This window comes from Hevea brasiliensis, chromosome 14 (genome assembly GCF_030052815.1).
Source record: "Hevea brasiliensis isolate MT/VB/25A 57/8 chromosome 14, ASM3005281v1, whole genome shotgun sequence".
NCBI lineage: Eukaryota > Viridiplantae > Streptophyta > Magnoliopsida > Malpighiales > Euphorbiaceae > Hevea > Hevea brasiliensis.
In genome coordinates this window covers 25,138,521-25,263,595 of record NC_079506.1, presented here as the reverse complement: position 1 = coordinate 25,263,595, position 125,075 = coordinate 25,138,521, and the positions used below count along the sequence as shown (strand labels likewise).

Sequence of the window (125,075 nt, the reverse complement as noted above, 5' to 3'; positions counted from 1 at the left end):
GGGACATGCGTAGCAAGTACCCTTATCTATTCAATGTATAATTTTGTACCTTATTCTGCCTTGTGTAAAATTCGAGGATGAATTTTCTGTAAGGGGGGAAGAATGTAACACCTCAAATTTTTAAATTTATTATTTTGTGAGTAATATAAATATTTTAATTTTATTTAAATTTTAGGAAATTATTTGAAATTTTTCGAATTTTAGAAATTGGGTTTGATTTCCCGAAAATATAAAACTTTGATGATTTTTAAAAATTAATTTAAAGATCACGTGGCAAAACTAAAAATATATTTGGAGTCTACGAATTTTTTTGAGTTTTTTAGAATTTTTTCAGAATTTTTGGGCCTCGTTTTCTGTCCCAAGGCAGAATAAAAATTTAAAATTTTGTATCTTAAATTGGACTGGCTGAATCGAACTAGACCGGATCGGACCGATCGAATCGGATCGGCCTTTCTTTTCTTCTTCTTCCTTTCCCCATGTGTCCTGACCTCTCTCCCTCTCTCTCCCGTTTTCTCTCTCCTCCCTCCTCCCCAGGCCGCGCCACTGCCACCCAGCCCTCCCCACCTCGCCGACGCAACTCCCCAATGCCTCCCCACTGTAGCCCGACGTCCCAGGCGGCTGGAAAACGAGCTCGAACTCCTCCCCTACTCGCGCGCGATGCCTCACCTTCCAGGCTAAAATCCAGTTGATCTGGCCACCGATTAGGCCGAGTCTTGTGTCAAACACCATCTACACCTCGAGAGTTTTCCATAGACACCAAAACACCAAAATCCATCGAGTGGTTTGCCCAATTTTTATCCAGGAAGTTTTAGCCCATTTCGACTTTTGGGCAAGATTTCCCACAAACCGTGAACCCCACGAGAAAAACGAGAGTACTAGAGAGCTTCACTCGTCGAGAGCTTCGCGGCAATATAAATTTCGAAATTTTCCAACACCATTTTCAGTGGGTCCCACAAAACTTCGTAGTGTTTTTCCGAGTATTAAATGAGCTTAGAAAATTTCGTAAAAATTATATACTAACCCCCGTGTTGTGGGCTTCGTGTAGGTACCTTCAATTCGCGGAAATTCGACAGTTGCCCGGGTCTGTGAATTTCCGGCCAGACAGACAGGCTATCGAAAAAGTCTTAGAATTGGATCGAGATTTTGGCTACCCCACTGTTGTTAGACATCCCGAGCGCGTTTCCGAGATCGGAATTGGCATAGGTAAACCCGAACCTTACTTTTTCGTAATTTTCTAGTGCTTAAATGGGATTAAAAATTCATAAAATATTCGTGATAGCTCAGAAAATTATGATTCTTTTTGCATTAGCTTAGTAAGGTTGCTAAGGACAGCGAGGCAAAGTTTTAGAATTTTTAGAACTTATTTGGGTAGTTTTTGCAAAAAAGGTTAATTATAAGGACTAAACTGTAATTTTATATATTATGATTAATGACTGTTTGGATGGGCCCAGGAGGGGCTGTGTGATGTGATTGAGTTGTGGATATATGATTTGTGGATATAGAAGTGTGTTTTAAGTCTTTTTGCAGGTTGGGTAGGTCCTAGGTATAGAGGAGACTCTGCCAGAGGTACGACTTAGAACGTATTTGGTCTTTTTCTTAATTTGTATTGAGTCAAATTTATTAAATAATTGTAATAAAATTATCAGGTGAGCCGAGACAGCCTTCCTCCTCCGCCCAGCCACCAAAGTGACTTTGGTTGAGTCTGTGAGTAAAATATTAATTTTAATTGTTGTCGCAAGGGGTTTTGCGGTCGCCTGGACGAACACTCACCGAAGTGGGAAAGAGTGAGGAGTCGCCACTTTAATTTTGAGGGAAATTAAAGAAAACCATTCGTGAAAATAAATTAAAATGAAACCACTTCAAAAACAGAGATTCTAGGTTCGGGGTCCGTAAACGGGTGGGGAAGGTGTTAGGCACCCCACCTCGTCCCTCAATGAGGGTGAGCAGATTTAACCTTACGTTCTTTATAAATTAAAATCGATAGTTAGGCGGGTTTCGAATGGAAATGTTAATCCTTTTGATAAAAAGGAATATTTGATTTTTCACTAATTCGGATTACCCAGATACATAAGTAAATGAAACACCTTAGTGAATTGGTGTTGTGTTGCGGTTTTCATTTGTGGGATTACTGTTTCCATCTGCCTTCGGGAGGATCGAGATAGGCTAATCTTGAACAGCCTCGACGATATCCTGACACAAACTATGAGCCTGAGCGTGGAGAGTCTGGTGAACCAACATATTATCCGGGAGAAGGCTCACCGCTTGAGGCAGGATGTCGAGAAAGTGGGTTAGGAAGCTGCTTCCCTCCAATCTCAACTTTCATCCGCCCAAAACTACATATCTGAAATTGAGGGGCGAATGAAATTTTAAGAGGATAAGCTGGCCGAGCAGGCTCATGTTCTTAAAGAGGTTCGGGCGCTCCGAGCTGCTGAAGTCGCTCGCCTCACTGAGGAGCTTAAAGCAAAAGAAGAAGAGGCAGCGACGAGGGAGGCCGGTGCTTATGTGAACGCGCATGGGGATCTCTTGGCCGAGCTTAGGAAGCGGTATCCCGAGGAGGACTTCTCTTGGATAGTGGATCTGGCTCCCCAGGACGAAGAGGATAGCGAGGAAGAGGCTGAAGGTGAGAGAGGAAGCGAACAAAATGTAGAATAGGCTGGAGGTGATCCTCTAGCCGAATGGCTTGTATAAATTTTAATTTGAAATGAAATGAAGCTCCCCTTTTTGTTCAATGAATGGATGGGATCGGAAAGTATCTGAATTGCATAAGCACTTGATTGTCTGAACATATTACGACAACTAAAAGTGATTATTAATCCAAGTGTAAGAGGTCGAAAAACATTGTAAGCATGAGATCGGCTGAGAACAAACGCTAAATAGGACTTGATTAAAATTGGAAATTTAATTTGAACACTTAAGATCGGAATTATCATTAAACCGGATTGGAACCTTAACTTTATCAGACGATTATCCCCAAACTTTTAAAAGGGAGATCGGCAATAAGACTGGTGACATAAAGGTCTAGTGTTGGTTCAATTTCGTTTGACAAGAGAGACCGAAAATGTAATTGACTAGTCAGGAGACTTGACAATTGGTTTGAGAGATCGGTGAGGCTTTAAATGATATGGGGACTTAGTATTGATTCGATTCTTTTTGAGGAGAGATCGAAAATGTGATTGACTGGTTAGGAGACTTGACAATTGGTGAGGCTTTAGACTTAGTATTGATTCGATTCCTTTTGAGGAGAGATCGGAAATGTGATTGGCTGGCAAAGGAAGACTTAGTGCAAGGGATCGACTTGAAAGTTTATTGATTTCGGGGATCGGCCAAAATATGGTGTCGACAGCTGCCCCTCTTTACATAATTCCTACTGAAAAGAATTTTCCGTGTAGGGATTATGTAAAGATTCAGACCCATATTTTGGACGATTGGGCATTGAAATGTTGAGGTTGATAACAGGAATTTAAATGCTGAAAAATTAAAGTCAACTTGGATTAAGGAACCAGAGGTTGATTAACAAAAAATTTAAAATGCAGGAAAATTAAAATCAACTTAGATCAAGGAACCAGAGGTTGATTAACAGGAAATTTAAAATACAGGAAAATTAAAATCAACTTAGATCAAGGAACCAGAGGTTGATTGACAGGAAATTTAAAATGCAGGAAAGTTAAAATCTACTTAGATCAAGGAATCAAGGAACCAGAGGTTGATTGATAGGAAATTTAAAATGCAGGAAAGTTAAAATCAACTTAGATCAAGGAACCAGATGTTGATTAACAGGAAATTTAAAATGCAGGAAAATTAAAATCAACTTAGATCAAGGAACCAGAGGTTGATTAACAGGAAATTTAAAATGCAGGAAAATTAAAATCAACTTAGATCAAGGAACCAGAGGTTGATTGACAGGAAATTTAAAATGCAGGAAAATTAAAATTAACTTAGATCAAGGAACCAGAGGTTGATTAACAGGAAATTTAAAATGCAGGAAAATTAAAATCAACTTACAAAGCAAGTCTAATCTCGACACGAGGAGTTTCTCCACGACGAAGTGTACTTAACAGGATCCCGAAGGCCAATGATTAATGGAGGACGAGTTACAAGACTTGACCTACGACCTCACTTCTTCGGATGCCCCTTTTCTGTTCTCGACTTTCTTCTTATTTTGCGAAAAGTGCCCTTGCGGGTTTTCGCTTTCCTTTCGCCCATTTGACTAGAAGCGCCCTTCCAGGTTTTCACCTCTAGTTTTTTTTTTTGGCCATTCCCTGCAAATCTCACAGCAAAGTACGTGAGGTTATCAATTTTCAAATCCTAATCTTATGGCAAAATTTTAATTGATTAATAGCGCATTAGATAAAGAGATTGAAGAAGGACAATATTAAAGAGTGAGTATACGGGAAAGATAAAAGCAAAGAGACAAACGCGAAGAAAGTATGACGTTATTATGGTTTTAAGAAACAAAGGTACAGTTTCAAAGAAAAATGGTACAAGGATAGATCTCACATATTCCTTGTAGTTAGCTTTGAAGTCTCTTAACTGTCATTATTTCAAGTACTCTGAAGTCTCATGCCGTGACGGTTTATTTCCATCCTCGGTTTCATGCCCCTTTCCTTATTTCTCCTTTTTGGTTCTTGGGATGCCCTTTCGGGTTTTCACCCCCTTTTTTTATTTTTTTTTTTGGCTCGCTCTTTCAGGTCGCCCTTTCGGGTTTTCATCCCTTGCTCATTTTACAGAAAGTGCCCTTCCAGGGTTTTTGCCTTCCTTCGCACATTTTGCTAGGATGGCCCTTTCGGGTTTTCGCCCTTACTCTTTTTTTTTTTTTTTAGGCATAGTATCTTTTGACGGTGTCGGCATTCACAAGTCTTGGAAATTCTTCACCATCCATGTGGGTCAAGATCAATGCCCCACCAGAAAATGCTTTTTTAACCACATAGGGTCCCTCGTAGGTTGGTGACCACTTGCCCCGGGGATCATTTTGATTCGGAAGCACCTTCTTCAGGACTAGGTCCCCTGGTTGAAATTCACGTGGGCGAACACCTTTGTTAAATGCCCTGGCCATTCTTCTTTGGTATAACTGCTCGTGACATGCCGCCGCTAACCTTTTCTCATCTAGCAAATTTAATTGGTCCAACCTTGACTGGATCCATTCTGACTCATCAATCCCTGATTCTTTCAGAATTCTTACAGAAGGAATTTCTACCTCAATAGGTAGTACAGCTTCCATCCCGTAAACCAGTGAGTATGGGGTTGCCCCAGTTGATGTTCTTACAGAAGTTCGGTATACGTGAAGGGCGTAGGGAAGCATATCATGCCAATCCTTATAAGTGACTGTCATTTTCCGGATTATTCTCTTGAGATTTTTGTTTGCAGCTTCCACTGCTCCATTCATCTGGGGATGGTATGGTGAGGAATTGAGATGTCAGATTTTGTATTGATCATATAATCTCTGAATCTTTAGGCCATTCAAATTCTTGGCATTGTCAGTGACGATTTCATTGGGGAGGCCATGCCGGCAGATGATATTATTTCTGAGGAATTTGAGAAATGTGTTTTGTGTAATGTGAGCATATGATGTTGCTTCGACCCATTTAGAAAAATAATCGATAGCCACCAGGATAAATCTATGCCCATTGGATGCCTTAGGGTTGATGGGACCAATCACATCGATGCCCCACATTGCGAAAGGCCATGGGAAAACGAGGTTGAACAATTGGTGAGGCAGAACATTTATCAGATCCGCGTAGATTTGACACTTATGGCACTTTCGGAAATACTCGACGCAATCCTTTTCCATGGTAGTCCAAAAATATCCCCATCTCATGATTTGCTTAGCCATCATATGCCCATTGGCATGGGTTGCACAGTTTCCCTCATGAGTCTCGAAAAGGATTCTCTTCGCTTCTTTTGCATCCACATATCTCAACAATTCGCTGTTGGAGCTCCTTTTGTATAGAGTTTCTCCACTAGGGAAGTATCCCAATGGTAATCTCCGAATCATCCTCTTTTCGTTTTTGCTCGCCCCTGAGGGGAATTCTCTGGTTCTGATGTAAAGCAAGATGTCATGGTACCAAGGTTTGCCATCAGGTTCTTCTTCGATCATGAAGCAATATGCCGGCTCACTCCTTGCTTTAATCATTAATACCTGAGTCGTCTGCCCTTCTTCTATTTGAGCCATAACAGCCAGGGTGGCTAAGGCATCTGCAAATTGATTCTTGTCTCGACTAAAGTGAGTGAAAGAGATTTCTTCGAACTTCTTAATCAGCTCCAGTAAGTACTTTTGATATGGGATTAGCTTCAGATGCTTAGTTTGCCATTCTCCCTTTACTTGATAAATGATCAGGGCTGAGTCTACATATACCTCCAACTTCCTGACTTTCATTTCAATGGCAGCCTGTAGACCCATCACACAAGCTTCGTATTTTGCGACATTGTTGGTGCAGTCAAATCTCAACTTGATAGCTATCGGAAAGTGTTTTCCATCCAGGGATACCAATACAGCTCCGATTCCACTATCGGAAAAATTGACAGCTCCGTCGAAATACATTTCCCATACATCAGTTGGCTCTTCTTCTCCACAGTCTACTTCGTTAATATGCTCATCAGGGAACTCAAAATCTAGAGCTTCATAATCCTGGATAGGGTTTTCTGCTAGGAGATCAGCGATCACGCTACCTTTGACTGCTTTCCAGGTCATATAGACAATGTCATATTGGGAGAGTATGACCTGCCATTTGGCTATCCTTCCTAGCATGAATGGGCTTTGGAATACATACTTAATAGGATCCATCTTGGAGATGAGCCATGTCTTATGATTCAACATGTAGTGTTTGAGGCGATTTGCTGTCCAGGCTAACGCACAGCAAGTTTTCTCTAGGAAAGAGTACCTTGACTCACAATCATTGAATTTTTTGCTCAGGTACTAAATAGGCCTCTCCTTTCAGCCGGTATCATCATGTTGCCCTAAAACACATCCCATTGAGCTTTGTTGGACTGCCATATACAGAATCAGCGGCCTTCCTGCCACCGACAGAACCAATACTGGTGGGTTTGACAGATACTGCTTGATTTTCTCGAAAGCCTCTTGACAAACTGAATCCCATTGAGTAGTGTTGTTCTTTCGGAGTAGTCTAAAAATAGGCTCAGCTTTAGCGGTGAGATTGGAAATAAACCTTGATATGTAGTTCAACTTCCCCAAGAAACTGTGCACCTCCCTTTCTGTTTTTGATGATGGCATCTCTTGAATGGCTTGGACTTTGTCTGGATCAACTTCTATTCCCTTCTCACTCACTATGAATCCCAACAATTTCCCAGATCTAGCTCCGAATATGCATTTGGCAAGGTCTGGCCACCGATATTTCCTGAGTCTCTCGAATACTTTCCTCATCACCTGCACATGGCTCTCTTCTCCCCTGGATTTGATGATCATATCATCCACGTACACCTCCACTTCTTTATGCATCATATCATGAAATAATGTGACCATAGCACGTTGGTAGGTGGCGCCAGCATTCTTTAACCCGAAAGGCATGACCCGATGGCAAAATACTCCCTATTGAGTGATAAAAGCAATTTTTTCCTTGTCTTCCTCATCCATTGGGATTTGGTTGTACCCAGATGCCCCATCGATACACGAACATCTACTCAATCCCGCAGCATTGTATACTAACAGATCTATGTGAGGGAGAGGGAAATCATCTTTCAAGCTTGCTTTATTAAGATCCCTGTAATCAACGCAAAACCTGACTCTCCCGTCCTTCTTCATTACCGGGACAACGTTAGCTATCCATTGGGGATATTTGACCACTTCCAAAAACCCAGCATCATACTGCTTCTTGACCTCATCCCTAACTTTGAGCAGTGTGTCAGGATTCATTCTTCTTAATTTCTGCTTTACCGGGATTGTCCCCGGAATTAGGGGAATTTTTTGCGTCACTATATGAGGGATCAAACCAATCATATCATCATAGCTCTAAGAAAATACGTCTAGGAATTCCTTGAGCAAACTGATCATATCTTCTAATTCTTCACTCTCTACAACCTTAAGTTCCCTTTTCACTTCTTCCGTGCCTAAATTTACGGTGTGCGTTTCGTTTCCACAAGGCACTAGGGAAGGTTCATCTCTTTCATCTCTTTCTTCTGTGAGTTCCACTTTAGAATCACTTGAAGTAATGGCAGTTATGGGGATTTCAAAATTAACCAGAGGAATTTCTGAGTCTATTGAATTATTAGGTGTTAATTGATGAATGGTCCTGAAGAAACGAAAATGGAATATATTATAAGAATGGATTTCAAAAAGGAAAGGAAAAGAGAATTGGATATAAAATGCGCTATTAATTCATTAATATTTATATCATAAGAAAAGGGTCCATTTACAGTATTACACTTGCCACCATGGATAAAATAATCAAGTGTAGATAACCAAAGGTACTTTACTCGAAATTGAGTACAGGGATGTCCTCTGCTGTCCAGTTGTCTAGTTCTTGCCCTTCAGCCATTGGCGAGACTAGAGCTTTATACAAGGAATCGAGATGGATGACATCAATGGATGGTTCTAGAGGAGACTCTTTGTTTTCATCCCTAGGTTCTATCATATTCACGCCATTGCCTGTACCATGAGTGGGCAATGGGTTTGACGTGACATTGGGGAGGGAACCATTTTCTTCAATCTTCAACCACCCATTCCTGATTAGGGAGTGTACTCTTCCTCTGAGTGCCCCACAATTGTCGGTTGAGTGTCCCTGTGCCCCTCCATGATACTCACACCGGGCAGTGGCATCATACCACCTGGGGTATGGCGGCTGAATTGGGTCAAGGGGAATCGGTACTATTTGGTTTATACCGACGAGGTATCGATATATTTCGCTAAGTAGCAGGAGAAGAGGTGGATCAGGATTTCTTGGTGGTCTCGAGTTATTTTGAGGTGGTCTGGGTTGAGTAGGTGGAGGAGGTGGTCTGGGTTGGTAGTTTATCGGTGGTGGATACTGTGGACGTGGGTGAGGATAATTTGGGAAAGGGGGTGGAATGTTTACAATGGTTTGGCCATGAGGGGGAGGATATGGCCGGTAGTTATTCTGAGGAAGTGGGGAGTGATTATTCTGCCGGGTGATGGAATGCACATCACCCTCCTTCTTTTTGCCAAAACTGGCATTTTTCTTTGCAGGGTTCTCAGTCAACTCCTGCAGTCGTCCCATTCTTAAGTTGGCTTCTATTCTCTCACCAGCTTAGATGATGTCTGAGAAGGTATTGGAAGTGTTTCCAATCATCAAATTGAAGTATAGAGCCTTCAATGTCTCAATGAACAGGGAGCAAAGCTCGTTATCAGTAACCGGAGGATATACTTCCGCCTCTTTCTCTCTCCATCTCTGGGCATATTCTTTGAAGCTTTCCCTGTCACTCTGCACCAAGTTTTGGAGATCTCTCCTTGTGGGGGCCACGTCGCAGTTGAACTTGTATTGCTTCAGGAAAGCATCTGCCAAATCTTTCCAGGAGCGCAATTTGCTCTTGTCCAACTGAATACACCATCTCAGGGCTACCCCAGAGAGGCTCTCATGTAAGAAGTGGACTAAAAGTCTGTCGTCTTCAGTCAAAGCAGACATTTTGGCAATGTAGGTGGCCAGGTGAATGCGGGGGTCTGAGTTTCCGGTGTATTTGTCAAAGTCCGGGACCTTGAACTTAGGCGGCACCACCACATCTGGCACCAATCTCAGTGACGCCACATCAACTGAACCATACATGTTCAGTCCCTCTATTGCTCTTAGTCTCTCTTCTAGAGCAGATAGCTTCTCATTTTCTCTCATCTTATTTTCTCCTCCCACTGCAAGAGATACTCCCCCAGTTGGGAAATGAGGGGCGGAATGAATTGGAGGGATCAGGACTGAAGGGTATGGTTCGGCATTTGAGATAGTCGGATAATAGGAGAAAGGCGGGTCATTATTTAGTGTGGCCGGATTGACGGTAATTGTCGGATCCGGTATCGATGGCTGGAAGGTGAAAGAGGTTGAAGCATGGTGAGAATCAACCGTTGTAGGAGGTGGGGGAGGTAGTGGTAAGTTAGGCTCTGAAGCAGGCTTATTATAGGACATTTCCCTCATTAGTCTCATGAGCTCCGAGACTTGGTCTTTCAATTCGGAAACCTGTCCTTGCAGGTTCTGGACTTGTTCCTGGTCTTCCATTAACCTTCTTGTTCGTGATCTTGTTAAGTACACTCGTCTGGGTTGAACTGCGTGTCTGGTCAGGCTTGCTTTGTTTGAAGCAATGTTGATTTTCTGCAGGAAGTTGAAAAAAAGTTTTTAATGAATTTTGAATTTTGTAAAAAAAAAAAATTAAAGGTCCTGGGTCGGACAAAGGATACAGTGGCATTTGGGAGCCAAAATGAAATCTGCAGAAGAATGATTGCATCAATTTTATCATGGCATCGTTCAATAGTCTGACTGCGAATGACTGGATTGAATGCGCATCTATGATACCTGTCCATATGGTGCATCCAATTTTTCGCATAACCCTAGCGAGGGGGTTCCTACGGAAGTTATACTATTCATTCACAATTTTGTTAAACAATGGCCTAAAAGTTATTCCATTAACTGAATAATTCATACACAGCATTCTTTACATCGGCCTAGGCTCAGGGAGGTTCTTTATAATGTAATGACATTTCCTGAGATACTCATATAGCCTTTCTTCTTGTCTAGCAGAATTGAACACTTTCAGGGCATGCTCGGATTCAGGTAGGAGTTCTTGTTTCCCCTGTGCTATCATTCTCTCTAGCTGGTCAACATTCTCTTTCAGCACCTGATAGAGAGCGGCTTGTCTTTCTTTTTCCTTTCTTTCTTTAGCACATTCCTTTAGAATATCGTTGATAAGCAGTGCATGTTCCTTCAGTTCAAGCTTCTTCTTTTTGCTTTCTTGTTTATACTCTTCTACGAGTATCTCCTGGTATTTCATTTTTTCTTGAAGCTTGCCATTTTGTATTTCTGCTTCTTTTATTACAGCTTAGAGAGAGTTTTTTTCCTTTTCCCATCGTGTCTCTTGCTCTTCGAACCCCATCTTTTTGGTCCTTGCCTCTTCCCTGAGCCTTCTTACTTTTCTTTTGAGGATCTGCTGTTGGTCCTCTAACTGTTTTATTTGTTCTTGCAGTTGCAAGTTTTCGGTGTTTGCCTTTTGTAGGGAATCGGCCAAATGATCACTACCTTCTTCTAAAAGGACATTTTGACGAGCGTTGCTGCCTTCGAATTTGGTTGGATCTGCAGTTAAGTGTCCTTGATCCTTGCCAGCCCTCCATTTAAGATAATCACCCGTGGCACTCGGACCTTTAGGCGACCTTTCCATCATAGTGATGTTTTCCCAGGATCTGTGAGCTATTTTCAATCCTTCCTCATCGTTGAGCTCATGGTAGAAATGACCTTGGTGGTATTCTTCAATGTTGATTCTTAACTGTGTTGATCCAAACTGTCTCATTACTAATGCCGGAGTGTAACTTGTGTATCCAATCACTCCAATTAGGGATACTGATTGATTACCCCCCGTGCTGACCAAAATGGATTGACCCGACGTCCACAATTTCCTCTAACAGTAGTCATGGCTGTTGAAGCTCAAAATCCGTTCTTACCACTGCGGCTCATCCTTTGGGCTGATTACTAATCTGGTCATCTTCTCGATGAGAGGCTGGTCAAGGTACCAAGTCAATTCCTTTGTCTCTATAGGACACATGTGACTGATGATCCAGAGGTGCAACAACTGAGAACAGCATTTAATGGATCCCTTGCCTTGTTGTCTACAGTAAGTAAGGGTTAAGAAAGTCTCGACAAGAATTGCCGGTACTGGATTGACCTTCTGTTTTTCTACTGCCCAGAACATCTCCGCAACGTTGCAAGTTATAATTCCCGAAGGTCCAGGGAACAAGATCAGGCCGTAGATCCCTAAAGAGAGCGTCAATGAAGCTTGATCCCACTATTCATCTTGGATGTATTGATCCAACCACTTCTTGAGATAAGTCCAATACCATCCATGCGTGTTCCCTTTGACAGTTTCCCTCACCTTTGCTTCTTCCGGGGGAATCCCCATCATATGTGCGAATCGTTTCCAGGTCTGCCTATGCTCGAGGTGCAGGTAAATCCGATTCTGCGCCGCATAAGGAATTTCTAGCAATGCCTGATATTCTTCCATAATGGGAGCAGTATCGATATCGTTGAAAGAGAACACCCCATACTTAGGATTCCAAACTGATAGCATGGCCTTTAATGCCGGGACTTAGACTTTGACTCGTATCAAGGTTGCAATCCTCCCATATTTCTTCTCAAATCGTGCTTTGATCTGATCGGGAAATGACTTCCAACCATTAGCCAGACCCTCGAGACTGTTCATTCTGACCTCAATTTTGCTCAGGTCCAATGGAGGTAATGAGCTAGTATCACTTTGTGGGGGCACTGAACTATGAGGCGATTCGGGCCATGGTTTAGCATTCTGTTCTGATCTAAGAACTTCTTCTGCCGACTGACTCGAGGATGCCATGTTAAAAATGATGCTTATCCTTTTACAGACCTTAATTTGGTGATGCCTGTAGGAAAAACTTGTTAGCAGGGTAAATTTAGGTAATTTTGAATTATACTGTTGGCAGAGTGACACCTACACATTTATCAAAGTAGGAAAGTGTGTAGGTTTTCTTAACAGTATGATTCAAGATTACCCTAAAAAATAAGAACAAAATAAAACACAAGCAGAATAGGGTAAGAGTAAGTATGCCCCTTTTATCCTAAAATAAGGAGAGTCCTGGTACTGGATGCGTGCTGCCTAATTGGATAGTTCTATCTTATAAGGAAGCTTGCTACGGCTTCCAGCTATCGTGATAGTTTAGCTCAAAGTCTAATTTTCTAAAAGCCACAGGTTCCCAAATTGCTCCTACTGTAAACAGTAGAGCCCCATTCTATCCCCCATGATACTGTCGGGAAAGTTCCACAGGTATCACAGTAAATAGAATGAGTTTCAATCTGAGCAGAAGCCTTCACGGATACTAACGGGGTAAAACCCACGGGTACCGCTACATGACCCCCTCCTATTTTCCTAAAAGGGTAAAAAAGCCCGGGTATAGGGCTGAAACATGTGAGGACATTATGTGAGTGTTCAGTGTGTGAAGGGACACCTTTACCTCTTCCCAATATAGGGGGAGTTTTTTTTATTTTTCCTTTTTAGATGAAGAATGCTGCAGGATATAAAACAAAAATAAACAAAGCGGTTAGCAGAAATAACAAACAATAATAGACTAAGGTTTTCGAATTTCATAAATTGAACCTATCTAAATATAATTATAGTTTATAGAAACATAAAATTAAATATGCTTTTGGACCTCTAGGCCGGGGTTGAAGGAAAATCAAATTCCCCAGTGGAGTCGCCAAGCTGTCGCAAGGGGTTTTGCGGTCGCCTGGACGAACACTCACCGAAGTGGGAAAGAGTGAGGAGTCGCCACTTTAATTTTGAGGGAAATTAAAGAAAACCATTTGTGAAAATAAATTAAAATGAAACAACTTCAAAAACAAAGATTTTAGGTTCGGGGTCCATAAACGGGTGGGGAAGGTGTTAGGCACCCTACCTCGTCCCTCAATGAGGATGAGTAGATTTAACCTTACGTTCTTTATAAATTAAAATCGATAGTTAGGGGGGTTCGAATGGAAATGTTAATCCTTTTGATAAAAAGGAATATTTGATTTTTTACTAATTCGGATTACCCAGATACATAAGTAAATGAGACAACCTTAGTGAATTGGTGTTGTGTTACGGTTTTCGTTTGTGGGATTACTTTGCATATTTGTTAGAATTCGATTTGAGAATCGGATAAGAACTCTCCTCCGACCCCTTTTAGATTAAAATTTCGATTGGAGATCGGATAAGAACTCTCCTCCGATCTCTTTTAGATATTTATTAGAATTTTTAGATTGAGAATGGGATAAGAACTCTCCTCCGATCTCTTTTAAATATTTATTAAAATTTTAGATTGAGAGTCGGATAAGAACTCTCCTCCGATCTCTTTTGAATATTCATTAGAATTTTTTAGATTGAGAATCGGATAAGAACTCTCCTCCGATCTCTTTTAGGTATTTATTAAAATTTTGGATCGAGAATCGGATAAGAACTCTCCTCCGATCTCTTTTAAATATTTATTAAAATTTTTTTGGTTAAGAATCGGATAAGAACTCTCCTCCGATCTCTTTTAAATATTTATTAAAATTTTGGATTGGGAATCGAATAAGAACTCTCCTCCGATCTCTTTTAGATATTTATTAAAATTTTTTTGGTTGAGAATCGGATAAGAACTCTCATCCGATCTCTTTTACTTGAATGGGAGTCGGATAAGGATTTTTCCAACCTCTTAAAATTTGTTTACAGCTACACATCATAAGAGCCTAAGATTAAGAGTTCTGGCATCCGATGATGCCGGGGACCCGAATGAGGCTTCTTTTAACTCATTGGTACCTCATGACTAGATAGGGGACATCAGACTGAATTTGACCAACCTCTTATGTGATCGCCTTACTAATACCTTTCAGCAGGCAATATTTGCTCTATTTCATTTACTAATCTAAAATTCAATTTTATTCTGACACTCCACCTTACCCAGTCATCTTCTCGAGCTAGTCTAGTAGTTCGACTTCATAACTCTTTGATTTATTATCCGAACGTTTATAAAAAACTCTTATGTTAAGATACTGCTACCAACACTTCATCAGACTACCGATACATTATCCGTAACCCGAACAACTGCATTGGGAGATAAATAAAGATCAAGAATAAATGAATAACATGAACTATTGTATCAAAAGATAAACTCATGAGAATAACTACCTACGTGGAACCTTCTGACATAAGACAAACTTTAACGAAAATTACGAGCATTAATAAAAAGAAAATAAAGACAAACACTGGATAAGGCAACGGTTCAAATACTCACCTGCAGGAAGTTGAACCTATTGAACTAACTATGGAGTCACGAATGTTGCAGAGTTTCAGGCTAACAGTCTGGGGACTAATGCTTGCCTTGAAAAGACGAATGCCTAATTAGCATATAATCGAACCGGAATGAATGAGATTGAACTCAGAAAATAAAAGTGGATATAAAGGTGGTGAAAACAGAACTGAAACTTAAGAAAGGGTATCACAGAGCAATGAACAAACTGAAAATCAGGAGTTCCAGTGTCCAACACTTCTTCAAAGAAAATACTTTAGAAAACTGGTTTCTAAAGTCTTTTTAGCTTAAAAATAGCAGAGTAGCGAAACTGAATTAATTTTCACAGCCTTTCCGCTATAATTACCACCCTTTTTCTTCGTCCTCCTTTGAACAGTTTTCATGCAGGTATTTATAGGGACCGGGTGCTCCCCATGAAGGGTCAGGATTTATTTTGAGGGAGATGGAAGGTTTGGATTTTGAAGGACATGATCTGACGCTTGGGAATTAAAGAGAATCAGAATGAACGGCTGAGATCCTTTTCAGAAATTTTTGTCCTTTTTCTCTTATAATTTGACGGTTCCAAATTTTCTTGTCCAGGGCGATCCGAGGGCTGGGAATAAAAGGCGCCGGTCTTGTCTTCTTCTTTTTTGATCCAAGGGCTCCGGGCTCGTCCTTACAAGTAAGATCAACGGTGGAGATTGGGATGTACAGCACTGTCATGACATACTCTGGCACCTGTCAGTAATGTGGGCGATTTTGAGGCGTGCGGTGAAGATTTCGTCTGCAACGCTTTAACTACCTCGGCTCTGATTATGACGACAGTTAGCGGAAGTTGTCTTATTCCCTTTGTTTTCCGACCTCCCCTCCCTTCCGATCTTTCTAACACGATCCTTTTCCGATCTCTCATGTCGGGCTCCCCTCTTTCGACCTCTCCTATTCCGGTCTTTTCCTTTATCCGGTCCGATTTAGTCAAAGCATTTATTCCTTCGATTTTCGAGGCATCCGCTTCGTATTCTGCTCGCAATAAATGCTCAGACTTTCCCTATATATATACCTTCAACGAAAACCCCTCCGCATTTGATTTTCCCCTCTTTCCTTCTCACATTTTCTGTTTTAACCACTCCGGCAATAATCCCAGCATGATAGTTGCTTTTGATCTTTTTCCGATTGTCCTCTTTATTCCTCGACTGAAAATTTACGATCCCGGTGACCGGAGAATCATGATAACCTCATTTGATGACAGTGAGAGAACCGGACTAATTCTCCGACCTGGATCGAGGACCTCGATCGTGTCGATCTCGAATCGTTTGACCGATATAGTCGGTGAACTGATTTCGGGCGAGAAGACTGCTAATATTCCCCTTAACATTGGTGACTGCCCCTTGAAGTTCATTTGGCTCCTCACCACATTGGGCGTCCTGACTACAGCTCGGTTCTGGTCGATGACAGTGGAGATGAATCTCCATCCCCATGAGAGTCATAATCACCCCATTTGAGCTGTACGTCTATCTGCTATCTATGGCAGAACAAATCTTTTGATTCAGCCACGAGACTAGGCTTTAACATAGGTCTTTATTAGATAGGATGTTCCACCGATCTCTAAAGATCGCCCCTATGATGTAATCAGACCTTTAATGTAATACGATCTCTAGAGATTGGCCAAATGATGTAATTCGACTTTTAATGTAATCCGATCTCTAGAGATCGCCCAAATGATGTAATCCGACTTTTAATGTAATCCGATCTCTAGAGATCACCCAAATGATGTAATCTGACCTTTTCGGAAATAAAATTTTATTTTGACAACTATCATTTTATTATTATTGCATTGACTATTTTCCGATCTCTGATGTGTTTATCCGATCTGGTTCCTAACTGAACGGCCCTTAACCGATCCGCGATTCAAAATATCTATCTCAATTCACCGATCTCTAACTAGCCGATCTCTTTTACTATGGAATTTCTAGAATATTCATGAGACGTGTCAGAAAAAGCTGGCGAATCCCGCGAACCGATGCGCTGCTTGGGACACCGTGAGCATTAAATGCTCAGACGGGTATAATAGGGGACGGGTCAGCCAGTTGCTTCCTTATGTCATTTTCAGCCTCTCGCGAGCGATTAAAAAATCCTCTTATTTTTTCAAGTTCTTCTGACACCGATCACACTCCGGTAAGGGTTTTGATCTTTCTTTTAGTTTAAATTTCCTCTTTTCTTTGAAAATGAGCGACGCCGAGGGTCAGAGAGCGGCACGCCCCCCTTCCGTTCAGGTCTCGTGGTCGTCAGATGAGGTAGAGGTAATCGGAACAAGTGGGCGATCTGAACCCCCTAGGACCTCCATTCAAGCAGCATCCTCGAGGCAAACACATTCTTCAAGGAGAGAAAACCTTCCCATGGACAAGCTGCCATCAATCCTTCAAGAAACCGACCTGCAGTCGTTCAGTCAAGAGTATAAAATTCAGCCCTATTCGTACGAACTCATTAAGTGTCACGGTGATCTTCGAGCCGAACACTTCTTTGAAGAGAATAATATGATCATGGTATACGAAGAGCAACTAAAAGCCAGGTTGCGGTTCCCTCTTGACGACTTCTTCAAGGAAGTTTTGAAATTTCACCAAGTGTGCATAGCCCAAGTTCATCCGAACTCATGGCGGATCCTAGTGGCCTTTAGAGGCCTTTGCTGAGCCAAAGGACTCAGTCGAACGGTGAAGGTATTCGCCGAGCTACATAGGCTAACTCGCCAAAAGGACGATGAGTACTGGTTCTTTCAGGCGAAGCCACATTGCGGGCTCTTTACCGATCTGCCCTCCTCCTTGAAGAATTGGAAGAATCGCTTCTTTATTCTGAGGAGCAAAATTCCGAACGGCTTTGAGGGTTTCCCACGCAGCTGGCTGCATCAGGGCCCGTTAATTCTGAAGTGCATCACCCTGAATAGAGAAGAGGGCCTAATGGTGATGGAACTGAAAGATCAAGCGGCCAGACAGAAATTCTCTTGTTTAGATGCAGTGACAGCCGAACTGCATCATTGGACTATGCAGCTGGTCACCGGCCAAGAACGCGGGCTTCAGCTCTCTGACCTCGGCTTTGGTACTTTCTATATCTCTGATCTTTGGGCCTTTACGATCTCACTGACCTTTTCTTTATGCAGGTATGGCGAGCGGCGAGGCTTCCAAGGAGAGCCGGAAGCGGAAAAGAGAGGTCTCCCGGAAAGTGTGGGAGATAAAGCGGGCCGAGCTGCTTCAGACGCCCAGGCATGATCGTGGGAAATGCAAGGAGGCTCGTCTCAACCTTCGGGACAGCCGATCCCTGACATAGAAGTGGTCCGGTCTCCTCCTCGTCAAGAAGAGCAGCCACCACCTCCTCCGGTTGCTTCAAGTGCGGAAGGGGGTCCTTCCCAACCACCTGTGAGGACCCTTTCCCACGGCGCCCAAATCCTGATCCACTCGCTGGAGAAGAACCGCACGGTTCGAGAGAACCCGGGTTTTTCAAAGGTCTTGGGGTCCTCCATCTGCCTTCAGGAGGATCGGGATAGGCTAACCCTGAACAGCCTCGACGATATCCTGACACAAACTATGAGCCTGAGTTTGGAGAGTCTGGTGAACCAACATATTATCCAGGAGAAGGCTCACCGCTTGTGGCAGGATGTCGAGAAAGTGGGTCAGGAAGCTGCTTCCCTCTGATCTCAACTTTCGTCCGCCCAAAACTACATATCTGAAATTGAGGGGCGGATGAAATTTTACGAGGATAAGCTGGCAGAGCAGGCTCATGTTCTTAAAGAGGTTCGGGCGCTCTGAGCTGCTGAAGTTGCTCGCTTCACTGAGGAGCTTAAAGCAAAAGAAGAAGAGGCAGTGACGAGAGAGGCCGGTGCTTATGTGAACGCTCATGGGGATCTCTTGGCCGAGCTCAGGAAACGGTATCCAGAGGAGAACTTCTCTTGGATGGTGGATCTGGCTCCCCAGGACGAAGAGGAGAGCGAGGAGGAGGCTGAAGGTGAAAGAGGAAGCGAACAAAATGTAGAACAGGCTGGGGGTGATCCTCCAGCCGAATGACTTGTATAAATTTTAATTTGAAATGAAATGAAGCTCCCCTTTTTGTTCAATGAATGGATGGGATCGGAAAGTATCTGAATTGCATAAACACTTGATTGTCTGAACATATTATGACAACTAAAAGTGATTATTAATCCAAGTGTAAGAGGTTGGAAAACATTGTAAGCATGAGATCGGCTGAGAACAAACGCTAAACAGGACTTGATTAAAATTGAAAATTTAATTTGAACACTTAAGATTGGAATTATCATTAAACCGGATTGGAACCTTAACTTTATCAGACGATTATCCCCAAACTTTTAAAAGGGAGATCGGCAATAAGACTGGTGACATAAAGGTCTAGTGTTGGTTCAATTTCATTTGACAAGAGAGACCGAAAATGTAATTGACTAGTCAGGAGACTTGACAATTGGTTTGAGAGATCAGTGAGGCTTTAAATGATATAGGGACCTAGTATTGATTCGATTCCTTTTGAGGAGAGATCGGAAATGTGATTGACTGGTTAGGAGACTTGATAATTGGTGAGGCTTTAGACTTAGTATTGATTCGATTCCTTTTGAGGAGAGATCGGAAATGTGATTGGTTGGCAAAGGAAGACTCAGTGCAGGGGATCGGCTTCAAAGTTTATTGATTTCAGGGATCGGCCAAAATATGGTATCGACAATTGTAATTTCGATATTATTATATGTTCAAGTATGCCCATGCATCACTTATATGTATGTATTTATGTAGTTAAACGCTAGGCACGTTTTATGTTGCATTCATAATTGTTAAAGTGCCATGGATATTATTGTGGTAATTTGGAGCAGTATACGTGAGTTGGCGTGCGTGTGGTGTGGTGTTGGCTATGGATAAGACGGGTAGACACGGCTTGAGATCTTCGCTGGGACCCTGTCCTTCGGGGTAGACACGGCTTGAGTTCTTCGCTGAGACCCCGATTTGGTTTATTAAGCGAAAGTCCGAGCTTGAGTTCTTCGCTGGCACAGTTTGGATTATGAGAGCTGTATAGAGGATCAGCTCCTATATATGTATTGTTTGACATTATAGGATGTGTGAGTGCTCCAAATTACCTTTTTGCTGTTATGATGTGAAAATATTGCCGATGTTACATTTCACTCTACATGGTGCATTAGCTTTAGATAATTATAGAGATTATGGTTAAAATTGATATTTTACTCTTTGAGTCGAACACTCACTCTTGTTTATTATTTTTTCAGGCTACAGGAGGATTATTGTAGTGGTTAACCTGCTTTTCTCCTTCGCAGGTTGTTTATTAATGTTTGTGTAATTCTGTTAACTTATAGAATTCCGCATGTGTTAGAAATATTCATTTGATATGGGTCTGTAATATTATTATCATGTTAGACATGTAAACTTTTTATTATATGCGTGTATGTTGGACTGGATGAGGGAGCTGAGCTCCCATTTATTTTTATGACATATGAGTATGTGGAGGGTGAGCTGAGCTCCCCAATTGATTGTATATTGTGTTTACAGGTCAGGTGAGTAAAAAACTCCCCGTTGAAAGGTCCATTTTATGGCTAGACTCTGTTCGGTTAAATTCTTGAAATTGGGCCCAAATGGGTCTTAGAGTTGGGTTGAGGAATAGTTAGGCTTACTACGGGCCTCGAGGGCTTTAGGCTGACCCAGATCCTAGTGCCCGTCCGGCCCATAAGTTGGGTCGTGACATTATAGTCCATCTATTACTATAAATTATAGTAAATTTTCTGTTTAAAACTCTGTTGAGCAATATTAGTTGCCAGTAATATTTGATAAAAATAACAGTTAGATTAATTCTTAATGTTAGAGCAGTGGTATTATCTTTTTTTTACCTTAGTCAAAACACTCCGCTCTCGATTGTTGAAGTTAGAAGGCTAAAAAGGTAAGAGAATAATATTTTATAAATCATCCCTTAATCTCTTAATATTAGTACAAATATTATACCACCAAATAATATAGATAAAAAATAATTTTTTTAATTAAGATTAAAATATTAAATATATTTTAAAACTTATTGCCCACATACACCTAAATTAAACTTTAATCCCAGGGTGAATTGCAAAAGGCACCATGATATATGATGAATTGATAAAATTAATACTTCGAGTGCTTGTTTCTACAAAAATGATTTAAAATGTCCTGTAATTTTTTGGTCTTTAAATTTTTCCATTTCTCTAAACTTTAATTTTTCATTAAAATACTAACATTTTTAATCTCTAAAATTTTAATTTAAAAATATTTAAATGTATAAATAAATAATTTTTCATTAAAATATTAAAAGTTTTAATCTCTAAAATTTTAATTTAAAAATATTTAAATGCATAAATAAAATAATTTTTCGGCCTCTAAAATGTGAAAGACTCTAATGTGAAGAATTTGATTTCATATATTTAGATTTGGATTAAATACATTATTTGAATATTATAAATAAAAATAAATTTAAATTTAATTCAAATCTCATGCATTCAAATTAAAAACTAAAAATTTAAAATAATTATTTTTATTTAATTAATTTAAATTCATCTCACTCTAATTAAATGTATTAGCCCCATATTATGTTGCACATTCTAATGAAAATTCTTTTTATTAGTCTAATAAAATATTTTAAAATTTATAAATTTTAAATTTTAAATAAATATTTGGAACTTAAATTTCAAATACAAATAGTAAAATCTAAACACAACCTAATATCATTTCGCCTAAGAATAGAGATCAAAATATATAAAAAATAAAGCTATAATTTTATAATTTTAATATGATAAATTATTTTTTATTTAGATGAAATTAATTATTTAATTTTTTATTTTAAAAAATATGATAATTAATTTAAATTTTTATTTTATTTATTACTCTTTAATCCTTTAATTATGTTAGATGTTAATTTGAATTGCATTCAATTTTTATAATTTAAAAAATATAATTATATAAACTTTTATTTTCTGAGCATTAAATTATTTAATTTTTATAATAATATTAATTATTTTTCTCTTTATTAAGTATATTAATCATTAATAAAAAAATCAAATAAAGGAATTGAAAAAATAAATAAAATAAAAATATAGTGATTACGCATCAATCATAAGCTAGTACTTGGCGCTTTCTGCTGCGCCAATACAAAAACGACACCTGCTATCCGGCAGCAGTACAAGCTTTCCAGTTCCTCGGTTCCTTTACTCTTTTGGGATTCTTCTTCTTCTATCCACTTCTTTCCCTACATACATTTCACTAGCAAGGATGGAGGATGAAGACTGGGTTCTAGTGGAGCCATCCACAGGGAATACCATCAAGGAACCAACCTGGATGGACTCTGATAGTCCTAGGCCGTTGAAGGTCACTTTTAGTGGGCCTGCCAAGTACTGGACCGACGCAATTCCGATCGGGAATGGCCGACTTGGTGCCATGATCTGGGGTGGCGTCTCATCGGAGATTATCCAGCTTAATGGTACAAAGTAACCCACTTTCACATTTTTAATGTTTTAGTTCATTGATAGCTTGGAATTCAATAACCCACATTCCTGTTTTTTATTATTTGAGTTGAATTATTGTATAGAGGACACGCTATGGACTGGAACTCCAAGCGATTTTACTAACCCTGGTGCTCCAGAGGCATTATCAGATGTTAGAAAGTTTGTTGATGACGGCCAATATGCAGAAGCTACCGCTGCTGCTGCTAAGTTGCTTGGTAACCCTGCAGATGTATGTTAGTATGCTTATTTTGCTTCGTTTTCCATCTCCAAGTATATGCTACATTTAGTGACTAACTGATAATTAGCTTATTCCAACTTAAGTTCTTGAAGGATGTGTTTAATTGCTGAAAATATAACAGGAACTGCTAGAAAAATATGTTCACTTTATTAAAAATGGAAAAAATTGTTCTCTTAGATAACCATGGTTCCATTTTGTTAAAGGTTTCAATTGCTTTTAGATGACTATTTGTTTGTAGTTTTTCTACTGTATAGGACTTCGTCTTGCATTTTATTGATATAAAGAATGTCTACTTTCCTAATCATAGTTGAAGCTTCATTAGTTTCCATTTATCTATTGATTATTTCTATGATTAAGCTTTAAACTTTCCTAGTAACCATGTTCTGATGATTTAAGTTTGATGATTAAGGTCTATCAATTACTTGGGGATATCAAGCTAGAGTTTGATGAATCTCATCTTACATATGCTGAAGAAACATATCATAGAGAACTAGACTTGGATACTGCAACAGCAAAAGTGAAGTATTCTGTGGGTGATATAGAATTTACTAGGGAACATTTTGCATCTAATCCTGATCAAGTGATTGTGCTAAAGATTTCTGCAAGCAAATCAGGGTCTGTATCTTTTTTAGCGTCTCTGGATAGCATGTTAGATCATCATTGTTACATAAATGCTGAAAGTCAGATTATAATGGAAGGAAGTTGCCCTGGGAAAAGGATACCGCCAAAACTGAAGGCAAGTGACAATCCTAAGGGAATTCAGTTTTCAGCTGTTCTTGATTTACAAATTAGTGATGGCATAGGTGTGATACGTGTTTTGGACAACAAGACGTTGAAGGTTGAAGGTTCAGATTGGGCTGTGTTGCTTTTAGTGGCTTCATCTTCATTTGAAAGCCCATTTACTAAGCCTTCAGATTCAGGGAAAGATCCTACTTCTGAGTCTCTTTGTGCTTTGAAGTCAATAACGAATCTGTCATATTCTGATCTATATGCACGTCATTTAGATGACTATCAAAATCTTTTTCGCCGTGTCTCGTTCCAGCTCTGGAAAAGCCCTAATGTAATTGTAGGAAATGATCTGGTGATGAATAATCTTATGCCTTCTGCAAATACCTCATATGTCAAAGGGAGCAAAGATGATTTAATTCCAACGGTTGAGAGGATAAAATCTTTTCAATCTGATGAGGATCCATCCTTAGTTGAGCTGCTATTCCAGTTTGGCCGATATTTACTTATTTCATGCTCTCGCCCTAGAACCCAGGTGGCAAACCTGCAGGGAGTATGGAACAAAGATCTTCAGCCAAAATGGGAGTATGTAACAATTTGCTTACCTTCTTTATTTTTCCTTTTCCTCCCCTTTCCTCATTTTCTTTTGTATATGTTGTTTAATTTGCTTACCTTCCTTATTCTTTGCACTTCTTTCTTTAGTTTCAATAACATTTATTATGAACTGTTATTGACTTCTCTATCTCTATCTTCAGTTCTGCTCCTCACCTGAACATCAATCTTGAGATGAACTACTGGCTATCCTTGCCTTGCAACCTTAGTGAATGCCAGGAGCCCCTCTTTGATTTTATTAAGTCCCTGTCAATTAATGGAAGTAAAACAGCACAAGTAAGAAACTATACTTCTTTTTTAAATTGGAAGTAGTTACTTGTGAATTATGTTGAGGTTCTCATTGCGGCAAGGACATGATAAAACTAAAGAATATAGAAAAATTGAGCAGAAGCACAAACACACAAGATACAAGATTTTATTTGGTTCAATCAATAGATCTATATCCCCAGGAGAGAGAGCTAGAGATTTCACTATAGAACAATAGCGATTACACGATACAAGTTGTCTTCAATCTCACAACCCCTTGCCCTTTACACGCAAAACACAATAGAACACACAAGAATTTCGCCTTTGTCTAGAGCCCAAAACCCACTAGAATACACAAAAATTACAACTTTGGGGGGTTTGTCCTTCTAGAGTTATTAGGATATGTTTCCCATGTTTTAGATGAGTATTTATAGTGTTTGGGAGTCTTAAATCATGACTTAAATTGCCAGGTCAATGCTCGCTATTCAAATAAAGAATTACGTTATTTGAATACGACTTTCAGTACTAAATGAACATTCTCGATTATTTGAATAATAATGAAGATTATTCGAATATAATTTCCAAAAGCGAAACATTACATGCGATGCTTTAATAATAATGAACATTATTTGAATACAATCGCAATGGTTTGCTTCTCGAAATCGATTCGAATAATTTTCAAATACAATTTCTAGTGAGCACCAAATGACCGGCAAATAACACGGCATACTTTTCAACAATCTCCATTTTGACTTTATTTTTGCTCAAACCAAGAAATTGAATATCTCACATCATCATCTCTCTACCAAACTATCCCAAAGGGTAAATCAACCTCTACAAGTGTTAACAAAGTCCAAGCAATACTGAATTTGTTCCTAGACAATTGGTTAACATTTCTGTTGTATTATCCGTTGTAGCTATCTTCTCAACTAAAACTACACCGTCGTTGACGATCTCTCTAATGAAGTTATACTCGACTTGAATGTGCTTAGTCCTCTTATGGTACATAGGATTTTTAGCAAAAAAATATTGCAGTTTGGCTATCGCAATCATGGGCGGATTTATGTGGTAAGAAGTGGGGACAATTGACTCCATTGACTTTACAAACTTTTGAAAAATTATATAAATAAAAATTATGAAAACTTTCATTAAAATTTCCCTCCCTCATCTCTCTCTCTCTCTCTCTCTCTCTCTCTCTCTCTCTCTCTCTCTCTCTGTTTTTGAAATTCTTTTTTCATTCTTTAATTTTTTTTTTTTTAATTTTTGTGAGAAACACAATATAACTATTTGGAATATGGATGATATGTTTCAAATAAAGGAGATATCATAGCAAAAAATTTATCAAGTCACCAATTTGTACCATTATAAAGAAGAGTTATTTTATGCAGTGTTAGATTTATAACTTCAAGATGAATACCAAATTGCCTCTTTGTGTAGCATGCTTAAATCCAAATGATTTGTTTTCATTTGTTATTTTACGAAATTATTTTTCTTTAAATTTTACTCTATTTTTGTTACATATAGAAAATTGGTATACATTATTTTTTTTCTTAGTAATTTATTATTCTATAAAATATATATTTTTTTCTTTGAATTGGGTAAAACAAATTTTTTTCAACCCCACTAACTCAATTGCTAGCTCCATCCCTAATCGCAATACACAACTTGCAACTGCAAATTCAACCCAAGACTACTAATAAGATCTTGTAAGCAAATAGCCTCAGTCACTGCTTTTGTAAGAGCCATGTACTCAACTTCAGTAGTGGACAAGGCAACTGTAGGCTATAAAGTTGCCTTCTAGCTTGTAGTAAATCTAAAGAGAGTGAAGATATAACTATAAGCTTCTTTGGATGATGTACTATAGACATGCAAGGAGGTTGTATTTGCATGACTATCTCTATAGATCTCATTCCCCAAAATCTTCTTAACCACACCCAAATCTTTCATTTCAAGCTTACCACTCAGTTGAGCTTTCAACCTTTTGATTTAAGCATATCATTGGCTGCAATCAACATACAAAAGCAAATACACAAAAGAACCATATGGGAGTTTTCTAGACTAAACAAACTCCCAAGTTTTGTTCTTGTCAAGAAATTTAATCTCTTCATTCATAGCTCCAAGCTGCTCCATACATTTTTTTTGCCTTTATCTACATATTTATAAGATAGAGAATGATCTTCTAAAGTTAAAGTGTAAGTAATAATATTTGTGCACCTTGCAAGTGGTGTAATGTTTTGCCTCCTTTCATGGTTTAGAACTATATTGTAAGGTAGCTCTTGTTTTCATTGCCCCTACTTAATCTTCATCTTTTATTCCATTTTTGGACTGATTAGGGGAGACTTTCTCCACCTCTTTTGAAGCTTTCTCAATCTCCACATTTCCATTAGCACTATGACCTTTACTTGCATTATCAACTACAGACTCCTAGTTTAACATTGCAGACTCATTAAAAGTAACATCTTTGCTAATAAAAACCTGATTATTTTTTAGAGTCAACATACCACAATCTATAACCTTTCATACCAACTGCATAGCTTAGGAATATGCATTTAATTGCCTTTGGCTTAAGCTTACAAGTACACAGGACATCTAAATATTCTTAAATCAGAATGATTAATAGACGTTTCTGACCAAATATCTTGAAGAATCTTTGAATCAATGGTAGTTGATAGAGACCAATTAAACAAGTAACAAGTTGTATTGATTGCCTTAGCCTAAAAAACCTTTGCCAACCCAATTTGAGCAAGCATGCAACGAGCACACTTCATTGGTGTTTTGCAATCTCATTTTGTAGTTGTGCATATCATACATTGTGGTGCTTTACTATACCTTCATTCTTGCAAAAATGTCAAATATGTGGACTCACCATGAGTAGCAACCAGAGGACCCCTTAATGGAGTGAATACCAAGACTAAACTTTACCTTGTGTTGTTTTCCATACACACAATTCTCATAGAAGAAGCTATTCTAATATCATACATCCATTGTGCTATGGCAACACAAACACGTTCCCTTAACTCCTTCTTAATTGGACTACTTTCATCAATAGTAGTTTGCCTTGCCCTTTTTTCCATAACAGTTGGTTTAGGGAAAAAAAAAGTATAAATAGGCCCTCTACTTTGTGATTGTGTAACTTTTGGTTTTTTTGAAGCACTAGTACCAATGCCACTACCATGAATTGTTTCCCTTCGTTTTTCACTACCAATTTCTTGCACATCTTCCTCTTTCTCATTTTCATCAATTTCCAATATTTCAACATCATCAAATTCCGGTGGTTTTTCTATATTCATAACTAATTTCTATTTTTTCTTTTTTTAATTGATGAATTCCGGAATTTAACTCCTCACATCTTCGAGACATTTTGGATAGCGACTCACATTTTTGTAACCTCCAGCAAAGTGTTGCTTGATTTTATTAACTCCCCATTTATAAACTCTCATACAGTAGGTGCATTGAAGATTATTGGTGTAATTTCTACTAACTTGAATTAGGTATGTCCATCCTGGGTTCGTTCTTCTACTACCAGTAGAAGATCTAGTTATATTACCCTTATCACCCATCTATGATCTAGCAAAAAAATTAAAAGGCAACAAAAATTAATAAGAAACAAAACAATACAAATGGATAAGGGGAGCATGAATTAACAACTAATTGACAATAATAAAAAGAAAAAATAACAAGAAATTAACAAGAATAAAAAGTAAAAATATACAAATTAACAATGTCATATAAATTAAACAACTAAATGACAACTAATTAATAAGAATAAAAAGTAAAAGTAAACAAATTAAAAATACCCATATAAATTAAGCAACTAAATAATAACTAATTGACAATAGCCATATAAATTAAATAACAATAAATTAATCAATTAACAAGAATAAAATAAAAGTAAACAAATTGATAATATCTATATAAATTAAACAACTAATTAACAAGAATAAAAAGTAAAAGGATACATTTTAACAATAAATTGATTAATTAATACCAATATAAATTAAACAACAAATTATACATATAAAAGAAAATTTGCCATATTTTAGAGAACAAATTCATAATATCCATATAAAAGTAAACAACCAAATACTGAATACTCATAGTCCCATATAGCAAAATTAAAAAAGATGGAGGAGAGAAAAAGAAGGAAAAAATAAAGTGTGCAAGGATACATACTATCATGTTTTAGAGGAGAAGAGAATAAAGGAGGAGGAGAAGAAGAAGGAGAGGAAAGAAGAAGAAGAAGAAGAAGAAGAAGAGAGAGAGAGAGAGAGAGAGAGAGAGAGTAGTAGTAATAAAGGCTTAGTTGAGTTGAGTTGAGTAGTCACTTGAAAAAGCCAGCCAGTTAGGTAATGCAGAATAAGAAGATGATATTCCTAATACAATTTAGGAATTATATTTCATGTAAAATTAGAAAATTTATTCTTTAGAAATTTTATTCTTATTAGGTCTATTATTTAGGAATTTTATTGTTTCCTCATTTATTTTGGTTTAATTTAGTATTCCTAATTAGGAATGAATTAGGGTTCTAAAATCTTAATGTGATTGGGATTCCTAATTTTATAAATAAGATTTAAGGTTTTTATTGTTATTTGATAAGTTTGGTTATGACAATTTTATGAGATCAATAATATTTTGAGAATTAGTTTTCTCTTCAAGGATTGGTCCTTGATTTCTCCTTATTCTTAGTTTTTTCCTTTTGTTCTACATCAATTTTGATATCATAGCCTAAATATAATCCAAATTCCATAGCTTCCTGAAATTTTTTCAAACATCCCATTCAAACATTCTTGTGTTTTAGCCTTTGAAATTTCTGCCTTTGTTCGTCCAACCAAAATTTCCACTTAAACCATCCAAAACTTTTGCTGCCTTTTACTATTTGGAAAAAAAAAATGAAAACTAGAACCATAGCCCCTCACCAAGCCACCATCTTTTGGCCTCCCAACCACCGTACCGCCACTGCCAGAACATAAGCGACGTCCAGGCAACCTCTCCCCTATAGTTGGAGCTCTTGTCCAATGTTCCCAGCTGCTAGATCCAATCGGGTTGGACCCAACCCAAGCCTGGACCTGCAAGATCTTTGGCAAAAAAAAAATCCTTCCTTGATGTTCACATTCCGTCGATCTTCACTTTTCCATCATCTGAGAGTCCAACCGACACACCCAGGCCTCAAAATCCGATGGGTTGGGTTTGACCCAAATCCAAATTTGGCAAGATTTTGACGTCTCATCTTCGCCTGGAACTTCCCCTTTTGCCGGCGACCTTGTTTATGCCATCTGACTGTTCATCCGATTCCTCCAGTTGTAAAACCTGACAGGTTGGGTCAAATCTTCCCAAACTAAGTTGTACTCACCAAGTCTTTCTGTGCTCCTATTTACACTAGATTTTTGCCATATCAACAAAATTTGACAGTGAAACTTGAATTTTCTGGAGGTATGTTTTCTTCATTCAAATACCATGGAAACTTATATTGAGAGATTAGAAGAGGAGATCAATTACTACAAAAATATTCTCGAAGAAATTAATTATGACATTGGATTTTATAAGGGTCAATTACTATCTCTATGTTATTAGGTAGATAATTATAGTTATAGACGTGACCGTTAAAGGTGTTCTTTCTTACGTAATGAATATGGAGATGTCAAACAAATCTTACTAGATAAAGAAAGGGAATATAAAAATTTACAACAATTCTTGCAAGTCAAGGAAAGAGAGCTTAATAGATGTAGGAAAAAACTTGTGATTTCAAGTGTAAAAGAAAATCGGATCACAACTTGATAAGTTCTCCAAAGTAAAGCACAATGAGTTATCAAAAGTAGAGTTTAATGAATTATCAATAGCTTTGTAACGACTTGAAGAAGAAATTCAAATTATAAATCAATGAAAGAAGCTTGACGTTGAAGATGAATACTCAACTCAACTCAACTCAACTCAACTCAACTAAGCCTTTATCCCAAAAATTTGGGGTTGGCTATATGGATTCGCTTTCTCCACTCTAAACGATTTTGGGTTAAATCCTCAGAAATGTGTAATGTTTCTATGTCATGTTGTACTACTCTCCTCTAAGTCAATTTAGGTCTACCCCTTTTTTTCTTTCTATCCTCTAACCTAATGTGCTCTACTTGTTTAACTGGAGCCTCCGTATGTCTACGCTTCACATGACCAAACCACCTCAATCTCCCTTCTCTTTAAACTTATCCTCAATTGGCACCACTCCTACCTTTTCTCTAACTCTCATTACGGACTTTATCTAGTCTAATATGGCCACTCATCCACCTTAACATTCTCATCTCCGCAACTCTTATCTTAGACGCATACGACTCCTTCAGTGCCCAACACTCACTACCATATAACATAGCCGGTAGTATGCCTGTACGGTAAAATTTTCCTTTCAACTTATTGGGAATCTTGCGATCACATAAAACTCCCATGGCACGTCTCCACTTCAACCATCCGGCTTTAATCCTATGACTAACATCCTCCTCACATCCCCCATCTACTTGAAGGACTGAGCCGAGATATTTAAAATGATTACTTTGGGACAGTACCACTCCATCCAAACTAACTCCTTACCTATCACCAGTTTGGCTTTCACTAAACTTGAAATGCATGTATTCTGTCTTCGTTCTATTTAACTTAAAGCCCTTTGACTCTAGAGTACTTCTCCAAAGCTCTAGGTTTCTATTGACTCCTTCTTGCGTCTCATCTATAAGAACAATATCATCCGCAAACATCATGCACCATGGAATACTCTCTTGTATATGTTTCGTCAATTCATCTAAAACTAATGTAAAAAGGTAATGGCTTATAGCTGATCCTTGGTGTAATCCAATTGAGATCAGAAAATTTCTTGTGTCCCCTCCCACTGTGCGCACAATAGTAGTTGCTCCTTCATACATATCTTTCAACATTTGTATGTACCTAATAGATACCCTCTTTTGTTCTAACACACTCTATAAGACATCTCTTAGAACACTATCATAAGCCTTCTCCAAATAAATAAAAACCATGTGTAGATCTTTCTTCACATCTCTATATTTCTCCATCAAGCTTCTAATGAGAAAGATCGCTTCCATAGTTGAACGACCGGGCATAAAGCCAAATTGATTGAGAGAGATAGAAGTATCATGACGTAGTCGATGCTCCACAACTCTCTCCCACAACTTCATAGTATGGCTCATGAGTTTAATTCCCTTATAGTTTGAACAACTCTGTATGTCTCCCTTATTTTTAAAAATAGTTACTAAAATACTCCTCCTCCATTCATCAGACATTTTCTTTGAGTTTAAAATCTTATTAAATAATTTAGTTAACCATGCCACTCCCATATCTCTTGTAGAAAGAGATGTAGAAAGAGATGATTCTCATTGATTTCAATTAATCTGTACATGGGTATTTATATACAATTGATTCCTATAATTGTGTTATACTAATTAGGAAGAAATCCTAAATAAGAAATCCTAAATAGGAATACAGAATACAGAATATACACAGAAATAATATAATGATTGACTTTCCATAACACTCCCCCTCAAGTTGGAGCATAGATGTTAATCATGCCCAACTTGTTACAAATGTAGTCAATCCTAGCTCCATTCAGAGCTTTTGTGAAAATATCTCTAAGCGCTCTCCAGTTTTGATATGTCCTGTTGAGATGATCTGTTGTTGAATCTTTTCACGAACAAAGTGACAATCAATCTCAATATGTTTGGTCCGCTCATGAAATACCGGATTAGAAGCAATATGGAGAGCAGCTTGATTATCACACCACAATTTCGCAGTTGGGGTCTTAAAACTGTCTCATCTAGTAATTGAAATATCCACATTACCTCACATACGATTGTGCCATGGCTCTGTATTCGGATTCAGCACTAGATCGAGAAACTACACTCGCTTCTTGCTTTTCCAAGACACCAAATTTCCTCCAACAAAAACGCAATATCCGATGAGTTGACCTCCTATCAACCTTAGATCCAGCCAGTCGGCATCGAAAAACATTCAACATTCAAATGCCCATGATTACCATATAACAAACCTCTTCGGAGCTCCCTTGGATAGCACAAGATTTGTCCCAAGGCTTCCCAATGAGCAACGGTTGGGAAGACATAAAGCGACTTATCACACTAACGGCATAAGCAATGTCGGGGCGAGTGTGATGAAGGTAGTTCAATTTTCCTACCAATCTCCTGTATCTCTCTGGATCTTCAAACAACTCACTATCCCCGCTATGATTGTAAATTTGGAGTCATTGGTGCACTACAAGGCTTAGCACCTAATTTTCTCTCTGTCAATAGATCGATGACATATTTTCTTTGAGACAAGAAAATACCCTTCTTACTTCTCATAACTTCAATACCCAAAAATACTTTAATAATCCCAAGTCTTTGGTGCAAACTGGGTTTGGAGGAAGGTTTTAAGAGATGAAATACCTGCAGAGTCACTCCCAGTGATGATAATGTCATCCACATAGACTACCGGGAGAATTAGACCAGCCTCAGATTGCTTATAAAATACTGAGTGATCACATTTACTCTTTTGCATACCAAATTCTGTCTTGTTTCTTGAATCTCCCAAACCAGGCCCCAGGACTTTGTTTCAAGCCATAAAGAGACTTCCGAAGCCTACAAACTTTACCCAACTCCCCCTGAGCAACAAACCCAGGTGGTTGCTCCATATACACCTCCTCCTGAAGATCACCATGAAGGAAAGCATTCTTGATATCCAATTGGTGCAGGGGCCAATCATATGTAGCTGCTAAAGAGATAAACAAGCGAGCAGTAAGTTTAGCTACGGGAGAAAAAGTGTCGAGTAATCAACCCCATATGTCTGAGCATATCCTTTTGCTACAAGGCGTGCTTTTAACCTAGCCACAGAACCATCAAGATTTACCTTTACTGTAAATACCCATTTGCAACCAATAGCTTTCTTACCAGTGGGCAAAGGCAACAGTTCCCATGTACCATTAGCATCTAAAGCCTCCATTTCTTCTTTCATAGCGGACACACCCGAGGATGAGACAGGTGCCTCACCAACGGTATTAGGGATAGGAGCAGAGTCTAAAGAAGTAACAAAACACGAGAACAAGAAGACAATTGATTATAAGAAACAAAAGAAGAGATAGGGTAAGTACATGAACGTTTACCTTTACGAAGAGCAATGGGTAAATCTAGATCGGAATCATGATCGGTATGAGTGCAGGATCTCCCAACGAAGTAGCTAGTGGAGGATCCGAGTCGGTAATCTCAATCTCTGGAATAAACATGAACAACGGGAGGCCGAGTAGGTCTAGAGACGAAGAAAGCAGTGTGAGAGAGGACTAGACATTGATTGGGCAAGGTATATATTAAGATATCATCCTCCTCCCACGACTCTCATACACGGATGATTGAGAAAAAATGGAGTGGACTCAAAAATGTGACATCTGCGAAACAAGATAACGATTAAGAGTAGGAGAGAAAGCAGGTACCATTTTTGAATCAGGAGTACCCAAGGAAGACACATTTGAGAGACTTTGGATCCAATTTAGTAACTCATGACGAACATCACGTACAAAACAAGTACAACCAAAAATACGGGGTTCAACAGAAACAAAGATTTTGTAGGGAACAAAGCGGTATAAGGAATATCCCCATTAAGGATGAGAAAGGCGGCATACGATTGATCAAAAACATGCCGTAAAGCGCATCCGCCCAAAAGTGTTTAGGAACTTTCATCCGAAAAGAAGAGCACGAGTTACCTCAAGAAGATGCCGATTTTTCTTTCGGCCACGCCATTTTGGGATGGGGTATCCACACAGAAGGCGATGAAGAATGCCATTTTGTGTCATGTAAGACTGAAATTGTCTTTGAAAAATATTCTTTAGCATTGTCACTTCTTAATATGCGCATGAAATATTAAATTGAGTTTTGATTTCATTACAAAAGGCACAAAGATAGAAAACAACTCGAGCGATTCTTCATTAAATATAACCAAGTAACACGAGTAATCATCAACAAAAGTAACAAAATAACGAAATCCAGTTTTAGAAGTAATAGAACAAGGACCCCAAACATCGAATGAACTAACTCAAAAGGGGATGAAGCGGTTTATTGACTCTAGACACGAGAAGGCAAGCGATGATGTTTTGCAAGCGACACGACTCACATTCTAGTCTTGATAAAGATCAAATCGAGGACACAACTTCTTCATGGTAGACAAAGAAGGATGACCCAATCTACAATGAGCTTCAAAGGTGTTACTGATCTGGAGCAAACAAGCGACGCGGTATATGATTTTCGAATGTAGAGACCACGACTCACGTCCTCTACCAATAATCGCCGTCGTAAGATCCGAAACAAACACCGATCGAGAAAAAAGGAAATAGAACAATTTAAGGTACGAGTAAGTTTACTAACGAAAGTAGATTAAAGAGAAATTTGGTAGACACAAAGCAGATGACAAAGAAATTGACGAAGTCGGATTCGCGATTCAGAACCCATGACACAAGAAGTAGAACCATCGGCTAAAGTAATTGAGAGGAAGTGGGATTAGACTGAAAGCGGATAGAAGACTAGAATTACTGTCATGTGATGCATTGCACGGAATCAATAACCCATTTGGATGAGGAAGACACAAGGCATGTAGTGGATTTACGACTCGTGATCGCGATGATAGGGAACCGGTAGGCTTTAGAGATGCACGTCTTTGGGAAAAGCGTGCAAAATCTTCTGCAGATACCAAAGCAGTTTTCTCGGAGAGGAAGATACCGTAGAATCCTCTGCGCCATATTTGCCATCTGTGATCTGATTTTTCCTCTGAAGGCTGGACAATTATATTTTGTATGGCGGCTCATGACAATAATAACAAATGACTCCTCTTGAGTCTTGATTAGAACTAGCCTCTCCATTCTGATTACTTACATTGCTGTAATTCCTCCTCTACTTCCTCTTCTATTACCTGTTGTCCATTTGGATTACGGCTAATAAGAGCACTCTTGGCGGTGTGAAGATTGGGTACTCTGCACGAAGGACCCGTGTGAATGTTTCATGCAAAGAGGAAATCTCGAGCGGAAAGAATCGAGATTTAGCGATCTCATACTCGAAGGAAGGCACGCAAGAAAACTCATAACACCAGTTGCTCCGTTGGGCTCTTTGAACTTTCACATCAGAACTAAAAGGCAACAATACATTAAGTTCCTCATATACCCGTTTAAAATCCATAAAATAAGCCGTGAGAGACTTATTCTCTTTCTCAGCACGGTAGAATGCCTTACAAACATCATAAATACGGGAGATATTCCCTTTACCAGAATACAGAAAATCTAAGTAATCCATCAATTCTTTAACAAATTCACAGTGATTAATTAAACTAATTACCTCACTGTGAATCGAGTTCCGAAGCTGCAAAAACAACCGAGCGTCCTCCCTTAGCCAAGTTTGTTGTGTATCATCAATAGGTGGATCTTTAGTAAGGTGATCATCCTTATCAATGCTACGCAAATAGACCCTAACAGTCTTACTCCACTCCAGGTAATTTGAACCATTAAGTTTGTGTTCCGTGATCTTAGTCATCATCGGAATCACATCAGAAATAACATTCTTATTGTCTGCCATTTGTTGAGACAAAGAAACTAACCAAAACGCTAATCCAAAGTCTTGTGACAACAAAATAATCCAAAATCACAAATCAAGTAAATACCGAAATAGGATCTGAGAGCCAAACCTCAGACGTCCTTTAATGGTGTACTGGATCAGGCACCAGTACACAGTGGTGGAATGAGGGGATTGAGGCGACGCTGGCAATGTTGATCGGAATCGAAACGGCCGGTCGACGGCCAAGGTCTCTCTGGAATGGGTGGTGAGAACAAATAGTCACCCTAGATGGCACCTCACGATACCATGTAGAAAGAGATGTAGAAAGAGATGATTCTCATTGATTTCAATTAATCTGTACATGGGTATTTATATACAATTGATTCCTATAATTGTGTTATACTAATTAGGAAGAAATCCTAAATAAGAAATCCTAAATAGGAATACAGAATACAGAATATACACAGAAATAATATAATGATTGACTTTCCATAACATCTCTCAAGCACTTTCACACTTCAATTGGTATTCCATCGAGTCCACAGGCTTTACCCACTTTCATTCTCTTAAGTGTTTCCTTTACTTTTCTTTTCTATTATTTTATAGTCTATATTCACGTTATTACCATTTTGACTATTATTAAAGAGATCATTAAAATAATTTCTCTATTTTTCTTTAATGTCCTCATCTTTCACCAACACTTTTCCTTCTTTATCCTTAATGCACCTAACTTGATTGAGATCTTGACATTTCCTTTCTCTCCTCCTTGCTAATCTATAAATATCTTTCTCCCCTTCTTTAGTTCCAAGTTTCTCATATAACTTTTCAAAGGCCTGTGCTCTTGCTTGACTAACTGCCTTTTTTGCCTCTTTCTTTGCTATCTTGTACTGTTCATATGCCTCATTATTATCACATTTAGGTAATTTCTTATACCATTCTCTTTTTCTTTTCACTGCCTTTTGTACTTTCTCATTCCACCACCATCTCTCTTTTGAGGGTGGCCTATGTCCTTTAGACTCTTCAAGTACTTTTCTAGCTACTTCTCTAATCTTTGATGCTATCTGTATCCACATATCATTTGCCTCCATATCCAGCTTACCATGCTTCGGACTCGAGAAGCTCATTTTTGAATTTCACTTGCTTTACTCCTTTGAACTCCCACCACTTTATTCGAGCTATACTATTTTTTCTGACCTTACTTGAATTGTTCCTAAACTTGACATCCAAGACCACTAACCGATATTGACTTGTTAAAGCCTCTCCTGGAATGACCTTGCAATCCTTGCATAGAGCTCTATTTGTCTTTCTGGTTAAGAGGAAGTCGATTTGGCTTCTATGTTGCCCGCTTTTGAAAGTCACTAAATGTGACTCTCTTTTTATAAAGTAGGTATTTGCTAGTATTAGGTCGTATGGCATAGCAAAATCTATGATGTTTTTTCCCTCCTCATTTCAATTGCCAAAACCAAAACCTCCATGAACATTCTCATAATCTTGCCTATCACTTCCTACATGTCCATTCAAATCTCCACCAATGAAAATATTCTCTTCATTCGGTATGCTTTGCATTAAATCATCCATATCTTCCCAAAACCTTTGTTTACTCTCACTATCTAGTCCTATTTATGGGGGCATAAACACTAACTACATTTATTGTTTCTCCTTCTAGTACTAGTTTTATTAATATAATTCTATCTCCTACTCTTTTCACAGCTATTACAGCGTCTTTCAATGTCCTGTTTATGATTATGCCCACTCCGTTCTTGTTTCTCTCCTTTCCGGTAAACCACAGTTTGTACTCTGAATTACCCACTTCCTTGCTTTTCTCTCCTACCCATTTAGTCTCCTGAATGCAAGCAATATTCACTCTTCTCCTTTCTAAGGTATTCACAAGCTCCATTAATTTTCCTATAAGTGATCCAACATTCCAAGTACCAACTCTGATCCTTCTCCTATCCTGTTCCTTCCTAATTGGTCTCCTTCTATGATATCTTCTATTGTTTTCTATATCTATCTTGTGTTCTGTTCCACTATCTGTTCTACTATCTGTCATATGGACTAACTTCTTTACCCACACCCATTCATGATGTGGGAACCCTTGCTCACTTAACACCACACCCAGGCGCCGGCATGGCGCGTCGCATTCGGTGAACGCCCTACACCCTTGCATATTTCTCACTATACCTGGGCTCCGATGTAGCGCGTCGTAAGTAGAGGACGGCCTAACGTTTATATCATTTGAATCCATATCATAAGGTGTGATGAAATTTTTACGCCGGTTGTCACGTACCGCAATCCTCCTCCTTTATTCGGGCTTGGGACCGGCTAAGCGCGAACTATTTAGGCGGAGTTACGGTAAAGATGAATAAGAAAAAGAATTCAAAAAGCAGCTTGAAGATGAGAATGAAAAGAATGAGAGTGAATGATCCAAAGATTCAAGTCTTGAACATTCACATGTTGAAGAACCTATTTTAGGGCAAGAAGTTGATAAAAGTGCACAAGCAAAGCTTGAGTAAGATAAATTGCAGAAACAAAGAAGATCACTCTATGGAAATTTCAATGGCAATTGAAAAAAATTAAGTTATTCCTAATGATTTGAAGAGCCTTGCTTGATTTTATTTGTCTAGATCCTTTTAAAGATGCAAAGGAAAGCATGAAGTATGTGATTTCAAGCTTGTTGCTACCATACAAGAATGAAGAATTGATTGTTCTCCTAATGCAATTTTTTATTCTCTCGCACTTCAAGACTCGAGGATGAGTTTTTTTCTAATCAGGGGAGAATAATGCAGAATAGGAAGATGATATTCCTAATCCAATTTAGGAATTATATTTCATGTAAAATTAGAAAATTTAAATGTTTTATTTTTTGGGAATTTTATTCTTATTAGGTTTATTATTTAGGAATTTTATTATTTTTTAGTTTATTTTGATTTAATTTAGTATTTCTAATTAGAAATGAATTAGGATTCTAAAATCCTAATGTGATTGAGATTCCTAATTCTATAAATAAGACCTAGGGTTTCTATTATTATTAGACAAGTTTGGTTATGACAATTTTATGAGATCAATAATATTTTGAGAATTAGTTCTCTTCTCGAAGATTGGTCCTTGATTTCTCCTTATTCTTGGTTGTTTCCCTTTCTTCTACATCGCTAGGGTTATAATTGGGTAAAATACAATTAGAAAAGAAAAAAAAAAATACCGTTCCTTCAAAGAGGCGTCGCCTCAATGGCCTCAACGCCTCTCACCTCAATCTAAGGGGGGCTTCGCCTCCTCGAAGCCACACCGAGAGGTGTCAAGTGAGGCATTAGAGTGGTGCCACGCCTTGCCTTGGTGCCTCTGTCGCCTTGGATAACGCTAATCTTGATGTGAACCATCCCCTCGTTAATGACCTTGTTATCTGCCAAATTTACCTTTCCCTTCCTCTTGGTAATCTCTTGGTAATAGAAAGTAAAATATGAATATGTCCAGTTAAGTGTTATGTGAATGAAAGCTTTATTATCTAGAATTCACTTTATTAGATTTGTGCCTCAAAATCTTAATGGGATTTGGAGACCCTTTTCCTGATTTGAGTGAAAGAAATATTTTTTAACAGGATGGAGGATTATTTTCTAGATAGAGTAAAATTTTTATTATAGTGTTATTCCGAAATTGGGAATGATTCCTAATTATATTAGGATTGAGGGATTGACATTATAAATGAAAGTATAGTGAAAAGGTTATTTGGCTTTGTCTATTGATGAAAAACTCTTGCTCATTGCAATCGTATAGAGGGAAAGAGGTTTTGATCTAAGATAGAGAAGGGCAAAGTCGAAAAGGAAAGGATTATTGTCAATTGTAGTTGAAGATACCTTTTGTGGTGTGTAAAGTAGTTAAAGTAATAAATATATTGGTTATATCTAGAGGAGATTAAGAGAGACTAATGTATTTACTATGAGTAGTTTAATGTGAAAGTTCTCTTAGGTGTAATTGGGATGATGATTAATTGGCTTTGAGCTTGTAATTATTGTTTTATTTATTGATAACGGAAGATGGCATGCCCGTGGATAGGTGTTTTGTGTGTTTACTTTGTTTTTTTGTAGTTTATACACTTCTGCGGTGCATAACACACTCATCCTTTGTGTTAATTATACTAATTGCAAGGGCTGAATTACATTCAATGCCATATGAACCTTCTTGCACTATCATCACCACATTAGCTTTCGTGCCCTTATTCTCAATCTTAGCCTTTCCATTTCTTTGTGAATAGAACTTACAAGTTTGCGTTTCCTTGTAACAATGAAAACATTGCAAATTTATATGTCTATATTTGGATCTAGACTTTGTTTTTTTTACCCAAACCCATTTTGTTTACTCCTACCCATAGCAACAACCAAAATAATATTTTGCTTTTCCCCATACGATTACCTAGACACATTTCTTTGTAGTTCTTTAGATTGCAAAGCATCTTTAACATGATTAACCGACATTGTATCTCTACTGAACAATATCATTCTTAAAAGTTTTCTATGAAGGAGGTAAAACTTCTGTCAAGATAAGAGCTTGATTCTCCTCCTCTAGCTTAATGTCAATTCTGTGTAAATCAAGGATAATTTTACTGAATTCATCCTTAAGGTCTTTTATGGGCATAGTCTTTGTCATTCAAATCAGAAAGCAATTTATATGGTTCTAGTGCCTTTTCACTTCCTTGTTGAACAAGGAGAGTACTTATCTTCACCTTCTAGAGATTAAAGTCATTAGACCCATTGAACTTCTCAACTCTGAATTTTGTTTTCAATATTCCAGAACTCCAGCCAAGAAAACCAGCTCTAATTACCATTTTTTAAGGATCTTAATCTTATTATGGCAAAGAGAAGATAAAACTAGAGAAAATAGAGAAATTAAGCAGAAGCACAAACACAAAATTTTAAATGGTTCGGTCAATAGATATACATCCACGAGAGAGAGAGAGAGAGAGAGAGAGAGAGAGCTAGAGATTTCACTATGAAATAATAGAGATTAAAAGATACAAGGTGTCTTCAACCTCACAACCTTATGCCTCTTACACCCATAACACAATAGAACGCACAAGGATTACAACTCAAAAATATCTCCTTTGTCTAGAGCCTAAAACCCACTATAATACATAGAAATTATAACTTTGCGGGTTTTCCTTCTTCTAGGGTTACTAGAACATGTTTTCCGAGTTTTAGAATGTTATTTATAGTATTTAGGAATTCAAAAGTCGTGACTTAAATCACCAAGTCATTGCCCTCTATTCAAATAAAGAATCGGATTATTTGCATTAAATCAACATTCCGATTATTCAAGTAATAAAGAACATTATTCGAATACATTTTCCATAGCAAAGTGTTGCATCTGATATTTGATAAAGTTAACAGTATTCGGATATGATTTCTAGCAAGCACCAAATAACTCTGGCCAAAAACAATGCATACTTTTGAACAAATTATTATAGTCTCTCATTTTATAACTAGCAAAATGCTCGTGCTTTTGCATGTGGATTTTTTAATTTTTAATATTTAAATTGTTAATATATTTATATTTATAATTAATATTAATCAATTATAATACAATAAATATAAATTTAATATCATAAAAATTATTAAAAGACATATCTCTAATTATTAGTATAAACTTACATTAATATCCCAAATAATTAAAAAAAATCTAAATAAAAAGCAAAATAAATCATAAAAAAATATTCTTCCATTTAAAAAATTACAATCAATTCATTTTAAATATAATATTATTAATTAATGCATTTTATTATTTTTTGATTTGTGATATTTAAAGTTGATTATAAAAATTTTGAGAGTTGAATATGTAATTAAATAATATTTTTTGAGTGCAATAATATGAGATTATTTAAATAATATTATGTAAATTAGATATTAATTGTATGTAAATAGGTTTAATATAGGAGATATTTAAGGAGATAATGTTATAATAATGATGCAAAATTCTCTTCAAAAGTGAAGATAGGTTTGTAATGGTAACAATGATATAAAGTTCATATTTATTATTTAATTAATATGAAATAAATTACAACAATTTATTTTTACATAAAAAAGAAAAATATTTCATTAATTTAAAATAAAATAAAATAAAAAAGTGAAGTATCAATTAACATATAATATTTTTGTATAAATAAATTTATTAAAAAAAGCAATATAAAAAATTTTTTAATAGTGTATTTATTGCAAAGGCCTTAATTTTTTAAAAATTAATTTTAAAGAAAACAATAATTTAAATTATAAAAAAAAATTAAGATAGTAATTCAATAATAATGATAATTAAAGGAAAGATAAAAAAGAATCAAACAATTAGAATAAAAGAGAGTTATATACTTGTTTTTTGTGAAGGGTGACATGTGGCAAATAATATTTTTGCATAAATGAATTTATAAAAAAAAAGCAATATAAAAATTTTTTAAATAATGCATTTAATCACAAATGCTTTAATTTTTAAAAATCAAATTTTTAGAAAATAATAATTTAAATCATAAAAATTAAGGTAATAATGTTAATAATATTGCTAATTAAAAGAAAAATAAAAAAAAAATCAAATAATTGGCATAAAAGAGAGTTTTACACCTCAATTTTTTTATGAAGGGTAATATGTGACAAATAATATTTTTGTATAAAAAAATTTATAAAAAAAATTAATATAAAAAATTTTTAAATAATGTATTTAATCACAAAGGTCATAATTTTTAAAAATGAAATTTAAAAAAAAAAATTTAAATTATAAAAATTAATGTAGTAATGTCAATAATAATGATAGTTAAAGAAAAATAAAAAAATAATTAAATAATTGGTATAAAAAAGAGTTATACACTCATTTATGGAGGGTGACATATAGTAAACTCTTTAATAATAAAAAGAAAAATAAAAAAGAATTAAATAATCAGATTAAAAGAAAGTTATACACTGATTTATAGAGGGTAACATAACAAATTCTTTAAAGAAAGTGCCACGTGTCATCTCCTTGGGAATACCACTCTGCTTTATATATATATATATATATATATATATATATATATATATATATATATATATATATATATATATAGACTAGACATTTACCCACGTGTTGCGTAGATATTTTTATTTTTTAAATTATTAGTAGAACAAATAATGAGATATGGTATCTAAAAATTAGAAAAAATATTAAAAATAAAAAATGTTAAAGTTTAAAAACATACAATCTTGTTCATCATTCTAAAATTACATGTAATATTTTATTTATGAAAAATTAAATCTTAAAAAAAGGACAAATCTAAAATTTGATTCACTTTGAAGCGGGAGCTTTGAAAAACTTGAGAAAAAATTACATGTTGCAATTCAAGTGTCGTGTTAAGCCATTTATAAGATAGCTGAAGGTGACATAGTGTCATTAACCATGTAATATTATACTTGCACGCATAAAATAATTAATAAAACTATAGCAGACAGCAAGGTCGGGCGCATAACCCTCCCCCCCCCCCCCCTCCTTTTCCTTCTCAAAAAAAAAAAAAAAAGTAATTTATAAATACATAGAACAACTGAGAAATCAGGGAAAGGACGAAAGAACAGAAAAGAAGCAAAAGGGGTCATGGAAAAAAAAACACAACTTTTTTCTTGAAGACTAGCATAATCAGCACCTCAGCATACATGCATCAAATATTTGATCAATCACTCAAGATAAAGCAACAGCCATGTCCATCTGTAGGGTAGAAAGTTACAACCCTCCTAAAATCAAACACAAGATGGAACCCTTGTTATATGGATAGATGGATGCCATAGACAATCTCTCAGCATCCACACTATATCTAGCCACAACTGCATTATACGTATAGGAAAGAAGAAAGTGAAGTGTCAAAGAAAGCGGCAAAACAAAGCCTGATTAAAAGAACACCTCCCACTCCCTTGGATTGATTTTCTTGTCCCCATCAATCTTCCCTCTCCCAGACGCATTTCTTCTCCCCACAACACAATATCTGCTGACCAAACAACAGCATCAGCAGAAAACCCAACTCCAGGGCCACACCACACATCCTTAACAACCCTACAACTCCCAAGATTGAAACTCCCACTATTTCCATTACTATTACTGTTTCCTTTATTGTTGCTCCCTTCACCCACACTATGCAAGCTCGCGTTATTTCACTGCAAATCCTTGTACCATCCTTCTTCCTTTTCTGCTGCTGCAGATTATTTCTTCTTCACCATCTTCCTCTCCCACTCCGCCGATGACTGTATCACCGCTGGCACTGACACTTGCTGAGCTGCCATAGCAGTGCATCCTAAACCTCTGAATGTGGTGCTCTTTTCCATCAACTAAAGTGGCATTAACAAATGCATCAACCAAATACACTGCTAATTGGATCTTTTTTGCCATCTTTTGAGCTTGCATTATGCTTAGAAATAAATAGACATTTTATTACTGTAGCATATAATGGAATTTGAATGGATTGGGTAGATAATATAAATAGATTTGTTTCAGTTATTAGGCTGTGTGGGGGCATTTGAAGGGTACAGGTTCCCCTCAAAAGTCAAGTCAATGTTAAGAAATCTTCATCTGAAAATTATCACACCAAGGTGAAAGAATTATCTATTTGCGAAGTTCCCCATGTGAAAATAGATAGGTTACTCATGGAATGTCTAGTCCTTAAAAGAGTTCTATACCTTTTATCCTTGCCATAATGCTATTAGTAAAGTGATGTATTTCTCATTCAATCTTGTGTTCTGCAGCGTGAATATTTCTTATCTAGTTGCATAATGCTGCAGGTTAACTATGAAACAAGTGGTTGGGTTGTACATCATAAGTCTGACATATGGGCAAAATCATCAGCAGATGGAACAGATGTCCTTTCTGGATTGTGGCCAATGGGTGGGGCATGGCTTTGTACCCATTTATGGGAGCACTATAATTACTCAATGGACAAGGTAAGTTGCAGAATGTTTTCCCTAAATCATCTCCATTTTATTGTATTTGATCAAAGCATGAATATTTCTTCCCTGTGAGGGAAAAAAGTTGCAGCCTTTTCCTAATTGCTTGTATAAAATTGATAATAACATACACTCAGATGCATGCATATTATAAATTTGTGGTCTGTTGGCCACAGGAAGACCTCACTGCATTGAGCATAAGGCTGCCTAACTTTTTATTGACATTGATTCTTTTAAGTTTGCTGATTTTCCAATATTGGATGGTTCCTTGTTACCACATGTTACCTTTTCTTCTAGTGGAACTTTATTATACAAGATTTTCCTTTCAGTATTTTTCCCCCATCAATTCAGAGAGAGAGAGAGAGAGAGATAGATAGAGAGAACGTTATAATGAGAATAAATGTGGACAAAGAACAGAAAATTGGAAGGGTTAGGGGGGAAATAATGGCCACCAGCTGGCAACCATAAACAGACACCATACTTAAGTTGGACAAATATATGATAGCTAAAGCAAGATTTTTTTTTTTTCACATCAGTTCGTTGCATAAGAATTATTTGCTGGTATAGAAACAATTTCCCATCAGTATTTAGTAGTGCTGGATGAGATTTCTGAATAACATCATTTTGTTGGAAAACTATTTGTGGTTGACATCTATACATCTCTATATCTATATAAATATAATAAAACTGGTCTCCAAAATATATGTGGCACTGTATTAGCTTTTTTTAATTTGTCAATTTTACCTCTATTTTATTGTTAGGACTATTTAATATGGTTTTTTAGTTTCTTAATGTTTAATTTTTTTTTCATTTTTATTATTAATTATTATTAATATGTATATATTAAATAAAATTTATTAATTGTATTTATTGCTACGGATTGATATGTAATTTTTTAGTTTCTTAAAGCTTAATATAAAAATTTAAATGAAATATATATATATATATATATATATATATATAATTGCAAAAAAAATGTACATTTTTATTATTAATAACATTAATATGTATATATTAAATAAAATTTTTTGGTCTTATTATTATTACAAATTAATATGTGACTTTTAGGAGAATAAGATTTTAAATAAAATTTATTGTTCTTATTATTATCGCTAATAATATGTGACTCTTTAGTTTTTTTTTTTTTTTTTAAGATGTGACTTTTTTGTTTTTTAATACTTATTTAAATAAAGTTAATATACATCTATATTTATGAAATATAGTTTTAAGAAAATGTAAATTTTTATCATTAATAATAATTAATAAGTGTATATTAAATAAAGTTTCATTAGTCATATTAATATCACCAATTAATATGTGACTTGTTAGTTTATTAATACTTAATATAAAAATTTAAATAAAATTAATATATATATCTATATTTAATTTTAATGCATCTTATTCTATTTGTTTTAGCTATATTTTATCATTAATTTCTAATTACTATTTTGTTATCTATTAAATAAAATTTATTGGTCTTACTAAATTTATGATCATATTATTATTACTAATCACTTATTAATGTGACTTTTCAATTTCTTAATTCTTAATATAACATCGATATTAATATTATAAAACTAATGATGTAGAACAAAGGGAAAGAACTAAGAAAAAAGAGAAATTAAGGATCAATTCTTGAAAGAGAGAATTAATTCTCAATATATTATTAATCTCATAAAAATTGTCATAACCAAATTTGCCTAATAATAATAGAAAGTCTAGGTCTTATTTATAGAATTAGGAATCTCAATCACAAAAAGATTTTAGAACCCTAATTCAATCTTAAATATGAATATTAAATTGAATCAAAATAAATTAGGAAATAATAAAATTCCTAAATAATAGACCTAATAAGAATAAAATTCATAAATAATAAAACTCTTAAATTTCCTAATTTTATAATGAGAATAATTCCTAAATTCTATCTTCTCATATTGCATTATTCTCCCCTAGCTGCAAAAACTCATCCTCGAGTTGTGAAGTATTGAAGGACTAAGAAGCAAGAACCAAGTAAGGGAAATACACAATACGATCATCTTAGACAGTAGCAACAAAAATTATTTGAAGAAATTTGCGCTATCTTTTGCATTCCTTGAATTATCTGGGCAAATAAAATCAATTAGAACAATGGTTGAGACTTGATTGACTTTTTGCTCTAAAATATAAGGGTGTGCATTATTAGGTTATAACCAAATAATCGAACCGAATCGATGAAATTCAGTTATTTTGGTAAGAGTAAATTCGGTTCGGTTTGATTTTCGGTTAGTAATAATAAAAATTTTTTGTTTTCGATTATCGGTTTGGTTATCTTTGATTTGGTAACCGAACTAACCGAAATAACTAAATTTCAATTAATTAATATATTAATTATAATTTTATGAATATTATATTATTTATAATAATAATTATTTTTATGATTTTATAATAATATTTAACTAATAATTATTATCTTATTAATATTAAAATATATTTATTATTTTTTATAAATAAAAAAGAATATAAATATATTTTTATTTATATTTTATTAAATAATTAATAATATAAAATATATATTTTATTTTTTTTCAATTAATTCGGTTATAACCGATAACCGATCGAATATTTTCGGTTTCAATTAATTTTGGTTTTCTCTGAATTTCGATTCAATTCGATTAATATTTTTAGGGTCGGTTAATAATTCGGTTAGTTGAAAATTTGATTCAGTTTGATTCGGTTAACCGAATACTCACCTCTACTAAAATAGACTCTTCAATACGTGAAGACTCAACAACCACAACCTTGGATTCTTGAGTTTCCATTATCCGATCTGTAGCTTGGTCGTCTTCAATTTCAAGTTGCTCTTTTCATCATTAACTTGCTCTTTTTGTTCTTCAATTTCAAGTTGCTTTTGTTGCTCTCCTTGTAGTGTCCTTGCATTTTCAAGACTTTGTGCTTTTGTATTTTCAATACTTTTTCTAATATTCAACTGCTCTTTCAATTGAAACATATGCACTTCTTTCTATACTTCAAATTTTTCTAGTTCTTTATCTTTAACTTGTTGATGAGTTTGTTTTATATGGTATTCATTCTTACATTTTTCAAGTGCTTTCTCCCTGTATTGTAAGATTATTTGTATATCTTGATACTCATCAAATAAACCACAAGGAAAATAATTAGGACATCATATAAATCCATCAAATAACATATCTCATCAAGTTGTTCATAAAAGTCATCAATGTCAGCTTGTATTCTTTGAATTGTATCCCATAACTCATCTAATTTTATATTATTAGAATAAGTAATTTTGTTATGTGGTCCTTCATTATCACTCCACCACATAGTATTTAAATTAAAGAAGCATACCTCATCAAAAGAAAACTTAAATTTCTCCTTTAGTTGTAGCACAATCTATTGTTGGAGAGGTGACGGGTGGCTAATGCCATGGCAAGCTAGCAGAATGGTGTGGCAAAAGCAATAAGAGATTAGATGTGAGCGAGCTTACATATTGTAGAAACGGGTCAATGATCCGACCCGAAAGAAACTTGCAGCAGGAGCGTAGTTCTGACAACGGGAAATAGAAGATTGACTGTCGGAGACTGGTTGGGGAGGGTCAGATGGTTAGAAAATCTGAAATTCCGCCGGTCAAGATCTAACCCAGATGGATCTTAAGTTCCAAGCAACGCCCGATAAGCAGAATGGTTGCTACGGGTCGCCTCAGGCCGGGTAGGAGATTTGCAATGGTGGTGGGGAGTTTTGGAAGGCTGGAGGTTGTAGGTGTGAAGGGACAGTGGCGTAGACTTCTGGGTTTGTTTCTTGAAAGGCTTTTCTGCCTTTTTTTTTTTAAAAAAAAATAATAATAAACAGTAAACTAAAGCAATAAAAGTTTCGAAGGCTAAGAGTTTACAATTGGAAATTTTTAAGGAAAAGTTAGAACATAGGTGGGATGTTTGGGAATTTCACGGAAGCTATAGAATTTGGATTGAATTTAAGTTTTGATATCAAAATTGATGAAGAACAAAGAGAATGAACTAAAAATAAGGAGAAATAAAGGACCAATCCTTAGAAGAGAGAACTAATTATCTCATAAAAATTGTTATAACAAACTTGTCTAATAATAATAGAAACTCTATGTCTTATTTATAGAATTAGGAATTCTAATCACAATATGATTTTAGAATCCTAATTCAATCATAATTAAGAATACTAAATTAATTCAAAATAAACTAAAAAAGAATAAAATTCCTAAATAATAGACCTAATAAGAATAAAATTTCTACATAATAAAACTCTTAAATTTCCTAATTTTACAATAAGAATAATTCCTAAATTATATCTTCCCATGCTACATTAACTAAGTTATGAAATAATGCTACAATATAAAAAATAGTTATGATATGAAGATAAATAGGTTAATAACAAATAAAATGAAAAATAATTAGTGAACATAATGGGATATAAAGCCATAGTCACATGTACATATTCATGAATGAATAGCATATAAAATTACTATTGAAAAAATAATTTTACGAAATTTTAATAGCAAAAAGGCAATATAAATTTAAAATAATTATAAATCTCTCCATCATCATTTTGAAAGTTATAGTAAAAAAATATGTAAAGATGATAAACATAAGTTTCTACAAATATTTAAAAGCTATGTTCTTAAATTTAAGTTTTTTTACATTTCTAATTTTTTTTTTAAATTTAAATACTATATTTTTATTATTTATTCTGTTAATAATTTTAAAAAGTAAAATATATCCTCGAACGCTTGGATAAATGTCTAATTTCATAACAACCAAATCTGCATTAAAGGAGTAAAAGGAGTTATAGCATTTAGTCAATTGAAAGGACATTACAGTGTCGTGCAGTGTGGGGCCAATAGTTACGCTGCATTCTTCATATATTTATAGGTTTAACATCTCAAAATTGAGATTCTGGTTGAACCGTTGAGGTTATGTATGGTGATGTAAATGCTGATATTTAGGCTATGTACTTTCTACTGGTGCTTCTTTACAATGTTCCCACAAATCATCTGACCTTGTTGGGATGAAGCTCGGACATAAAATGAAGTTACGGGCATGTTAAAAGAGATTAGCACATGTGATATAGGACTTGCTGACTTCCAGCCAACTGAGAAGGAAGATGCTAAATCGACAAGAAACCTATTTCAGCAAGTGTCTTAGGGTAAGACATGGTCCACGTAAACCCAAATATCTTTCTTATGACATGGATTTGCAGAACCATGGAATTCTAGACTTAGCCAGCTTGTTCACTCCCAGTGCATTTAAAGTGGAAAACCTCCTGCTTAAAGCCTATAACAATTCAAGACTATTTCTTCTTTCTTTTGAGTATGTAATGGTTCATGGATGGGACCTTGAAATTGCTGGATTGGCCTAATCTGAAGTTGTTAGATATAAAAATTTGCTGCTGTGATCTTTTAATCGTGGAATTGGGATTTGGGCCTGGAAATACTTGTGCACTACTGTTAATAGATTCATGAATACCATCTTCTTCTGGTAGTTAGCAATTTCTTTCTTTTTTCCCTCTGAAAAGTACCATTCTATTTTTTCTTATAATATGATACATACTTATTCTGCTGTGCATTTTTAAATTTTTGTACATAAATAGGATTTTCTTAGAACTGAGGCATATCCTCTGTTGGAAGGATGTGCATCGTTTTTGTTGGACTGGCTGGTTGAAGGGCATGAAGGATATTTGGAAACTAATCCGTCAACTTCTCCAGAACATATGTTTATTGCTCCAGATGGTAAGCCAGCTTGTGTGAGCTATTCATCAACCATGGACATGGCAATCATAAAAGAAGTGTTTTCTTCAATTATCTCAGCTTCTGAGGTAAAACTCACATTCTACACTAATCATATAAATCATCTTTTTCTATTTCATAACTTATCTACTAATTTACCTTAATATGATAACAATTACTTGAGAACAGATTCTGTACAGACAGAATGATTTTCTTATTCAAAAAGTGCGGGAGGCTCAACCAAGGCTTCATCCAACAAAAATTGCTGAAGACGGTTCTATAATGGAATGGGCAAGTAGCTTGCATATTAGTTTCCCAATTCTTTGCAGGAATGGTTTAATCCACGAAGTCATTTCATGTACTTTAAGTGCTGAATTTGGCTTGTGAAATTCTGTGTGGCTGACAGGCTCAAGATTTTAAGGACCCAGAGATGCACCATCGACATCTTTCACATCTATTTGGCCTGTTTCCAGGGCATACAATAACCGTTGACAGAAATCCAGACCTTTGTAAAGCTGCGGAGAATTCCCTCTATAAACGAGGTTTGTCAAGGTCAAATTGTTTTAAAAGTAATTAGTTGGTCCTATATGAAAAGGTACCCTATTCACCTGACTGATGGTTGTAGCTGAATCTTTACCTTTTATCTGAAAAAAATATGAGACCTTACATATGTTTATCCTCTCTTTTACCTTCAGCAGAAACAATCTTGCTTATGATGATATCTCAATGATGTTGCGTCTCTTTTTTTTTTATCAATGAATCAGGAGAGGATGGTCCAGGTTGGTCAACTGCATGGAAAACTGCTTTATGGGCACATCTGCACAACAGTGAACATGCTTATAGGATGGTTAAGCATTTGATTAAGTTGGTGGATCCAGATCATGAGGTAGCTTTTGAAGGTGGATTATACAGCAACTTATTTGCAGCACACCCGCCCTTTCAGATTGATGCCAACTTTGGGTAAGCTGCATTGTTTATTTTATCACTGAAACTGTCTTGGAACCATCAGATTAACCTTCACAATCCTGGCTTCAAAAGTTGGATGATCCCAAGCATGTCATGTTGATCATGCAAGTCTGCATGAGAAATAAAACAATCTTCCTCTTTAATAGCTTTGAAACATAAAGAAGCCATTGATGTGCATATAATTAAACTAATTTCATTTCTCATAACAATTCAATATTTAGCTAAATAATTCAAGTTTCTAGCATTTTAGCTGATACAGACAAGATATTGTTTCTGCAATTCTTGGTTTCAGTGTTACAGCAGCAGTTGCAGAAATGCTGATGCAGAGTACCATGAAGGATTTGTACTTGCTTCCTGCACTTCCTTGGGATAAATGGGCAAATGGGTGTGTGAAAGGACTAAAGGCACGCGGTGGATTGACAGTGAGCATATGCTGGAAAGAAGGAGATCTCCATGAAGTTGGTGTTTGGACCAAGGTTGAAAGTTGCATCCAAAGATTGCATTACAGAGGAAGAACAGTGAAAACAAGCATATCACCTGGAATAATTTATACATTTAATGCACAGTTAAAATGTGTGAAGGCAAGCTCTCTCTCATAACTGGCCTTTCAATTTTGTTGATCTCTCAATTGTTAGTTTCTTGAGCAAGTATCCAATAAATCTTCTTGTATAACAAGAATTCATACTTTTGTACGGGTGTGTTTAATTTAATATGATCTTTAATCATAATAAAAAAATTATTTAATTTTAATTGGATGGATATTATTGCAGCTATTTATCAAATTAGGCTAAAATTAATAAATTGAAAAGACTGCACAAAACTGCAAATATTTGTAGAGGTTTATATTATTATTATTATTATTTAGCTCATGCCCTACAATAAAATTTGGTTAATGAATTTCAAAGTTTACTATGATATAACTTAAACTACATAATTTTATATAATTTATATTAGATACTATAATTTTATAATTTATTTATTTGGTATAATTTACAAACTAAACATACGAAAAATTTTTATGAAATTCATTTAAACTAACGATCTCTTAGCAGGATAATAGGTTTCAGCGCGCTGTCAGGTTATTTCTCTGTTTTTTTTTTTTCTTATTTTCTATTATGTTCATTTTCTTTATGAAATCTTCATTTATCAATTATGTTCATTTTTTTTCCCTCAAGAAAGCCGATTTGTATTATCTAGCTATAAAAATTGGTAAATTTTTTGGTAAATTACATTTTACAATGTAAGATTATTACTTAATCTTTGAATAGACAATTAATCTTTGAATAGGCAATTGAATAGGGATTTCTTGTTCCCCATGAAAATCTGCCCTAAATGAGCAAGGAAATCCCCTTTTTTGGCACATGATCAAGTAGTGCTTGGAGAGGTTTCAAAACTAAAAGTTTTGGGTTTAAAGTTCAATTTAATCCCTATATTTGTTAGAGAAATTATATGTAACCCATTTTCAACTTTTTATTTAACTCAAAATTTTCAATTTAAACACAATTTAACGTAAAAATCAAGAATTGAACTTTCTAATTTTTAGACTTAAATTAAGAAATTAAAAAAATTAATCTCAAAGTCAGGAAATTAAACTTTCTTATTTTTTATTTAAATCAAATAATCAAGAAATTTAACTTATAAATTTTAATTTTTAGACTAAATTAAATTTAAATTAAAATTTTTTAGCTAAATTGAATAAAAAGTTAAAAATGAATTAAATTGAACTTTTCTAATAAGTAAAAGGGATAAATTAGACATTTTGACAAAAAATTTTCACAAAAATGGATGGGCTTGCCATCAAACAATGAGCCATAAATCCTTGCCATGGCTTTCCAACTCAAAGGCTTCTTCCAAGCTTGTTAAAGAACTATTCGGGTCATCAGAGCTGGAAAGATCAATATGCTTGTTAAGCATACTAATACCACGTGATCCTGGGCAATTCACAGGATAATTCTTGGGGGGCAACATTTCAATGAACAAAGGAAAGTTACTTGGACATTGCACTCATCTCCAAGGAAGTTGCCTATGATATATAAATAGGCTCATCTTCATCGGTGACCACCTTTTTTTTTTTTTTTAATTCAGAGTGTGGATCCAAGACTTTAGGTCGGTCATCTAGTGTTTTCCAGCAGGGAAGAGGAAGATAGCAGTTGCCGGCTTGATCTTGCACTTTTCGATTTCTTGTTAAGATTAAAGTTACATATGTTCGAACGACTACTTCTAAACATTTGCTGGGCCAGCTCCATGCATAAAAAAGGATGGGTCATGAATTCTCCCCATCCTAACAAGTCTGTACAACTGGCAATCCAATACCCAAATAGATGGACGATTTAAAAAAGATGTCCTACATTCTCTCAAGATGGAATTCATTAAAACCACAATAGCAATTGGAAAAGTAATGTGATTTATAATGGTTGAGTAAGGTTTTATGGGAATCAAACATGCAGAGCAGAACCAGCACTTGACAACCTTTCTTCGTAAATTGAAAGGGCACTTACGAGCCAGAAAGAACCTTAGTTAGGGTGCTCTGTACTGATGCAACCGAATCTATGAGAGACTTTGTCAGCCAGCTGATCGCCACTTTAACCCGGTGCTCATCTGTTGGTAATCTAATCAAGTAAGCTATTTTCCTTCCTGCAATAATGAAACCCAATGGAACAGGAAGTCAAGACCAGAAAAGTAGAAAGATTTAGAAATGTTGGAACAGAAAGTTACCAGCATGACCAAAAGGACCCTCTAAGGTTAGTCCCTCAATGAAGCTTGGAGAAACAGCAGCATCGTTTCTTCCTAGAGTCATCATTTCACCTAGATTCTGAAACCTGGCAATCAATGTGCGGAATTATGTAACCTATGCTTCATTGCTTCTATAAAGGGTAATATAGTGCATGGCATTCCAATATGCTAACAAGTCTTTTTTCAGTCGATCTAACCAATAGAACTTACGAATCATACATAGAAAATGATTTAACAGTCTATCCAACCTAAAAGGCAACAGAGGACGGTCATTGATTGCTGCCCACAGATTCCAACCAGTAAAGTCTGCTTGCTGAAAGGCCACCTGAGAGAAAATGTCGAAGTTAGTCAACATAAATGAGACCCAAGTGTGGGGGGAAGGGTGAGATTAGTAAAAACGCAATTGTATCGCACTGAAGCAATATGATACCTGAGCAGTTGCTGGAAGAAGTTTTCCACCAGAATCCCTTAGAGCAGAAGAGTCACCAAGTGCAAAAATCCGTGGATGGCCCTTAACACGTAGTGTTTCATCTGTCTCTGCTTGTCCTCGGGCATTTAGGGGAAGCTCACGGGGCCTGTTATAGGATTCAAGTTGAGAAAGCAGAGGTTTAGATCCAACAGTCCATAACACTATATCTGCTTCAAGAATTTGACTTTCTAATCCCTTTTCAGCAGGTTGTAGCTCCAAATGATATTTGTCAGAACTATGTTGCACTGCAATGTCCTCAGATGCACCAATCTCTGTAGTTTCTGAGTTACTAGCTATCCGAATACAGCGAACAAAATAACCCAGTAAAAGTTGAACTTTTCTGGATGAAAGAACCTAACTCCAATTGCAAAAGAAATTAAAATTTAGGGTGACAAAAGTAGCAAAATAATTTGTTAAAGGAAAACCCAAAAGGCACAAGGGAGGACAATAGGAGATGCAGACATCTGTGTAAATGTCAAGGAATGATGCATAAACTCTCCTCTTCTTTTAAAATTATTAATGAATAACAATTTAAATAGGTGTAAGCCAGGACATGAACCCTGTAAATAAACTTAACTGTCATATTAGGGATAAGACAAGATAATAGCAATCCAGGAAAATAAATATCTGCCAAATATTGTGAAATTCAACATATTACATGCTTATGGAAGCATGTACAACGTACCAATTAATTACATGGTGACTATATAAAGTTAAGAAAAAGGTATTTAGCAGTTGTAACACAGTCAATTCTTTCAAAGGAAGAAAAATGAGTTTGAAGGGTCTTCAAATACTGCATATCAAAACTTTCAAGGAACAATTTTCCAATCTAAAATCTAGTATCTCACCTTAAGCGCAGCTTCCCTATTGCCAGGTGGCGCAGTTGGGCAGATTGTGGTTTCTACGTTAATTGCTTGGACTACCCCTCCATCCTTCAGTCTCTCAGATATTGTTGCAGCTAGCTCAACGCCAGAGTAACCACAACCCACAACAGCCACACGGATCAAAGAATCCTTACCAAAGTTCCTCCTTTCTAATGCCCTTAATTTTTCGTCAACTTTCTGCATCAAAAGGATATCAACATGAAAAAAAAAAAAAAAGAAAAAGAAAAAGAGAAAAATTATTTTGCATATATAGAATCTGCTCATCCTACATAGCCATAGTCTATCAGCTAAACTCTTACACGTGCATCCTCCAGGGTGGAGAATGGAAGTGCAAAATCTGCTGCACCAGGTACAACATCAAGTTTGGTTTCAGCTCCCAAAGCAAGAACCAACCTAGCTGCCCAGGACAAATTCAAGTAAAATCAGCTAGGGCATACTTAACTTACTCTAAATTTTGAAAAGACTGCCAATTTACTAGGATAACAATCAAGTGAACCATATATATTGTCAACAATGCTCTTATAATTTAAAGGGAATTCCATTTGCGCTTCTTTTTAAATTTTCTAAAGGTGCACCTAAGAGCACCAGAACATTCCATCACACCTTTTGGGTTCTGTATATTGTCAAATATATAATCCAAGTTCAAACACAAGAATGGGGTGAGAGAGCCATCCATTCTAGACTTGTACAGAACAATATACACCGTTAGAGGCAAAAGGTAGTCAAGGATGAATACCAGTCATATTCAATAAGAAGGCCACTTGCAAGCAGCACAGTTCCCCCACAATTAGATCCTGCTGATCCATTTGAGCCCAAATGATCAGAGGGAGACAACAGTTTTACTTTGTCTTGTAGAAACACAACACCAGTGTTTGCAAGCAAATCTGAGAATCGAGGAGCAATTTCCCACGCATCGACTTCTGCATCAGATTTTGGTACTAGAATCAATTAATTATTTGTTTGATGAAGGCATTCAGGTTAGATTATCATTGTTAAGAATAGAAATGCCAGTTCTCAGAGAACAATATACCTCCGGATAGAAGCTCATACAGCATTGGTTTGAAAACAAAATGCTCAGACTGATCAACAAGAAGCACCTGGTCCAATACCCAGATTTTATGAATCCAAGAGGTGCTAGTACAAAAAAAATATAGCATAGTTGTCAAAGTGAGAAATGCCTAGGCTCAAGCTTGCACAAGGTAATGCACCTTGGTTGTTCTCAAGTGAGGCTCAATCCCCAACAGAAATAGTGCACCCAGGAATGCAATTATAAGTGCCTAGGCCACCTTAGGGGCTTGAGAGTTTTTCCTTTTCTAGAGTACTCTTTATTAGATGGTTTTATTTATATCATTGGATGTTTTTATTCTATGCCTTTGTGATTTGGTTTTAACCATTAGATGATAGTATCTGTGCAAATAGAATAGGCCAGTTATGTAGGTAACAAGTTGAAAGTCGGTGTACAATAATCTTGTGTTCTAATTCCAAATCTAAGTATTATAATTTATCTCATCTGATATATAGCAATTTATAACCTTTGATGGAGGCCACCCACAATGAAATAACTGAAATGAAACTAATCAATTAAAATTTAAAAGAAAAATAAAAATAATAACTAGATTTTTTAAAATGGGATTTACAGCAAAAAAGAGCACCAACGAAACTGGGCAGCCTGGCGCATGGGAAGTACACAAAATCATACCAAAAGAAACCAAAAAATCAGCACTATCATTATCAGAAGCCAGCAGGATACAAAGGAAGTTACCATTGATCTACCCTCACAAGATTTTCATGATAAAATAAAGGGTATCCACAACACATGAGACCCTCACGTTGCAAGAATCAGAGAAAATAAAAAAAGTCAGCAAGGTGGGCCACCAAATTAAAGATAATGATAAAAAGGCTTCTATAAAAACACCCATGGAAGAACCTACACAAGGATTGGCTCATAATGAATCAAGGAAAATACTTCTTTAGGTTCATAATCGAATTTCGTATTCAATGAAACCTTACCTGAGGTTTCTTGTTGTCAGGCCATACCAGTGATTCTAGTCTCAATGCAGTATATAAGCCTCCAAATCCACCACCCAGGATACACACCCTTGGCTTCTGTAACCACGACACGACATTTTTTTGTTAGCATAATACATGGTCTGATTGATGAAATACATTTTAAGAGAGAAATACATCCAATCTTCTTGTAAAAGGTAATTAGTAGATCAATTGTACAACTATAAATATAGCCTTCTGGTGCATCGAACTGCTTGGCCAAATTTACTGAGCTCATGTTAAGATGTGATCTTACTGAAGCCATTGTCATCCAATCAAGATTTGAATCATGAATTAAATTTCATTTTTGTGAAACAAGAACCAAGAATTGAATCAAATTGTAGCATACAATAGATTTCAAAATCAATTATAAATGACAAACAAACATATAAAAAACAAAACATATTTAAAAATGAAATATTAAATAATTTCATGGCCAATTGAAGCAGAGTTTTCTTTTAAGACAGATGATATGGGTGATGGGTGTTACTAACATTATGGTCTATTCACTTACACACATAATACATAAGAAATCCTGAAATTGTATTTGCACATTATTCTGACAACAAAAGAATTTGAAATTCATATAAAGCAAGCTATCAAACCAATGACACAGTAATCCATATGAATCACTCCCTTCATAAACATCTGTATCTGATTATCAACATTCACTTAGTATTAGTACTTTCCTACATTTTATATTATATGTGAATTACATTACAAATTCTTTGAATATGTTTAAAGAACTTTATATGCCAAAAAGGTATATTAAATGTAAGATCTTTTTCATGTCAAGCTATTGATTCATTCATTACACCTCTTAAGTACAATTTCAGTTCATGTCCTTTAGAATTAACTACAAGAAGAAGAATTATGATCGTATCAATTATGAGTACAATGAGAATAATTTTAGGAAGGTAGAAGAAAACCATTTACAGAGCTTGATTTAGAAGAACTACATAATCCTATTCACCAAGAGGAAGTGATTCCAATGGTTGGTGAACTTAGAAAGCACACAAGTACTTGTATGTACGTGTGTTTCTTTAAATTTACTGGACCACCATTCTTTTATATAATTTTTATTGATTGGTCTTTTACAAGATGATGCAAGAGAAAAAGATGATAGTGAATTGAAAACTTTCAATAATATTGATTTAGACTCATTTCGGTAATGTCAGCGCAAGCAATTCTTCTGGTAATAACTAGTAATCCTTATGGGTTCTAAGGAATGAAAGCAATGATCTATAATGTTAGGTGGGAAGTGATAGCTAAATTCAGTAGAAATACATACCACACCTAATAAATTAGTTGCTTTGGGAAACATCTGGGATACCCATCTATGACTACCGCATTGCTTTGAAAGATTTCACATTTTATGCAGCAAAGAATATAATATTTAAAAAGATCTTTTACCAATTATAGATACAACATCAAATGCACAGTGATACAATTTAACCAAAACAGGAAGACAAACAAAAAATAAAATAATATAAAAACAGAGTCAGCTTCAAAAGGGAATACTAAAATGGATTAAAAAATCTTGTTTTAAAAAAACCAGTCAATAAAGGGGTCAAACCCTATTATCAGGCCATTTATAGATTCGCGGCCGTGTCTCTCCTTGAGATATCTCTGCAACACCTTCATTCGTCCCAATTGCACTCGAAGCAACAAATCGAAATCCTCTACTCCTTGGCGAGTTTGGGAACAAAGGTGAACGGATACTCCACCTAGGAGAAACCGAAAACAACTTACCCAGCCGCTTTGAACCAATTGAAATCCCTAATTAAAGATGAGATAGAGAAGAAAAAACCCAAAATTCAAGAAATTTAGAATCTGGAGGTCGAGAAATAATTAAAAAGCGTACAGTAGATAGAGGTAAAGAGCATACGATTGAAAGGCAAGAGAGCTGTTGAAGAACACAAAGCCATAATAACCATTGACGTTGGAATTAGGTAATTACACACACTCTGAAAACTGAAAATGAATCGCAGATTGGAAGGCCTTTTGTGGCATTGATTCAGCTGCGTGGACACCACTGGCCTTCGCTCCAAGTATTTGTTATTATGACTACACGTGCGCATCATCTTTATTTTATTATTATCATTTTTTTTTTGGCAAATGGCATTTTATCCTTTAAAAAGTTGGAATAATTTAAGCTATAAGCAAAATTCACCTTTTTATATTTTTTTATTTTTTAATAATTCCATAGTTATATCTATTTAAATTAAGTTTTAATTAATATATATATTATTTATTCTTTTCTTTATGATGGTTTATTTTATTTTGTCTTTGTTTTCATAAAATTGTTCTTTTAATTAAATTATTTGAACAATAGTTGGTATGAGATGCAAATTTTTTTATAATAAAATGTTAAAATTTAAAGAATATCATATTAATTAAATTAAATAATTCATTAACACGATTAAATTATTTAAATTAAATTTATTATTATTATTTAAATAAATGTTTTGTATTGAATTTAGTTATATAAAAATATAACAATTAAATTTATATTTTATTTTTAATTAATAAAATATATATTTCTTCTCTTTAAAAAAATTCACAATTAATTACTGTTGGTAACGATTTTATGCTCAAATTTTACCAATGCTCAATTGAATCAGATTCTAATAAAATATTTTTTAATGGCAAAATTACTTTTGATACACCTCACTGGAAAGGTCACTGTTAGGGGTGTGTAAATGGTCGGTTCGGTTTCGAACCGAATTGAACTGATAAAACTGAAAATTGAAAATAAAAAATTTTAAAAATCGAATCAAACCAATTAATAAGAGAAAATCGAACTGAATCGAATCGATAAATATCAGTTCAGTTCGGTTTTAAACCGATCAAACTGAAATTTATAAAATTTCATATTTTTAACATTAAATCTAAATAATAAAACATAAAAACAAAAAAAAAATTAGAAATCAAAACTAAAAAATCTTAAGATTCGGTTCTGTATTCTTTGATTTCAGTTCGATTCGATTTAGTTCGATTTTTTTTTATTTCTTATATATATTAATAATTTCGATTCAGTTCGATTTTTTTTATGAAAATAATCAAACCAAATCAATTAACCGAAATTATCAAAATTATAAATCAAATCAAATCGATTAAATTTTAAAATCGAACCAATTAAACCAAATTAAATCGATTCAGTTTAATTTTTTAGTTTAAATCGAAAACTGCTCAACACTAGTCACTAATATTGTAATTCCTTATAAATATGTGATATGTAAATCATATCATAAATTCTTAGTAGTATGTAGACTTTTTGGGACTTTGAATACCAAATATTCAAAATTTTTTTACTAATATATGCCATTCAATAAATAATTGATATCTTATTAAATCAATAATAGACCTTACAATAAAATATGATAGATCTATTCTCTCAAACGATGCCGAATATTTAATCTTTTCGATACGAATAAAATATAATGAAAAAGATATTTATCAATCCAATATAAATAAGATTAATTCTAATTCACGGGATTAGGGGTAAAAAAAAATTATTAAAAAATATAATGTTTTAATTTTTATTTTATAATTAAATAAAATAATTATGTACTTATGCAATTAATAATTTTCCTTACCTTTAATATTTTATTTTGCTAAAATAATTATAAAAATTATTTTAAAAAACCGATTGCACAGTCAAAACCCTATGAATAATCCTAGTTGAGCCAGATTCTACTAATCCGACGGTTCTCAGCATCCTAAACCTTTACATCCAAAAGATCTTTGTTTCTTAAACCCTAAATCCCCATTTTAGTACTCACCTTTTTCTGCATTTCACTCATTTTTCACTTCGATTCTCCAAGGACTCAAGAACAGTTTTGACGCTGAAATGGCTTGGCGCAGTGGAGGATCGTTCTCACGCGCTCTCGTCTCCGCCGCTAGGGCTCCATCTCGCCTCTCCTCGCCGCCGCTCCCCCGCATCCGTCCGCCGTCCAGTGCCTCCCCTCGGCTACAGTCGCGCCGACTGTCCTTTGCTACCTCTAGGTACTGTTTTTTTAATCCCTGACCTTTATAATCGAAATACTGAATCATGAGGGAAAAGTTTCGATTTTGGTATTTGGATATCTAAAATATTGTCGACTATTTTCTACTCTGTGTTCCCATTCATTTTTGGTATGGTTTATAATTTGGATGGATAGCCCTTTGAATGATGTACATTCATTTTGATATTTTTTTGAATTATTTTTTTTCTTGTAATTTTTTTTTTCAGTAGGCGATGAATTCCACCAAGGAAAATACAATTTTTTAAATTAAATTATAATTTTTTGGATTTGGAATTGGTTTGTTATCTTAAGTATCAAGTCTACTGAATTCAGCTTAATGGGCTGTGTTGAATGGAGGTTTTTATTTCATATGAAGGATAAATACTTATTCTGTATCTCCTGAGAAACTGAACAAGGACTTTTCTTTCTCCCATTCACTTGCTACCCATTTTAGCGTAACTTCTATCTATTGGTATTCTGATTCTAATTATGACTGCTTCTTGTATACCCTTGTAGGAACATGGGAGAACTAGGATGTATGCAATCATTCTTGCCTCTGCATAGCATGGTGTCTACGAACCACCTCACGTCCCGCCTCAATGCTAATTTGCGGGCTTTTTGCGAGCTGTCTCATGGTACCTTCTACCGCACTTGTCAGGATCGCTAGTAGTCTCTTTGTGAGTCTTACTGTTTCTAGGGCACGTGGAAAAATGGAAACAGAATGTTTTTGAATTGTTGTTATTCATACACTGTTACTCTGAATAACTTCAATTGCAAGCTGTAAATTCTCTTTCATTTTTTTTAAGTAAATTTGCGAAATTTAGACTGATTGATCAAATGAGCAAGAAAGTGGTTAGGTTTTTGTTTGTTTTCATAAAACTTTGTTAATGAGAAGACTTGGGATTGGGATTGATAGGGAGGAATGGAAAAGACGGGTGATGCACGTGGACTTTCAATCAGCTAAAGGTGCAGGATTATTGCCAAGATTGTAGGTTTCTTTTTTTTTTTTTCCCTATATTACTTGTTATTTGAAAACAAAGAAAATAAATTAGTGAATCATTATTCTTGTACTAGTATCGGATAAGAAGCTGAACCCTAGAGTTAAACATTGAGGCATTTGGTAACATGGTTTGTATGTCTAACATCAAATGTTTGACAAGATATCATGAATCTAAATTCTTATGCTGAAAGATCTACTCAGTTTTGCTTGTTTTGGTTTATGCATGTCTGTAATAATTCTCTGTGAAAATGTGGAAAAATCAGGAAAAAGAGTTCTCTTTCTTCCATGGTTCTTTAGTTGGATATGATATGATTTTGTATAATTTGTTAATGATTCATTATTTATGCTACTTTTATTTTCTTTACACGTTGTTTACATTTTGGAGACTTGATTTAGAACCCCTTTTTGGCCTATGTTTCCTCTTTTGGCATTTTCTGATTCTGGGGAAGAAATAAGAGATTGTCACATTTTGGTGTAGTTCTAATTTATGCATCTAGGACACTTCCTTATGACATGAAAGAATGGCCTTCTTACTTGTGGCTTCCCATTTCTTCTTTTAAAATGTATAGTTATTAGTTTCTCTGCAAATTGATAGAAATGTAACATATGGTGTATTTACCTGTCTAGTGTTATTATTTGACAATTTTATCATTATGAATACACATCTACATGTATAGATATAGATTGTGGACATCATGCACATATGCGTTGGCACACATTCTTGTGTGCTTGTGGTCGGGTGCAAGTCTACTATCCAACTACAAGTGGACATATGAATAAGACATGAAGTTTCTCTTCATTCTGAAGAAGCAAGCTATGCTGTTATCTGGTCCTTGTTATCATTAGGAGTTTCATTCTTGTTCTAGTTGTTTGCTTCTTGATTTATGTATTACTTGCTATCTTTTTCAGTGCTTCCCTCAAGAGCACTTGCCATTTTAAACCTAGAGGGTTGTAATATATCCTCCTTCCATCATTAATGAATTATTAGTGAATGATCTACATTAATGCTCCAGTAGTTTATTTCTTGGATTGCCATTGCTTTTGTAGTTTACTTCTCGGATGTCGTGCATATTTCTAGATTCCTTTTTTTATCATCTCTTTGAACTTACTCACCATTTGAAAAGGGATTGGATCAAGCATGACATATGAGGAGAAAGGAAAAGGCACTTTCTCTTGTCAACTGTCTGAATCAACCAATTTTAAGTGCAATGTTCATAACAATTTTTGACAAAAATATTGTGCTTGGACAAAATCTGTTACACCTTTTCTGTTAGAAGCATGTTTAATAGTTTAAGTTTCTTTTCATTCTATATAAGAAGTATTTGTGAAATATAGCCTCATTATTAGTGACTTAATATTGATTAGTAGAGCAATATATTGTCCTGTGATTCATTTGTTCACCAGTCATATTTATGTTTTGCCTACTCTTTCAGTATTTCTAAATGACTTATTTTGAAAAGGAAGGGACTTCGCTTGGACTTGTATGAGATCTGGGGACAAAAGAAATAAACTCTTTGCTTATTAGTAGTCCCAGTGACCCATTCGAAAAGGCATACATCTTTAATGATTATTTTCAATGAGCTTTGTGGTTAGACAAACACATTGATTAATGTTCAATCTTAAAGCATTTTGTAAATTGAATATTGAAATTTTGCTCTAATTACCAAAAATCCCCTGTGATTAATATTTGATTCATGGAACTTGTTCCATTTCAGCATGCATAACAAAGTATCATAACATGGACTGTCACATGAGATTCTAGTTCTCTTGTTTAATTTTCTTATGTTCTTTCTCTTATGGCTAATTTCTTGTGCAATTCACCTTAAAAAGACTTCCTTGTTTTGTTATGATTCTGATCAAATCGATCTTTCAGCTTGCATATAATTATCAGTTTATCACTACAAGCATCTTTCCAAGTTTCTGATTATGAACCCTTCTTTTTTGTATATCTACTGTGCAAGGCTGCCAACATTGAATTCCAATTTTTTAGTACTTGAATGTGTTATTTTCTGAACCATTCAATTTTTTTTCCTTTGCTGAAAAATTAAGCTTAAGACATGCTGCTTTTTCAGTGGTGACAGTCAAATTTCATCTTGTCTTTCTGTTCCTCTGCAGCATACCTTTATGCATGTTCTAATGCATTATTATTACTCAGAAAATATTTATTTCAGGAAGGAGTATAACTTGCAAAGAATGAACAGATCTTCTAGTACTATATATGGAGTTCCATGATATTTATGACTATTCGGATCTAGAACTCTTGCAAAGATCTTGAACCATTTACTCCATTATTGCAGGTACTTGAAGGGCAGTTCGATGTGTGCAGAATAATGCAACAACAAGAGTCAGAGAGTGGGTGCACCCTAGAGGTCTTAGGTTTTTTAGGTAGGAATATTTTAATAAAGTGTCGTGTTTTTATTATACTTCAGAGATTAATCTTGAAATGTTCTTACGTTTGGGACAATCAAATGGAGGCTTTGGTAGGCAACTATATTTTACTTGTAATTGTGACAGGCAATATTTACTTTGTTTCTGCCTGGTATCTGCAAGATTATGCTGATTATAACCTTGTTATTTATTGGGTTTTCTATACCTTTTTTTTTTGTCGTCTGTCCTTTTTTTTTCTTAATTATTATTATTATCCTACATGTATGATGAACGATAAGTGCTCCATGAAAATGTGATTCCTAGAAGGATTGCCCTGCAGCCATCCCTTTCAGCATATTTTATAATTCATTCTTAATTTTACTTCTTTGCTATGATTTGGTGGAGTGCCCTGCAAGTGCGAGGGCTTTTTCCACTGTTTGTTGGAGCAACTTCGTTCCAACCTGGAGAAATTGATGCTGCACCAATTAGTTGGCCTTCAATTGCTGATGGCCTACGTGTGCTCCAATGACTTACCTTTTTTTTTTTTGACAATTTTTTTTGTGTGCATGTATTATGTAGGGCACTCTCATTATCACCCCTTATTTTAGAGCTTTCTTCTGTTGAGTGGCATTTCTTGAAAATAGATTTGTTTTTCCCTTTGCTTAATGAGAGCACTGCGGAGTGTTGGAGCCATTGTTCCACATGAGACCATTGACGCTAACATGGAGGAAAATTATTGAATGCACTCAGGCGCATTTGCACCTAATATTCACAAGTGGAGGGTCTATGAAGAATGGATTCCTTATAAATGAGAGAAGCAGCATGTACATTAACAGTGACAGTTAAGCTCTTATTCATGAGTCAAACCAGACTCATTTTAACTTGGATATATTGAAAAACAATTTTCTGAATTTTATAATTTCTTTTTAAAAATTTTATACCATTCTTATAATTTAATCAATTTTAATCTAAACTATTAATATTGATGAAATTTCTAACCTATTCAGTGAGGGGAAATAAAAATGTAAATATAAATTTTGTATGATAAATATAAAATATTTTTTATTTTAAAGGAATATTTATTAATTTTTTTAATAATTAGAAAATAAAAAAATTGGGAAGAAAAATTATAACTGTTGGTTGATGTAACTGTTGTCTGTTGGAAGGCATGTGATCAAAATAACAAATTTTCGAATCGAATTAATAGAAAAAAAATATATAATATATAATTTATATTATTTATTAATAAAATAAAAAAAAATATATATATATATAATTATTTTTTATTTATGAAAATAATCAATATAATACATTTTACATTTAAAAATTATAAACGATACATTATTAAAAAAAATATATAATGTATGTAGTAATTAATAAAAATTAGAGCTAATTGAAAGCTAAAATAAAGACTAGTAAATTAGTAAATTTTTGTTTTTCTAGGTATAGAATAAGATCAAAGCCTTCCAATTCATTAGATTGGAGATCTGTGATTAAGAAAGATTTGTTTTGTTTTTCTCGCTTTGTTAAATATTTGCTAATTAGATTATGTTTTTGTTCAGAGAAGTAATTATTCATTCTAAGGCTTCTTTTATTTAGTAGAATATAACAATACAAAAAATATTTTTTTTAAAAAATATTTTTTAAAGAATATTTTCTATCAAAATATTTTCATTGTATCAATTTTATATTTTAATAAAATTGTTAAAGTACATAAAAAAGAAAGTTAATGGCTTAATTTTATTTTTCTAATATGCTTTTCCTATCTCGAGTTTCTTGTAATTTTTCTTTCATATGACCATATTCTATTTCATTCATTCTCTTTCCTCTCTCATACTCATCTCCAAACCAGCTCTCTTGTTGATTTTCCTCAATCAATTAGCTCACCAATAAGCTCATTCTTATTGAAATTTAAATGCAATCCTTTATCTTTTAAATTTTGATTCTGTGAAATATTTTTGTTTTTATTTTTCTCAACTACTGGTTATTTTATGTTGTTTTGAAATTGGAGGTTGGTTAAGTTTTAGTGTTCATAATTTTTTATATTAATATTACCTATAGTCAAACTTAAACAAATGTGAAATAACTTCAAATTGATGAGGTCACATGCATATATCCATACAAGAAATAAGACAGCACACAAAATTGTTAAAAAATTTTTACTTTTTTATGTGTATCTAAATATTTACCCTAGGACAGTCCTTTTCAACGTCTCCCTCTCTTTATGTAAAAGGAAAAATCACCTTATGCTCCTCTCACAAACTAACAAATTCCAATTTCTCTTCCAACACTTCTATTTCTTAGATGTTATCTAAATGCTGCATAAACACTTCAGTTTCTCCAAGGACATTATGTATTCCTAGTTGTGTTTTTGCATTTATTTCTGTCAATGCCATGGAAACCATGAAATAAATATAAACATAAAAGTAAGGCATTTTAGTTTAATTCTTAGTTTGCACAATCACTTTTGTCAATTTTTCTCTCCACAAATGAATTCAGCAAAACAGCTTACTGAATTAACATGGGGGAAAAAAAGCATGTACAAATGTAATCCACCTGAAAGAACTGAATCTATATGACCACAACTTGGTAACAATATAGATCATTTTGCATCAAGATTACCTTCAGCTTTACAAATGACCATGGACTTGGAGCTTTTGTGTCTTATGCATGATCACAGGAAGCCTCTGGCTGATGATGCTTGGATCACTATATGCTGCAGAATCAGAAGGATAACCTTTCTGCACCATGAAAGACATCAATGCATGAATATCGTAAAACACTTGTTACAACATTGTGCTAGCAAAACAATCTCAGGTAGATACCTATGTTCCAAATGCCTACAAAAAAGGAGGGGGGGAGGGGGGGCACCCGCGCCGGGGAGGGGGGAAGCAAAAGCACCATAGCATTATAATATCTTACAAATTGACAATAGAATCTCCAATATTAGCCCATTTGTTGAAAGTCATGAGAATGGAAAATGCTAATGGATCTATACGAAAAAGGTTGTCATGAGAATGGAAAATGCTAATGGATCTATACAAAAATGCTACTTTACCCATGCAATTGCATCCATTTTAAAAGCTATTTTTAAGTACTAAGATCATTAGGCCAAATGGCCAAAAAAATTCCAACCCTTGCACACATTTTTAATTTTAGCCACTCCTTTTAATTTTATCAAGTTTACTTGGATCATATGATGTTAACAACTTGAGCCAATTGACTGAAATTGACCAAAAACATTATATATTTAGATCATTTGGCCATATCTTTATACAAACAACCATGTAGATTCCAAGAAAAAGCCTAAATAGTGAAACAAGCATCCTTTTGGTTTTGGATCCTTTAAGCAAGAAAAAAAGTTGGAAGAAGGAAAGGTAAGAAGACTGTTGGAATATGGAACTTGAAGCAAGTCCCACATCTGCTGTGCATGAACAAAATGAGAGCCTTATAAAATGATGCAAAACCAAATCTAAATGGCTTAGGCAATGCACCCCCGCAGGTGTAAGGGGGACAGCCCATTACCCCGTGAGGATTGGCCAAACCCAGCCAAGCCGTAGGCCTATGAGATGGTGTAAGGGCATAATTGATGAGAATGAAAAGTTTGGCGGACACTTTTATAAATATGGGAAAGTGCAAGGGGGTGTAACCACTGAGACATACTGATGTCTCCTCCTGCCAGATGTCACTATGTTCCTAATGCTCTTTAGGAGGGTGTGACTGGTTGGCCACTGGTGAGCACGGTCGGGCCCAGCTAGTTGCCGAATTTGGTGTCAAGCTCTCCACCATCCCCAGGGTCACTGGCGCAAGGGCATGACTCTAAGTGAGCTCCCTACGTACTCATGGTACTAGGCGGCGGGCATCGTGCTCTCGGAGAAAGGAGCTCGGTGTCTCCATGAAGAAGGAGCTTCATGGACACTACTAGGCCGAGGGGCTTGTAGAGCGCGTCTCTCCTAGGCCCGAGGTTTCCATATAAGGCTGACGATGCTGCTCAGTATAAGGGCCAATAATGCTACTCGGTATAGGGGAACAAATATTATACATTGGCTTTGAGTTCAGGCATACGGTCGGATGATGCTTATTGCCTTGCTTTCGGAAGTTGCTTGTGGATGTACACGATGAAGGGCGACATCGTGCTACAAGGAATATCAATGCTCAATTACTGGGCTAGATATGTGAAAGACCCTCGATAAGAACACTTGAGATCCTCTATAAGGGGAAAGACCCTTGAATACGAGTAGGTTGGCCTAGATTGGGTGAAAGACTAGGCGCCGCACGGGACTACTGTCCGAGTTAGGAAGTGGCCCCGTGACAGTTGGTATCAGAGCAAGGTTAGTGCTCGCGATGGATAATGATCCATACCTTCCTTGAGAAACCTTCGATTGTGTGATGCACACGAGATACAAAAGTAAAGAGAAATGATGGAATGCGATGGTTATTGAATAAAGCGATGAAAGCCAACCGTGTGTTCACCTTGAGAAGGGGTGAGCGGAATATACAACCCCAAAATGGGGGAAGGGCATGATGTCCTTATTCGAAACATATTGTGGCATGCACAACGTATAAGTGATATGTTGGGCAAATGAGTATTCTTGATGTTGTTGAGTCCTTAAGAGGTGGTATGCGAGTGCAGTACACCAATTGGGGATAATCAATGCAAAGGATGCTAACGCGGGCAAAATGGGGTACGAAATTGGCAAATGACATTGACCAAGCAAGTAACATCATTTGAGACTTTGGTCGGACAAAAATGAGACGATCGATATTGAGAAAACATTAGAAAATATGGGGCAAATGGTAGCCCTAAAGCCATTGAGATGGTGAATGACCCTTGTCGGCTGATGATATACAATACTTGGGATTGCTTAAAAGACTAGGAAAGTCTTAGAGATGTGTGGGGACGAGTAAGCCCCAAGGATTGATAAGACGATTGCGAATTGTTAATAGACTGTGGAAGTCTTTCGAGATATGGGGTGTGCTATCCCCAAGAGATTAAGAAACCAATGACTTTTCTCACTGAGATGGTGTCTTACCCTAGTTGGGTAAAGAGATGGAAAATTCGAGATAGCTTAATAGTTATGTGAACCTTCGGAATGATGGGTTGAAATACCCTTAATTGATATTGAGATGGTTGTTTTCTCCCCTGGAGATTAACCATTGCTGTTGGCTGCTATAACCTTCAAATGAAGGATGAGTCCTGTACAGAGTCCCTGAATAAGAATGTTGCTATTCGATGAATAACATAGAAAGTGAAACTGTTGCTTGAGTGCAACTTGAGACGAGACGGTCGTTGCGTGCCATTGATGGCAAGTTCGGATTATGCGTGGATTCTATTGAATCCCATTTAATTACGAGGCGATAGATGCTAAGAGCTGCTGAAGTAAAATCAGCTATGAGATAAATTCGAAAAAGGGACAGGTGGATCCCAAATAATGTTGCGTAAAAATTGAATTGGCTTACAATAAGCCTAGAAAGGATATAAAACCCAAGATCCAATTTCGAAGGTAACGAGTTGGCTTGTGGTAACATGAGAAAGGGGCGGAGGCCCAATTGTGCATGTAAGCACTATGAAGTTGAGTTGGCAAACGGTAGCCCGAATATTCATATGAAACTCGAAGTTTCGGATGCCTAGTACTGGTAACTAGGTCATAATGCTGATGGTGGTAGCTTATATGAGAAAAAGCTTGCCAGAACAATCTTAAAATACGAGATAGTGGTGATGAGAGCCACATTGTGATAAAAGTGGTGATACCACTTGTGGGAGGGCTGCACGCCTCATTAGATATAGTCTTTTGAGGAGAGGGTAATGACTCCCCGATGAATTGGGTGTGCCAATAGAGCTTGAGGCCACCTATGAAGTGAGAATACATAGAGATGATGAAGCACTTGTCAAGTGACATAGAGTTATGGGCAAACGAATGATCTTGGGATCACAATTGTGATGATAGTGGTGTCAAATAGGGTTCTAGACATCTGTGGGAAATCTAAGCAATTGTGATGGCCAAGCATTTAGATTGCGATAACGAGATGAGCTTGATAACTGTGGCAGTCGTGTATATGTGTTTTTCACCGAGGAAACTAAAATGAGAAGCATGGGGAATAAGAGAAGTCCCTCGAGGCAATCTTGTGGAAATTTTGTAGGTAGAAATTTTGCAGGTGGAGAGTGCAATCATAAGCAATATGGTATCCCTTCGAGGTGTCAACCACATTCCAAGTGGAAGATGAGAAGTAGCAAAAGGTGGAGACCTCAAGAGAACATGAATGCCAAACTCACTTTGTGGTGCCCAAGATGAATTAAAACCAAACAGGAAGAGAACAAAGCGAGCAGAAGCAATTGGTAGCCGAGAATTGTTTATTGTCGATAGGCGGTAGCATCAAGAGATGGGTGTACAAACAATGGGTGTGCAGTAAGAAAGGTGGGCAAAACTAGCATGAGCAATGAGTCCCACGAGCATAATATGAGTTCTAGAGAGGAACGTGGTGATACACGAAATCGGTAATGTGTCAGTTTCTCTATTCATTTACATAATGATTATGTTGTTCCTTATTAGCAACTATAATAATAGAGCTTAGCTCCGAAATGGAATACTATTACTTCTTTATGCTTGAGTCCATATATAACACTACTATTTTCTATTGTGATTATTTTGCGAGGTACTTACGATGGCATAACTATAAGGCAAAGCCACAAGAATAACTTAGTGAAGGTGGAGGATATTCATGCGGAGGCATGTTAATCACAATACGGAGAAATGAAGCATCGAAGGAACCATCACAACATGAGATATGAAGAATTAAGTGGGGGAGTATGCAGATGATTGAACAGATCCACCAAAGTGAGAACTCGTTGGAATGCAATGCCACGGCAACAACAGCGATAGTCGATAGGGTCATCAACTGTCTAAGTGGGAGAATGTGACAAGGAAGAATATGAGTGGGGCAACCACGCCACAATCCTAACACGAGGATGATATGACGAAAGTGTAAGAAGACACACACAAGTTCATATGAAGATACATAAGAGAATCATGAGATTAATATGTGAGAACCAAACATGGTGAATAATATGGAGAGGCACGGGATGTTCAGGAGAGCTTTGTTCAATAGGAGGTGTTCGGGGCAAATCGATGAGGACATCGATTGTCTAAGTGGGGGAGAATGTAAGGGGGACAGCCCATTACCCCTTGAGGATTGGCCAAACCCAGCCAAGCCGTAGGCCTATGAGATGGTGTAAGGGCACAATTGATGAGAATGAAAAATTTGGCAGACACTTTTATAAATATGGAAAAGTGCAGGGGGATGTGACCACTGAGACATACTGATGTCTCCTCCTGCCATAGGTCACTATGTTCCTAATGCTCTTTAGGGGGGTGTGACTAGTTGGCCACTGGTGAGCAAGGTCGGGCCCAAGTAGTTGCCGAATTTGGTGTCAAGCTCTCCACCATCCCCGGGGTTACTGGCGCAAGGGCGTGACTCTAAGTGAGCTCCCTACGTACTCATGGTACTAGGCCGCGGGCATCATGCTCTCGGAGAAAGGAGCTCGGTGTCTCCATGAAGAAGGAGCTTCATGGACACTACTAGGCCGAGGGGCTTGTAGTGCGCGTCTCTCCTAAGCCCGTGGTTTCCATATAAGGCCGACGATACTGCTCGGTATAAGGGCCAATGATGCTACTCAGTATAGGGGAACAAATATTATACATTGGCTTTGGGTTCAGCCATACAGTCGGATGATGCTTATTGCCTTACTTTCGGAAGTTGCTTATGGATGTACACGATGAAGGGCGACATCATGCTACAAGGAATATCAATGCTTAATTACTGGGCTAGATATGTGAAAGACCCTCGATAAGAACACTTGAGATCCTCTATAAGGGGAAAGACCCTTGAATACGAGTAGGCTGGCCTAGATTGGGTGAAAGACTAGGCGCCGCACGGGACTACTGTCCGAGCTAGGAAGTGGCCCCGTGACAGCTTGGGGTGGTTGTGGGTGGGGTTGAGTTGGGGAAGGGAAGAAGAGAGAGAGAGAGAGAGAGAGAGAGAGAGAGAGAGAGAGCTTACAGCAGAGATAGACTGAAAGGTGGCTTCTCTCCAGCAGCTTTCTCGAAGAATGACAGGGTCAGTGCAATCACCAAAAGTGCAATGCATGCGAGTGTCCCTTAATCTCATCAAGACTCCGTCAACTCTAAGCTGTGATAAAAAAGAGATTAGCAGGAGGAAAAGAAAAAGATCAGTCAAACAAGTTGTGTGAGGGGAACTCAAGATGTCACTTCAGAGTATCCAATAGAAGAAGATACACTTCTATTCTTATGGGGGGAAAACAAAAGTGTTTCTTTATATTGGACACATGATATTCAGCATTCAGGAATTTAAATTATACATACATAAAAGCATACATAAGTAGACTGAGAAATAGAGTGTGAGTGAGAGGAGAGAGAGAGAGAGTTTAGAATGAATGGTTCTTTTAATATGAAAAGGATGTGAGAATTTAGGAAATCAGGTCAAATAACTCACCCAGAATCGCAAAAGAAGAAACCAACAACTGGGCATGACTCTCTGCAAAATAAAAAAAAGTGATGCCCTCATTATGCATGTATCCTAACATTTTGCAAGGAAGTGCATCTATCATTACAGCCATTAAAGAATTAGCATTTACCACTTTCACAGTTAAAAGGGACACTCCATTATCAGCAAGCTCATCTTCATACAAGACTACCTGTAATGTTAAACAGACTACTTTCATCAAGGCAGGCACATATGTATTGAGAAGAGAACATCAAAATGACACTTTATGATTACTACCTCATCATAGAAAAGAATAGGCTCTTTTGACGACAGGGAAACCACATCAATTTGCTCCTTGCAGTCCCCCCAACAGAGGCTTGAGCTTGTCTCCAAGATTTCCCCACTTTCATTCTGATCACAAGACAAAGGATGATAGCACCATTTTCTAAAATAAGAAAAAAATTGATAAAGGAAACAACAATAAAACATCCATATTCTTATATGCCCCTGTTTACATTTAAGAATAGCCTAATTATTTTCTCGCAAGGGACCAGAGAGAAAAAAGTGCAAAGAAGGATCTTATGTTACTATCTAATTTATCCAAGCTATTGCATAACCTTTACATGAAGTGAAAAGGCAGCTCAATTATGAACTGAATCAAAACCAAAATTATTTTGGTTCAGTTCAGCGCATTGGTTTTTTATAGATAATATTTAAATAAAAAATATATATAAATATACATGGCTTGGTTTGGTTAATAATTGAAATGGACCAAATCAACAGATAATTTTAGAAACCAAAACTGAATTGAACTGAAAAGCATTGGTTCAGTTTGGTTTTTCTGTTTAAACTGAATAATGCTCAACCCTGAAGCATTTTACTGCTTGGAAAGTCTGCTTATTCTGTTCCAACTGGACACAGATGAGAAAAAAAAGTTTTCTAAATAGTAGGAGAAAGAAGAACAAGACAAACCTTCTTTGAGTCTACCTCGATTGTTTCACTTCCACAATATGGTGTAGTGAATGTATAGTCATAATCTAGTATCACCTGCTGGGACGGTTTGCTGCAAATTCACATTAGATGCTATGTGAGGAAAGAATAATCTCTTTCATTTGGTACATGCTGCTATATCAATTTAAAGACTTAAAATGCAACAGGAAGGCAGGAGAAAATGAGAAGGAAAAAAAAAATCAGAATGAATAACAAGTTGCCAGAGGCTCAAGTTGCACAAGTGAAGGGTACAATTTGATAATCAACATGAAACTCTGTCACATTATACAGGTTCCAATGAGAACTGATACTTTTACCTTCATATAGATGTACTAACTATTTGAATGCCAATGAGTGACAAGAACCTTGATTCGATCAAAGGACATCATAGCAAAAATAAGGGGAAGTTAGAAGAGAACTTCCTTGTTAAAAAGTTGCTTCATATTCTCTGTTTCAAACGTGTGGAAAGTTTTACAAGGAAACAACTTTATCCCATTTCAACAACTACAAGATGCCAGCCACTGAAATGATGCATCTATTTACTATCCTTCCATTTTGAAACAATGTAAATAGGAGTTAGGTTCAAGTGATTGATGTAAGTTTCAGTATAACCTATCCATCGTCCATCAGGACTTGGAGCCAATAAGCTTAATCCAACTGCACAGGTGCTGCCAACGTTGTCCATTTAAGTAACACAACAAGGTAGAGCAAAGCCTATGAAAATATATCCCCATTTTATCATGAATATTGACAGTGACACCCTAAAATACAGAAATTAGGGCCACACTACAGTCATTGTGGATACCAAGACATAATTTTGGGGCCTTATTGTCTTATAAATTAGGTATTGTTCAAGGAAGAAATTGGGGTTAAATATATCAAGGGCTTAGGGGTGAAATAAGCTAAAAAGAACTGAAATTAATCCTGTTCATGAACTTTCTGAACATACATACTCTATTCATAAACTCACTCTCTCTTTCAGTTTTCAAGTACAAGATTGATGTGTACGGACAAAAAAGACATCAGAAATACGGTAAAGTCCAACTAAACAGGGAATATCCTGACATTTTTTTCACTCTGCTTCTAGGAGTTTCCTAAAATCCTACCAGTCATATCAGATCTACTATGCAGGTTCTCAAAGTAACAGCTTAAAACCAAGTAATATAGGAAGGTTCCTATACTGGAAATTCACTTTCTTTAATGTAGATATAAAGTAAAAAGATTCAAGCAGTTCACAGAAAGTATCAGGACACATATCTGTTACACAAAGGGAGATATGTTGTGGAGCTAAGACTTAAATACAACCCAACCTTTAAGATGATATGCTACCATAACATGTGTGGAAGGCTTACAGGCCTCTAAACATCAGGGCTTTTGTTTGGTCTGCAGTTATTTAAAAGATTAATACTAATAATTGAAAGGCATTCTAATAAGACTTTATCTCTAGATCAGTGTGTTACATGGCATAAACATAGTGAGTCTCATTTTCATTCTTTTTCACAATGAGTTGACTTGGGCCATTTGGAATCATCTCTTTGGACTTCTTAACACTTTGAGACGCCAATTGGTTCATAATGGAAGAGTTTTGGAGGTACAAAGCAACCCAAATTTCTTTGAAATTGCACTTTCTTTTCAGTAAAAAGGGGCATATAGTTGTGCGCTCATTTTTGAGGGCTGAGTGTTACCCTTTTATCTATGGACTATGGTGGAATAGCTTGTTTGTCTTGGTGTATTTGACAGCTTATATTTCCAGGGCTTTCACAAAAAGATACCTTCAAATGTTATGCAATTCAATTGAAGGGCTCTAGTACATTAGTTTTTTGTTTTGTCAGTCACTCCCTTCAGGAGAATACTTTATCCTCTAAGTTGTAGCCTTAGTTCTCTCTCAAGAATTTCTTTTTTTTCCTATAAAGGAAAATTAATAAAAAAATCCAGTAGAATTGATGGCCTAACGCTTAAAATGTCACATTTTGAACCTTGAACAATTTAAGAATTCAATCAAATCCTGATATAATTTTTTCCTCCTAAATTCTTATTAATTAATAAAATATTGCAAACAACACATTTAAAGAAAAATTGTGTTGAGCAGAATACTTTATGAGTGCAATTTTTATAAGAATCAACTATTATTATTACAATTAAAAATTCAACCTCAGATCCAAAACTTCTTTAAAATTTCACAGAATACTCAACTTTTCCATGCAAACCATAGTCGATTAAAGCTCATTATATAGGTAACTAAAATTCTGAAGCAATTTGTCAAATAAAAAGAATAGATTGAGAGAAATTCGAGTTGAAATTTTTACATTTGAATTGTAATGATTGTAACATTTTAAACATCAGCACTTTAATTGAAACTGGTCACACACACACACACACAAGCCTTTTCTTTGAAATTATCATCCCCCACCAAAAAGAGACAAGAGAGAGAGAGAGAGAGAGAGAGAGAATAGAAAGATCCTCCAAAAATTGATATCCATTTAGGATTGGGGGAAAAAAAAGTGGAAAAAAAATTCTAAATATCCACTATTAAATTGGAAGAAATGAAAATGAGTGAGTGAATGAGAGGGAGAGAGCTAACTTACCTTCTGAATTTCCATTTTTCAGCCGCAGGAACTTCTACTGGTGGCAAAGCTTCCTGCTTCCAGCCAGTAAGGGCATCAAATGCATTGAAATAGATTTTGGTGCCACTATTCTCATGTTTAAGAACTAAAGAACTGTCCCCAAAAACCATCTCTGGTAAGTGAGATGTCTGAAGCTTTTGTTCCCATCTGCAAGCACATCAATTATCAATATTAAAATTATTTCCATAATTTGGGAATCAACTTTTCATGTCAAAAGTATATTCATGCTAAAGGAATAACAAAAATTACATGTCACTTGTAATAACACAGACTAAAAATTTGCACATTCACAGAGAATCTTCTAAACTTTAAATTACAAAAGTGAAATTGCAATTTTTTAGGGAACAAAATCATCCCCATTTGTAATCAATATTAATTACTAGCCCCATTCTACAGAGAGCCGACTTGGTCAGAACTTTTTTTTCCCAAAAACTTAGATCATAAGCAAGGATTCAATGAAAATAAGCCAAAGTGACCAATTTTGCAATATTTGAAACCAGAAAACCAAATTGAGCACCAAATCTACATGAACCCTAAACAAGCCGAATTTCCAATGCTAATAAACTACGATTGAAAAAACTTATTTGAAGCAAAAACATCATCTCAAGGATAAAGTTTCGGTTCTCTAACGCATGAAAAGCACTCCCAAAGTTTGCCCACTAAACGAACTCAAAATATATCAGGAAAGATAAGTTACGTGAATAGACAAAGCGAGAGAGATTACTGTAGAAGAGTGGAGGAGTTGAGAATGGAGCCCTTGCTGGAAAAGATCTCCCAGCCATGGATACGCAGTCCACGGCGACCGTCATCAGTCAACAGCTCGGCGCCGGCAGCTTTCAGGTCCTTCTCGTTGACTTCCACTGCCATGTTCGTGAGCTTCTTTCGTTTACTTTCCGAAAATTACCGATTACAACGGTTCCCCGTTTTTTATCTCGTTTTTGTCTTCGCGTCTTCCTTCGGTTTCTGATGGTAGCGTCCCTTTTGAGGGGCGTCGTGCAGTGCAAATTTATTTGACATCATTGTCGGATTCGGGTTGAACCGCTTTTTGATGGCCTTATGGTTAGTTGGTTACTTTATTTAAATTTTAAAGCTAATTAAATTATGTGCGTTATAACGTGTTACCAAATGTATTAAATTAATTTTTAAAAAGTTAAAAATAAATTATAATATAATTCTTAAAATTTTATTTAATTAATAAAATAGTCTATCAATTTAAATTTTATATTTAAATATTTTTATTTATTATATAAAATATATTTTATATTTATTTTTAAGTGAAATTATATATTAAAAGTTATATTATATTATATTTTAAGAATTTAATATCAAAATATTATATTATATAAAACATTTAAATCTATCCAATCACAATTTACATACTTCTCAAAAATATAAATAAAGCAAAGCAAATGAGTTATTTATCAAAGAAATTAGGGGTGGCATTAGGTTAACAAAATTGAATCACTGAATTTTTAATTAATTGAATTTAAAATTATTAATTAAAATAAATTTAAATTAAGAAAAAATTAAATTTAAATAAAAAAAAAATTCGATTAGCGATCGTTATAATCAAACTAATAAAAAATAAAATATATATTTATATTATTAATTAATTATTAAAAAAATAATTTATAATCTTTTTATTTATAAAAAATAATAAGTATGATTTAATATTGATAAAAGAATAAGTATAAGTTAAATATTATTACAAAATCTTAAAAATAATAATTGTTAATAAAATTATAATTAATATATTAATTAATAAAAAAACTTATTATTTCGATTTATTCGACTACTAAATTAAAGATTATAAAATAAAAAAATTAAAAACTTTTATAATTATTAATCAATAATTAAATTAAATTTACTCTTATCAAAATAATTATATTTTATTAATTTAATTCGATTACTAAATTATAATTAAATAATTCATATCCCTAAAAGAAACCCCCAAAACAAATCATTTTTTTCTTTCTTAATATTAACAGTACACAAATATTTTTTATTACAAACATTCAGGGGAACACATTGACTGAAGACACTATTGGTTTCATATTTAGCAAAAGATATAAATTTGAAAGCCAGTAGTAATACCATCTGCTGGGGAAACTAGGTGTGCAAGTGTTTTGCCATATAACATTATTGAATGGTTATAATCAGTGAAATTTGATTTAGAGAGATTCAATTAAAATATATAATTTATTAATAAATTACTTATTTAAATACTAATTAAAGAAATAAATTAATTAATGGTGATAATTCTATATAGTTAACTATAAAATCATTTCATAACTACAAAATAAAAATATTTGATAAAAATAAATGCTTTAATTTTATTTTTTAAATTTGATTTACTAAAAATTAAATAGAATTACTACTAGTTTAAAAATATAATGAATAATTAATATTGTGAATTGCTAAACCTAAAATATATTGATGGCCTAATATTAAAAAATTTGTCTAATTTATTTCAAATCTTTTTTCTTTAAATTATGAAAAGTAAATTCAATTAAAATTATAGATTAAATAAAATAAATGACATGTTTAAACTTCTAATATTATGAAATAATTTTTTTTTCTTTAACTTGAATATGAAGACATTTTAGTAAGAAAAAAAAAATCTAAAATAGTAACGAGATTATAAGAAAAAAATTACTAATATTTTAAATTGATAAAAAAAATAATGAGAGAATTATGTTAGACTTTACTTTAATGATATTGTCTAATAATTTAAATTTTAAAGAATAAAAATTAGTGATTGTAGATTTATTGGATGAGAAAAATGATGAAATAAAATTAAAGAAGAATACAGGGTAAGAGATAATAACTATTTAAATTTTTTTAGTAAAAGAATTTATTTTTCATTGTTATTATCATTTTTTTAATAAATAATTTGATTTTTTTTTATAAAATTACTATCTAATCCCTTAAAATTTTTAAAACTCTAAAGGTCACATACTCATCAAAATTTAATACAATGATAGAATTTTTTTTTTTTAAGTACTATTAGATACTTAAAATTTTCCAAAATTTCAGGGGCCAATGCCCTCCTTGGCTACAACGTGGCTCCGCCCCTGGTTATAATTGATCTGTTTAGTATTGCCGGTAGAGCTATCGTTAAGAAAAATATATTTTTGAATATATTAATTAAAAACAATTTAAAATTAAATTTAATAAAATTTAGTAATAATAACATTAAAATAATAAAAAGTTTTTTTCAAATAATTTTTTTTTACGGTATCTAAATTTTTTTTTTCGCCCTTGAAAAGCAGATTTAACCCTCTAAGACTCTAACTGTTAAATAGTTTTAACATTTCAACCCATCACAAGTCTTATGTGTTGCTAACCAAGGATAACAACAAATAAGATACCGTAAAAATTATCATACCTGAGCTTAATTAATATTTTTAAAATCCGAACTCATTCTAAATTTGGTTAAAATCCATTATCAACTACTTGAATTTATCTCAAATCCAATTATTATTATCCGAAAAATACTTGAACCAGTTAAATTTTATATATTTTAATTAAGAATCTACATAAAATTTTTTTTTTAATAAATTATATTTTAAAAATTTTAATAATTCTATAAATATTTCAATTTCGTTTTATATAAAATAAAATATGTAAAAATTTATAAATATTATTATAAACAATATATATTTTATATTTAATTAAATATTTATATAAATGGTTCGAGTAACAAATATCAACACATGAAATCCGAACTCAATCCAAACCCATAATATGTATTAAATTTTAAACTCAAAAATATTCTAAAATCGATTATATACTACCAAAATTTATTAACTTGATTGAATTAGATACCCATAAAAATTTGACCCGTTGCCATCTTTACTGCGAACTTACTTAGCAGCTCTAGCATTAACTAGTTGGTGTCATGAAAGATTCGCCACAACCACATTGGCCTTTAGAGTTTGGATTTATAAAATATGAACTCAGACTTGCCATGGAGAAGCAGGATACAAGTTTAGCAATAGCCAAATAAGCAGCAAAAACTTTATGGTTGAAACTTAAAATATCATGCAGCTAAAGCGCACATGCCCAAACAGCATAAAAGCACAATGCGCAAGCATGAACAAAAATATTCATAACACAAGTATTCATCCGATCAGTAAGCTTAAAAACTAATAAGATAAGACTATGATTATGCTTCCTCTTGCCTCAACATGAATTTGGAGTAAAAGTTCAGAAAAAACAGTAGTAGAACATTTAACTTTCTCGAGTGTCAAAAGTATGGAATGAGGAAGAGAGGGAGGCAGAATAGGTGAGGAGTTCTGGCGGTGACCTATGAAGAAGATGAGGATGAGTAAGCAGATGGACGATCTATTTTGTTAATTGAATAAATTTATTTAAAGCAGTACATATTTTTCACAAAATAATTACATTAAAAAATTATTAGGTTAATAAAAAATAGTGACAATTTATAAAAATATAATCGATGATATAGCTTTTTTTTTTTATAAATAATATAATAAAATATTTTATTAAATTTAAATACTTACATATTACAAATTTAATAATTATGTATTATAGGATAAAATTATTAAGATAAACATTATCTAATACTAATAATTAAATTTATAATTAAAAAATAAATTAAAATATAATTAAATTTATAATTAAAATAAAATTTAAGAAATTATTATTTTTAATTATGTAAGTTTTAAATAATGAAAAATACAAATGTCAAATTTTGATTAACGGTTTTTGAGTCTTTAGCTTATATATATATATATATATATATATATATATATATATATATATATATATATATATATATATATTATATTAACACCTATTTTATATATATTTATATATAATAAAAAAACTTAAAATTTCAAAAATTTTTAAAATACATAATAAATGTAATTTATATTCATATTAATTATATATTATATATACTATCTATAAAATGAATTATTAATTTATGTTAAATATATTATTTTTTATTTTATATTTTGTTTTAAATTTAAATATATTATAAAATTATTAATTTAAGAATTATTTAATATCAATAATTTTATTTATAATTAAAAGAATATATTGAAATAAAATTTTAAATAAAATTATTATTTAAGAAAAAACATCAATATTGAATTAATGGTGAAGGCAAGTATCAATTTTTATTAATATTTTTTAATTTACATATATATATATTAAATTTAAAATTAAAATATTTAGAGATAATTATTAAATAAAAACTAGTTTTACATTTTCTATCCAATTAAAAAAAAAAAAAAAAGCGATCACGCTAAGAAACTGCCTGATAGCTGAACGAAAGGCGGCAAAAACTTTTTTCAAATGGTGAAAGTGGCGGCATCTTTCACCTCTCTCTGTATCCATGCCCTCATCTCTCTCCTACGCCCACCTCGTTGGAAACCCTAATTAAACCTATTTCCATTTTCCAAATTAACTTCCATTCCAACAAACCAAATGGGCGACAATGAGAGTAGCGTCAAGTCCGCCCGCTCATCCTCGAAGAAGCGGGCCTCTGTGGCTGCTCCTTCCCTGCAATTCTCCAAGAAGCGAGTCCCCCTTGGAGAGCTCACCAACACTCCCAGTATCATCAATGAGTCCACTCGGATCCTGGATCACCAGACCACCTGCAAGATTGAATGCGTATTGAAGGAGATAACTCAGAACTCAGATGTTGAAACCGGAGCCAAGCCCAGACGCCAAATGAAGAAGAGGAATAAAAAAGATCCAGAGAACTCGTCAACCTCTGAGTCAACTCAGAATTCGGATGTTGAGATCAATCAGAAGACCGAATGTAATGTAAAGACCAGCAATCAAAGCAACCCTGAGAACTTGCATAGCAGTGGGTCGACTCAGGACTTGGAGTTCAGGAAAAGTTCTTACTCATCTTCCATATATGGGTATCTTCATTCCTTAGAGGTACAAGTTAACATGTTTCTGTTGTTTTTGTTAATTTGTTTTCTGAGTTCTTATTCCATGGTTTTGTTTAGTTTAATGAGAAATGCATGAAAAATAAGAGGAACTAGAATTTTGGCATTAACTCATAAAAGAGATGGGAATTTTATCTTTGGTTGATGTGGGTTTTCCATTTTGTTGTAGAATTTTTTTTTTTTGGGCTTAAAATTGGGTTTTGGATGCTATTTATTGTTTTGATTGGCAAGAAATTAACAAAGCAAAGGGACGTGTTTCGTTAATTTTCTACACACACATACTTATATTGAGAGGTTTTTAAGAAAAGGTTAAATAGTGAAGTTCTGAAGCTATGTATGCGTATGTGCCCATATATATTTGATAAATTCAGAGCATTTCAATATAAATTTGGAAAGATAAATTAAGTTGGAACCTGGGAATTCTCATGACTGAAAATGATGGTTGATTATTCAGATGGAGGACAAAAGAAGGTGCGTTTCTAATTACATGACTGAAGTGCAGACAGATATTACAGTGAAAATGCGAGAAGTTCTAGTGGACTGGTTGGTGGAAGTTGCTGAGGAGTACAAGCTTGTCTCCGACACCCTTTATCTCACTGTAACTTATGTTGACAGATACCTCTCTTTGCAAGTTCTGAGCAGGAGCAATCTACAGCTTCTTGGTGTTTCTTGCATGCTTATTGCCTCGTAAATGAATAACACCCTTTATTGTTGTTTGGTTTTTGGTTATTGCTTATCTCCCTTCCATTCAAGATTATGATTATGTAACAGGAAATATGAAGAGATTAATCCTCCACATGTTGAAGATTTTTGCTATATAACAGATAACACTTACACCAAGGAAGAGGTACATATGTTTCTATCCTCAAGACAACGAGAAAAAATGGTACTGTCTAAGTAGGCCAGCAGTTGTGTCAGTCCAAATTGAGTAAAAAATTCAGTGTTTTAGCTTTTAGGAATTACTTATTATTAGAAATTGTAGAAGTTTTCTTTTTCTTCACATTTTTGGCAATTAAACTAAGCAATTGGTTTGTATTCTTTGCTGATTGATTGACTGTAGTAAACGTGCAGGTAGTCAATATGGAGAAAGATGTACTTAAATTCTTGAATTATGAAATGAGTACTCCTACAACAAAAAATTTTCTCAGGCAAGATTTTTGACAATTTAGTTGTAGGTTTTTGCATCCATGATCCTTCTCCCTGGTGTATGCTTGCTACTTGATAATAAATGCAACTAACAACAAATTTCATGTTGGATTTCCAGGATATTAACAAAAGCTGCTCAAGAGAATTGCAAAGTAAGCCAATCAATTTTTTTCTAGACCTCAATTTTTTTTTTTTTAATTCCTATTCTTGTTTATCTTTCCTCTGTATATTTCTGTTAACTCCATACTGCATGCATTTCCAGTCTCCTGATTTGCAATTTGAGTTCTTGAGTTGTTTTCTTGGGGAACTAAGTTTGCTAGATTATCACTGTCTTCGCTTCTTACCGTCAATAATTGCTGCATCAGCTGTTTTCCTTTCAAGGTTCACAATCCAACCAAAGATGCATCCTTGGGTAAGAAACTTCATTATATTTTCACCCAAAAGTAAAAGGACTATATTTAATTATGCTTAAGGTTTCTATTAGTTTGCTTCTGAAAACAAGTCATTTCTCACATTTGGAGATTTTGATCATGGAAGAGCCCATGATAAGTTTTAGGAACACAGAAAACCAACAATAAACTCAGAAGTTGATGGTATATTTTATTTGAATTGTTTATGCATGTACATATCATTGATATGTACCTAATCATAGACCCAAGGGTATCTATCAAGAGACATTTCATTTGGGACCTACCAATTTTGTATGTGAAATCAATCCCTATTTAGGGGGGTGAACATCAGTCAGTTAGGTTTGAAAATCTGAAATTTATAGCAGATCAAACCGAATTAGGAAGAAAACTGAATTGAACCTTACTGGTTTGATTCAGTTTGATTCATCAATTGAATTTCATCTTGGGCTTTTTTTTTTGGACTTATTTGAAATACAATTTTAGTAAATTTTAACTCTTGTTTTAGACCTAATAACAATTAATTAAAAAAAAAAACTCTTTGGTTCAATTCTAATAATTTTTCCACAGAAATCGAATCAAACCAAATAAACTGAATTTCTTAAAATTAAAACCCAAACTGAATCCTTTTACCAAGAAAATCAAACCAAAATTTCGAATTAAATTAATTCTGTCAATTTTTCCTGGACCCAAAATCTTTTTGGTCTACATGAACTCAGTTTAGGCAAATAATAACTTGCGGACATGCATTAAAGTTGGTAGCCAAAAAATTAATGAATTTCAATATCTGGAAAATGGAAATGTTTGTGACAATCAGGAGTGAATAAGTTATAAGATACTGCATGACAGATGATAAAGATAAAAATTGTTTAAAATTGCTTAATTTTGGAATGTTTCCTGTTAGTAATTATCTTGCATGTTTGGCAGAGTGCGTCATTGCAATTCTGTTCAGGTTACAAACCATCTGACTTGAAGGAATGTGTTATTGCCATCCATGACCTGCAATTAAAAAGAGAAGCAAGCGCTTCGCAAGCAGTAAGGGACAAATACTCACAGCACAAGGTAATCTAGTCAGTGGTCCTTGCAAACTTTTCATCTTGTGGGCACTCATTCATTTGTGTTATTCACTCTGCGGATGTATCAAAAATTAAGTTACTCGTGGGGAAAACTAATAGGAATAACAAATAAATAAATAATAAATAATTAAGGAAAAAAACGCAAGAATTTTTGCATTACTATGAGAGAATTCAAATGAACAAGAGATCGTTGAGTTTACTCCCTAAGCCAATCCCACAACCCCGTGTACACCCACTCTTGAAGAATTCCCCTCTAACCTTCCCTTTTATTGCCCTGTGTTTAGGCCAATGGTCACTCCAAGCAACACTTATCCATAAAGTAACTTGGACACCAAATTTCATCCCTAATAGGAAGTATTTCTAAATGGGTCTAAGCCTAACCAGGATTTTGAGACACCTAAACAATTTGATAACCTGATGAGTTTGATGCAGGATGATAATCCTTTGGATTTCTTCCAATGTCAAGAATCGCTTTTGCTGCAACATTTAGTGAGTTTGCAATTTCTTTACAAAAATTGATGTGACATTCTCCTCCTTGTTTTTTTTTTTTTTTTTTTTTTTTGGGAACAGTTCAAGTGTGTGGCGACATTGTCTTCTCCAATAGAGATCCCTGAGCATTACTTTGAGGCCATTGATGAATAATGATTCACAAGACTCGAAGATGCTCACTTTGAAGTAGTGCTTGTTTCTTCCTAGGGATCTGATAATCTATTGTTCTCTTGTTCTTGCTAAATTTGAGGCTGTCAAAAGTCAACTTCTGGTTGAAAACTGGTTGGTTTGAAATTGGGGGACCGAATTTTGACATTGTTAGAATGAAGTACTGTGGCAACCATTGTTACCAGGATTCTGCATTTTTTATTGGTTGAATTTGATCTTAGAATTCTAAAAGCCACAGTATTTTTTTTTATTGCTTCTGTAGATCATGTTAATTAGATTGAGGCACACAAGATATTGGCTTTGGTGACCCTCATAGAAAACTATTATTTTTGTATCAAGTTAACATTTTGGACATTTTATTTCTTCAATTGTATATCTTTTTATTAAGTTTTTCTGGTTCATTGGTTATGAATGAGTTTAAATTCGTAACCTTATAGTCTTGACGACAGCATTAATATTATTATTACTGTACTAAAATTCATTAATATTACTTTTAATGGAATGAAGCTTAAATCACCCCCTTCCACTTTAGGCCAAGTTTCAATTAGGCTAAAATTAAAATTTTTTTGCATGAGTCCTTTTTTAGCTAAAAAACATAAAATATTAATTTTATTCATTTTTAATAATAAAAGGATTTAAAATTTCTAAGAAATTTAGAAAAATTCTTAAATGCAATTCCTTGGCTAACACCTTAATTAAAACTATCATCCTCGCACCTCATATTCCTTTCCCCATCCCTCCTACCAACTACTTGCTTACTGCAATTCTTCCTTCTCTAACAAAAGCCAATCTTTTGGACAGCATACATGATTTGACATTGATCAGCATTCCGCTACTGGTACGACCGAATACATGATTTATTGTGACTTATTAAATACTTAAGGGTGCATTTAATATAAGTTTGAATTCACGTGAGAAGGAGCTTAACAACTGTTAGATTAGATATTTAAACTGAGATATATAGAGAATTAATTGAAGTGTATATAGAGGGTGTACGAATCTAAATATAAAAATTTAATCTAACAATTGATAAATTTATCTTCACATGAGCTCAAACTCTTTATAAATACGCTCAACACTTAAATTTTTAATTTTAGCATTATCAAACACCTTGCCTAAAGCTTCAAAGTGCGAAATACACATACTAACATGTAAATGGCACTTCTCTATATTATTCATATCTTTTTGTTGATATGTTTAGAAACTAAAATTTTATAAAGATTTGATTCAATTGATTTTTTTTTTAATTTTCATGTTTGAAAATAAAAAAATTATTTCTTTTTAATTTAAAAAATTATTTAAAACAATAAAAAATAATTGTGTACAAATTTAATTTACTTCTTTACTTGCAAATGTTCTATTTCAAAAGAAGCTTTAATAATTTGAGCTTTAATAATTTGAACTGAATATGTGCATTTTGTTATTGGTATCATCCAGCTTGAAAGCTTCAATCTTTATGATTATCTAACTTGAGCTGGTTTTTAGCAGCTTTGGTCACTCCCATTGTTGGCCAACTTTAATTTAAAATTTCCACCATTAAGATTCGTGCATGCTTTCACCTTGGCTTTCCTTGTATTAAATACTCTTCCCTCGTGGCCGTGTTAAATGATACAAAAATAAATAAATAAAATAATTTGTACGAATTTATATTTATGAATTGTGTTTTAGATACTAGGGAGCTAGGCTGTTTACACATGAAGTCCCAAATTATACGATAGCCAAACTACAATTTAATTTTCGACGTTTACTTAAATCTATAATTTAATATCTGTAGTTTTAAAATTAAATAATTTAACTTTTAATATTTTAATAAATTTACAAGCCATTTCTTATTATTAAAATTTTAATTATGTTAATTATAACAAAAATATTAAAATGCCCTTGATTTTATTTTTAATCTAAAAATAATTTAGTCTTTGAGATTTTATTTTGTAAACAATTTAGAATCCGTTTGGTTCTCACATTAGAATCAAAACAATATTAAAATCGAAATCGAGCGGATTCAAAAATGAAATAGTAAATTTTTGTTTATATTTGATTCACTATGATATCAGAGTCAGATTCCTTTTTAAGGTATTTGATTTACATATTTAAATTGTAGAATTAGAATTAAACTTATTTTGTATCTGATGAAAATTAATTTAAAATTATATTTTTATATTATTACTTTTTAATTTTAATTATTATAAGAGAATATAAAAAATAATATTTTTTTAATTTGAATTAATTATAATTATAATTATAATTTTTAATTTTATTTAATTATTAGTAAAAATAAAAATAATATAAAAAAATATATATTTCACCCCTTTACTTTAAATAATTTAAGTTAATTATATTCAAAATTTTTATTTTAATCGATTATATATTTTTATACTGTATTTCATTCTAATTAGATATAGTTAATTATAATTATAATTTTTAATTTTAATTATTTATATGAAAATATAAAAATAATATTAGTTTTTTATTTTAATTATTATAATTGTTTTATTTTTATTTAATTAATTATTTTAATTATTAAGATGATTTTAATTATTATTATTTTAATTAATATACTTATTATTATTATTATTATTTTTAATTAATTATTTAAAATATAAAAATATTTTCATTACATAATTGTCATTATAATTGTTATTTTTATTTTTAATTAATTATTTAAAATATATAAATATTAGTTTTATATTTTTATTTTAATTAATAATATGAAAATATAAAAATTGAAACATCCTAATAAATACATGGGTAAAATTGAGCATTTAGTTTTTAACAAGATAATCATTCATATTTTTATGTATTAATCCTCAGGTTGAAAAGGGGAATGATAATTCCTTTAGTTGTGGGAATGAAAATGAAAAAACATGTAATTTTAATATCAAGTGATTTAATTCTTGATATTTTAATAAACTTGCAAGTTAATCCCTGCCGTTAGAATCACCATTAATTCTCCATTAAATTTAGCAAAAGTGATCAAAATGCATTTAACTTTATTTTCAATCCAAAAACAATTTAGTCCTTGATATATTACTTTTATTTTATATATATATATATATATATATATAAAAAAAACAATATAATATAATATATGAAAATATTGCAAAATTATAATGACATAGAATTTTATAAAATAATAAAAGCTTATTTGTAAATAGTTATAATATTTAAAGATCAATTTACAAAATATATGGATAATTTTATGCTTCAGCAAAATTTTTAAGGATATTAAAATAATTAATCCATATTTTTAATAATTATGTAACACCCATCAATTCCTGACGTTGGAATTTCTGTTGTAGATGGAATATTCTAGCAAATTCGAAGTTTCCACCAATAATGGAATAGGGGTAGAAGTGTATATGTAACTATATGTGTAATGTGTTTGAAATATATTTAAGAATGCAAGTGTTTTATAGTTTTGACTAAAGAAAAGTATTTAAGAGTGTTTTGGGTAGAAGAAACTTCGGCAGCCAAGGTATGGACTTCCGGCAGTCGAAATCCCTTTTTACTATTCAAATCCCTTTTGGACAGAATGGACTCCGGCAGCCGGAACTATGACTTTCGTCAGTTGAAAGTCCCTCGACAGTGAGGGTATAAAAGGCCAACAACTTGTTTTTCTGTCTAAAAGTAACTTGAACTCTCATTTCTCTCTCTCTCTCTCTCAACTTTTTAGACATGTAAGGGCATTCTAAGGAGATTTTCTTGGCAATTTCATGTTTTGAAGCTTGATTCTTCTAAAGGGAAGCTTGGTGAAAGTGGATTGAAGCTAGAATCACCAATTCACTCCCTTCTCCAATTCAAGGGAAAGAGGTAAATTCCTTTTCCTTTTGATCTTCTAGAATAATATAAGTATATCTAGATGTGTTAGATAGTTGGTTTTTTTGAATGCACGTATGTTTAGAGGAGTTTTGAAGCATGATAGGTTAAAAATGGGGCTGCATGTTGAGTTCTTGGTGTTTTCCTTATTAAATGTGACGTGTGAAACTAATATAGCTTGGAATTCTAGCTTTTAGTGGTTGCATATGAGTTTAAGCTTGATTTCAAGTTTCCTTAGGCCTTAAATGGCAAGTTTCTCTTGTTGGATTCAAGAAATCCTTGATGATGTTATGTTTGTTTTGGTTGAATCTTGAATTCAAGTTCAATTTGGAATTTCATGTGTGTTTGGAGCTTGATTCTAAGTTGTTTTTGGGCCTAGACTTGTGTCTATATGCTTGAATTGTGTTTTGGAAACTTAGGGTGAGTTTGGGTGTTATTGGGAGATAGATTCTACAGGTTCTTGACTTGGGAATTCTAGAAATTCCTAGGTTTGATTATTGAAAACCATTATTTCAGCAGCTGAAACATGCAGTTTCTTGGGAAAATATGAAAAATTTCCAAGTTTGGCAGCCATAGTGGTTATTGGACAAAAAGGGGACATATGAGCCTTAAGGGTTCGGCAGCTGAAGTCCAAGACTTCGACAACCATAGTAGCTACTGGACTATAAGGCTATCCGAAGCTTGAGACTTCGACTGCTGAAGTTCAAGACTTCGGCAATCGAACTGAGTTCTACTAGGCCTATTCTGCCTTTTTTCACAAGCTTCCAAAACATAATTTCTTTGCTTAAAAGGGCATAAAATAAGATGTGTGATGTATGTATTGAGTTTTAAAGCTCTGAATAACTCTATAGGATTCGATGTTTTTAGAATCAAACTTGAGGGATTTGGGAAGCAAAGGATCCAAGGCTAGCTATTGTTCGTGTTAAGTGGTTGATAGGCTAAAAGGGGTAAGTAATTCTAACCCTAATAAATGTAAATTCTTTAAAAATGATTCATAATTATCCATATGCATCATTTTATTGTTTACTTGTGTATATATCTAGAACATAATATGATGCATTTTTAAATAATTGTTGTTGATACATGATGAAATTTGGATGAGCCACTAATTCCCTCTATGTTATGTATATGTTATGTTTATAATATAATCATGCATGATCTATGGTGGTAAGACCAGGTGAGGTTTGATAAGCCCTTGGTGCACTACTTTTGAGAGAAAGTCTTGAGGAGCCTCTGTATGAGTTGGACACATTAGATATATAAAGCAGAAGTCCTGAGGAGCCTTTATATGAGTCGCGCATATTGGATCTGAGGAATCACTAGTGACAAGTCCATCTTATGTCGAATGTTTATGATGTGAAAACTCATTTGGATGATGCATTTCATATGTATGAAATGAATGTTATAATTAATTGATGTTGGTTAGTTTACTCACTAAGTTTGTGTAAGTTCATCCCTTTCCCTTAATCCCTGGTGTAGGAGTGCAGGAGTAAAAGAGTCCCTTGGAGCTTGAGCAGTAGGAGTAGCTGTAGAGTGTTTATATGTATGTTGTATGTTAGTAGACATATAATATGTAAAAGAATAGTTACTGTGTTGGTATTCAAGTTTTATATATATATATATATATATATATATATATATGTTTTATCTCAAGTATAAGTGATGTAATTTATGGATATCTGTAATCTAAGCTAACTCTTTTTTTTTTTTTTTTTTTTTTTTAAGTATGTATGTTGAACTGACTACACTTTAGTGATTTTATGTATGTAAAGATTCAAATTCTGAGCCAATTTCATGTTAATTATGAATGAAAAAACTAAAGTATAATAGTTTAGAGTATGCTTAGATTGTGAGATACAATAATATATTATTGTTTAACAGGTTTTAGGCTTGCTATGGGTTTCAGCAACCTTAAGTTGATATGATCCCTAGCGTCGGTAATGGCCTCTAGGTTAGGTCATTATAAAGTTGGTATTAGAGCCTGGTTAGATGAGTGGACCTAAATGCTAGTAAAGGGATAGGATAAGTATGAATAGGAAGTATGTTAACCAGCACAGTTAGGTAAATACATGTCCAGCAGGGTTGAGTCCCTATTTGTTACATGTTGTATGTTATACGTATGCTATGTTTGATTATATGATGTGTGTTCATGTGGCTCCACATGAACTTTTATGTATTCAACACTTCTTGTTTGCTTTCAAAAAATGTGAGGTTTAAGATGGTCTGCTAGGTTGACCTGTGCCCCACCCAAGAATGAGGATATCGGAGCACTATTCACTAACCCTGTTGCCAGGGAGAGAGCAAGCAGAAGTGGAAGGGGAGAATCTTCAAGAGGCCCTAGAAGGTCTTTTGAAGTTAGCAAAAAAACCTCTAGTGCACCTCGAACGTTAGTAGATGCACGAAGGGGTTCTCATGGTCTTCCACAACAGCATGAGAATCATGAGTCTTCAGGCATGGGAAGAGTGGGAGAAGATAGTTTTGTTGAGGGAGGAGGTGAGTCAAAATTTGTATACCCACCTCAGCAAGGGTCTGATTATGGGTGGTTTGGATATGATTATCCACAAATGGAAAGTTTTGGAAACCTTGGGTTTGCAGGCTAGCCCTAGTATCCCTCTTTCATGCCTTACTCACCTTACTTCCCACAGTTCAACCCATATCCCATGTATCCTCCCTAACAATATCCCTATAGCTCTTCAACCACCATGGGAACTCAAAACCCCACGGAGGGAGTTATAGGAGAGCAAGCATCACCACCACCTCCTGCAGCGCCAACAGTTCTGACACAAGAGACTAGGATAAGTGGTAGAGGTAAGGCAAAGATAACAGACTACTTAAAGCTAAATGCACCTAATACAAGGAGGGAGATGATCATTTTGATTATATTAAGGCGATCAAAATGATAGCAGATGAGTTGGGTGCCAGTGATAGTAGGGCCATTCAAATGGCTGGCTTTAACTTGAAATGTAAGAAGGCAAAAGAGTGGTATAAGACTTATGTTGCTAATAAGGTCAACAACATGACCTAATCTTAGTTTGTGGCAGAATTTACTAATTGGGCCTTTCCAGAAAGCTTTAGGGAGTTGAAGGTGGTAAAGTTTGAGTAGTTAAGACAAATAGCTAGTATGAGTGTAGATGAGTATACAAACAAGTTTGTGGATCTCTAGCAGTATGTGGGGTAGGAGTATGATACTGATAAAAAGAAAGCTAAGAGGTACACTCAGAGGCTGCACTCTAGATACTCTTTTTTTATTTTGGCTGTTGAAACCCACAGCTTTCGTTCAATAATAAATGCAGTAAGGAAGATGAAAGATGGGGCTCTCATTGAAGGGAGTCTATATTTGAAAAGTACCAAGGCTAAACAGTTCGCCATTTCGAAGCCTACAGATGTTAGGAGGTTTAGTCACATGACCAAGGCTATTTCTACATCTAGGATTAAAAAAGAAAAAGGAGGGATGTTTGGCAAGAGACAAAAGAAGAATAAGTTCTAAAACAAAATCAAGTCAGGCCTCGAGATGGAAAGCCAATCGAGTTTAGGTTCAGACATTTCGGGTTGTGTTGTGGAAGACCTCATTGAGGACCTTGTAGTTTGGAACCTCTGTGTGCTACAGATGTGGTCAAGAGGGACATATTGAAGGAGCGGAAGCATGAAAAACACAAGTTTAGATCATTGAATTCAAAAATTTTTCATCTAGGGTCACATGCATCATGCAAGATTCATTTTTATCTATTTGATTTCAATGATACACAGCATATTAAAACTCTTTCAATATGTTTTTGGATCTATATTTGCCATTTAATATTTTAGAATTAACAGATTAATTCATTAGAACTCTAGATTAGAAGAAGAATAAGTGCACTAACCTTTTTGATGCACTACAGTGAGTTTGACACCTTTGGGATGCGCCTAGGATACCAGATGTTGTCCCTCTAGCTTGTCCACACCAAGATCACCAGTGGCAGCCCCTTAAACAGCTTCTAAAGCTTTTCCAATCAATTAGAAAATCAAGTTTTACCTTTTGAGAGATTATAGATATAAACAGGACACTAGAAATAATTTCTAGTATTTTTAATTCAAGAGATTATCGGCAAATCTCTTTGAATTGATGAGAGATGAAGAAGATGAGAAGAAGAACACTCCAAGGGTGGCGGCACCAAGAGAATACAGCAGCTTGTATTTTTTTTTCTTTCATCCTTACACTTATATAGCTAGGTCACCACTTAAAACCCTTGCCACATGTCACCTTCTGATTGGCTCTAGGTTTAATTGACCCAATCACATTGTGCCAAGTGTCAAACCTATATTTAATCTTGACTTTAATCATCTTACATGATTAAAAGACATATGACAAGCTTATGTGTAGTGCCATGTGTCACTATCTCATGGTACTACATGTCACCCTATGAAATGACCAAAATACCTATGTGTCTTAATTTTGAGTTCTCAACCCAAAATAATTATTTCTCTTCTTCTAATCAATTTATATCAAATATAAATTAATTAATTAATCTCTATTAATTAATTTCTCATTAATTAAATTCATATTTAAACACTTTAAATATAAATTTAACTTATACTATACATCCAATAACCTAGATTTGGTTTCAAGCCATATTAGGGACTTTGCAATCTAATTGCAAACCAAACCTATTTAATTAATCAATTAAACTCTTTAATTAATTAATTAAATCATATTTAATTTGGTGATTACTTGTGTATGTGTGTAACTTACTAGGCTCATCACTAATTGGCAATAAGACATGATATCAACTCTTAATATCATCAGAACTCTTTCTTACCATAAATGATTTCTCTAAATCATTTTATGCACCTCATAGACCATGGTTAACACCTAGTATAGCATGCCATGGCCACCCAATCAGTAATAAGATTTACCCTAAATGAACCTATAATCATATGTTACTATGTATTAGAATCTCTCTGTTATAAAATTCCAATTCAAGCTGGAGTCATGGTTTATGTCATACCCCATTTGCTTGAATATTATGTTCTCTTTTAATTCCAGTTCTTAATTAAAAAGATTTTCTCATCAGAAACTCTTTTCTGATTAAATTTATCTGTCCTGGCTAGGAACTTGAAACATCAAGAACAATTAAATGAACATAGGATTTTATCCCTATTTACTTAGGGTAACAGATTCCATCTTGATCAACACCTACCTCCATATATAATTAGTAGGAGCCAACACATGCCCATATACCCATACACAGTACAAGTATGAAAGCAGTATCAAACTCAAACTACCTATATACAAGATAACTGTGCTATCTCAGGTCTAAAGATTATATGCACTGATAAGATTTATGACAATACATTGACAAGAGTAAACTCCATGTGCTTGTCATAAATGTCACTGGTTCGACCTACTTATTATGTATAAGTGCTTATCATGTTTGTTATATGGTATGAGACTTACTATTCCATCTTATTTACATCTCATATAAATAACTTGGGAACAAATATGATTACAATCTTTCTGGATAAGTCATGTCCTTATTGTGAAACATCCTCGATTGTGAACCAATTTATGATACTTTGTACTAGAAGTACTGTCACTCATATTCTTAACAACTTAAGAATAAAATTTCTAACAAAATATCAATGGACCTTTTCTATTACACATAAATACATTATGTAAACCGAAAAGTGAAATTGCCTTTTATTAATAAAATGTGTACAAGATACATACTAAATGATATGCTCTAGGGCATACTACTAACAATCTCTCACTAGCACTAGAGCCATTCATTACAATACCTTAGACCCATCTTCTCAAGATGTCAGTCTAACTATGCTTGTGACAAAGGCTTAGTGAATGGATCAGCTGGATTTTTCAGCTAATGCTATTTTCTGCATGGCTATGTCGTCTTGCCCAACTATCTCTCTAATAATGTGGTAGGGTCTTTCTATGTGTTTGGATTTCTAGTGAGATCGAGGTTCCTTATATCTAAACAACTTCTTTTGTAGCATCTGATGCAGCAATATACTCGGCCTCTATAGTGGAATCTGCAGTCTTACTCTATTTGGAACTCTTCCAATTGACTGCACCTCTATTACAAATGAACACATACCCAGAGGTAGACTTTCTATCATCGATATCTGATTGGAAATCAGAATCAGTATAACCATCCAATTACAAGTCTCCACCTCCATAAATCAAGAATAATCCTTAGTTCTTCTCAAGTACTTAAGGATATTCTTGATAGCTATCCATTGTTCCAAACCTGGACTGGATTGATACCTGCTAGTCAAACTAACAGCATATGTGATATCCGGCTTAGTACACAACATTGCATATATCAAACTTCCAATAGCCGAAGCATATAGAATCCTGGTCATTTTATCTCTTTCTTCAAGTATCTTTGGAGACATCTCTTTAAAAAGGTGGATACCATGTCTCACTAGTAATAATCCTCTCTTGGAATCAAGCATGTTAAACCTCTTTAATACCTTTTCCAAGTATAGACTTTGGGATAAACTAATTATTCCTTTCGCTCTATCTCTATAGATGTGAATCCCAAGAATATAGGTTGCCTCCCCTAAGTCTTTCATAGAGAATATATTTGACAACTTACATTTACAGTTGTCAACATACCTGTGTCATTACCCATCAACAGAATATCATCCACATATAAGACAAGGAAAGTGATAACATTATCACTAACCTTCTTATATGCATATGGCTCATCCTCATTTTTTATAAAACCAAATGTCTTAATGGCTTCATCAAAACGGATGTTCCAACTCCTCGAAGGTTGTTTTAACCCATAAATGGATCGCTTTAGCTTGCGCACTTTGGAACCATCTTGGGATTCAAAATCCCTAGGTTGTTCTATGAAAATGTTTTCTTCAATGTATCCATTGAGAAAAGCTGTTTTGACATTCATCTGTCAAATCTCATAATCATAGTATGCAGCTATTGCTAATAGAATCCTAATTGATTTAAGCAGCTATTGCTAATAGAATCCTAATTGATTTAAGCATGGTAACAGGTGAGAAAGTCTCCTCATAGTCGATTCCTTGCCTTTGGTGAAACCCTTTCGTTACTAGCCTTGCTTTATAGGTCTCTACCTTTCCATCATAACCAATTTTCTTCTTGAAAATCCATTTGTTCCCTATAGGTACAATACCTTCAGGTGGGTCAGCAAGATCCCAAACTTGATTCTTATACATGGAATCAATCTCAGATTTCATAGCATCAATCCATTTTGAAGAGTCTATATCTGATATAGCTTCTTCATAGGTAAGTGAATCATCTCTATGATCTATTTCTTCATGAGTAGACAACTCTTGTTCTTCTTCATGAAAGAAACCATATCTCACTGGTGGGTGAGATACCCTGGTTGTTCTAAGAGGAACAGCTGTAGATGTTTTATCAATAGGTGTAAGTTGACTAGATGGATCTATATCCATCTGATCTGTTGGTTGATCAGAATTCTCCAATTCTAACTCTATTTACCTTCCTTTGCCTCCTTCTTGAACAAACTGTTGTTCAAGAAATGTGGCATCTCTGCTTACCACAACCTTTTGTGATGTAGGCAAATAAAAATAATATCCAAAACTATCTTTTGGATATCCAACAAATCGATCCTTTTCTGATCTAGTTTTCAATTTATCAGTGTTTAGTTTTTTTTTTTTTTATATAAGCTGGACAACCCCAAATCTTAACATGCTTAAGACTTGGTTTTCTTCCATGCCATATCTCATAAGGTGTGGAAGATACTGATTTTGATGGAATCCTATTCAGAATATGCAAAGCTGATTCTAATGCAAATCCCCAAAAGAAGATTGGCATATCAGTATAGCTCATTATATTACGTACCATATCCAATAGGGTATGATTTATCCATTCAGATACACCATTCAGCTGTGGTATTCCTAGAGGAGTCAGCTGGGAAACAATGTCATGCTCTTTCAAGTATTCATTAAATTCAGTACTCAAGTATTACCTCCCCGATCTGATCGAAGAGCTTTAATACTTTTTCCTGTTTGATTTTCTATTTCAGATTTAAATTCTTTAAACTTTTCAAAGGATTCATGTTTGTATTTCATCAAATACAAATACCCAAACCTTGATTTATCATCAGTAAAGGTAATTAAGTAATGAAAACCGCCTCTAACCATTTCCTTAAATGGACCATATACATCACTATGTATTAGTTTCAAAATATTTTCAGCTCTTAGTCCTTGTCCAACAAAGAGTGATCTAGTCATTTTACCTTAAAGGCAGGATTCACAAGTTGGAGTGGGTCCAAAACCCAATGAGGATAAAATCCTCATTTTCTCCAGCTTTGCAATCCTATCTTCTGCAACATGACCTAACCTTAAGTGCCAAATATATTTTGAACTTGAGTTGATTTTCATCATGGCATTGCATTCTTTTAGATCACTTGCATTCAATTTGTGTTTGTCATTATTATCCAAATAATAAATATCATCATTCATATAACCTGAGCCAACATATTTATTTCCAAAATAAATATTGCAAACATCATCTGTGAACTGAAATTCATAGCCATTTCTAGTCAAACTAGATATAGAAATGATGTTCTTAAAAGCATCAGGCACATATAGAATATTATCCAAACACAAAACATGTCCAGACATGTAAAAAGATTTAGATCCTATGGCTAAAGCTTCAACAGTTGAGCCATTGCCAATCCGGAATCTAACATCTCGAGAATGCAAGCTGCTACTGTATGCTATACTCTGGGCAGTTTCTATTCTAGTGCCCATCATTCTGGCAGTGGAAACACTTTTCGTTGCCTCCATCAGTTTTGGTCTTCCCTTTCTGTTTAGCTATTTTCTTGGAAGGACCAGGAATTTGAGGTTTTTTTTTTCTTATTGCCCTTCTTCTTGTTGGACTTTCCAGCAGAAGAAGATGCAATCAAAGCTACATCTTTTCTTTTATTGCCCGGCATATTCTTTTGGGCAATAACTAGCATGTTGAGTAAACCAACTAAGGTGCATTCTTGTTTAGTCATATGGAAATTTGTCACAAAATTTCCAAATGACTCATGAAGGGACTGAAGGATCAAATCCGTTTGTAGTTAGAAATCCATGTTAAAGTCAAGATGTTCCAGCTGCTCAATCAGCCGAATCATCTTATGGACATGATCCCCAATATCCTGTCCCTCAGACATCCTCATGCGAAACAGCTGTCTAGATATCCCATGCCTAGCATTCCTACTGTGCTCACCATACAACTCTTGTAGGTGAAGGAGGATCTTACTCGCACTCCGCATGTTCTCATGCTGCTTCTGTAACTCATTACTCATAGAAGCAAACATATAACACTTGGCTCTCATATCATGCTCCTTCCACTTGTCCAAAGTTTCATGTTCCTCTTGAGTGGCCTTTGGAGGTAAGAGACTAGGAACATTTGAGTCTAGAACATATCCTATATGTTCAAGGTTCAGGACAAGTTTTAAATTTCTTAGCCAATCACATAGATTAGGTCCTATCAACCTATTGCGATCAAGTATGCTTGCAAGGATATTTGATGGTGATGGTTGTGGTGTGCTCCTTATTATCAGAAAATTAACTAAAGAAAATAACTAGATTAATTAGTAAATGTATCATGTAATTAACCAAAATGATTATGGTCTTTTAATCAAATTGGTCCTCCCACTAACTTAGCGAATCCTACACTTCCAAAGTAGAAAACGGAAATCCTAGTTGGATGGATCTCTAGTGGGTGATTGAATTCTTATAATCTTATTGATCATCCTCAGGTACATCCATTATTGGAATTACAATAAACTATAAGTGAGCAACTCTTTGCCCATCACATCTCATGTGAGGTTCAATCCTTTACCTAGCCCCTAATGCTCAAAATCTCAGGTACATTCATTATTGACTTATCTTGCATTAGTTAAGTTGATCCCATTGAGCTAGTAAACATGCAAATAATTTTAATGTCCTCAGGTACATCCAATATCTGCCACCAAACCATTTACATATTTACAACATCTCATGCTTAACAATTATTTTTAAGAAAATCTCTTAAATTAATTGTATCATATGCAAGTATTTAAAATTTCTTAAAATAATTGCCTCAATGGAGGGCCCATATTATAATTACTTTAATTATACCATTTCCAACTTAATCATTTGTTTGGAAGATTTTGTGGTCGTCCTAATTACTATTATGATCTCACTTTGCACATTATCCAATTAGCATGCATATATCATATACTTGCATATATTCCCATACATCTCATGCATTCATAGATAATAATAAATATGGTATGATCATGGACTTTTTAAGGGATTCAATTATGAGCCAACAAGAATTGAATCAGGGCATTCCTAGGTACATTTCATTCATTCATATTACAAGAGTTGTTGAAGGTAGGGGTGGCCACGGTTCAGGAACCGCCGGTTACGGTTCCTGAACCGCCGGTTCAGGTTCAATGAAATCATGAACCTGAACCAAACCGTCATGGGACGGTTTGGAAGACGGTTCTTGAACCGCCGGTTCCGGTTCGAGCCCCGGTTTAAAACGGTTTAAAGGACGGTTCGAAAAATGACAGTTCAAGACGGTTTGAAAGCGGTTTAAAAGCAACTTAAAGGAAAAAATTAGAGAAAAATTTTATTGATTTAGAATTTAAGTTATATTTGTAAAAAATATTTTAATTTTTCTTAAAAATCTTTCAATCAAAATAAAATAATTTATTTTTAAGAAAAATTTAATAAGCAAAGACTTGAACTTATTAAAAAATTAGAGATAAAATTAATTTAAAAAAAATTAGAAAAATGTGCATGAACTTAATTTTGCCTATGTATCCCTTTAGGATTTAGAGTAATCAAAATTTTCAGTTATAAGTTGAGAAAAGGGAGATTGAGGTAGTTTGGTCATGTGAAGTATAGACATAGGAAAGCTCCAATTAGACAAGTAGAGCATATTGGGTTGAGGATAGAAAGAAAATAATAGGTAGACCTAAACTGACTTGGAGGAGAATAGTACAACATGACCTAGAAGCATTACACATTTCTAAGGATTTAACCCAAAATCGTTTAGAGTGGAGAAAGAGAATCCATATAGCAGATCCTAATAAATTTTTGGGATAAAAGTTTAGTTGAATTGAGTTAAATTGAGTATTACTTGCCATTTTTAAAAAAATTATATGATAATTGATAATTAAAAAAACATAAAAGAAAAAAAATCAAAATAGAGGGTATTGAAAATTTTATTGAAAATATAAAATAATAACAGAGTAATTGAGATAGTATTAAAAATTTCACTGAGCATAAAAATAATAAAGTAGGGGAATTGTGAAAGTACTGAGAATTAAAAGGAGTGTAAAAAATAATTATTTAGAAAATTTGAGAGAAATTGAAAGAGTATTAAGAATTAAAGAGAGTGTAGAGAATAATTGTGTAGAGAATTAATGATATATATATATATATATATATATATATGAATTAGGAGTAGAGTGAAGTATTTATTGAATTTTTTTGTATTTAAATCACCGGTTTGGTCCGGTTTGGAACCGCCGGTTCAATCCGGTTCGGAACCGCCGGTTCACGGTTTCTAAAAATTATGAACCTGAACCAAACCGTAGAAGGACGGTTTCGGTCCGGTTTGAAGCCGGTTTCGGTTTTGACCGGTTTCGATCCGATTTTGACTGAACCGGTTCCGGTTCGGTTCCGGTTCGAAATCGGACCGTGGCCACCCCTAGCTGAAGGAGTACATAATTAACATTTAATCTTAAATTCCTCCCACTGGTCCCACCAATGCTCTTGACCTCCTTGATCTTCTTGCAATCCAATTATACAGTAATCCTTGGCATACCAAAGCGAATTTACAAGAACCAAATAAATGAAATTACAACAAAAAAAATATTACAACTTTTATAATACATGTCCAAAATAAATTAAAATAAATTAATTAATTTACAATCCAAATAAACATAAAAGAAATAAATCAAATCACATTGGTCTTTTATAGTCCATGATCATCCATCATGCATATCACTATTTAACAATTAAATAAAACATAAATACTTAAATTAAATTGAATATCTCATATTCAACTTAAAAATCCAGATTTGAATATGATTCAAACAAATTTAAAAATTCAGATTTGAATCACATTCAAACAAATTTAAAAATTCAGATTTGAATCACATTCAAACAAATTTAAAAATTCAAATTTGAATCAAAATTTAATTGTGTGATTAAAACTCCTAATTAAACACTTTAATTAGTCATGGGCCTAATTATGGGCCTTGAAATCAAGCCCACAAACATGCCCAAACGGCCATGCGCATGGTTGAATGCATCAAACCATGCGCACCATGGTGTTCTTCCTCAAGCCGCCACCTTCTCTTTGCAACCAGCAATGGATCAATCATCTCATGATCAAATCACACAATTAAATCATTTAATCAACAATCTAAATGACAAATATAGTGGCTTTGATACCAATTGAAGGAGCGGAAGCATAAAAAACACAAGTTTAGATCATTGAATTCAAAAATTTTTCATCTAGGGTCACATGCATCATGCAAGATTCATTTTTATCTATTTGATTTTAATGATAAATAGCATAAGAAAACTCTTTTAATGTGTTTTTGGATCTATATTTGCCATTTAAGATTTTAGAATTAACAGATTAATTCATTAGAACCCTAGATTAGATGAAGAACAAGTGCACTAACCTTTTTGATGCACTGTAGTGAGTTTGATACCTTTGGGATGCGCCTAGGACACCAGATATTGTCCCTCTAGCTTGTTCACACTAAGATCACCAATGGCAGCCCCTTGAACAGCTTCTAAAGCTTTTCCAATCAATTAGAAAATCAAGTTTTGCCTTTTGAGAGATTACAGATGTAAACAGGACATTAGAAACAATTTCTAGTATTTTTAATTCAAGAGATTGTTGGCAAATCTCTTTGAATGGATGAAAGATGAAGAAGATGAGAAGAAGAACACTCCAAGGGTGGCGGCACTAAGAGAATACAACAGCTTGTATTTTTTTTCTTTCATCCTTACACTTATATAGCTAGGTCACCACTTAAAACCCTTGCCACATGTCATATTCTGATTGGCTCTAGGTTTAATTGACCCAATCATATTGTGCCAAGTGTCAAACCTATATTTAATCTTGACTTTAATCATCTTACATGATTAAAAGACATATGACAAGTTTATGTGTAGTCTCATGTGTAACACCCCTAATTTTTTTTAAATTTATTATTTTTGGCTAAATATTAATATTTAATTTTATTTAAATTTTAAGAAATTATTTGAGATTTTTTGGATTTTAAAAATCGGGTTCGATTTTCTGAAAATATAAACTTTGATGATTTTTAAAAAAATTTATTTAAAGACCACGTGGCAAAACTAAAAATATATTTGGAGTCTACAAATTTTTCTGAGTTTTCTAGAATTTTTTTCGGAATTTTTAGACCTCGTTTTCGGTCCCAAGGTAGAATAAAAATTTAAAATTTTGTATCTTGAATTGAACTGACCGAATCGAACCGGACCGGATCGGACCGGCCTTTTCTTTTTCTTCCTTCTTCTCCCCGCGCGTGTCCCGACCCTCCTCTCTTCCTCTCCCGTTTTCTCTCTCCTCCCTCCTCCCCTTGCCACGCCACCACCTCCCCTGCCACCCCAGCCCGCCGACGCCCGTCCCCAGCCGTCCCAGCGCACCGGCCGTCACCTGGAACGCTGGAAAATAGCGCCCGAAGCGACGCGATGCGCAAGCGCGCCGCTTCGTCTTCCCGGCCGATCCGGCAACCAATCGGACCGGATCTTGTGTCTAAACTCATCTACTCGTCGAGAGCTTTCCATAGACACCAAGAACACCGAAATCCATCATGCAGTTTGTCCAATTTTTGCCCGGGAAGTTTTAGCCCATTTTTACTTTTGGGCTAAATTTCTCGCAAACCGTGAACCCCATGAGAAAACTGAGAGTACCAGAGCGCTCCACTCGTCGAGAGCTTTATGGCAATATAAATTTCAAATTTTTCCGACACCGTTTTTCGGTGGGTCCCACGAAACTTCGCAGTATTTTTCCGAGCATTTAATGAGCTTAGAATTTCCGCATGTGTTAGAAATATTCATGTGAATTGGGTCTGTAATATAAATTGTTATTTTGGACCTGTAAACTTATTATTCTATGCATGCTGATGGACTGGATGAGGGAGCAGAGCTCCCATTTATTTTATGTTGTTATGAGTATGTGGAGGGTGAGCTGAGCTCCCCAATTGATATATATTGTGTTTATTGGTCGGGTGAGTCAAAAACTCCACGTTGAGAGGTCCATTTTATGGTCGGATTCTGTCCGGTTGAATTCTTGAAATTAGGCCCAAATGGGCCTTAGAGTTGGGTTAAGGAATAGTTAGGCTTACTACGGGCCTCGGGGGCTTTAGGTCGCCTGTGTCCTAGTCTTGGTCCGGCCCATAGATTGGGTCGTGACAAATGTGGTATCAGAGCTTAGGCTCCAGATTCTTAGGGATTGTTTGTTTAAAGTGTTGGGAAGAGTCTACTAGGAGTCACATGCGGAAAATAGGGTCCACATTCGTCTTGCATTGTCATCTTTGCTTCTAGTTTCTGCTTAATATAATTGTGTGTAAATATAAGTCTATAGAGCTGTGTAATGAGTAATTTTAAATTTTGTGGGCTAATACTGCTGAATTTCAGGAAAAATGCATAGAAGCAGGAGAGCTGCCACTGCACCAGAACCAGATGTGCTTGACGATGTGTCAGCACAGGATGAGGCGCCTACCCCGAGGAGGAGGGGTAGGAGGCCTAGAGCTGCTCAAATAGAAGAGCAGCTGCCAACAGTTCAGGATCAGTCTTTCATGGCACAGGGTCCCATGGACCCCATGGCAACTACTCTAGCTAGGTTGCAGAGAACCATCGACATGATGGCACAGTATATGGTCCACCCTCTACAGCAGCAGCAGTCCACTGCACTAAGAGGGGAACCTTACAAACAGATAATAAATTTCAAGAAGTTGGTGCCTGGTATTTATGATGTGTCAGACGATGCATATCGGTTTTTGGATTCTCGCAGCAGAGGAATCGCAGATTGACTGATAGAAGACTTATAGAGTGTATGCAGCATGTCATGGGGCCTATGCCTAGACAATGGATGAATGACTACATATTACCTCGGATGGAGGGTTTGTTGTGGACTCAGTTTGTGGAACTGTTCATCAACCGGTTTGTACCAGAAAGTTTCAGAGACCAAAAGCAGTGGGCCTTTGAGGCCTTAAGACATAATGGCAGGTCTGTAAATGAATATGCTATAGAATTTTTAGAATTGAACAGGTATGCCCCTACAGCAGTAGCTACAGAAACTATGAAGGTGAAGAGATTCCTAAAGGGGCTTGACAGGAGGTATGCAAACCTGGCCATGATGTCTGATCAGTCGTTTGATGTGGTAGTTGATCGAGCCAGACAGATAGAGATTAGCTATGCTGCGGATGACAGTGGAAAAGCAAAGAAAAACAGAGCAGAGGGTTCTTCAGGTGTTCCCCATATGGGTGCTCCAGATAGTGGTGGCCAGAGTAATTTTAGAGGAAGAAGTAGGAACAAGAAGAGTGGTTTTAGACACAAATCCCGAGGGTTCAGACCAGGGTACGGATCCAGCAGTGGTCACAGTTCAGGGTACAGCAGTTCTGGGTCTGGTTCAGGATCCTCCTTGGCACCTTGTGCATAGTGTGAAAGAGGTCATTCAGGACCTTGTATGATGGGTTCAGGAGTATGCTTCAGGTGTGGCCAACCAGGTCACTTTGCTAGGGAATGCCCCGTGTTCAGTGAGCCACAGATGGGGTCATAGGGTTCTGTTGCAAATGTTCCTCGTCAGTTGTATCCAGGTGCTTCCAAAGATAGCAGGTCGATTCGATGGCCAACAGGCCGAGGACAAGGGGGACGTGGATTTGGAGGCGGATCGAGGTAGAAGTCGAGATCGTGGTTACGCCACTCGGGTAGGGGTCAAGCTCGGGTTTTCACCACGACCCATCGGATGCTCAAAGCCCGGCGATTGTGGCAGGTATTCTTCTGGTTTGTTCCTATGAGGCTCGTGTTTTAAAAGATCCGGGTGCTACGTACTCATTTGTCTCCCCTGTTTTTGCCATGAGGTTGGGTAGAAACCCTACAACTTTAGAATGCCCTTTGTCGGTAGCTACCCCACTTAGTGACAACATAGATGTAGATATGGTTTTTCCGGGTAGCCCAAAGAGTGGTGGATGGAAAGATCCTCCCAATGACTTGGTTCCTCTACCAGTGATAGATTTTGATGTAATTTTGGGGATGGACTGGTTGGCAACTCATTATGCCACTTTAGACTACAGGAACAAAAAGGTGCATTTCCACATACCTGGTGTGGAAGAGTTTAGCTTTGATGGTGACAGGAGCGTGGCTCCATATAATTTGGTGTCAGCAATTAGTGCTAGAAAAATGTTGAGGCGTGGATGTCAAGGATATTTGGCATTGGTGAGAGATGCATCTGTAGAAGGTGTTAACATGGAAAATGTTCCTGTTGTCAGAGAATTCATGGATGTCTTCCCTGAGGAGCTTCCAGGGTTGCCACCAGAAAGGGGAATAGAGTTCTGCATTGATGTTGTTCCGGGTACAAACCCCATATCAATGCCACCTTACAGGATGGCACCAGCAGAATTGAAAGAGCTAAAGGAGCAACTACAGGAGCTTTTGGACAAGGGTTTTATACGTCCAAGCACTTCACCCTGGGGTGCTCCTATTCTATTTGTGAGAAAGAAGGATCGGTCATTGAGGTTGTGCATTGACTATAGACAGCTGAACAAGGTGACTGTGAAGAACAAGTATCCACTTCCTCGGATCGATGATTTGTTTGATCAGCTCCAAGGGGCTAGATTCTTTTCCAAGATAGACCTACGATCAGGCTACCATCAATTGAGAATCAGGAATGAGGATGTGTCCAAAACGGCATTCAGGACAAGATATGGTCATTATGAGTTCTTGGTGATGTCTTTTGGACTCACTAATGCACCAGCAGCCTTCATGGACTTGATGAATAGGGTGTTCAAGCCATTTTTGGACCGTTTTGTCATCGTATTCATAGATGACATTTTGGTATACTCTCGGATCGAGGAAGAGCACGTGTGGCACTTGAGGATGGTGTTGCAGACTTTAAAGGAGCACCAGCTATATGTCAAATTTTCAAAATGTGAATTTTGGCTAGAAAGCATCTCCTTCTTGGGACACGTGATTTCTAGTGAAGGTATTCAAGTGAATCCCAAGAAAATTGAAGCTGTAACTGATTGGCTTAGGCCTATAACAGTCACTGAGGTGCGAAGTTTTCTGGGTCTAGCTAGCTACTATAGGCGATTTGTGCAAGATTTTTCCAGGATAGCGGCTCCCCTAACTAAGTTAACTCGAAAGAATGTTCCATTCATTTGGACAGATGACTGTGAGAAGAGTTTCCAGAAGCTTAAGGAGTGTCTAACCACTGCCTCTGTGTTGACACTACCTATGAGTGGTGAAGGATACACCGTGTACTGTGACGCCTCCAGAGTTGGCCTAGGGTGTGTTTTGATGCAGAATGGAAAAATAGTGGCTTATGCTTCTAGACAGCTGAAGAGGCATGAGCAGAACTATCCCACCCATGATTTGGAAATGGCGGCTGTAGTCTTTGCACTAAAAATCTGGAGACACTACCTGTATAGTGAAGTGTGCGAGATATACACCGACCACAAGAGTTTGAAGTACATCTTCCAACAAAGGGATTTAAACTTGAGACAAAGAAGATGGATGGAGCTTCTAAAAGACTATGATTGCACCATCCAGTACCACCCTGGGAAGGCCAATGTAGTGGCAGATGCTTTGAGCAGAAAATCTTCTGGCAGTTTGGCACATATTTCAGCAGAGAAGAGACCGTTGATTCAGGAAGTACATGAGTTGATGGATCAAGGTTTAATCCTACATCTTTCAGATGAGGGGGTATTATTGGCTCATTTTTCAGTGAGGCCAGACTTGCGAGACAGAGTTAGAGTTTCCCAGCACAGAGACCAACAATTGATGAAGATCATAGAAAGAGTACAGCAAGGTGAAGGTGGTGAGTTTGGATTTGCCAATGATAGCGCCCTAGTGCAAGGTTCTAGGATATGTGTGCCCGATGTGGACAATCTCAGAGATGAAATCATGCGAGAGGCACACTATACGCTGTACAATGTCCACCCAGGTTCCACCAAGATGTACCATGATGTGAAAGATAGCTACTGGTGGAATGGCATTAAGAGAGACATAGCAGACTTTGTGTCCAAGTGCTTGACTTGTTAGAAGGTGAAGTTTGAACACCAGAGACCGTCAGGGAAGTTGCAAGAGCTCCCTATCCCAGAATGGAAGTGGGAAATGATTACTATGGATTTTGTGACTAGGTTGCCTCGTACCACGCGAGGGTATGATTCGATATGGGTAATTGTAGACAGCCTAACCAAATCAGCTCACTTCTTGCCTGTGAAGACTACATATTCTGTTGTACAGTACGCCCGACTCTATATTCGAGAAATCGTCAGATTGCATGGAGTTCCGGCTTCCATAATATCTGACAGAGGGCCCCAGTTCACTTCTCGATTTTGGAGAAAGTTGCAGGAGGCACTTGGCACACAGTTGAACTTCAGTACGGCTTTCCACCCTCAGACAGACGGACAGTCCGAAAGGACAATCCAAACACTGAAAGACATGCTTCGCATGAGTGTTTTGGATTTTGGAGGTCAATGGGATGATCAGCTAGCTTTGGTGGAGTTTGCCTACAACAACAGTTACCATTCCAGCATCGGGATGGCACCCTATGAGGCACTCTATGGAAGAAAGTGTAGGTCTCCTCTATGTTGGACGGAAATGGAAGAAGCAAAGGTACATAATGTAGACCTAGTGCAATACACTTCAGAGATAGTCCCTTTAATCAGGGAACGATTGAAAACAGCTTTCAGTAGGCAGAAGAGTTATGCAGACCCTAGACGAAGGGATGTGGAGTTTGCAGTAGGCGACTACGTATTCCTGAAGGTTTCTCCGATGAAAGGAGTCATGAGATTTGGAAAGGAGGGCAAGTTGGCACCTCAGTATATTGGACCTTTTGAGGTTACTGATAGAGTTGGAGCAGTTGCCTACCGGTTGGACCTACCACCCAACCTTTCTCATGTTCATCCTGTGTTTCACATCTCCATGCTCAGGAAATACATTCCAGATCCTTCTCATGTACTACAGCCGGATGTAATAGAGCTAAAAGAAAATTTGACATTTGAGGAGCAACATGTAGCCATAGTGGACTACCAAGTGAGACAGCTAAGATTAAAACAGATCCCTATGGTTAAGGTTTTATGGAGGAGCTAGTCGGTGGAAGAGTGTACCTCAGAGTCAGAACGGGACATGCATAGCAAGTACCCTTATCTGTTCAATGTGAAATCTTGTACTTTATTCTGCCTTGTGTAAAATTCGAGGATGAATTTTCTGTAAGGGGAGAAGAATGTAACACCCCTAATTTTTTTTAAATTTATTATTTTTGGGTAAATATTAATATTTAATTTTATTTAAATTTTAAGAAATTATTTGAGATTTTTCGGATTTTAAAAATCGGGTTTGATTTTCTGAAAATATAAACTTTGATAATTTTTAAAAAAATTTATTTAAAGACCACGTGGCAAAACTAAAAATATATTTAGAGTCTACAAATTTTTCTGAGTTTTCTAGAATTTTATTCGAAATTTTTGGACCTCGTTTTCGGCCCAAAGCAGAGTAAAAATTCATAATTTTGTATCCTGAATTGAACCGGCCGAACCGAATCGGACCGGATCAGACCGGTCGAATCGGACCGGTCTTTTCTTTTTCTTCCTTCTTCTCCCCGCGCACGTCCAGACCCTCCTCTCTTCCTCTCCCATTTTCTATCTCCTCCCTACTCCCCTTGCCACGCTGCCACCTCCCTTGCCACCCCAGCCCGCTGGCGCCCGTCCCCAGCCGTCCCAGCCTACCGGCCGTAGCCTGGAATGCCGGAAAATGGCGCCCAAAGTGACGCGACGCGCAAGCGCGCCGCTTCGTCTTCCCGGTCGAAATCCGGCCGATCCGGCCACCAATCGGACCGGGTCTTGTGTCTAAACTCATCTACTCGTCGAGAGCTTTCCATAGACACCAAGAACACCGAAATCCATTGAGCGGTTTGTCTAATTTTTACCCGGGAAATTTTAACCTTTTTTGACTTTTGGGCTAAATTTCTCGCAAACCATGAACCCCACGAGAAAACCGAGAGTACCAGAGCGCTCCACTCGTCGAGAGCTTTATGGCGATATAAATTTCAAATTTTTCCGACACCGTTTTTTTGTGGGTCCCACGAAACTTCGCAGTATTTTTCCGAGCATTTAATGAGCTTAGAATTTCTGCATGTGTTAGAAATATTCATGTGAATTGGGTCTGTAATATAAATTGTTATTTTAGACCTGTAAACTTATTATTCTATGCATGCTGATGGACTGGATGAGGGAGCAGAGCTCCCATTTATTTTATATTGTTATGAGTATGTGGAGGGTGAGCTGAGCTCCCCAATTGATATATATTGTGTTTACTGGTCGGATGAGTCAAAAACTCCCCGTTGAGAGGTCCATTTTATGGTCGGACTCTGTCCGATTGAATTCTTGAAATTGGGCTCAAATGGGCCTTAGAGTTGGGTTAAGGAATAATTAGGCTTACTACGGGCCTCGGGGGCTTTAGGCTGGCCCAGGTCCTAGTGTCGGTCCAGCCCATAGGTTGGGTCGTGACACCAGGTGTCACCATCTCATGGTACCACATGTCACCTTGTGAAATGACCAAAATACTCTTGTGTCTTAATTTTGAGTTCTCAACCCAAAATAATTATTTCTCTTCTTCTAATCAATTTATATCAAATATAAATTAATTAATTAATCTCTATTAATTAATTTCTCATTAATTAAATTCATATTTAAACACTTTAAATACAAATTTAACTTATACTATACATCCAATAACCTAGATTTGGTTTCAAGCCATGTTAGGGACTTTGTAATCTAATTGCAAATCAAACCTAATTAATTAATTAATTAAACTCTTTAATTAATTAATTAAATTATATTTAATTTGGTGATTACTTGTATATGTGTGTGACTTACTAGGCTCATCACTAATTGGCAATGAGACATGATATCAACTCTTAATATCATCAGAACTCTTTCTTACCATAAATGATTTCTCTAAATCATTTTATGCACCTCATAGACCATGGTTAACACCAAGCATAGCATGCCATGGCCACCCAATCAGTGATAAGGTTTGCCTTAAATGAACCTATAATCATATGTTACCATGCACTAGAATCTCTCTGTTACAAAATTCCAATTCGAACTGGAGTCATGATTTATGTCATACCCCATTTGCTATGAATATTATGTTCTCTTTTAATTCCAATTCTTGATTAAAAAGATTTTCTCATCAGAAACTCTTTTCTGATTAAATCTATCTGTCCTGGCTAGGAACTTGAAACATCAAGAACAATTAAATGAACATAGGATTTTATCCCTATTTACTTAGGGTAACAGATTCCATCTTGATCAACACCTACCTCCATATATAACTAGTAGGAGCTAACACATGCCCATATACCCATACACAGTACAAGTATGAAAGCAGTATCAAACTCAAACTACCTATATACAAGATAATTATACTATCTTAGGTCTAAAGATTATATGCACTGATATGATTTATGTCAATACATTGATAAGAGTAAACTCCATGTGCTTGTCATAAATGTCACTGGTTCGACCTACTTATTATATATAAGTGCCTATCATGTTTGTTATATGGCATGAGACTCACCATTCCATTTTATTTACATCTCATATAAATAACTTGGGAACAAACATGATTACAATTTTTCTGGATAAGTCATGTCTTTATAGTGAAGTATCCTCGATTGTGAACCAATTTATGATACTTTGTGCTAGAAATACTATTACTCATATTTTTAACAACTTAAGAATAGAATTTTTGACAAAATATCAATGGACCTTTTCTATTACACATAAATACATTATGTAAACAGAAAAGTGAAATTGCCTTTTATTAATAAAATGTGTACAAGATACATACTAAATGATATGCTCTAGGGCATACTACTAACACATATGTCATGAGAGTGTCCCAACATGCAAAGGGTGGCTTCTCAATAAGCAGGGTTAGATAGTATGGCCCAATCGACAGTGAGGCCCAATTAGCAGTGAGACAGACTTCTATGGGTCCCTCATCAGGAAGGGGATAGGGTAGAGGATGAGGTTCTTCATCCTCCGCAATAGGTTTACAAGGGAGGGGTTCAATAGTACCAACTCGGATCTTTACCATGACACAATAGAAGGCCAGTACCTCTAATACTGTGGTGTCAGGTAACCTTTGCATAAGAAGTTTCAATGTGCATGCTTTGATTGCTTCAGGTGCATCACACTCTTTTGTTAACCCTAATACAGTCCTAAGATTAGGATTGATAGTCTCAAGTTTAGAATGTTCATTGCTTGTTAATGGACCCAAGTGTGACCCTTTGGTAACAGGAATGATATTTACACTTGTCCAGTGATGATTGAGGAAAATGTTTTCCAGCTGACCTAGTAATTCTAGAATTAATAGATTTTGATGTCATTCTAGGAATGGATTGGCTCTCAACCAACTACGTTACCCTGGACTGTAGAAGCAAGATAGTTTTAGAAGACAAGATAAGTCGGTTGCAGTGTTCCAAAGAGATTAGGTAGTACCTATAAAGGGTATAATCTTAGTCATGTAAGCCAGAAAGATGCTTTAAAAAGGGTGTAGAAGGTTTATAGCACATGTTAAGGAAGTTATAGAAAATAGAGGTGGATTAAGATCAGTTCCTATGGTAAGAGAATTTTCAGATGTGTTTCTAGAGGAGCTACTTGGATTGCCATCTTAGAGGGAGATAAATTTTGAAATTGATCTAGTGCCTAGCACTAGACCCATATCTATCCTTCCTTACAAGATAGTTCCTGTAAAACTGAAAAAGTTGAAGGAACAACTACAAGATTTAGTGGATAAAGGGTTTATCAAACTAAGTACCTCTCCTTGGGGTGCTTTGGTATTATTTATGAAAAAAAAAAGATGGATCCTTAAGGCTGTACATTAATATAGATAGTTGAATAAAGTGACCACCAAGAACAAGTACCTTTTGCCCCATACTGATGACTTGTTTGATCTACTAACCGGAGCTAGTTGTTCCTTTAAAATAGACTTAAAGTCTAAATATCACCAGTTGAGGAACAAAGAGACAGATATTTCGAAGACTACTTTTAGGCCCAGGTACGGGTATTAAGAGTTTCTTGTGAAACCGTTCGGGTTAACCAATGTCCCAACTGTATTTATGGATCTCATGAATAGGGTATTTAGACCTTATCTGGATCACTTTGTGATCATTTTTATCAATAACATATTAGTGTATTTTAGAAGCCTTAAAGAGCATGCACAACATTTAAGAATAATTCTTCAGGCGTTGAGGGAGCATAATTGTAGGCCAAGTTTTGTAAGTATGAGTTATGGCTGAAGAGCATATCTTTCTTGGGACATGTAGTGTTAGAGAAGGGAGTTGAAATGGATCCCAAGAAGGTTAAAGTAGTAGCAAATTTGCCGAGGCTAACTACAGTGATTGGGATCAAGAGTTTTCTAGGTTTGGTGGGTTATTAGAGGAGATTTGTGCCTAATTTCTCCAAGATAACATCTTTAATGACTAGGTTAACTTAGAAAAATAAGAAGTTTGAATGGAGTGATCAGTATGAGGAGAGCTTCAGAAGCTTAAGGAATATCTGATTTTAGCACCAGTGCTAACTTTGCCTTTAGGTAATAAAGATTTCGCCATTTATTGTGATACCTCTAGAGTAGGTTTGGGATGTGTTCTTATGCAGAATGACAGAGTAATAGCTTATGCTTCGAGATAGTTGAAAAAGCATGAAGCTAATTATCCCACATTCTCATTCATAACTTAGAGATGGCAGCCGTAGTCTTTGCCCTAAAGATGTGGAGATGCTATTCATATGGGGTTAAATGTGAAATTTTCACCAACCACAAATGTCTCCAGTACATCTTTAATAAAAAAAAAGCTGAATCTCAGACAAAAAAGATGGGTAGAGCAACTCAGTGATTATGATTGTGCCATCCATTACCATAAAGGAAAGGCAAATATTGTTGTAGATGTCCTCAATCAGAAATCATTTGGCAATTTGGCTCATATATTCATAGAAAGGCAGCCTATCTTGAAAGAGTTACACCAGTTGATTGAAGAAAGGTTACAACTAGAGTTATCGGTTAAGGGTACATGGATGGCTCATATGAAGGTGACACCAGTGTGCTTAAGACAAGTAGTCGAGAGGCATCACGAAAACCCTGAGTTGGTAAAGTTAGCTAAAGCAGTGCAAGTAAATAAGAACCCTGAGTTCCGATTTGATGGGAATGACGTGTTAAGATATGGTAGTAAGTTATATGTACCATATAATATCGAACTTAAGGGAGACATTGTGAGAGAAGCTCAAAATGCTAAGTATAGCATTCATCCTGAGGCCACCAAAATGTGTCAAGATCTAAAGTAAGTGTATTGGTGGCCTTCCATAGAGAAAGAGATTGCACAGTTTGTGTCTGCACATGAAGACTATTAGAGAGTGAAGCTAGAACATTAGAAGCCAACAAGAATGCTTAACCCACTACCCATTCCAGAATGAAAATGGAAAAATGTGGCAATGGACTTTGTTGCGCGATTACCCATAGCCTCCAACAGACATGACTCAATATGGATTATAGTGGATAGATTGACTAAGACTCCTCACTTCATTCCTATAATGGCTAACTATTTTGTGGATAAGTTGGCTCAAGTGTACATAGCAAAGATAGTAAGGTTGCATGGAGCTCTAATGATAATAGTCTTTGATAGAGGATCATAGTTCACATCAAGGTTTTGGCATTGTCTTCAGAATGAGTTAGGCACCAGGTTGGACTTCAGTACAACTTCCATCCTCAGACAGATGAACAGTCAGAAAGGACCATATAGACTCTAGAGGATATACTAAGAATGTGCGTACTTGACTTTGGAGGATCATGGAAAAAGTGCCTTCCTCTAGTTGAGTTTGCTTACAACAATAGTTATCACTTTAGTATCAAAATGACACTGTAAAAAGCTTTATATGGGAGGAAGTGCAGGTCTCTTATGTGTTGAGAAGAAGTAGATGAAAGAGTTTTAACAGGAACTGAGTTGATAGAAATCACCATTCAAGCCATGCCCTTAAATAGGGCAAGATTGAAGACAACAACCAATAGGCATAAGTGCTATGCAAATCTTCGTAAAAGAGAAGTGATTTTCCAAGAGGGGGATATGATGCTTCTAAAGGTATCTTCGATGAAGGGTGTCATCTAGTTTGGGAAGAGAGGCAAACTAGCTCAGAGGTATATTGGACCATATGAAGTGCTGCAAAAGGTCGGAAATGCATCTTATAAACTAGCCTTACCACCCAAAATGGAGAGGATCCATCCGATGTTTCATTTGTCTTTATTGAGGAAGTATGTGGCTGATCCGAACAAGGTTATAAGTGAACTCGACATGAAAACTTTAGAGCATCTTTCTTATGTTGAAAAATCGGTACGAATTATGGACACACAAATGAGGAAGCTCAGGAACAAGGAGATACCAATTATCAAAGTCCTGTGACTTCATGTTACACCAATATCCTCACCTGTTCTAGGTATGTTTTGCTATGCTTGTCTATGTTATACTTTATGTGATCATGTTGTTATGCGTTTGTTTTAATATTCGAGGATGAATATTCTTAAGGGGGAAGAATGTAATACCCACTATTTCCTGCATCAGAATTTCTGTCGTAGATGGAATATTCTGACGAATTTAAAGTTTTCACCAATAAGGGAATGGGGTAGAAGTGTATATGCATATGTATATGTATGTATATATGTATATATGTATGTGTGATGTGTTTAAAATATATTTAAGAATGAAAATATTTTAATAGTTTTGACAAAAAAAAAGTTTTTAAGAGTGTTTTGCGCTGAAGGAACTTTGGCAGCTGAAGCATAGACTTTCAGCAGTCAAAATCCCTTTTTATTATTTAAATCCCTTTTGGACAGAATAGACTCTAGCAGCTGGAACTATGACTTCTAGCAGTTGAAAGTCTCTCAACAGTAAGGGTATAAAAGGCCAACAGCTTGTTTTTCTGTCTAAAAGTAACTTGAAATCTCACTTCTCTCTCTCTCAACTATTTAGACATGCAAAGGGCACTCTAAGGAGATTTTCTTGGCAATTTCATGTTTTGAAGCTTAATTCTTCTAAAGGGAAGCTTGGTGAAAGTGGATTGAAACTAGGATCACCAATTCACTTCCTTCTCCAATTTAAGGGAAAGAGGTAAGTTCCTTTTCCTTTTGATCTTTTAAAAGAACCTAAGCATAGGTGTGTTAGGTAGTTGTTTTTTTTTTTTTTTTTTTTTTTTTTTAATGCATGTATGTTTAGAGGAGTTTTGATGCATGAATAGGTTAAAAATGGGGTTGTATGTTGAGTTCTTGGTGTTTTCCTTATTAAATGTGATGTGTGAAGCTAATGGAACTTGGAATACTAGCTTTAAGTGGTTGCATGTGAGTTTAAGCTTGATTTTAATTTTCCTTAGGCCTTAAATGACAAGTTTTTTTTTTTGTTGGATTCAAGAATTCCTTGATAGTGTTATGTTTGTTTTGGTTAAATCTTGAGTACAAGTTCAATTTGGAATTTCTTGCGTGTTTGGAGCTTGTTCCATAGTTATCAAAGGCTCAAAGCGCACTAAGGTGCCGAAGGGACCTGGAGCCTAGGCGCAAGGCGCTAGCACGTGCCTGATGAGGTGAGGCACAAAATTAAAAAAAAATCATAAAAATAAATTATATTATAAGTACTACAAATCTAATTAAGAAAATATTAATTACATATAAAAATATATATAGTATATCATTTATTTCATTTCTTATTTTTATTTTATTAGACCACTATCATTATCAATTAAATTATATACATGAGTAAAAAATTATCATTAAAATGCATCATATGAATTTATTTTTAATCAAATATAATGTTAAAATGATAATTTTAATTTTTACTATATGTATAATTTAATAATACCTTACTAAATATAACTTAAAATAATTTAAATTAAATTTTATAAATTCATTAAGAATAACTATGTATTTATTGTAATTGAATTACTAAAGATATGAATAATCCATCAAAATACTAATGTAAATACACAACAGTTCCTATTGATAAAGATTGCTTTGGCCCATTAGATTAGAATCAGAAAAGGGTACTTTTTAAACACAGCAGCCAGGAAAAAAAAAGGCGAGCATGAAGCCATGAACTCTTACAGATCTGAGATTCTGAAAGGGAAAGAAGGAGGAAAAGAAAGCATAGAAGAGAAAGGGAAATGAAAACCCAAATGGGTCGAATGGAAATGGGTCTGGTGGAGAGAGGGAGGGAGGAGCAAGAGGAAAAAAAAAAAAAAAGCATACCTAGAGTTCAAATCATAAATTAGATAAGCCCGAGCCTAGGATAGGATACAATCAATCCAGGTTTTCCAGAACTTCTTCTTCTTCTTCTTCTTCTTCTTCTTCTTCTTCTTCTTCTTCTAGTTTGCTTTCTGTGATTGCATGGGTATGGATGGCCTTCGTGTTGGTGCTCCTTGGTGTGCCTAGGTGCGCCTTCTGGAGGTCATGCACCTTTGGGCTCTTCAAGCGCTATGAGCTGCAGTTGGTGCGCCTTGAGCCTCTAGCATGCCTCAGGTGCACCTTTGATAACAATGGCTTGATCCAAGTTGTTTTTTGCCCTAGACTTGTGTTTATATTTTTGGATCATGTTTTGGAAACTTGGGGCGTGTTTTGTTGTTGTTAGGAGATGGATTCTGCAGGTTTTCGACTTAGAAATTCTGAAAAACCAAGTTCGGTTACCGAAAACTATTATTTCGGCTGCCAAAGTATGCAATTTCTCGGGAAAATCTAGAAAATTTTCAGGTTCGACAGCCAAAGTCTAAGACTTTGGCAGCCGCAGTAGCTACTGGACTATAAGATCAGTCGAAGCATCAGAGTTTGGCAGCTAAAGTGGATTATATTCTCCATTCTTTCCTAAGCTTCCAAAACATAATTTTCTTACTCAAAAGGGCCTAGAAAAAGATGTGTGATGTATTTATAGAGTTTTAGAGCTCTAAATAACTTTGTAGGATCCAATATTTTTAGGATCAGACTTGAGGAATTCGGGAAGTTAAGGATCTAAGGTTAGTTACCATTCATGTTTGGTGGTTGATAGGTTACAAGAAGTGAATAACTCTAATCCTAATAAATATAAATTCTTTAAATATTATTCATGATCATTCACATGCATCGTTTCATTGTTTACTAAGGTGTATGTATATAGAACATAAATATATTGCATTGTTACGTAGTTGTTATTGATGCATGATAGAATTTGGATGACCCACTGATTTCCCCTATGTTATGTATATGTTATGTTTATGATGTGATCATGCATGATCCGTGATATTAAGACCAGGTGAGGCCTAATAAGCCCCTGGTTCACTACGTTTAAGCGAAAGCCTTGAAGAGCCTCTGTATGAGCCGAGCACATTGGATATATTAAGTGAAAATTCTGAGGGGCCTCTATATGAGCTAGACATATTGGATCTAGGGAATCACCGGTGACAAGTCCATCTTATATGGAATGTTTACGATGTAAAAACTCATTTGAATAATGCATTAAATATATATGAAATAAATATTATAATTAATTAATGTTGATTAGTTTACTCATTGAGTTTGTGTAAACTCACCCCTTTCCCCTAATCCCAAGTGCAGGAGTGCACAGTAGAAGAGTCCCTTGTAGTTTGAGCAGCAGGAGTAGCTGTAGAGTGTTTATATGTATGTTATATATTAATGGACATGTAATATGTAAAAGAATAATTACTATGCTGGTATTCAAGTTTTTTTTATAGATGTTTTATCTTAAGTATAAATGATGTAATTTATGGATATCTGTAATCTAAACTAGCTCTTTTTTTTTTATAAGTATGTATATTGAACTAATTACACTTTAGTGATTTTATATATGTACGGATTCAAATTCTGAGCCAATTTCATGTTAATTATAAATGAGAAAAATAAAGTGTAATGGTTTGGAATATATTTATATTGTGAAATACAATAATATGTTATTATTTGACAGGTTTTAGGCTTTCTACGGGTTCCGACAGCCTTAAGTTGACCCGATCTCTAGTGCTAGTAATGGCGCCCAGGTTGGGTCATTACAAATGATAATTCAAATTTAAAAATTTTTTAATTTAATGGGACCTGCATTTTAAAAATACAAGAACTAAATTATTAATAAAACAAAATATCAGAGACTAAATTGTTAACAAAATAAAAATTAAGAACTAAATTGTTTTCGAATTAAAAATAAAGTTAAAAATATTTTGATATTTTTGCTAGAATTAATGATAATTTAGCTGAAATTCTAACGGTAAAAACTAACTTGTAAGTTTATTAAAGCTTCAGAGACTAAATTATATGGTTTTAAAACTATAGAGATTAAGTTATAAGTTTAAGTAAATCCCAGAGACTAAATTATAGTTCATCCAATAATTATTTTAAGTAAATTTAGGGTAGGATAATTCCATAATCGCTACTAATTACTATATCATAATATATGTCATAATCTATGCTAATCCCATAATATTTGCCAACACCCCCTCAAACTTATGGTGGTATAGTGGCGTTAGCTTCAGTTTGCAAACTAAGTTTGATACAGGACCAAGAGGATGAGCTTTAATGAAGATATATGACGTTTGATCAGTAGCGGAAAATAGTACTAGAGCTTTAATGCCTTGGGTTAGATGATGGCGTGCAAAATTGCAATGCAAAATTGCAATCAATCTCACTGTGCTTAGCACACTCATAAGAAACATCATTCTAGGTTATCTGAATAGCACTTCAATTTTCATAATGAAGTGTGGCCGCAGCAGAATGAGCGGCTCTCACATAAGAGAACAAACAGGATTCTGACTAGTTATACCATGAGGTAAGATAAAGAGTTTTGAGGAGTAAAATTTTTCAATGAATGTAAGATTTTGAGGTTTCGAAACCACTAAAATTTCCAAGGAGATTTTAATACTTTACCTTTCATCACTTTATTTTAACAAACTTCCATATGCTCCATCCAAACATACTGTTGCAGGAAATCGAGGCCGTTGGCATCGGTCAAGTCCTAGCTGCAGCTGGTTTTGAATGGCCAGGTTAGATATAACATCTATTGTCTTAAAAATATATGCTAAATATTAGAGAAAAACAAAAATTCTTAAATTTCAAATGAAAATCTTAATTTGAGGATTTTTGTTTTATACCAAAATAATGTCACCAAAATAATTACTGTGATAAGAAAAGTGAAGCACTTTCTCATCACCGAAATAAAATGTCACCTGTGGGATCACTTTCTTGGCAGAAGGTGATCCCTCTATCAAAGTACAAGAAACAATGTCGCCCATCTGATCACTTTTTATGGGCCGAAGGCAATCCCTTAGAAAGCCGACTGTAGAACATCTCCATACATCCTGCTTTCCCAATAGGTATATGATCTCTTATTATCCTATAGGAGGGTGTAAAGAAGAAAAAGCCTCAAGCAACAGATTTACTTCTCGTCATCCGGCCACCCACTTGTTTTTCTTTAACTTTTGGTAAATTAGCCGAAAGCTTTACCATTTTCTCAGTTATTGAATCTGTTCCCGATGATGTTTGATCTGATGTATGCTTTCTCTTTCTAGATTTTGAGGTTTTGGATTTTTGTTTGCTGGCTTCTGGGCTACACAATTTAGCGCTTTGCATCTTGGGTGATTCCTCTCTTTGAGCTCCATTGCAAGTAGCATCTCTGCTAATAGTTTTAGGCCCTAGTGTTTTAGGCAGTGGAGATTCCATTTTTGAAGTTTTTCTGACCAACACATCCATAGATGATGAATGGTTGAAGCTCCATCGAGCATTCTCAAACCACTTAGTAACCTGCAAAATACTACTACTACTTCACAACAAAAGAAATGAAACTGTATTCACTAAACTCAAGGGGGGAGGAAAAAAAAGGTTGGAGAAATCAAGAATGGCAGGAATTCACAGTTGGCAACAAGAGAATGTATGACCTGCCGAAAAGTAATTCCTAGCTCTTTTGCCAGACTTTCTTTTGTGGTTCGGTTGGGATATTGATTTTCCCTAAAGGATTTGTAGAGTCCCTGCAAAGCAAAATGGCCATCACTTGATGTATATCATCCTTGTGTATGTCTGTAAAAACAATCTGGAAAACTAAGGAACAATATAATATGATTGTTATTCTTTTTCATCACCACCCATGCTAGAACACTGAGCAAGGCTCAACTCATGATACCCACAGTAGATTTTAATTTCCGTGGTTGTAACATTCTGGGGTTCTTGTTCAGGATGAACAAATGCTAACCAAGTTACAAAATCATATTTTCTCCAAGTTTACAAATGTAAATAATTCTCTGTTTGCCAATAAAATAAGATTTCCCCAGATAGATAGTTTGATAGGTTAAAGGTTATCATTTTGTATGAGGAATCTCGACAAAATCATCTGGAGAAGATCTGAAATGTAATTGTATTACCAATAATGTGGTTTACTGCTAAATTTATGCAAAGTATCCAAGAAAACAATAAATTAATAGGAAAAAGGGGAAAATTATTTTCTTTTCTGCTGGCGAAATATCTAAATTCTAAAGTTGTTTTTCTAGGCCATTTACTAGAAGATAGCACTTCAACCTTGATAGAGCAGCACTCAAGAACAAACCATCTTATAAACCAAGACAGGGAGCCAGCAAAATCATCAATATGGACTAACAGGGAGGCAACTACGAATATAGAGTTTCTAGATACAATTCAGAGGAAGTAAGATTGCATTAAAAAAATATATTATTGAAATTAAGATTCAAATGGATAAAATTGAGAATTTTTTCCTTTTGACAATTAGTTTCTCTTCTACTTTGTCCTATTGGTCCTACATCAGTAAAGCATCAACTAAATTATTTAATTTCAAATATAAATTAGGCATACATATTTAAATAAATTATGGTGCTTTCAAGAAAAAAAGAAAGTGCAATCATAATGACTTCTTTGTATTTTTATTTTTATTTTATTCACTTTGGGAAATGAGAATCATTTTATGAAATAAGAATGAGAAATGCAATTTGATGGATGAAATTTCCTACTCTCATGTAGAGACATAGTGACATAATAACCATAATTCTGTTATTCTTTTATTTAATGGATATTATATTATTTATTTAACACAACAAACAAATTCAGAGCTAGAAATATATTGATCACAAGAAAATACCTGAGTTACAGCTTCTCCAAGCCTTCTACATATTGATGGCCCAACTGTTTTACCACAAGAACTAGATGGAGAAGAGCCATCATGTGCTTTAGCTGGTGGTATGCTTGTATTTTCAAAGTTTGGCTGTTGACAACTTCTCTTAGGAGTGCATTCTGTCTCTTTTAGGTCTTGCTTTCCAGTCTTGGTCACAGAAGCATCTCCATTCACTGTTGCTGGAGCAACTTCTGTACTTTTCCTCCTCTTCCTTGGTCCAACGGTATCAGTGAAATCTTCATCATCACTTGAGTCAGATGAAATACTTCCATATGTTTCCTTCACAAATAGGGACACAAACAAGGTAAGTTGACTAGATAGAGAGAACAAAAGAACAGTAGAATGCACAAAAGGTACTGTCTTGAACATGTTAAGATTAAAAGGTCATTGCAAGAAGAACATTATACTACAGATAAAGCAATACGTCTTTCCACAACTACAAAAGGGTGGCTGAGAATTTCATATGAAATATAATACTGTAATATTTTTTTATTATTATTTCAAACCTAAGCAAAGAGCTTAAAGAATCCCTGTTCCTTGTATCAGTTACAAAGACGAGATACTATTTTTATAGACAAGTGTCCCACAAGGTATAAAACAATTCATAATATATGTACATGCATCAAATTGACTTGTGAATTTTTAGCATTGTCATTATTTTTGCAGCAAAAATTTAAAATATTCTGTGTAAACACATTACATAGAGTAAAAAAGTCAGATCTAATAAAAACTCTAATGCCACTTTGGGGGGGGGGGGTGGGGCGGCCGGTGGCCACGGGGCCCGGAGGAGGAGAGGAGAGAGAGAGAGAGAGCTCATATTTAGTCTGAAAAGAACTACATTTCCCACACTTTTCAACAATAAACAAATGAAACACCATTTTTCACAGAAGATTAGAATCTAAACTATAAGAAGTTGTTCAAGTTAAAAAAAAAAAAAACTAGCAATGTGACCAGGGTAGAGAACCTCGATCATAATATAGGATGAAATGAAACTCACATTGTACAATTTTTTGTAGTCCAATCTCTCAACATTTCTTTTCCCAGAAATGGGTACAGACCCATCTTGGCTAGGACTTGGCTCTAATATGGATAACAGCTCACTCTGTAAAGATTGCTTCTGTTTTCCACCATGGTTAGAACCTTCTCTAGTAATATCTCCTTGAGGTCTAATGTACACACGGCTTTCATCTTCTCCAGACAACTCCTTATCATCAAGAGTAGCGGCAAGATCCTCAGAGTCAGATGTAAAGTCAGAATTTGAACTCTCCACCAAGTTCTGATCAAGATCTGGACCATCAGGATTATAGTCGTCATCCTCTGAATCATCAGAAGGAAGCCCCAAATGCTGCTCATCACCTGGTGGAGCCTCCAACTCATCAGATGCAGAAGTGAAGCAAGATTCATCAGAGCTTGATTCATTGCCTGGACTCTTCTCACCAATTTCTGGTCCATTAGGATCATAATCATTATCATCAGAATCATCTGAAGGAAGTCCAAAGTTCTGATCCGGATTTTGTCCAGCTGCTGCAGCCTCAGGGAAAACCTTCTGCAAATGAGATGCAAGTTTGATGGAATGAAAAGTCAAAGAGTTTACAAGTAACAAATGAACAAGGCAGAGTCTTCATCATTTACCTCCCAACTATCACTGATAGAAATATTTGTTCCTTGAGAGTCATTAAGCAATTCAATGCAATCAACTTTGCAATCACATCCAGGGCATAACCAACCCTCATCATCAGGAGGAACTGTATGCCATCAGATCAGAGGGAAACAAAAGGGTCAAGAAAGCATAACTTATAAGTAGATATTTAACAATCATTATTAAACTTATTGCTATAAGGCAGGCGGGTAGGATTTACTATCTTCTTTTAACAATGGTGGTACTAAACAAAACTGATGGAACCCTCGGTCGCAGGTACCATCACAAAGTATAATATCGTTATCAGCAGTCAAGTCTTCGGCACCACATTTTGCACAGAATATCTACCATGCAAAAATTTCTCATGTAAGCATTAATATTTCCAATAGACATCCATTATCTCAAAAAAGCATCCAAAAAAGTAGAAATGAGTGCAAATAGGAGTTTAAGAGTGTCAATTAGAAAATAATAATAATAATGATAATAAAATCTCCTACATCCTCACTGCTAATCTGCCCTTCAGAATCAAATAACGATTCTGGGAGCTTTCCTTCAGCACATAGTGAATCAATACGTTGAAATAAATCTCTTATATTCAATTTCCGTCGAAAAATTTCAGATGTAGCTCTTTGCAGTTCCTTCTCTGGCTTTAGCTTTTCTAGGCTGCAAAATGATGAAAATGGTCAATGCAACATTAGACATAAGCTATCCAGTAGGTAATGACCATTACACTGTATAATGGACACACAAACACACACACATGAGATGAGAAAGGCCAAACTAGGTTGAATTAAAATCTTCCTTTCCAAGTATACCATACTACAGCTGACAAAAGAATATTTTGGATGAATGGTACAGTACATGTG

At 35.2% G+C, this 125,075-nt stretch overlaps 6 protein-coding genes across 14 annotated transcripts in view; 3 read left to right on the top strand and 3 right to left on the bottom strand.

Moving 5' to 3' along the window:
• Nucleotides 1-22,115: 22,115 nt before the first annotated feature.
• LOC110660356 (alpha-L-fucosidase 2) lies at nt 22,116-52,223 on the top strand. Of its 2 annotated transcripts, none has more exons than XM_058134992.1 (10): nt 22,116-22,417; nt 22,526-22,671; nt 23,090-23,991; nt 24,162-24,294; nt 44,600-44,758; nt 50,372-50,596; nt 50,697-50,798; nt 50,914-51,049; nt 51,272-51,467; nt 51,766-52,223. In XM_058134992.1, exons 1-10 carry the CDS (start codon nt 22,210-22,212, stop codon nt 52,070-52,072), a joined length of 2,514 nt encoding a protein of 837 aa, XP_057990975.1. In that variant the 5' UTR covers nt 22,116-22,209; the 3' UTR covers nt 52,073-52,223. The 2 variants fall into 2 exon arrangements, with proteins under 2 accessions (XP_057990975.1, XP_057990976.1); XM_058134993.1 differs by having other exon boundaries at nt 22,270-22,417; nt 22,510-22,671.
• A 1,400-nt stretch (nt 52,224-53,623) lies between these two features.
• LOC110657024 (alternative NAD(P)H-ubiquinone oxidoreductase C1, chloroplastic/mitochondrial) lies at nt 53,624-59,677 on the bottom strand. 2 transcript variants are annotated; one of them, XM_021814073.2, is made up of 11 exons: nt 59,570-59,677; nt 59,182-59,384; nt 57,570-57,665; nt 56,590-56,656; nt 56,296-56,479; nt 55,859-55,952; nt 55,524-55,736; nt 54,637-55,029; nt 54,455-54,531; nt 54,189-54,292; nt 53,624-54,107 (listed from the first exon to the last, which is right to left on the bottom strand). In XM_021814073.2, the coding sequence occupies exons 1-11, from the start codon at nt 59,616-59,618 to the stop codon at nt 53,968-53,970; spliced, it is 1,620 nt and encodes a 539-aa protein (XP_021669765.2). In that variant the 5' UTR covers nt 59,619-59,677; the 3' UTR covers nt 53,624-53,967. The 2 variants fall into 2 exon arrangements, with proteins under 2 accessions (XP_021669765.2, XP_021669763.2); XM_021814071.2 differs by having other exon boundaries at nt 59,494-59,665.
• A 1,605-nt stretch (nt 59,678-61,282) lies between these two features.
• Nucleotides 61,283-65,204, top strand: LOC110657027 (uncharacterized). Of its 6 annotated transcripts, none has more exons than XR_009143431.1 (4): nt 61,283-61,613; nt 62,129-62,289; nt 62,529-62,578; nt 64,910-65,204. XR_009143431.1 is itself a non-coding variant. In XM_021814077.2 (4 exons), the coding sequence occupies exons 1-3, from the start codon at nt 61,459-61,461 to the stop codon at nt 62,549-62,551; spliced, it is 297 nt and encodes a 98-aa protein (XP_021669769.2). In that variant the 5' UTR covers nt 61,283-61,458; the 3' UTR covers nt 62,552-62,578; nt 64,910-65,204. The 6 variants fall into 6 exon arrangements, 4 of the variants coding, with proteins under 4 accessions (XP_021669769.2, XP_021669768.2, XP_057991122.1 ...); XR_009143430.1 differs by having other exon boundaries at nt 62,529-62,600; XM_021814077.2 differs by having other exon boundaries at nt 62,129-62,247.
• A 2,184-nt stretch (nt 65,205-67,388) lies between these two features.
• On the bottom strand, nt 67,389-78,088 carry LOC110656973 (TIP41-like protein). 2 transcript variants are annotated; one of them, XM_058135245.1, is made up of 8 exons: nt 77,820-78,088; nt 77,057-77,242; nt 74,454-74,544; nt 73,779-73,892; nt 73,633-73,692; nt 73,491-73,532; nt 73,038-73,166; nt 67,389-67,720 (listed from the first exon to the last, which is right to left on the bottom strand). In XM_058135245.1, exons 1-8 carry the CDS (start codon nt 77,960-77,962, stop codon nt 67,610-67,612), a joined length of 876 nt encoding a protein of 291 aa, XP_057991228.1. In that variant the 5' UTR covers nt 77,963-78,088; the 3' UTR covers nt 67,389-67,609. The 2 variants fall into 2 exon arrangements, with proteins under 2 accessions (XP_057991228.1, XP_057991229.1); XM_058135246.1 differs by having other exon boundaries at nt 74,469-74,544.
• Nucleotides 78,089-82,394: 4,306 nt separating this feature from the next.
• LOC110657028 (G2/mitotic-specific cyclin C13-1) lies at nt 82,395-86,698 on the top strand. Its single transcript, XM_021814079.2, has 8 exons — nt 82,395-83,014; nt 83,480-83,712; nt 83,797-83,872; nt 84,097-84,173; nt 84,290-84,323; nt 84,434-84,583; nt 85,506-85,640; nt 86,225-86,698. Exons 1-8 carry the CDS (start codon nt 82,553-82,555, stop codon nt 86,294-86,296), a joined length of 1,239 nt encoding a protein of 412 aa, XP_021669771.2. The 5' UTR covers nt 82,395-82,552; the 3' UTR covers nt 86,297-86,698.
• A 33,782-nt stretch (nt 86,699-120,480) lies between these two features.
• The window catches only part of LOC110657554 (homeobox protein HAT3.1), a 14,266-nt gene continuing 9,671 nt past the window's right edge, over nt 120,481-125,075 (bottom strand). The window contains exons 3-9 of the mRNA XM_058134097.1: nt 124,707-124,872; nt 124,430-124,553; nt 124,203-124,315; nt 123,568-124,116; nt 122,538-122,849; nt 121,330-121,419; nt 120,481-121,195 (exon numbers count right to left, since the gene is read on the bottom strand). Of these exons, the coding sequence (XP_057990080.1) occupies nt 120,818-121,195; nt 121,330-121,419; nt 122,538-122,849; nt 123,568-124,116; nt 124,203-124,315; nt 124,430-124,553; nt 124,707-124,872 (1,732 nt within the window). The 3' untranslated portion in view covers nt 120,481-120,817. The remainder of the gene's footprint in view (nt 121,196-121,329; nt 121,420-122,537; nt 122,850-123,567; nt 124,117-124,202; nt 124,316-124,429; nt 124,554-124,706; nt 124,873-125,075) is intronic.

Coding starts and splice junctions, on each gene's coding strand:
- LOC110657028 (XM_021814079.2), top strand. CDS start 82,553: ATGGGCGACAATGAGAGTAGCGTCAAGTCCGCCCGCTCATCCTCGAAG. Junction 84,324..84,433: donor CTGCTCAAGAGAATTGCAAA/GTAAGCCAATCA, acceptor ATGCATTTCCAG/TCTCCTGATTTGCAATTTGA. Junction 85,641..86,224: donor ACAAATACTCACAGCACAAG/GTAATCTAGTCA, acceptor TTTTGGGAACAG/TTCAAGTGTGTGGCGACATT.
- LOC110657027 (XM_021814075.2), top strand. CDS start 61,459: ATGGCTTGGCGCAGTGGAGGATCGTTCTCACGCGCTCTCGTCTCCGCC. Junction 61,614..62,128: donor CTGTCCTTTGCTACCTCTAG/GTACTGTTTTTT, acceptor ATACCCTTGTAG/GAACATGGGAGAACTAGGAT.
- LOC110656973 (XM_058135245.1), bottom strand. CDS start 77,962: ATGGCAGTGGAAGTCAACGAGAAGGACCTGAAAGCTGCCGGCGCCGAG. Junction 77,243..77,819: donor AACTCCTCCACTCTTCTACA/GTAATCTCTCTC, acceptor ATGTGCTTGCAG/ATGGGAACAAAAGCTTCAGA. Junction 73,533..73,632: donor CCCTTTTAACTGTGAAAGTG/GTAAATGCTAAT, acceptor TTTATTTTGCAG/AGAGTCATGCCCAGTTGTTG.
- LOC110657024 (XM_021814073.2), bottom strand. CDS start 59,618: ATGCCACAAAAGGCCTTCCAATCTGCGATTCATTTTCAGTTTTCAGAG. Junction 56,657..57,569: donor CTGACAACAAGAAACCTCAG/GTAAGGTTTCAT, acceptor GTATTGGACCAG/GTGCTTCTTGTTGATCAGTC. Junction 55,737..55,858: donor CCACCCTGGAGGATGCACGT/GTAAGAGTTTAG, acceptor CTTTTGATGCAG/AAAGTTGACGAAAAATTAAG.
- LOC110660356 (XM_058134992.1), top strand. CDS start 22,210: ATGGAGGATGAAGACTGGGTTCTAGTGGAGCCATCCACAGGGAATACC. Junction 50,799..50,913: donor ACGGTTCTATAATGGAATGG/GCAAGTAGCTTG, acceptor TGTGGCTGACAG/GCTCAAGATTTTAAGGACCC. Junction 51,468..51,765: donor CAGATTGATGCCAACTTTGG/GTAAGCTGCATT, acceptor TCTTGGTTTCAG/TGTTACAGCAGCAGTTGCAG.